Source organism: Sminthopsis crassicaudata, chromosome 4, assembly GCF_048593235.1.
Source record: "Sminthopsis crassicaudata isolate SCR6 chromosome 4, ASM4859323v1, whole genome shotgun sequence".
Lineage (NCBI taxonomy): Eukaryota > Metazoa > Chordata > Mammalia > Dasyuromorphia > Dasyuridae > Sminthopsis > Sminthopsis crassicaudata.
Genome location: NC_133620.1, coordinates 287,444,934 through 287,589,112, shown reverse-complemented (window position 1 = coordinate 287,589,112; position 144,179 = coordinate 287,444,934). Strand labels below are relative to the sequence as shown.

Here is a 144,179-nt window from a genome sequence, read left to right as displayed (position 1 = left end):
TTTGTCAATCTGACCAAGATTTTTGATACTGTCTGTCATGAGAACTTGTGGAAAATTATGACAAAATTTGGTTACTCAGACAAGTTCATCAATATTGTGTATCAATTTGCATAGATTCTGGATAATGAACAGTGGTTCTCACACTTTCTCAGTCACCAGTGAAGTGAAGCAAGACTGTGGCTTGGTCCCATGGTTTTTAGCATGATAGTCAGTAACATTCTATGACGTCTTCCATGAGGATGAAAATGGCATCACTGTCATTTACTGCCCTTAAGAAAAATTACTTAACTTGAAAAGGCTTCATACCAAGACTAAAAGTGGATTGATTTTCTGCTGCTTGTGCCAATTTTGGCCTCACAATTAACATAAAAAATATATATATAGTGTCTCCACCAGCCAGCACCACACCATCTATATGTGGAACCATTGTTTATTGCAAATGAAGAGATTTTGAATGCACAGGGTAAAGTTCATTTAATCTAGCAGTATTCTTTCCAGGGATATACATGTTGATAATGAAGTTGACATGTACATTGCTAAAGTTAGCTCAGTGTATGAGAGGTTCCAAAGGAAAGTATGGGAGAAAAGAGGTACTAGACTGCCTACCAAACTGAAGGTCTATAGACCTCTGCTGACTTCCTCGCAGCAGCATATCAGGAAATCAGATCACTTCCATTGATTTTGTTTCCATTTTGATTCCATTAAATTGTTTTAGGAAGATCCTGAAGATCACTTGTCAAGGTAAGGTACTGCACACTGAAGTCCTTTCTTGAGCTAAATTTGAAGCATTCAAACTCTACTGCAGAGAGCACAATTCTGAGGGACTGGCCATTTTTCAAATGCCAAAATTATGTTTGCCTAATAGACTTATTTTACATAAAACCAACACAAGGCAGACACTCACATGAAAGCCAGAAGAAGCAATACAAGGATACTTTCAAAGTCACTCTCTGAAGAACTTTGGAATCAATTGTCTATTGGAGACATGGGCAAAGGACTTCACAGCATAGCATGACTGCATCAAAGAAGGCACTATACTCTATGAGCAAAGTAGAATTGCAATAGCTCAAAAGAAACATGAAATGTGAAAATTTAGAAATGTTTATACTCCAATTATTCATGTGAACTATTTATTTTCAATCTGTAATAGAGCCTTTCAGACTCATTGGTCTGATCAGTCACAGCCAAGGTACATACTGTACCTTGACCCAAAATGGTGATGTCATTTGGGTCCTCTTTTAAAACAAAGGACAAACAACAACCAATTTGAGTCTTTAGAATGTAATACTTAAGCATCTTTCAAATTTCCTAGATTTACTTCCCCTGAAGAATCTTAATCCATGGGATCCTACCTTAAAAACTTTAATCTTTTTGGAAGCATATTTCAGGACATTGCCTCTAGATTGAGGAGTTCATCTTGTTTTGAGATGACATAATCTGAAGAGGCAATGTATTATAACTGATGAAGAGGCTGGTTTGGAACAGGAAGATATATATACAGGTCCTACTTTTAAGGCATACTGTATATCACACATGTTTGTAAACTTAGATGGGCAGTTTTCCCCACATGAGAGCATGTACTTCTTCTTTGGGAGTTCCCTGTTCCAGTGAAATTGCATGTCAGATTCAGAGGCGGGGAAATGTCTGACCTTGATTACCAAAGGGAGAGTTCTCTCTTTCTAACTTAGAACATTCAATTCAATTCCATAAGGATTTATTAATGTTAGTGTTCACTTGTATCTGACTCTTCATGACCCGATTTGGGATTTTCTTAGCAAAGATATTGCATTGGTTTGCATTTCCTTTTCCAGCTTATTTTACAAATGAGAAAACTGAGGCAAACAGGATGAAGTAACTTGCTCAGGATAAAACAGTTAATGTGTGTATAAGGCTAGATTTGAGCTCATGAAGATGAGTCTTCCTGATTCCAAGCCCAGTTCTCTCTATCCATTATGGTACCTAGCTGCATGTACTATGTGCAAGGCATTTGCTTTAGTCCCTTGATATAAAGAAAAATTAAAATTATTTATTTGAAATGTATTTAAATTACTTAAATGTAAATAATTATTTAAATGTATCTTAAATTATTAAAATTAAATAATCTCTGCCCTCCAAGGGCTTATTTTTACTGGAAAATACAGTATATAAACAGTATAATTGGAGGAGGGAGAGAATACTCTCAGAAAGGAAAAGCATTCTGTAGAAAATGGCCTGCAAACAGAACCTTGAAAAAAGCTAAAAATTCTTTTAAAAAAAATTATTTAATATTTTTCCCCAGTTGCATTTAAAACAACTTTTTAACATTTGTTTTTAAAGCTTTTAAGTTTCAGGCTCTCTCCCTTATCCCCACTCCCAATTAAGAAACCACATGTAAAGTTATGTAAAACATTTCCATAAAAGTCATGTTGTGAAAGAAAAACATAGATTTCCCATGCTAATGAGAAAAAAAAAAAAAACTCAAGAAAAATAAAGTAAGAGAGAGAGAGAGAATGCTTCAGTCTGTATTCAGATACAATTAGTTCCTTGGGATATGGATAGGATTTTTTCATCATAAATCCTTCAGAGTAGATATGTATTGCTGCACACATTGTACTGCTGAGAATAGCAAAAATCATTTATAGCTGGTTATTCCAAAATATTGCTACATTTCATTTTGCTTGAGTTCATAGAAGACTGTCCAGGTTTTTTCTGAGAGCATCTTGTTTATCATTTCCCATAGAACAATAGTATTCCATCACAAATACATACCACAATTTATTCAGCGATTCCCCAGTTGATGGGTATCCTCTCAGTTCCAAATTTTTGCCCTGAGAAGAGAGCTGCTATAAATATTTTTTGTACATATAGGTTATTTTCTTTTTTCTTTTTTCTTTTTTTTTTTTAATCTCGTTTGGTGTTTGTGCCTAGTAGTTGGTTAGTATTGTTAGGTCAAAGGATATGCATGAATTTATACCTCTTTGAGCATTGATCATATCTTTTGATCATTTATCAATTGGGGCATAGCTTTTATTATTTTTTAAATATCAATTTGACTCAGTTCTCTCTGTACTTGAGAAATGAGGCCTTATCAGAGAAACCTGCTTCAAAATTATTTATATAATAACTGTTTCTAATTGTTGTTTCCCCCATTTATTCTATTCTCTTTCTCCTTTCATCTTGTCCCTCCTCAAAAGTGATTGCTACTGACAATTCCCTTCCTGAAATGCCCTCTCTTTTATACTTTTTGAGACAATTCTGATGAGAGTAACGTTCTCTCATCTTCTCTCCCATTTTTCCCCTCCAAATAAAAGTCTTCTTACCTTTTTTATGGCAGATAATTTACACCATTCTATTTCTCCCTTTCTCTTAATACATTCTTCTTTCACCCCTTAATTTCATCATTTTTAAAAGATATTATGCCTTCATATTCAACTCACATTTGTGCTCTCAATCTATACATATATACTCCTTCAAACTGCCATGGTAATAAGAATGTTCTAATGAGTTACAAGTATCATCCTGTTATGTAATAATGTAAATAGATAAACCTTATTAGGTTCCTTATATTATCACTATTCTGATCATTTCCATATGCTTCTCCAGAGTCCTGTGTTTGAAATCACTTTTTCTATTCAGCTCTGGTTTTTTCATCAGGAAAGCTTGAAAATTCTCAATTTCATCGAATGGCCATCTTTTCCTCTGAAGGATTATACTCAGTTTTTCTGAGTAGGTGATTCTTGGTTATAATCTAGCTCCATTGTTCTCTTGAATATCAAATTCCAAGCCCTTGGTGTAGAAACTGGATATTTGCAATATTTTCTCTTTGATCTGGGAGTTCTGGAATTTGGTTATTATATTCCTGGGAGTTTTTGTTTTGGAATCTCTTTCAGGAAGTCATCAATAAATTCTTTCAGTTTCTGGTTCTAGAATAGCGAGACAATTTTCCTTGATAATTTCTTGACAAATGATGGCCAAGCTCATTTTGATTATGACTCTTAGGTAGACCAATACTTTTTCAATTATTTCTCCTGGATCTATTTTCTAGATTAGTTGTTTTTCCAATGAAATATTTCGCTTTTTATTTCTATTTTTTCCTTTTTTTTTTTTTTTTTTTTTTGTATCTTCTCATTAAGTTGTTAACTTCCATTTGCTCAATTATAATTTTTAAGATATTATTTTCCTCAATGAGCTCTGTACCTCCTTTCCTATTTGGCCAATTTCGCTTTTTAAGGCATTCTTCTCCTCGTTAGCTTTTTGTTTTTCCTTTTGTATCCCTCTCAATTCTTTTCCTAATTTTCCCTCTGTCTCTCTTACTTAATTTTCAAAATCCCTTTTGAGTTCTTCCATAGCCTGAGACCAATTCTTATTTTTCTTAGAGGTCTTGGATATAGAAGCTTTGACTTTGTTATCTTTTTTTTTTTTTTTGAATGTGTTTTGAACTTCCTTGTCACCATAAATATCTTTCTATGATTAGAAACTGTTTTTGTTGTCTGCTCATTTTTCTAGCCTATTACTTGTCATTTAACTCTTTATTACATTAGCGCTCTATTTCCAGGGTAAAGAGTACCTTGTCCCAAGCTTTCTTCAGAAATCCTTCTAGGGACCTGATCACAAGCCCTCTTTTCTGCCCTGGAACTATTAGGCATGTCCACTTCACTGTATCTTTAAGATCTAGTGTGCTAAAGTAACAAAGTCCTAGGAGCTCCAGGCTGTGCTGGTGTGGCTTCTACTGGGATTGTGGGAAGCTAAGAATTCTAAGAAAAAAGAGGTGAAGAGGGAGTACAGTCCAGATCTGAAGAGAAGGGAATGGCATGTGAGCTATGCAATAATAGCCTCTGATATCTTTCCTTCTATTGCAAATACAGTAAAAAAGCTTAGAGACTATTTCCAGGATAATATTTATTTCCTATTGCAAACCAGTTCCATATTAAAAATAGTTCTCATGATCCAGTCTTCTGCTGTATAAAGTAATAGACAAATTACTTTACTTTGCTTGAAAAATTCATGTTTATTCCAATCTGCCTATGTATCCTTTTGACTCCATTCTGATGCATAAACCCAGTCACAGTATTGTGAACAGCCAAGTAATTATTTCCATCTTGTGTATCTGTGGCCATGTAAGACTCTTTTCTGAAGCTAGGTTGAATATGATTCTTTAGAACAATAAGGAGTTCTGCAATGTCTCAGGGGTGATATTATAAGTATCATTTCACTATCAGGGCTTCTGAAATGATATTTCAAACTTACTTCTTAGATTTCCATTTTTATTGATTTCCTTTTCACAGATTCTGTTCTTGTTTTTAGAAGAAAATCTGGAGAAAAACTACTTCTCTTACATAATTCAATTATTTTGAAATTGTAACTTTATCTACCACCAGAAACTTCTCAGGAACTTTAGAACAATTAGCAAAACACATCTTGTTCTCACAGGGTCAAAATGAAAAGAATATCCAACAGCCTTCTGAAGTGGATGAGAGGGCAGAGTCGCTCAATAATCACCATTTCAGAATTAGAATGTACTCTGTAGGTTTTTTATTCCAAACTAAAACTGAGTAGGAATCTCTTTTGCAACATTCAGTTACAAAAAGCTGTTCCCCCAACATTCATTTGGAGATTTACAATTATGAAGAAGCTTCAGCTTCTCAGGGTAACCCATTCCACTTTTTTTTTTTTTTTTTTTTTTTTTTTTTTGAGGCTGGGGTTAAGTGACTTGCCCAGGGTCACACAGCTAGGAAGTGTAAGTGTCTGAGATCAGATTTGAACTCAGGTCCTCCTGAATTCAGGGCTGGTGCTCTATCCACTACGCCACCTAGCTGCCCCCCCATTCCACTTTTGCATTCAACTTCCCCCTCCATATTTTCTGTCTTTGTCCAGACAAAAACATTTTGGGATTACACTCTATCTCCTATCTTCCATTAACTACCTGATCCTCATTTTCCTGGATAAAATGTACTCAAACTCTGAACCTGAAACTTAAAAAAAAAAAAAAAAAGCAAATTCTAAATGTAAATACTACCCTATGTTTTCCTATGTTTTCCCTCTCTTATTGGGACTTGTCAGAAATACAATTACACTCTTACACACACACTCATCATACTCATTCTTTCTCTTCTAATAATCTTTTGCTAAAAGTAACATTTTCTGGAATGGATTGAGACAAAGAGAAGCAAGAATTTTAAGAATTCTGGGTTCTGCTTAATTTTTCCACTGCTTACTAGGTAATATTATGACATTAACTCCCCTTTTACAGTATGTTGGAATGAGAATACCAAAGATTTATGAAAATTATGAAAGATAGCAGTTGACCAAGACCAACTTATCACATAATATTTTCCTAATTTAACGTTAAATAGCAGCAGGGAAAATCATATGAGTAAATATGATAACTAATGATTAAATAGTTGGGCTCGGGGGCAGCTAGGTAGCGTAGTGGATAGAGCACCAGCCTTGAATTCAGGAGGACCCAAGTTCAAATCTAAGTTTATTTTTTCATTTTTATTTTATGTTACCACCCTTCATGCACTTTTATGTTCCAACCAAACTAACTTTCTTGCTATTTTCCATACATAAGTTTTCATATGCCCCAAACCTGAAATATTATTCTTCCACATCTCTCCATAAGTCCATTCAAAGCTGATCTTAATGTCACTTGTTGTAGGAATCCATTCCTAATGTATCCATTTGTTAGTACTTTCCTCCTGCCCCAAAATTAAGCTCCTTGAGGGGGCATATATACTTTCATTTTTGTCTTTATATTTTCAGCACCTAGCACAGTCCCAGGCAAATAACAGCTATTTATTTAATAAATGTTTGTTGAACATAATTGAATTACTATGAACTGTTAGCTATTAAGGGCGTGTTTTATCTTCCCCTAGCAGTTATTTCAGTAACTTTTAGTTGGCCTTTCTATTTCACTTTATATTGGCCTGGGAACACATGGGCAAAAAGAATGACACGAAGAAGTCTCAAGAATTCCTGTTTCATAAACAGAGATAGCCCCAGATTTCTTCATTCACACAAGTTAGGGGTTATAATGTAGGGGAGGGAAATGAGCATCAGTACCCTCCCCCATACTGAGAAAAGATAGATTCTTGCTATAACACTATTTTTTAACCCATTAGGCTAGTCATTTTTTATTCATTGAACAACTTCCCTTCATTTCCATTGTTATAGGAGAGAAGCTACTTGAAGGGCAAGTGATTCAGCTCGAGGATGGAACCACAGCCTATATCCATCAAGTGACAGTTGAGAAAGGTGAGGAGACCTTAAAAAAGATAGCCTGGGACAGGCTTCTAAAGTGAGGACTTTTCTGAGGCTCAGAGACAACTGCCTTAGAAATAGATGTGAAAAAAGATCTTAGGCAAGGGAATCATTGGTCACATTTCTTTTGTTTGTTTGCTTTTATAGAATCTCTTTCCTTTGAAGATGGACAGCCTGTGCAATTGGAAGATGGTAGCATGGCCTATATACACCGCACACCCAAAGGTGCATGTCAGCGGGGGACTGGAGGGAAAGGGGGTGATGTAGAGCCAAACACTATCTTCACTCCTAGGAATTTGCAGGGGGCTAGGGTAAGTGTGAGTGTAAAGGGTGGTAAGATGCCACAAGGTCTTTATTGTTGCAAAACAACAGTATCCCTGAATATCTAATAATCTACAGATTATGATTTTATACTCCCTCCTACTTGTTGTTGGATCATTGTTCTCCAGGGAGGTGAGATTTAAAAATCACTGAAAATGTTTACTTACTCAGCAAGGTTCTTTAGAAGACCTTGTTTTGAGAAAGGGGTGATCCAATGTTCTTTTTCTCTAGGGAGAATAAAAACTATCCACAGTGTCAGTCCTCATAGAAGAAAGAAATCCTTCCAAATGAGATGATGTATACTATCTTAAAGCAGTAGTTGCTACTCAACTGTGTGCTAACAGTACCCTTTCTTTTCTTCTTCTCAGAGGGCTATGACCCTAGTGCACTGGAAGCTGTCCAACTGGAAGATGGTTCCACTGCCTACATTCACCACCCAGTGGCCATGTCCTCTGAGAGCACAGTCCTGGCTGTACAGACAGAAGTGGGCCTAGAGGATCTGGCAACGGAGGAAGATGAAGCCTTCAGTGCAGATGCTGTGGTGGCCCTGGAGCAGTATGCCAGCAAGGTGTGGTGCTAACTGGCAACCAAAGAAAGTCTGCCCCTCAACTCCATTCCCCGATCTCCTCTTTGCTTCCTGCAGCACACACCAGTCTCCGGGAGATGGAGGGGTGATGGGCACTAGTCTGGGAACCTCCCCTTCCTCATGGGGCATGGGCTGATTAGTCACCACTGGGCAACAGCTGTTTGCACAGGGCTTTGTCTAACCTGATTGCAAAGGAGGCTGTGCCGCAGTGTTTGAGGCTGAAAGTGACTTATGTCTGAGAAGGACTAGACAGACGATTCATGCTCATATTCTTTGGGATGGTCATTTAAATCAGCAGCCCTTCTGTTTTCTTTCCCCTTTGTGTTCTCTCTCTCTCTCTCTCTCTCTCTCTCTCTCTCTCTCTCTCTCTCTCTCTCTCTCTCTCTCTCGTGGCTCTTTGGGAAAGTCATCTCTCAATAGGTAGGGATTCTAAAGAAGACATGTTACTTTAGAACAAAGGAACAGTCATAACCAGAGCATGTCTATGTAAGAGAAGAGGGCCATTGCTAGTCATCCTGATCTATTTCTGGCCACTAGACCCAGATGGCTCTGGAGGGGAAAGTGAGGCAGGTGATATAGTGAAGTAGCCCTTAAGATTTACTAAGTGCTTTGGCTACATTTTTAAAATGTTTACTAAGCTTTAAAATATGAGCGTGGGAATGCTACTTTTATTTATTGGTCTTAGGTTTCTCAGAATCTTGGGGGGGTCACTTAGTCTTCATGTACATGATAGGGAACACCCACATTCATGCTTCTTCTAACCCCAGGTGTCTGATGTGGAGGACAGTGTCCATTCTCAGTTGAAGTTGGATGAGTCTGGTGTTGCTGCTTCCCAGGTATGTGATGTTCATTTAGAAGTCTGGGATAGGGAGCTCATTCAGGCCGGCTAGGACTGTGCCAATACTTTGCAGCTCACATGACTGCCTGAGGATTTCTATTCTGCCTTAATTACAGTGTTCCTCCAGTTTTCATCCCAGAGTAAATGTAACTACTCTTTTCTTTTGCAGCATGCCCCACAACAGACCTGCCTAGTTCTGTCTCTTACAAGGCGACTAACTCACTCAGGGTTCCCTAGCAGGCCACATCACATTTCTTCAACCTGAACTATGCCAACTGACTCATTTGTTTTGCCCTCTTTGTCCTCCACTCCCCTCAGGCCAGAGAATGGGAGTGAGGATTTCCAGTTCTCCTTTGTAGGTCCTGCACAATAGCCAGCCCCCTCACAATGGCAAAGGGCAGCAAGTTGGAGATAGAGCATTTCGCTGTGGATACAAGGGCTGTGGCCGCCTTTATACCACTGCTCATCACTTGAAAGTAAGTCTGTCAGCACATGGCTTTGTGTGCTATTCCTGGGGCTATAACTCAGTCCTTTCAATCTAGCCAAAATGGAGTAGAACATCCCTGGTATATTCTTCCTTATTATTCAATCCATTACTATGTGAGATGGTAAGGGCTCAATGTAGGAATAGGAGTTGCAGGGACACAGGAGCATATAGAAAGAAAAGTCTCTATTTGAGGTGATAGAAAAGTCTCTCTAGAGGGACTCTAGAGCTGCCAGATGCCTAAAAGTCCCTCTCTAACCCCTGCAGACCTCTAAGAGCCAGAATTACTTTTTTTCTATAAAAGAGAATACACCTCTTATTCTTCTGCTTCACATGACTACTTTTTTATAGTACAAAACTCTTCCTCAAACCCTTAGAAGGAATCTTTTTAATATCTCTGACAATTATCCAGCCAACGTCTGTTTAAATACCTCCAGTGATAGGAAACCTACTACCTCTGGAAGCAACCTATTATATTCTGGAATGTTATCATTGTGTTAGAAAGTTCTTCATATTGAACCCAAATCAGCTTTTTGGCAGCTTTGGTTCTGGTTTTCCTTTGAGTCAGGTAGTCTGCAAAAGACTAAGAGACATAAGCCATGGAGAAGGCCACCAAAGGATCTTTTACATCTTTGAAAACACCTCTTCTGGATTCCATGGAGTAAAGAAGTGATTGTAAATAACAATTGACATTAGTAATGAACATTAACATTAATTATTATGTTCAAGCTAGGAGAAAGAAGAAAAAGTTTTTCCCTCCCATCTCTGCAGAGGTGTACTGAAGGTGTGGAACACTTTTTACGCTGTCAGATTTAGTTGATATATTAGTTTTGCTGAACTGCTTTTTCCTCTCTTTTATTTGTTTTCAGAGATGGCTTTCTGAAGAGGGATATATTTGGAATCTAAGGTTATTTTTAAAAACAAAGTATATCAATAAGATCTTAAAAACTGACATTTCTATAGTATCTTAAAGTTTTCTTAATACCATATATAAATATATAATTTCCTTTGACCTCATAATAAACTTGTAAGGTGAACACTAGAGTTATCATTCTCATTTTATAGATAAGAAAATAGGATCACAATAGTTGTAATTTGTTTAAGGCCACGTAACTAGTAAGTGTCAGAGGTCAGATTTGAACAGTCTTTTTGGCTCTAAGCCCAACACATCATCATTTGCTTTGCCACTGTCTACCTGGCGATTATGACAAACATTTTCTTCCATTCTCTGGCTCCTCACTGATAGGTGGTCCTTTTTAATACCTGTGCAGTGTTCTCCTGTACCACTCTGGACATCTCTAGAAGTCACTTCTGTCTTTGTGGGCTGGAGGGGAGATGAGACAAAAATCAGAGCTCAGACTTCCAAACTGTTCTGCTTACAGAGGACTTGATATACCCATGATAAAGTTACCCTGTGAAGTGGTTGTCCCCATTTTTTCAAGTGAAAAATCAAAGCTAAGAGAGGTTCTTGCTTTCAATCAGTAACAGCTGAAGTTTTAATATAGTCTTCTGGCTCCAATTTTAGGGCTTCTTCCATGGCATCACATGGTAACACACCACCATTCCAAATATCTTCTGTCTGAAATAGGATATTCAATTCAATTCAGTCAGCATTTATTAAGTACCTAGTGTGTGCCAGACACTGTGCTTAGCACTGAGGATACAAATAAGAAAAATAAAAAATTCAGTTCCTGCCTTCAAAGAGCTTACAATCTAATGGGGAGCAAACAAAAGAAACTAGAAAGAGGGGAAGAGTACTCAGTACTGGTAAGTTAGGGCATATCTTGTTTGGTGGAGTTGAATCTTGCAGGATTCCATTTGCAGAATAGAGTGATCTAGAAGATCACTTTCTTTCCTGACCCCACAGGTACATGAACGAGCCCACACAGGTGATCGGCCATACAGGTGTGACTTCCCCAGCTGTGGAAAGGCCTTTGCCACAGGTAAAACAATCAAGATGGGTCTGGGAGTTCTACAGATGGGAAGGAACTGCATCATCAGGTCACTTGGGAAGAACTGAAGGAAATTCAAGATGTTGCTTCTTCTTGTTGTTCATTTCAGTCATTTCTGACTATAACCTCAATTGGGTTTGGTTTTTGAGGGGGCAAAGATATTAAAATAGTATACTGTTTCCATCTCCAGCTCACTTTACAGATGAGAAAACTGAGGTCAACAGAGTTAAGTGACTTGTCTGAGGCTGAATTTGAACTCACTTCTTCCTGATTCCAGCTCTATACTTTGTCCACTGTACCACCTCATGGCCCTAATCCAAAATCAGAACCTATCTAAAAACAATCTTTCACCGGGTGGGGCTTTTTTGGTTTCTAAATAGTGTCTCTGGAGGAATCCTCTTCCCAGGAATAAGAGGTAGCATATTCTATTGGAAAGAACACTGTATTAGGAATCGAGAGAACTCATCTTGCATGGGCCACATTCTGACTCAGTTACTTGAGAAAAATCACTTCCTCTCTCTAAGCCTCAGTTTCCTTGTCTATGAAATTAGGATCAGAGCTGAGATTATCTCTAAGATCTTTTCCAATTCTGTAATTCTATCAGTGACTGAAATTGGCCTGGAAAGAGAGAGGTAGGACTATGTGAACAATCACAGATTGGAGGACATGGGCCTCTTAAGTTGAGGGATTAAAGGTCAAGAACTCAGAGGACCAGGGTTTAAGGTTGGGGAAAGCTGGAACTAAGAGCACATAAGGATCTTGAGCCTTTGGAGTAGATAATTATAATGTCCATATTGAAAAGAGAAGAATAGTTAAGGAAAGCTCTAGGAGAAGTTAGGGCTCCAGGAATTCTCAGTTGATACACATTTTTCCCCTCCCATAGGGTATGGTCTGAAGAGCCATGTGCGCACCCACACTGGTGAGAAGCCATACAAGTGCCCAGAGGAATTGTGCAACAAGGCCTTCAAGACATCAGGAGACCTGCAGAAGCACGTCCGCACCCATACCGGTGGGCTTCTGCCTGTCATTCCAGTCCTCCTTGCTCACTGGCACTATAGCCTATAATGTCCCCTTTATGCTGCCCCATTCCTTCCAAGCATGATTCCATTCTCAAAAAAAGCTATCTCCATCTCAACTTTTACCATCTTCTCAAACATAGAGTGCTCTCATGCTGCAAACCCTGGGGACAAAATGTTTCCCCCTCTGCCTACCAAATTTGTCCTGCTCTCCTACAGGTGAACGCCCATTTCGATGCCCTGTTGAGGGCTGTGGCCGATCCTTTACTACATCTAACATCCGAAAGGTACATGTCCGCACTCACACAGGGGAGAGGCCCTACACCTGCCCGGAGCCCCACTGTGGCCGTGGCTTTACCAGTGCCACCAACTACAAGAACCACGTGCGCATTCACACAGGTGGGACAGCTGGCACCCAAGAGCCCTCCCTAGCTCCAGCCTAGGACCCTTTCTCACCTTAACCCCATTTCCAGGGATTCCAGCTTCTCTTGACCTAGGCAATTTTCTCATTTCATAATCTGACAATCTTTCCCTATTGCGTATTCCATGATGGGTAGGAAGGTTAGTGTTCTAGCTGAATCATTGCCTTGAGCTTGGTGGGGTTATTTTTGTTAATGAGCGCCCCCATTTTGACTAGGTCCACAAAGGTAGCTCTCAGTTACCTGCTCCTCTACTACCTATACCAAGTTCTTCCCTTTCCAGCAATAGCCCCAGAAGAGAAACTAAGATGGGAACTGGTGGGGGAAAGGTAGATAGTAATATTCCCCTTGTCCTCCTCTGTCCACCTGCCATGGCACTCTTGTATGTACCAGTCCCTCACGTTATTTTCCCCATCTCCTGGTTTCAGGGCCCACACCCTTAGCCTTGCATGTCACTTCCCCAAAACTTTGTATACCTTCCCCTTCATTGGCTTCATGTTGTCCTCTCAGTGCACATCCTCTCTCTCACCCCCATGTCAAGTCCACAAATAAGCATTTATCCCATTTTCCACTTGATGGCTACATCTCTCCCTCCATCCTACCTACTCATCCCTTATCAACTCTAGCACCCTGGACCAGGCCCTGTGTCTCCATTCACAGCCCCATGCCTCTACCTTTTGTCCCCCTAGTTTTCCTCTCACAGTCCCATCTCCTTGCTTGGTCCCCCTAGTTCTCTCACCACCTCTGCCCCTCAGTTCCTCACTCACCAGCCCCATCCTCCCCTCTCTGTCCCCCTAGTTCCCCCCTTGCCAGCCCTAGTCCCCACCCCCCTCACAGCCCAGTGTCCCCAGGGGAGAAGCCGTACGTCTGCACCGTGCCGGGCTGCGGCAAGCGCTTCACTGAGTACTCAAGCCTATATAAGCACCACGTGGTGCACACACACTGCAAGCCGTACACCTGCAGCAGCTGTGGCAAGACCTACCGGCAGACCTCCACCCTGGCCATGCACAAGCGCAGCGCCCATGGTGAGCTGGAAGCTACCGAGGAAAGTGAACAGGCCCTTTATGAGCAGCAGCAGCTGGAAGGTGAGGGGCAAGGGCTCACCACACACCCTGGCACCAGCGCCCCCAGGAAGCAGGGCCAGGATGTTCAGGGGAGAGGGGAAAATCAGGCTTTGGTATTCTGACCAGAAACTAACAGGTACCTCCCCTCCCTCCCCTAGCTGCTTCTGCAGCTGAGGAGAGCCCCCCACCCAAAAGGTCTCACATCACTTTCCTATCAGAGGTGAAAGAGGAGAGTGACATCCCAGCACAGGTGACCATGGTGACAGAGGAGGATGGGGCACCTCAGGTGGCCCTGATCACCCAGGATGGCACCCAACAGGTACAGGCTCAGGGGGGAAGGGGGAGATCCTCTGTTGCTGACAAAAATCATATTATTTAAGAAGAAGAGGTTGACATCCCCAGGATGTGTGTGTGTAATGGCCCCCAAGCTTCCAAACCTTTTACCTTCATAGACTTGTAGGAGGTAGCAGAAACTACAGTCCCCAAAGAGAAGCCTGGCTAGGTCTAAGACATAGATGGACACTCCAGTCCTTGTGAGTTCTGAGCAGAAAGCCCCAATGGCACTGGTTCCCACCTCTCCTAAAATGGGGAGCTCCTAACTATCTGAACAAGATAGAGGGACATAGGGACAGTTAAATGGTATAGTGGATAGAGCACTGGCTCTGAAGTCAGGACCTGAGTTCAAATCTGGGTTGAAACACCCAACACTTCCTGTGTTATGTGACCCTGGGCAAGTCACTTAATCCCAATTGCTTCAGCAAAAAAAAAAAAAAAAAAAAAAAAAAAAATGGTAAAAGGACATAAGAAACTCAGGGGAAGCTCTAGCCCTTTGCCACAACTCAGTTCTGATTCTTAGTTGCCTAGATTCTCTGCCTCAGTTTCCTCATCTGTCAAAAGGAATTGATATCTCTTCCCTATTTATTTCATGCAGTTATATTCATTCAGTTTTATACTGTGCATGTGGCATTGTACACTGTGCTGTGCACATGGCAAGTTGTTAATATTGGTGATATTTATAGAATTATTAGAGGTAAATCTCAAAATCATTGACATTGAAGAGACAATGACTCAAAATTATAGAGAGTAAGTGGCAGAGGTTAAATTCCAATCCCATGTCTTCTGATGCCCAAATTCAGTATTTTTCTGCCATAATCCCTAACTCGGCCAAAGTCCTCCATCCCAAATCAGCTGGATCATTTAGTCCTTAGTGACTAGTATATAGTCTCCTTCTTAATCATTTATGTATCTCCCTTAGTATCTAGCATGATGTGTTGTATGTTATCTAGAAGTTTTATTGAATTATGAACAGAGCAGGCACAGATTATGTCTTTATAATCCCTACAGAAAAAGTTTGATCTACAACTAACAAAGAGCAACCAGTACCTTAACCTACAGCCAAGATGATCTTTTTATTTCAAACCTTTTATCACAGGTCAGTCTGTCCCCTGAAGACTTGCAGGCCCTAGGAAGTGCCATCAGTATGGTGACCCAACATGGTGGCACGACCCTGGCCATCCCCAGCCCTGAAGATCTTGCCACCTCCAGCACACATACAGTCACCATGGTCAGCGCTGATGGCACCGAGACCCAGCCAGTACGTAGAGGCATTCAACCATGGGTGGAATTATACAGCCCTTCCTGCTGCTCTAAAAGGGATTCCTTAAGTCATTGTCAGTATCATCTTAAAGATTACTGCATAATCTCAGTCACCTGCTGTGGGACCTTACTTCTTTGGGCTTTGTTTTTGTACTCTGTAAAATGTGGCTGTGAGAAACAGAATTAGATGAGCTCCCAAAGTGCTTTGATGTTCTACAATTCTGTGATTTCAAACCCCTGGGCCAGGTTAGACTCTGCAAAAAGATTAATCCTGAACCTCAGGTCAATTAGCTTCTGAATCTGAATAGTTTTCTCGTTTCTTTTCTCAATCTTTCTATAATATCCCTTTCCCAGGATGTCTGAAAATATGCTAGAAAAGGAGAAAAACTAAACAAAACACTTTTCTGTGTTTCAGGTTACCATTATAACCTCAGGAGCCATGGTGACTGAAGATTCAGCGGTAGCATCCCTTCATCACCAGCAGGTGGCACTGTTGGCTACAGCCAATGGGACTCACATTGCAGTGCAGGTGTGTGAACTGTAGGGAACCGGGAAGAGAGCAAGATGTTACTGGAATCCAGAGAAAGAAGAAATTTAAAAAGGAATTTTAGGAAGAACTTATTTCAAGGAAACTGATTCTATTCCTTCTCTCAGACAAAAATAGGATTATAAAAATATGATTTGCCCATTCCTATTTCCATACTATCAGATCCTTCCCAGCAGCTTCATTACTCTTTTCCATAGTGTTATTCATCATTCTTTGTATCTTTTCCATGCCCCGTTCTGATAAGCTTGCTCTCCCAGAAAATAGTTGTGTGTCTTATATCATAGTACCAATTTTAAGGTTTACCAAGAACTTTACATATCTTATTTTATTTGTCCATCCAGAAAACTCTGTGAGGTGATTAATGCAAACTATTTTTCCCATTTTACAAATGGCAGTAACTGAGAAGAGAGATATTTTTTTAACCTTAAGGCCAGGTATCAGAAGTGCCAGGACCCTAGCCCAGGTTTTCTGACTTCAAGCTCAGTGTGCTATCTGCTGTGCCATGGCTACTTCCTATCCCCTGAAACTGCTTCTCATCAATTTGGAGTGGTAATGTGCTAGTGGCATTGGGAGGAAAGACTGGGCAAAATCAGGAGACCTTAGTCTGCCAGTAATTCACTGAATTGCAGATCATGACATCTTGGAGTTGGAAGAGATTCCAAAGTCTAACTTCTGCTGGGCAGAATAGCTGTGTCACCTTAGAAAACTCTCTTGAGTTTTCAGTTTGTAATCGTTTCTGTAAAAGGAAGACAAAGAATGAGAGATTAGCTTATCTCTAAGATCCTGTCTAGTTCAAAAGTTTTATGCTGCTAGGATTTTGATTCCTTTTCCCCTACAAAATGACCCAGGTCCATTACCCCTCCAAGACTCTTGATCATGTTTATTCTTCGTGTATCAACCAAACAACAAGCATTTGAGTATTTAAGGTACAACTAACACCATATTAGGCTTTGGAGGACATAAAAAGCCTATTTTTTGTCTACGAAGAGTCTCATTCCTTTTCTCTCCCTCTCACTCACCTGTAGTTGGAGGAGCAGCAGACTTTGGAGGAGGCCATTAGTATGGCTACTGCAGCCATGCAGCAGGGGGCCGTGACCCTGGAGACATCTATATCAGAGAGTGGCTGTTGAGACCCTAGAGCAAGCTGGGTCCCACACAGTGGCAAAGAAGATGCCATGTGCTACAGGCATCACTGTCTCCAAGCGTCCAGGCAGTGGATGAACCACGGAAGGTGGCCACATAGCGGTCGCTGAGCCAGAGAAAGCAGTGTTGAGAGCAGCATAGTTGGGGGAAAGGGAATGGTTTTGCCATCAATAAGGGTGGCAGCCAAAATTAGGGAGTTCTAGACGTCCTCAGAAGGTGAGAAGGACCCATTGGGTCATCAGACTGCCCTGGGGCTCCCACTGAAGCCTGCCTGGGTGCTCCTCTTCCTCTTGAGAACACCCTATTGTCCCTTACCCCTTTCCTTAGGACAGTGAGTAGAGGTCAAAGATGCCTTGGGGCTGGCCTTCTGCCCTCAGATAGTTGCTACCCACTATGTGGGAGGCCCCAGCAGAGGCAGGGAGGGGGGAGCACCTGGCTCCACCAGAGAATATTCTGGAGCCCCTCTAGCCACATACAGCAATAACTATGTCGAGAGGGGCCAATATGTCCAGGTAAATGGCAAGAATTTCCTGAGGGGCCTATGGCAGACAAGTAGAAAGAAGCAGTCTCCCTCAGCCTACCACCCAGCCACTCATACTATGGCTGGAGCAAAGAGTGGTCCCTGCACTTAGATTGCTGGGTTTGAGATTTGTGTGTGTGTGTGGTTTTTGTTTGTTTTTTAATTCCATTTTTATAATTTTTTTTTCTGCTAAGGGTGATGATGGTGAGTGGGTGGATGCTTATTTAATAAAAGTCCCAAATTTCCATATGATTCAGTCATTCACCCTTCATGATAGGAACCAGCAGCAAGACACTGATCTCAGTAATTTTGAATCTTCTCTTGGAGCCCATGAAGTCCTGTGTTTCTTCTATGATTGGGATAAGGTACCAGGGCTGGGGTGAGGGTAGAAGACAAATTGATACATAAGAATTAGCTTTTTGTGACGCGGCCATCATAGGTCAGTTCTTATTGGCCAGACAGAGGCCTCCCATCTTCCCAGTCCCTCTGCCCTTCTCAAGGACGCACCTCTACACCTACAGCTTCCAGACTCCAGGGGAATTTCAGCCCCATATTCATCTCTTTGCTCAGAGCTTGACCTGTGACACTTCCTCATTATTCAATACCTCCTAGATGGCAAGGTCCTATGTTGAGGGACAAGCCAGTGACATAGTGTCATGGAGGTAGTACTGGACTGGCTGTTCAAGATTCCCTACGTTTTAAGACTCCACCAGCCGCATGACACTGGACAAATTACTTAATCCTTCCTGAAGCTGAGCTGCTTCATTCATTTATAAAATGGTGACAATCATACTTAAAAGTACATACCTTCCCGAGGTTTTGTATGTGTGCTAGAAATGCCCAAAGAGAAGGCTGTTGGATGGGGACAGCTCTCTTCCTCCATAGTAAATAATAACTTGAACTTTGCTGCACTTAGGTAGCACTATTCTCCAACTTCTTGGAAGTGTCTGAAGATCAGTGCCTCTGATTTTCCTTTGGAGCCTGATCCCCATGAAGTTGAACTAGTTGACCTCCCATAGAGGTCAAAGAAGGACCTTCTGTGTTAAGCTCTCCTGAGGTTTGGATAGCATCATGCTTTTAATTCCCTGGAGGAGCACCCTTGGAGGGGTGTGAGTGGGGGGAGAGGTTGGGAAAAGGGAAAGGTTTCAATAATTTCATAGGAAGAAAAGATGAAGAAAGTGCCTACTTGACACCATTTCCCCACTCCCCTTTACTCTGCCCCTATTGGAGAGGAGGTGAGTGCTCAGAGGCTTAACCATGTAACTTCTAGGGATAAGTATCTTTTATCTCTTTCTTCCTCTGGATCACCGAGAAGTCTCCAGGAACCAAAGAATTCAGTCACTAGAGTGATCTTGGGAACTCTTGAGGCCAAGGGAGTTCCTGGTAAGATCTGTGATTTTGGGGGCTGGGCAAGCAAATAAGGCCGGCTCTTATTCATCTCAGATACCCACCCCCTTTCCCCTTTGAGGAGGAACCTAGAATACTTCGGAGCAGGCAGGTGGAGCTAGTGCTCTGTAGTATGGCCCTTCTGCGGTCTCCAAAGCCGTTTGCATTTCCTGAAACCGGATCTCCTGGGTGTCAGAGCAGCCTCCGGGTCCCAGGCTTCTCGGCCATGGCCCTGCGTAAGGAACTGCTCAAATCCATCTGGTATGCCTTCACAGCCCTGGATGTGGAGAAGAGCGGCAAAGTCTCTAAGTCCCAGCTCAAGGTGAGACACAGGCGGCCAACAGGTCTGGGGCGGGAGGAAGGAAGGGGGCAGGGATGAGATGCCTTTCGCTGCCCCTGCCTCCAGCCGGGCTTGCTCCTGCACTGCCCCAGGAGAACGCCAGCCTGGCAGCACAGGTGCCCAGAGCCCTGCCAGAGGAGCTTGGGAGCCATGACTGGAGGGGCCTATCTCTCATGCTGGTGGGAGGCTCCCTGCTAAGTATGGGACAACTCCAACAACCCCCCTGGCGACGGGCCAGGGACTGATAGTGGCACGAGGGGAGATCGTGGAGCTTCTGAAGAGATGAGCCAGGCCATCGAGTTCTTTACTCCGACTGAGCACACATGGCCTCCCACCCTACACCCTCCTCTTGTTCTTGCTGGGACGTGTAGCCGGTATCTTCCTGCCCCATTTCCTCTGGCGGCTTTGAAGGGAGACAGTTAGAAAGCTCTTCAGTCACTTCCTCTCAGGGCCAAGGGGCTGCATCTCCCGTGCCCCCAATCCATGTACGGATGGTCCATTCCCACCCAGGACACAAGAAGGAAGCCTCCCTTCCCCCCCTTTCCTCCTCCATTGGAGCACTGCCTGATCCTCCATCAGACATTTAGGTTGAAGAACTACTGCTTGAGACCCTTGGGGAGTAGTTAGCAAGGGGTCCCAGAATCATTTTGAAATATAACTGCCCAGCTGGAAGTGATTACCTAAGTGACTAGGCTCCAGGATCTCCTTGTTTCTGTCCATGCCTGGAATAGATTGGGCTGAGAGGCAAGCAGGGACTCGGCTACCTTACTCATAGGGCTGGGATGGCCCTAAACTTGATTCTTGAAAGGCTTTGCCAGCTTGAAGCATCTGAGAGGGAAACTTTTCAAACACTAGGTACTGTGCTAGGCACTGGGATTGCAAAGTCAAAAATGAAATAATCCCCAGCTGCAAGGAACTTATGTTTCCTCTAATTAATCAATATGCAAGTGTATAAAGTCCATTTCAGGGGTAGGAGAAATGAGATAAAGCCTCATGGAAGAGACTGCCCTCAAACTGAAGGAAGGGCCAGGGATTTGGGAGACGAGACAAGGAGGGAGTGCTTTCCTTGAGCATAAGGATGGTGATGGGAAATGGAATGTCATTTGCTAGAACCTGCAAGAAAGCCCATTTAGTTGAATCATATAGTGCTTTTTAACATGCAGTAAGCCTGGAAAAAAATAGATGGGAGCCAAATTGTGAAGGATTTTAAATGCCAAAAAGAGGAATTTGTATTTGAACTTGAGGAAAGTAGTACTCTAAAGTTGTGGGTAAAGGGATAAAAGGTTAAAAAAAAAAAATCCATCATAGGATAATGGACCTAGAACTGGACGGAACCTTAGAGACCCTCTAGTCTAACTCCCTCATTTTACAGCTGAGAAAAATGAAGCCCCAGAGATGAATGAAACTGTAGAATGACTGGATGAAAGGAGTATTTATGTGTCAACTACCTTCTTCCTCCCTGAATCCTGAGGCCAATTTACAAGAAAGAGTTGGAGTTCCTGAAACTTTCACTACTCCACTCCACTGATCAATTGCTCACAGGAGTACCCAGGGATTCATTCCTGGCAATCTGACCAGTCACTTCAAGTCAGAACAAGTCATCCTCTTCCCCAGACTGATTTCTCTTTTCTCCCCATTTACCCAATAGCGCAAGAGTTTTAAGCTTTCCTGGAGAGAGCAGGAGATAAGAACCTCTCCTATCCCACCCAGGGAGGCTGGGAGAGCCACAGCATAACATCTTTTTTTCTGACTGTTCCACAGTCTCACAACTTCAGTTAACTTTATCCTGAAAATCTGCTGTTAGAGTTGTCAGGTACCTCTGGCACCCATTAGAGACCTATTATAGATCACCCTTAGTTAGTCAATAAACATTTATTAAACACCTGCTGTTTGCTAGAGACTGTGCTAAGATTCAAAGACTAGACAATCATTGCCTTCAAGGAGCTTACAGGAAGACAAGACATAAGAAACTGTCCAGCATGGGGCAGCAAGGGGGCACAATGGAGACAGGAAGACCTGAGTTAAAATCCAGCTTAAGAGACTTAATAACTGTGTGACCCTGGGAAAGTCATTTAATCCTGATAACCTTAGTTTCCTCATCTGTAAAATGAGCTGGAGAAGAAAATGGCAGACCACTCCAGTACCTTAGCCAAGAAAACCCTAAATGGGATCATGAAAAATTGGAAACGACTCAAAATGACTAAACAAACAAAAAACCCAACTACCCAGCATGGAGAAATGTCCTAGTACTCCACTTTTAGTGGAGGATCTGGGAGGAAGTCTCTGTGTCCACTCTCTACCCTGTTACCATTGCCCCATAACTAGGACACTTTCTCCTCTTATCCAGAACCACTGAAGTTTAAGGGTAACGGACATCCAAGGAAGGAGATTCCTTGGGCTTCCTGAGTAATGTGTTAAAAATAACGGGTTTTAGACAGATTTTTCCCTTTTATTCTTGAATCTCTTTTGCTGCAGAAATATGTAATTTTGATTTCATCACCTGAACTAACCTCCTCCAGAAATTTGAATTTGTTATTCAGTGTCCACCATTCTTTAGTTTTCCCCATTTTAGATAGCATTCATTTATCCTTCATCACCAGGGGCCCTGGAATTTTTCTCCATGTTTCCTGTTTTCCCTTTCCTTCCAATTTATGGCCCTCCCATTTTAACTACATGGTCAACCAGAGAGGCCTTCCAAGTCCAGACCTATATCTAGGGCTACACTTTAGTTCCCTGAAGCATTTAGGGACAGTATATTTCCCAGGAAAGGATACACTAGAAGCTTAGGTTATTTGATTTAATGTTCCTTTATGACCCTTGGAAAGATCTAATAGCTGCTTCTGACTCTACAGCTACATCTTAACTTGGATGAGAATCAAGCTGAGCATCAATTGACCTTAGAGCAGGCAAATCACTTCATTTTTCCATTTTCCTGGATCTCAGTTTACATATCTATAAAATGAGGGGTTGGATTAAATCCCTCTCTTAAGTCTCTTCCAATTCTATGATAATATAAATCTTTGGTCATGCATAGGACATTATAAGAGTTTTCTACAAAATGATGGGGTTAGACTATATGACCTCTAGCCTACTCTCTTGTAGGTATTCTCTGACTAAATTCAATGCTCTGGGATTCACTATGTCAATAATGAAGAGTTCCCAGGGAAAGTGGAGCAATTGATGACATCACAATTCATAGAAGGGAGCGAGAGGATCAAGAAAAACTCAAAAAAGTCCCTTCCGTAGTGACAAGGGAACAGGAATGGGAGGAAGTAATGGTCAGAGTAGGGGGGGCCGGAAGAGGCAAAAGAGCAATAGAGAAGTGGTCAGAAGACAGAGGAAGAAGTTAAGAAGAGAGAGAAATAAATAGTACCAACACCAAATGGCCAAAATAGAGAATGAATTCCTCCCTTCTTTTCACCTCCACCTTTCCATCTCCTTACTCTCGAACATTGGTACTTCTAGGGAATTATGGATCTTGGATTGTCCTTAGCCTGGGACTGACCTTGCCTCAAATGCTTTTGATCAATCCTAAGGAAACCCAGGGAGAGATCATGAAGAAAAAAGAAAAATGTGGTTTTTTAGAAAAGGCTGAATGAGCAGGAATTATTCAACCTAAATAAAGCTGAGAAGGCACCAAATCTTTTGCTCTTTGGAGGTTACTAATAGAGGGTGGAAAATGTATTTTTGTCCATTTATAGTGAAAACAGAACTGTGCAAGATGGTTTAAAGCTCAATATTGAACACTCCCCAACAGCTGAGAGCTACAAAGATTTTTGTTTGTTTGTTTTTAAGAGTAGATGACTTTATTGTTATAAATGTAGTTTAGGTGATTCTAATTTTGTTGGAAACATGCAAAGCATCATTGCCTTGGGCAAATTAGACATAGGCCTTCTTAATTCCATCAAGCCAGATCAGTGCATTGACACTGATAGGACATTGACGTCATATCTTTATTTTTTTTAATTTTGTTTTTTATTAATTTTTATAATTATAACTTTTTTTTGACATTACATATGCATAGGTAATTTTTTTTTTTACAACATTATCTCTTGTACTCCCTTCTGTTCCGAGTTTTTCCTCTCCTTCCCTCCACCCGCTCCCCTAGATGGCAGGCATTCCCATACATATTATATATCTTATAGTATATCCTAGGTACAATATATATGTGCAGAACCGAATTTTGTTGTTGTTGTTGCAAAGGAAGGATTGTATTCGCAAGGTAAAAATAATCTGGGAAGAGAAACAAAACAAAACAAAACAAACAAACAAACAAAAAAAACAATGCTCACAGTTTATACTCATTTCCCAGTGGACGTCATATCTTTAAAGCATGCTTCATCTGATATTTGTTAGCCTTGGCATCCACAGTGAATACCAGGGTTCTGTTTTCCTTGATATTGTTTAGAATAGATTATCTGGTCAAGGAAAACTTAATAATGTCATAATCAATCAATAAAAACATTTATCTAAAGGCTGGATTATTTCTACTAGGGGCACTTTTTCATGGGCTACCTGCAAACCAAAGTGTTTTGGGTCACCAGATGATTAAGGAGAGTTTCATTTTTTCATATGTACATCCTTCAACACTGCCTTCTTGGCCTTCAAGACTTTTTGTTTGGGGGAAAACATTTTCTTCTCCTCATTCATTGCCATTGTGGGGAAAGAAATGATAAGAGCTTTAAAGGTTTTTTTAATTTTAATTTTATTTTTTTAGTGGACAAAATTTTGTTTTCTCTCCCTCCTACCTAGTTGCAGAAAAAAAAAAAAAGGAAAATAAAACATTTGTGACAAATATGCTGAACAAGTGCTGAACAGAGAGAAGTTGGCTCCTCTCATACAAAGTACTTTCCTCACATGACTGAGAATCTGACAATGAGGTTTCCTTGCTTCCTAGCTGGTGCCCTTTCCCTAAGTATGAGTCTGATGATATCCAGTCATGGTCATCAGTTAAATTCTAGCAGCCCCCAATTATCTTTACAAATTAAATATCTTCTATTTGGCATTTAAACCTGATCCAGGTTAGAACTTCTCCAGCTTTATTTTGTATCCCTTATCCTTATTCTCTCTGCATTCTACAATCCAATCAAACCCTGTTCTCCATTAGATGCTACATCTTCCATCTCCATGACTTCACACTAGTTGTTTCCCATGCACATAATTCACTTCCTCCTCACCTACATTTCCAAGAATCCCTGGTACTTTCAAGGTTCAACTCAAGCTGCATCTCCTATATGATGTCTATCCTGATTCTACGTCTTCACCCCAAATCCTGGTGCCTTCCATTCACTAAAGTACCTTCTGTTTTGTTTATTTTCATCATAAGTCCATATTGTCTCCCCGATTTCTAAGCTCCTTGAGAGAAGTAACTGGTTCATTTTTTGTTTCCTTAGTCAGTGATAAGCACAGTGCCTCGTATGTAATTGTTGTTTAGTCATGTCTTGCTCTTTGTGACTCCATTTAGAGTTTTCAGTGGTTTGCCATTTTCTTCTCTAGCTCACTTTACAGATGAAGAAACAGAGATAAATAGGATTAAGTGACTTTCCCAGGTCACATAGCTAGTAAGTCTGAGCCCAGATTGGAACTCTGACAAGACTTTCAGATTCCTATCCCAGTGCTCTAACCACTGGACCACCCAGCACATACTGCATAATAAATATTCTTTCTCCTTACAAAATTTTTTACAGTGTCAAAGTCAAAACAGAAAGGAAAATATATTTTTGACTTTTGACATATTTGACATTTTGACTTAGGAACTACACAGTAACATTAACTATGTTCTATTGAATTTTTATTTATTTTGTGAAATGTTTTCCAATTACATTTTGATATTGTTCAGCCCCCCTGGTGTTTGACACCCTTGCATTAGCTCATTGCCTCAAATCCAGATCTGTGCCCAGAAGTGTCCTTGATGCCAGTGCTAATTTAATACCCAACATCACCTCCACTGCACTCGAGGGTGGGATAACACAGTGGCCCACCTCTGAGTCAGTGGAGAGGTTCCAAGAAGGGACTGGAGTGGATCCAAAATGTTTTGTCCAAAGTAGGAGAAATACAAGGAGAAATCCTACACAGATCGGAAAGAAGGAGAATAGGAAAAATCATGTGAGTGGTGAAAAAGGAGTCAATGAGCAACTCTCAACCAGAACATTCTTATTTAGGACAAGTATTTGTTCTGCTCCCTTCCTTGTGGGGGTAAGAGGTGGGAGGAGATTAAATCTGCTACCCTTCCCCACAGCCTGGACTTCCTTCTATCATTATACATCCCAGACTTGAGGAACATGAAGAGAAGAGAAGTTAGCAGATAGACCTGAATTCAAATGCAACTTCATGTGCTTACTTATGTATTCAAATTTTAGCTGTGTGACTTTGGGCAAAGTGCTTAACTATGTAAAATGGGATGTGGAGTAATAGGGAAAACTCTGATCTGTCATCAAAAGTCCTAAAATGTGGTCCTGACTCTATCCCTCATGAGCTATGTGGCTTTGTGTGCTTCAGCTTTTTCCTCCATAAAATGACTGCAATAAATGACCTCTAGAGGAAAAATACATCCCAAACTGAGGGACCTTAGATTGGTTCTGCATTGCTCACCATCCTTGAGATCCCTAGGTCCCAGCCATAACACTCCAAGTGACCACACCCCTTTCCTGACCCCAACTGCGCTAGCCAGAGCACACCCTATTCAGGAAGCCATAGCTCTCTGAGGTTTGCCAACCTCTCTGTCTGGGGACAGGCTCTGAGGCCCTAGCTTCCTGGAGCCCTCCCTTTCTCATCATCCTAATACCCCACAAGGGTATTTGGGCCCACAATAGTTACAGCCCTGGAATCTAATTTTTAGCCCTTCCCCCAGCTTGGACTTGTGTGGGCCTTGCCTAGGGAAGGGCAGTAGCAAGAAAGAGAAATGAAGAAACTAGTTGTTAAATTGGTCTCAGAAGAGATGGCTGGTGTGATTAAAAGTAAGGTGGGGACTGAGGAACTGCCCATACATGAAGAGGAACAAGGGACTTTAGAGATCTTCTAGTTCTTGGGTTCAGACAAAAAAAATTACAAACATATTAAAATATATTTATACTTCTTCTTCCACATAATTGGTTTCTATTGTTGTCCTACATATTTTATTTTGTGCATTTAAAAAGCATACTAAGAAGCATTTTATTAGATTTCCAAATGGGCCTTAAAATTGCTAATCCTTCATTTAGACCTATTTTCTCAATTTAATCACTGGGGAAACCATTTCTGAGAGAAGGGAATGTGACTTAACCACAATCACACAGCTAGCTCTCTTTCTTTCTACCCAGAATGGAAGAAGAGGGAGGCTTAAGTTAAAGCAGGGAGGTTTTAGGTGAGACATGGGGAAAACTGGTTAGGGTATTTGTGATGTGCTCTGAGCATCATACTTGGAGAAACCAGAAAGCAGAAGCCTTTTCCTGAAGGAATGTAGCATACATGTACAAACTTGAGGCAGCTCAGGAAGAATCATACAGACCAAGGAGAGTTAATACAAGGACCTTTGTGTGAAGAAGGGAGGCACAATCCTTTGTTTGAGGTTTTTTGGAGAAAGAGGGAAGCATTGTTTTGTCGATTATTTACCCAGGTTTTGATAGAAAGTAAGTATATGTAAGTTGTTCATTTGTTTCTGACTCTTTGTGACTTCATTTAGAGTTTTCTTGGCAAAGAAAGTGCAGTAATTTGCCATTTTCTTCTCCAGCTTATTTTACAGATGAGGAAACTGAGGTAAATAGGGTTAAGTGACTTGCCCAGAATCCCACTTTTAGTAAGTGTCTGAGGTCATATTTGGATTTTCCTGATTCTAGGCCTGATACTCTATCCACTGTACAATTTAGCTGTTTATAGACAAGAAAAAAAACACTAGAATTAAGGGAGATTGGGTCATCAAAACTTTCAGTCTCCCCAGGTAACTCTCTCAGACTTTAACTTTGAGGAGAACTGCCAGTCAGCATCAGTTGTGGGATTTCCCTACATTCATAGGTCTGGACCACAATATAAATAAATAATAATTTTTTAAATTCATATTTATGTGTGTGTTTACATATGGGTGTGTGTATGTCACTCTGATGTATGGCTTCTTCCTGCTTTGTCCTTACTTGCTTTGTTTTGGCTTTGGTCCTGTGATTTAGAATGGGGCAGCCATTCTTCCTGCATGCTACTCAGCACTACCCATAAGTCCGTGGATTTGTCCACCCTTGGCAAGCTCTATTCCTCCCAGCCTGGGCTTCTGTTACTACAGTCAAGAGCATCACCCTCACAGACTATAGATAGTCCCCAAACTTCTTGTGATCTGTTCGGTATATGTTATTCTTGGATTTCCTGGAATCTTTCTTGACCTAATTCATTCTAACACTTCAGAGATCAAGCATTGGAGGCATATTAGAGATGCTGATGCTATAGTTAGTGTCAAAGCTACAAAGCTAGACCTGGCTGAGCATAAGAAGAGGGAGGACTTCATCCCTCAGTACTGCCTCTTATGTCTTGTCTGCAGTATAATATATACAGAGCACCAAATTTTAACCAGTTCTTAATTTGGGACCCCTAAAGAATCTGTGGATAGAATTAGGGGAAGGGGTAGTTCATGAATTTGAAAAGAAAAAAAAATTCTTATCTGAATTTTTATTAACGTCTAACTGAAATTTGGGGCAGATAGGGGATATAATGGATAGAAGACCAAGCCTAGAGTCAGGAAGACTCCTCCTCCTATGTTTAAATCTGGTTTCAGACACATATTAGCTGTGTGATCATGGACAGGTCACTTACCTCTCTCGGCCTCAGTTTCTTCATCTGTAAAATAAGCTGGAAAAAAAAACACTCAAGTATCTTTGCTAAGACAGTTCTATATGGGGACAGCTAGATAGCACAATGATTAGGGTACCAGCCCTGAAGTGAGAAGATCCAAGTTCAAATCCAGCCTTGAGTATCTAATACTCATTAACTATGTGATCCTGGGCAAGTCATTTAACTCTCATTGCCTTGAAAAAAGAAAAGAAAACCGCAAATGAGGTCATGAAGAATCAGACATGACTGATTAATGACAAACTGAAATTTAGCATTTCCTTCAATTATGAATCTTTAAGAAAGATAAATTGTTCTGAGAAAAGATCTATAGACATTACAAGATTGCCAAAACATAGCAGAAAAAAAAAGTTAAGAAAACCTGATTTAGAGACTCAAAAATCTGGGTTTAAAGCTACCTCTAACATTTACTACCTCTGACACTTATAGCCATGTGGCGTTGGTCAAATTATTTTAACTCTCTGCTTTAATCAGTAAAATGGTAGTTTTAACCCCTTCCTTAACAGAGTGGTTGTGGGAATCAAATAAAGTAAGAAAAAAATCTTTTTCAAATGTTTAGGGGCTACATAAGAATCAGTTGTTATACTTGGGGAGGCCAGAGTTTGAGGGTACAATCCTCTGGAAAGCACCTCCTCAGGCCTCCCCATACCCATTGCATGGCTGTGAATAAATTAAACCTTGGCTGTTGACTCTGAAAGTCTGCCAACGCCTGACTTAGAGTACAAAAAGCAGTACTTACTCTTATTTACCAGAAATTTTCTCCTCTTGAGCTTCAAGGGGCCCCCTTGTTCTAGTACAGCCAGGATTTCTCAAACAAGCCAGTGTTTCTCCTCCCATTCCCGTCATGATTTTATAAACTTTGATCTGATCCCTTCTCAGTATTTTAAAAACATACATTATAGAATGCCATAGAATCATCTCTTTAGAGCTGGTTGGAACCTTTGAAGGCATGTTATAAATCTTCAATTTACAGGGGAGGAAACTGAGGCCAAAAGGATCAATTGACTTGCCCAGGATCAGCCAGATATCTAAAGGGGACTTTTAAGAATATCTACTCCAGACCCCTTCCTTTCACAAATGACGAAATAAATGCCAGAGCAGTTAAGTGACTTAGAGTACATGTACAAACATGAGCTATCTGGAGAATAATTTAACAGAACAATATGCTAAGAAGGGCAAGTTATTACACTACTGCCTTTGTACTGCTGAGAAACAGTGTGGATAAGTGGAAATAGAGCTGGCCTCTAAAAGCTAGGAAGACTTGGATTCTTCTGACACAAACAGGCTGGGTGACCCTGGCCAAAAAAAAGTCACTTAATCTCTCACTGTGAGACCATGAGTTGTAGAGAAAGGCTTCCTTCCTTTGTAGATTGAGTTGACTCTCTGAGAAGTTCCCTAAATCTATGAAAACACAAATCGAGTTCTGATCCCTTTCCCTACCTTTGTGATAAGTGGGAAGGCAAAACACACAAAATGGGCTTTAATCAAAATGGGCTTTCTGCAGATGGGAGGTCACAGAAATCATTCAGTTCAATGCCTTTATTCTTCACGTGGGAAAACTGAAGAGGAAATGACTAGCCTAAAGTCACACAATGGCTAGATGAGAGAGAGGAGGTGATTTATGGCAAAGGAGAAATGACTTGCCTAAAGTCACACAATGACAGGACTGGAGAGGGGATGTCATTGCTCAAGGTCACATAATGTTGGTGCTCAGACTATCTAACTAGTGCCTCCAGGTTCCTTGGCCATTCATTACTTTTCCCTCTGTATCAAAATACCTCATCATTTGGCATCTGACCCTTCTGAGGTCTTTCTGGAGGTACACCAACCTGACAGTCCTGCAAGCAGAATTCCAGTTCCAGACACATCTGGGTGTGGAAAAACTGATGGAGAAACAATGAGTGTTTGATGGATTTGAGGATTAAGGCCCCACTTTTGTCCCTTCAATCTGTCATTCTGGAACCCATGATCTTTCTAAACATAAAAAGGACTCTCATCCAAGTATTCCTTGGACCTTGTGGTCCTTGTCTGGAGTCAGGGGAAGAAGGACCTTCTCCACTTAGCAAAGTCCTGCGCTATCCTGTGCTCAATGGGCTGGAACAGGAACCTTTGTCAAAGTTTTGTTTGGGAACTAGAGGATTAAAATAAAGATCCCTTTCCCAGGTCTTGTCCCACAACTTGTACACGGTGCTGCACATTCCCCATGACCCTGTGGCCCTGGAGGAGCACTTTCGGGATGATGATGATGGCCCAGTCTCCAGCCAGGGTTACATGCCCTATCTCAACAAGTACATCCTGGACAAGGTGAGAGTCAAGCCCTGGCCCCCCTGGCCCCCACCTTTATACCTATCTCTTTTAACCACTTCCGAACCTCTCCCCACCTAGTTGCCATTTCCATATATTTCTGTCCCTCATTGACCCACCCCATTGTCCTGGGTTCTCAAACTGCAACTTTTTAAATCTACTTTCTATCATCCAATTCCCTTGGCATTTCTATTCTTCCTCATCATCCTCCAACCCACTCCAAGTTACTTTGGCTGCCAAATCACTACTCCTAATTTTTCTCACTACTCAGTTTCACTCACTACTCACTACTTCTCCGAGCCTACTACTCCAAATCCTGCTCCTCTACTTTGACAACTATGTACGCAATTTCACCAAACTGACCCCAGATAGTTCTTCTCCCTCACTAGTTTTATCCACATCTTTTTACTAGTCTCCTTCCTCTGCTTCCCCTCTACTCCCAAACTCCCCAAACTCCTTCTCTCTCTCCCCTTGGGTGGGATGGGGCTTCTTAGTTAGCAGGGTGACATCACATCAACTCATGTGTCTCCAAACCTAGAGCTCTGATACCCTAAGGGCTTGGCAGGGCAAAGCAAGCTGAGACTAAATTTGGATCACACTGGGAATCTAGTAAGCCACCCCACTCCTGAGACTGGGCTGATGTCTTGGCTCTGATCCCAGGTGGAAGAGGGGGCTTTTGTCAAGGAGCATTTTGATGAGTTGTGCTGGACTCTGACGGCTAAGAAGAACTATCAGCCCAACCGAAACGGGAATAGCACTTTGTCCAATCAGGATGCCTTCCGACTCTGGTGTCTCTTCAACTTCCTGTCTGAGGACAAGTATCCTCTCGTCATGGTGCCTGATGAGGTAAGGGGATGGAAGGGGACAGGAAGAGGGGCTCAGGAATAGTCAGGGGAGTTCTAAGGAGGACTGACCCCCTAAGAGAGCATTGAACTTTCCACATCCTAATGTAGCCATCCCTTCCCTGCTCCCAGATGCCCAGTGCTGTCCCTATAATCCCAGAGAAACTGAAGCAAGACAGAGATTGGGTTATAATCTTTTAATGTGGAGAGTTCAGACTAGCGGCCAAATCAAACTCATGTTCAAAAACTATCCGGTCCTGAGAAACTGAAGGAGGGAACTTTTATAGCTAAGTAGGGTTTACAAACAGAATATATAACCTGAGTATACAGTCTTATAGGGGAAACAAAGGCAGATAAGGGGGGCGAGAACACTGGGTGAGTGGACAAGCCATAATTCCAGGAAAGGATCATAACTTAATCCTGACAGGATAAGTCTGGAGACATTTAGGAGAGGGGCAATACTCAAAAGGGGGGTAACTATCCTAGCAAGGATTGAGATAAGGAACCTGGATTTTATGATACAATGAAATGTAAAGTGGCCAGAACTTCAAGGTTTTTCCTGACTCAATTCTCCCAGTCCTAATGGCAAGGAAGAGGGGGAGGGAAGGTGCTATAATAATTCTATTCAGGGCATAACGTCCCCAGTCTCTAGCCACTTAAAACTACCCCTGAAATCATGAATTCTTCAAAGAATCAATCACTGAGCATTAAGTGCTTCCTGAGTGTGTGCTCAATTCTGAAGCTTCAAAGACAAAAATGAAAGGTTCTGCCTTCAGAGAACTTAAATTCTATAGGAGACTCCATATACATACAGGACAAAGTCTGGACCAGTTATTTTGGTGGTATAGGAATCCCAGTGAGGATCCTGGTCTATCAATGCCAGTTGGCGCCTTCTCCATTTAGTCTCGGAGGAGACCAACAAAGGAGTTGTTTAGGAAATGAGGTGTCAAATAACTCCTACTGGTTTTGAGGTCAGCTGTCTAGATTCCACCACATATATAAAAGATATTCAAAGCAAATCCAAGGCAACTTTTCTTCTCTGAAGGAGAGAAAAAGGACTCTGCTAGTGGTCTGGTGAGGTGGTGTTTGTGCAAAAGCTAGAGATGAAGGCTGTCCAGGGCTTCAAAACCATCCTTTTCTAGATCCTCAGTCCTCAGCTATCTTCAGTCAGAGCTGATGTAACTGTTTACATGAACTGTGAAGGTGGTATAATAGATGAAGCAGTGGGCCTAGAATTAGGAGTTAGGAAGATCTGAGTTCAAATGTCACCTCAGATATTTACTATCTATGTGACCCTGGACTTTAACGACTGTCTGCCTCAGTTTCCTCAACTGTAAAATGGGAATAATGATAGCCCTCTCTCCCGGGATTATTGTGAGGATTAAATGAGAATATTTCTAAAGCACTCAGCACAGTTCCCAGGACATAGTAAGTGCTTAATAAATGCTTGTTTCATTCCTTCCTTGCTTCTAAAGACCAAATTATTTGGTGGGATAACTAAGAGTGCTAGATTTGAATGAAATTAGGAAGGTCTTGCACTAAATCTCACCTCTGTCACATATTAGCAGTATGATCCAGGAAAGTCACTTAACTAGTTTCCATATCTATAAAATGAGGATAATAATACCTTCCTGGGTTGTTTTGAGGTTCAAAGTAGATAACATGTCAAATGTTTTTACAAGCCTAAATGTCAATTATTTCTGTTATTAAAGGGTTAACCTAGGCCCCAGTATTTGCATTTAAAAGAGATTACCTGGAAAGGCCCCTCCCCTATAGGAATGAATGGTAGTGATTGGAATTTCAGAAGGTGGTGTTCAGGCAGGCTGGGAGGGGAAGTGTTTGTTTGGAGGCCTTTGCTGGACCAGTCAAATCCTGCCATTTAAGCAACATGACTGTCTTTGGCCTGGGGCATTTCTTTAAATTATTTTCCTTATAAATTTAATACAAATAACCACAATTTAATTCACTTTTAGAGAGCACCATACAGTTTCAAATAAAATAAGCAATATAGTTTCCAATAAAACCACATACACATACACACACACATATGAACATTATCAAAACAAGAGTTCACTTGGGATCAAGACTGGATCATAGTTTTAGAACTGAAAGAATCCTCAGAGGCCGTTTAATCCCTTCTTTCTCCAGAGGAAAAAAATAAGACACAGAGAAGTCAAATAATTTGCCGAGTGTCACACAGCTAGTAAGTGTCCAAGGCTTGTACTTTTCTCATCTGTTAAATGAGGGCACTGGCCTTGGTGTCCATTCCAGCTGTAAATCTAGGCTCCTGTGGTTCTTTCTGAGCCTTTTTTTTTTTCCAGCTTTGTACTTTTAAAAGTCAGTTTGTGTTAATGTTTTCTAATTCCTCTTTCTTTAATCCTCATCCCTTGGTATGTCTTTATTCTATGTGTCTTAGTGTTTTTTCATATTTATTTATCTTTATAAAGCAATAATATTCCATTATGTTACTATGCTGGTCTTTAGCCAACCTTTCTTCAGTGGTTAGAAATATGAATTGTTTGCAAATGAGCTCTAGTCCATCTTCCAGTTACACAAGTGATTTTTCTTATCTTTTTAGAATATTATTTTATTTTTCCAAATACATGCAAAAATAGTTTTCAACATTCACTTTTGTTTTGACCTTGTGTTCTAAATTTTTCTCCCTCTTCTTTCACCTCCCCAAGACAGCGAGCAATCCAATATGAATTAAACATTCAGTTCTTCTAAATATATTTCTGTATTCATCATGCTATTCAAGAAAAAACAAATCAAAAAGGAAAAAAACATGAGAAGGAAAAAAAAACCACCAAGCAAACAAACAACAACAAAGGTGAAAATATTATGTTTTAATCCACATTCAGTCTTCATAGTTCTCTCTTTCCTCTCTCCATCCCTAGTGTATTGAAATTGCCTTGAATCACCTCATTGTTGAAAAGAGCCAAGTCCATGTGATTTTTCTAAAGCACAGGACTAACCATATCATTTCTCTACCCAAATCAACTCTTGTGAGTTGTTATTCAATTGTTTCAATTAAGTCTGACTTTTTGTGATTCCATTTGGAATTTTCTTGGTACATATGAGAGTGATGATCTGTCATTTCCTTCTCCAGGCCATTTTAGAGATAAGGAAATTGAGGTAAATAGGGTTAAGTGACTTGCCCAAGGTCACACAGCTAGTAAGTGTCTGAAGTCAAATTTGAACTCACAGAGGAATCTTCCTGACTCCAGGTCCGGTGCTCTATCTACTGAGCCACCTGGTTGCCTATTATTAGTAGAATGTAATATAAAATGCCCAGTAAAGCAATTGTGAATGTTTTTGTTCAGTTATATTCTTGGAGTGGAACATCATGAATTTAGAAGGGACCTAAGAGATCATTATTTTACAGATGAGGAAACTGAGACTCAGAGAAGTTAAGTGTCTTTCCCCAAGGTCATAGAGGGAGGGGAGTAGCCAATCCCAGGTGTGAACCTACATTCTCTGCCTCTTTTTGGCGTCAGTATCCTCTATAGAACCTTTATCTCCCATCTCACCAAACATCTTGGTTTGTTTATGCAGAAAAGTTTGGAAATAGAAAAAGAGATGATGAATGATTAGAAATGATAGAAACTATATACAAAAGAAGCTTGTTTGGAATTACAGAAAAGGATAAGTTAGATGAGAGTAAATATATGGGGGTTAGATGTATCTGTGGCGGAGCTGATGTTGAAGGTTCTTCTAACGCCTGTTTTCTCAGAGTTCAGAGTTGATTCTGGGACAAAATGAAGTACTCAAAAGTCCTGGAACAGTTAACAAAAAGATGTTTGGTTTGCCCTAACCCAGCAAGGATATGCAATAAGGAAACAGTGGTACTTAATTTCTCTATAAGAGATCCCCTTCATCTCTGTATGGGAAAAAAATACAGTCATGAGAGCAGGATATGACAAAGGCACACTGACTCAAGTGGTCTTCATAAATCTACAAACTCAAAAGAGGCCCCCAGCTTTATTTGGCATAGACTTTTTGTGCCGTAGGTAACCAGGAAGTTTCACCAGGCAATCTGGGGCTAATCAGGTCTTGGGATGGATTTGTTTCCTTTTATTGTTATTGTTCATTTGTATCCAATTCTTTGGGGTTTTCTTGGCAAAGATACTGGAATGGTTTATTTCCTTCTCCAGCTCATTTTACAGATGAGGAAACTGAGACAAAGAGGGTTAAATGACTTGCCCAGGGTCACACAGTTAGTATGAGGTCAGATTTGAATTCAGGAAAATGAGTTTTTCTGACTCCAGACTTGGTACTTTATCTCCTTCACCACCTAGCTGTCATTTCCTTTTAAGAAAAATTCCTCTCCCAGGAGGAAAGGGGGAGGAGAAAGCTCAAACCATAATGTAGAGAAATACTGGTAGATATTAATCCTATCATAGACAAAGTAGGGAAAGGTAAAGCCATCAAAATTATTTTGACTAAAGAGGCCAAGAAACCAGGTAATGAAAGAAAGGAAAAGGATTCTGAAGATAAGGAAAGGAATTTCCTTTTCATTATAGTTGGCATAGACATTTCTTTTACTATCTTTAGAAAACAGAATAAGGTAGTTAACATTAGTGACATTTACATAGCAATCTAAGATTTACAAAATTACATATATATACATATGTACACATATATAATCCAATTCATATATGAATACATATATTTACACATATGTAATTCAATTTTTTTGTTGTTGCTGTTATTTTTTGAAGCAATCAGGGTTAAGTGACTTTTTCAGCATCACACAACTAGTAAGTATATGAGGCCACATTTGAACTGAGATCCTCCTCATTCTAAGGCTGATGCTCTATCTACTGTGCCACCTAATCCTATATACCACTTAATTTAACCTTCAGAACAATCCTTCAAGAAAAGTAAGGAATCTAAGGCTCACAAGGGTGATTTACTCATGATCACACAACTAATAAGTGTCAGAAGTGGGATTTAAACTCATGTTTCTCCTGGCTATCCATGTAGCACTTTTGCTACAATACCATGAATTCTAGCCTTCCTCTTAAATATTAATGAGGAAGCTTTTTTTTTTTTTAAATTTTAGAAGTTCTTAGAAAAGACTCAAGTAGAGTTCTTTTCCAAATGATATATTTTGTTAATGTTCTATAATGTTTGTAGAGACTCAATTAATGAGCATTTATTAGACATATCACTGGAATTATTGTACAAAAAAAAAAAAAGCAAATTCCTTAAGCTTACACTTCAAATAATTCATTCTAAAGGAGGAGACATGTAAACAAGTTTGTGCAAACTAATTAGACAGGATATAATGGAAATAAGCCACAGAGAGGAAGACACCAGTTTATTAAAGGTATTGGAAAACAGGAGTTTAGCTGAGATTTGAAAGAAGCCAGGGGAGCTAGGAGATGAGATGTAGAGAGAAAGGACTAGTGAAAATTCCCAGAGTTAGGTCCAAAGAAGTTAGGGTCTCTGAGTCACCTAGGGGTGGGGTGTAAGAAGACTGGAAAGGTAGGAGGAGATCATATCATATAATGATGATGATGATGATGATGATGATGATGATGATGATGATGATGATGATGATATTCTTGTTTAGTTATATTCAACTCTTTGAGACCCCAAGTACACATGAGGTCTTCTTAGGAAAGATACTGGAGTGCTATTTTCTTCTCCAATGTATCCCCATTTTACAGATGCCAAACTGAAGCAAATAGGGGTTAGGTGATTTATCCAGGTGCATCTAGTTGGTACAGTGAATAGAGAGCCAGGGCTGGAATCAAGAAGATTCATCTTTCTGAATTCAATTTTCTGAGCATAGCAACATATTGCATCCAATTGCCCAACAAACTGGACCCAGACCCCTTCTTCAGCTTAAGATTCAATAGGAAATTGACTTTTTATACATTAAAAATAATGGATCAAACAAGGCCAATTAGTTAAAAAGAACCAATAGAATATTAGTTAATTGGATTTCTAATTGGATGAAAGATTAGGGACTTTCCAAGTTGAAAGGGAGAGAGTGAACAGATAAAATTTTCTAAATCCAGAAAAAGAGATATCCCACTCTCCCCAAGTGTCTGTAAACAACCATAGGAATACAGAAACAATACTGATTGAGCAATATGGGATCAGTTTTCAGATAAGACATAGGGACTTGAGGAATTAATTATGAGAAAACTCTTTGTGTTAATCTTAGAATCTGACTGAATTTCTGGTCAGTATAACCTAGGTCCTTAGTTAAGGGTCTCTAAGCAGCAGAGAAAAGTAGTCCAGTTTCCTAGCCATGTAGGACTAAGTTCAAACAATAAAATAAGTTTTCTTCCAATTTCCTCAATTGGATAGTTTTCTCACAGGCTAGAAATTGGATTAGATTGATAATCAAATAGAAAGGGAATTAAGCTAGCTCTAGAAATGAGTGGCAAGATGGAGTCAGGGTGGTTCACTCATTCTCACAATTAATTAACCACTTGCTGAGATTGCTCCCTCTATCTTAGTGCCTTCCCTCTGAATCTACCTCTAAATATATTAAAGTATGTGTGTGTGTGTGTGTATGTACACACATATACATATAGGCATGTGTATATATGTATGCATACATTTACATAACAAGAGAGGGAGCATATCTGCCTGGAAATGAGGCTGGAGAGATGGGCTGGGGTCAGATTGTACAGGGCTCTAAAAGCTAAATAGAACTTGATTTTTGATCCTAGAGGCAATACAAGCCAATGGAGGTAATTGAGTAAGAGAGTCACTTAGTCAGATCTGTGCTTAAAGAAAATCACAACAGGAGCATAGGATGGACTGGAGTTGTATCACAGTTTCCTTTTATTGTCTTGCCTCAATTTCCCTAAATTGTTCTGCCCCCTCATTGCAGCCCCCCCTTCCTGATCATTAGGATTGAGATAATTAGGACTGTGGAGATCTGGCCACTCTGGCATTCTAAAAGAGTCATAAACTATAAATGTATAATCCCAGAGAAGGGGGAGTTCAAACTTCTTGGCTCATAAACCCTCCTAAGTTATAAAGAATTTATGGTCCTCACCCCCCAACCCTGTCAGAACCGGATTGATGGTCACTTCTTGGAAATTTCCGCCATTTACCAATGTTCGCCCTCCACCCCCTTGTCTACCTTGTTCTATGGAAACGTATATAATTCATTGGAATCTCACATTCTTTGCTGATGCTGATGCTGAATGTTTAAGATATCAGCCCTGGGACCAAAATGGATCTTTTGGTCTTAGAAAATCTATCCCTCTCAGAAATCCAAAAAAAATATTAAAAACTCTCTAATCTCTATCTTGCCTCAGTTTCTCTAGCATTACGAGCAAGAAGAATCTAGCCAAGGAGACCCATGTGGAAATTATTGCATAAACTAGACAAGATATGATGTTCTGGCTGTGTGAGTGGAGAGGAATTAGATGTGAGATGTTGTGAAGGAAAAACTGCAAGATTTGGGAAGGGAAAGGTAGATGGCACAGTGGATAGAGCACTAGCTTTGGAGTCAGGAGGACCTAAGTTCAAGTCTGGCCTCAGATACTATGTGACCCTGGGCAAACCACCTTACCCCACTTGTCTCACAAAAACAAACAAACAAACAAACAAACAAAAACACACACACACACAAAATCCAATAAAATTTGGAATCTAATTTGATATGGGAGGGGAGAATGATGGGTCAAAGTTTATAGACTTCACTGATTATAAGGATGGGGACAAGAAAAATAAGAAAGTTTGGAAGAGGGAAGGTTTTAGGGGAAAAGATGATGAATTCTAATTTGGACCTATTGAATTTAAGATTTCCAGGTAGAAGGGTTCAATAGACAATTGATGATGAAGGAGGGACTGAAGTCTATGGGAGAAACTGAGGCTGTATGTATAGATCTTGGTCATCTGCACAAAAATAATAGCGTAACCTCCCTACCTCCCAAATAGGTTGAAATCTGACGACCAGCTTTTTGAAGCTTTGTAGGCACATCTGCCCCACTACAGTCACATCCAGGTGTGACCTGGATGAAGATGCTGCAGCCTAGTTCACTGTTGAGCTTCTTCCTACAGATTACTTTTAGGATTAAATGTGTCAGTAGATTCAGTTGCCATTGAACTCTGAGAAAGATTCCAGTTCCTAAAATTCTAATAGCTTTTAAACTTTTGAAATGCTCAAGGATAGTTTAGCCCTTTACTTCCCCAACATTCATTCACCCAGGAGAAGAAAGAACAAATATGAGACAAGGAAAAAGGCCCTCTGTATTTACAGCATCCCATGTGGGGTGAGAAGGGCCTAAGGCTTCTCTCCCCACCTGAAGCCTTGTAACAAGTCTTTCCTCAATCACAACCCAGAAGGAAAGAAACAATTTGTTAGTTGTACCAAGTTATAGTTTGGTTTTTGTTTGTTTGTTTTCTTAACCACACAGTGAGCAGACCAAAAATAATCACAGAAAATCCAAAATAGGGCAAGGCCCTCCAACAACACATCATCACACACTTCCAGAACCAGATTTTACCAATCACCATTTCCCCAAATGAATTGGCAATAGGCAGAGTTTACTAAATATACTCAAAGAGATGGACCCACCCATTCCCTCACCTGGAATTGGCAGAAGGAAACCCATGACAGAACCTTGGGGAATACCCACAGTTAGAGGGCATGATATGAAAGATAAAGCCAGATGAGGAGACCAAAAAAGATGGGTAAAATAGGAAGTATGGTATGTGGAAAACCTAGAGGAAAATCCAGGAGTGAGCAATAGTGTCAAATGAAGATAGATGAAGAAGGATGAGGCGTGAGGGGAAATAATACATATTATTTGACAGTAAAGAATAGATTGGTAATTTTGAAAAGAGCAGGTTTAGATGGGTAATAAGGTTAGAAATCAACTTTAAATGAAAACTTAGAAAAAAACTTTAAATGTCAAACAAAAGAGTTTGCATTACTGATAACTATTGCAATTTATTAAGGAGAATGGTGACTAGTCAGCATGCTCTTTAGAAAAAAATCATTTTTGCAACCCTTCATTCTGTTTTTCAGTTTTCCTAGCAGTTTTTGTCAAATGAGCTCCTAAGGATTTTTTCTTAAGCAGTTCATTGAAAGTGTGATCAATTATTTTTCTTATATTGGGCTATTTAAATATTTTACTTCTTCTATTAATCTGGGTAATGTATATTTTTATAGATATTCATCCATTTCATTTAGATTGTCAAATATATTGGCATAAAATTAGGCAAAATAGCTCCTAACAATTGTCTTAATTTCCTCTTCATTGGTAATAAATTCATCCCTTTCATTTTTGATACTAGTAATTTGATTTATTTCTTTCCTTTTTGAAATCAAGTTAACCAGTGGTTTACCTATTGAGGTTCCTCCTTATAAAACCAGCTTCTAGTTTTATTTGTTAATTCAATGGCTTTCTTACTTTCAATTTTATTAATCTCTCCTTTGATTTTCATATTTTCTAAATTGATATTTAAAGAGGATTTTTAATTTCTTCTTTTTTTAATTTATTTTGGTTCATTTATTGATCTGTTTTTTCTGTTTTACTAATGTAATCAATTAGAAATATAAATTTTCCCCTAAGTAATGCTTTGGCTGTACCCCATGAATTTTGGTATATTGTCTCATTGTTGTCATTTTCTTTAATAAAATTGTTTCTGTGATTAGTTCTTTGACTCATTTTTTTAGGATTAGATTTTTAAATTTCCAATTAATTTTTAATCTCTCTTCTCCTTGTCTATTACAGAATATAATTTTTATTGTGTTATGATCTGAAAAGGGTGCATTTATTCTTTTTGCTTTTCTACATTTAATTATAAGGTTTTTATGTCCTAATACATGGTCAATTTTTATGTAGGTGTCATGTGCCACTGAGAAAAAGATATATTCTGCTCTATTCCCATTCAATTTTCTCCAGACATTTATCATATCTAATTCTTGCAGAATTTTATTCACCTCCTTAATGTCTTCCTTGGTTTTTTTTGTTGTTGTTGTTGTTAGATTTATCTAATTCTGAGAGAGGAAAGTTGAGGGTCCCCCCACTGGTAGTTTTATTATCTATTTCCTCTTATAATTCCTTCAAAAATTTAAATGCTATACCATTTAATGTTTATATATATATATGATATTGATATAACTTCATTGTATTTTTCAGCAAGATACAATTTCCTTCATTATTGCTTTAAATTAGATTTTTGCTTTGTTTGAGATCATGATTGCTAATTCTGCTTTCTTTGCTTCAGCTGAAGCAAAATAGATTCTTACCTTTACCTTGTGTATATTTCTGTGCTTCAGATTTGTTTCTTGTAAATAACACATTGTAAGATTCTGGTTTTTCATCCATTCTGCTTCTGTTTTATGGGTGAGTTCATTCCATTCACATTTATGGTTATGATAATTAACTGTATTTCTATTCATGCTATTTTTGTTTACCCCACTCTCTCTCTTGCTCCTCCACCTTTTCCCTTATCACAAGTGTTTTACTTCTGATCACCACCTTTCTCTACATACCCTCCTTTATATTAATCCCTCCTCCCCTTTTTAGTATTCCTGTCCCTTTTTAGGGTTTATATCCAAGTGTGTGTGTGTGTGTGTGTGTGTGTGTGTGTGTGTGTGTGTGTGTGTGTGTATTATTCCCTTTTGGAACCAATTTTGATAAGAATAAAATTTAAGCTTTGCCTGCCATCCCTATCCCTTGTCTTCCCATCTTTTATAATAGCTTCCTCATGCCTTTTTTATGGGGGATAATTTATCACATTTAATCTCCCTCCTTCACCTTGCAGTACAATTTTCTTTCTCATGCCTTTATTTTGTCTATAAGGTTGTCATCCCACAAAGTTGCCTTATATCCACACCTTCTGTCTACATATATTCTTTCTAATTGCTCTTATAGTAATGAAGTTGTTAAAAATTGCAAATGATTATCTTGCCATATAGAAATATAAACAATTTAATCTTATTGAATTTCCCTTTCTTATTTCTTTTTTTTTTTTTTAACCTTTTTATGTTTTCCTTTAGTCTTTTATTTGGAGGTCAATTTTGTTTTTTATTCAGCTCTGGTCTTTTCATTAGAAATGCTTGAAACTCCTCTATTTCATTAAATATTAATTTTCCCCCAAAAGATTATATTCAATTTTGTTGAATAGGTGATCCTTGGTTGTAGTCCTAACCCCTTTGCCTTCTAATATATTATATTCTAAGCCTTCTGGTTTTTTAATTTCCTTTGCCTTCTAATACATTATATTCTAAGCCTTCTGTTTTTTTAATGTGAAAGTCAAATCCTATGTAATCCTGACTGTAGTTTCTTATCTTTGAATTGTTTCTTTGTCATTGTTTGCAATATTTATCCTTGACCTGGGAGTTTTTAATGTCTTTCAGGCCAGGATTGCGGGATTCTTTCAATTTCTACTTTACCTTCTGATTCTAATATATTGGACCATTTTCCTTGATAATATCTTGAAAGATGTTGTGCAGGCTTTTTGTTTAATTATTATGATGGCTTTCCTGGATCTATTTTTTTAGAACAGTTGTTTTTCCAATGAGAAATTTCGCATATTCTTCTGGTTTTTTTCAACTTTTAAAATTTTGTTTTATTGTATCTTGATGTCCCATAGAGTCATTAGTTTGCACATGTTCAATTAATTTTTAAGGAATTATTTTCTTCAATGAGCTTTTGTATTTCCTTTTCCCACTGGACCAATTCTATTTTGTAATGAGTTATTTTTCTTGGTTGATTTTTGTGTAGTTTTTCCTGTGCCATTGACCATTTTTCATGATTCTCTTGCATCACTCTCATTTTCCACCAATTTTTTCTTTCATTTGCTTTTTTCAAATCCTTTTTTAAGCTCTTCCAGGAATTATTTTTGAGTCTGAGACCAAATTACATTCTTCTTTAAGGCTTCACAGTTTGTCCTCTTCTAAATTTATGCCTTGATCCTCCCTATTATCATAGTAACTTTCTATAGTAAAATTTATTATCATTTTTTGATCATTTTTTCCCTGCCTTTTTTTTTTTTTTTTTTGTGACCTAGTCTTTTAATGTGAGTTTTGGGTTCTGGTCCTTCACTATTTCAAGCTTTCTAGTTGTTTAGAGGGGAATTTGGGAGGATTTCCTTTGCATGGGAAGTCTTCCCAGATTTCTTCAAGAGTCAGCTCAAATTTCACTTTCTGTAAGAGGACTTTTTCCCATCTCTTGTAGCTATTAGTAATATCTTTTAGTAATATCTTTCCCTCTGAGATGGTTGTCCATCCACCCTGTACATAGCATATATATCTTCATTTATTTTCTTATCTATATCCTCCAGGTAGAATGTGAGCTCCTTGAAAACAGGGCTAGTTTTGCACTCCCCCCCTTTTTTAATTTCCACTGCTTGACACAGTGTCTGCAACATTATCAGTGCTTAATCTACTGACTTGAACTGACTTGCTCTGGATCTCTCTGCCTCAAGTCTCTCCCCACTCCAATCTAGCTTCCACTTCACCATCAAAATAATCCTCCCAAATCACAGATCTGACCATGTCATCCCCTATTCAATGAAGTCCAGCGACTCCTTTTTACCTCTCAAGTCAATTAAAAAACTCTTAATTTTGCATTCAAAATCCTTCACACCCTGTCCCCCTCTTCCTTTTCCAGGCTTCCTATCACCCCCACATACTTTAACCTCCATTAACAATGACATCCTTGCTGTTCCTCCCACAAGACACTCCCATTTCCAGACTCCAGGCATTTTCTTCATCTGTGCTTGGAATGCTCTCCCCCCTCCTCCTGTCTATCTTTTTTTAAGTTCTAGCTAAAATTCTGCCTATCCTGATTACTTTTAATATTAGTGCATTTCCTCTATAGATTATCTCCAATTTATCCTATCTGCAAGATATCTCATTTTTACATAAATTGTTTTCATATTGTCCCCCTAATTAAACTGTGAGCAGGGACCTTGAGAACAGGGACTATCTTCAACAACCTTCTTTGTATCTCTAGCACCTAGCACACACTAAGCACTTAATAAATGCTTATTGACTGACTAACATAGTAATTAGTGGTAGAGTGGTTACTCAAATAACCCTAATCCGTTATTTTTTCTACTATATCATTATTGCACTTTTTCTATCAAAACTACTCAATAGGTCATAGGTAAGGATAGAGAGAAGAGATAGGCCTATGTGTTACAGTGAGATGAGACTAAGTTTGAGAGGAATGAGATGGGTTTTCACTCAAACATTGCTGATGAGAGCTGCTGAAGATATTAAGTATTTCTCTATGACCTGCCCCAAAATCGTCAGCAACTTTGTGCGCAGCAGCAGGATACATGTAACCCAACCACTTCCTGTTCCTCTTCAAGAGGCTTTCTTGGCCCTGCCCTGTGCCCCATCCTCCCTATCCTCCCACCCCCAGTCCCCTCATCTTCCCTCCAAATGGTAGATTGATGTAATGGAAAAAGAAACTTAAATTGGGGTCCTAGCTGTCCCAAACTCTACATAATCTCCCCCTTAAGGATCCCTGTAACATGACAGGGTTAAACTATAGGATCTCTAAGGTCCTTTCCAGTTCTAACTTTTAACAATTTAACATATATTTATGAAAAAATTACCTACTTCCTAGTTTGAATGTTTTCACATGTTTAATTAATATCTTTTTGCTTGGTGGAGGGATTATAGGAGGGGAGAGAATTTGAAACTTAAAATTTAAAAATAAACTAATAATAAATGTTTAGAAAGAAAAAATATAATAAAACCCTACTTCTTCCTGCCTTTCCAAACTTTTTTTGCAACTTTACTCCTCTTAATGCATTCTATGACAATCCAGCAACACTGGCTTATTTGCTTTCCTCACACATTATGTTTCCATGCTTTTGTCCTGGCTGGACTCCACTCCTGGTAAGATCTCCCTCCTCACCTTTCTCTGCCTTTTAGTTTTTGCTTTCCTTAAGACTCAGCTCAAATCCTTCCTCCTATAGAAGGTTTTAGCTATTAATAGTACCTCTTCATCTTAGATGGCCTTCCATCACTCTGTATATATCTGATATGTCTTTATTTATTTTCATGTCTGTCTCCAGACAAAATATAAACTATTGAAGGCAGGGCTGTTTTTTAACCTTTCTTTGGTATCCTGAGTGCTTAACACAGTGTCTGGTACATTGTTGGTGCTTAATAGATGCTTAACTAACTATACTGTCTAACTGGCTGGCTGACTAACTATAGCTGACTTCATAATCAGCCATGAGGGTAAAATTAGTTAGTCCCTGCCCATCATGGAAACACCATGGCGTTGTTGTGGTAGTTCAGTTCTTTCAGTCATGACCCCGCTTGGGGTTTTCTTGGCAAAGATACTGGAGTGGTTTACCATTTCCTTTTTCAGCTCATTTTACAGATGAGGAAACTGAGGCAAACAGGGCAAAGTGACTTACTCAGGGTCATGCAGCTAATAAGTGTCTGAGATCAGGTTTTGTTAAACAATTGGGGTTAAGTATTAAGAAGTAGAAGCTCGATTTGGGTCTCTTGACTCAAAGGCTGGTGTTCTACCCACTGTTCCATCTTCCTGCCGCTTAGGACCAGACTCAGGAAAATGATTCTTTCTGACTCTAGGCCCAGCACTTTACCCATTATGTCACCTAACTTGACCTAGAAAGGGAAGAGAAGAGAGAAGCAAGACAATTAGCTAGGAGATGGTTGTGAAAGTCCAGTAAACAGGTCACAAAGGTTCATTGTAGAGGAAATAGGATGGAGAAAACAGTTAATGAGATGTTGTGACTTATCAACCAACTGATTTATGAGAGACAGAAGAATCTCTAAAGTGCAAGCCTTAGAGACTGGGAAAACAGAAGAATGAATAGAAATAGGAAAAGAAGGAGAAGGCAGGGGGAAAGATGATGGGGCTACTTTCGGACAATTGAGTTTGAAGCAGGGAATTCAGGCAAAAAAATCTCCCTGGTAATTTTCAATGCTAGACTAGAGTTTCAGGATTCAGAATCTAGATTCAGAATCTGTAGATTCTGCATTGTTGTTCAGGTCTGTGTTTTGTTTTGTTGTTTTTATTTATTTTTATTTATTTTTGTTTTTGTTTTTATAAAGATCCTGGAGTGGTTTGTCATTTCCTTCTCCAGTTTATTTTACAAATGAGGAAACTGAGGCAAATGGGTGACTTGCCTTGAGTCATACATATTTGAATTCAGGAGGATGTGACTCCCAGGGCCAGCACTCAGTGCATTATGGCTCCACCTAGTGGCTCACTCATCGTAGAGCTTATAATTGAAGCTTGGATGTAGTTAGTGAAGATGTCCACTGATAGAACTTTGGGGTTAACTCACACTGAGGAATTAAAGGAGAATGGAAACAGGGAAAGATTAGTCAGAGTTAAGGGCGGGGTGGCAGCGCTGATGTATTAAAACATGCCTTATAAGTTTTTCTTCCTCGTTATAACTGATATTAGTTTTAAAGTTTACAAAGCTCTATATATTTATGTGATTCTACCAACTAACCTGTGATATTGGTGCTATTATTATCCCCATTTTATAGTTGAGAAAACTGAGGCTGAGAAAGGTTAAATTACTTCACAAGGATCTGACATAGGATTTGAACTCCAGGCTTCTGGACTCCAACTTCCTGTCTTACACATTACATAGGAGCATTTTTTTTTTAACCAAAAATATTTCATTTATTTATATGAAGCAATCAGAGTTAAGTGACTTACCCAGGGTCAAACACTAGTAAATGTCAAGTGTCTGAGGTTATATAAATCTTCATATTTAAATTCTGATCTTCCTTCCACGGTGCTACCTAGCTTCCGATCTTTCATTTATTCTTAGAGAATTCAATAAGAACTATTTTCTGGCATCCCTCAAAGCCTTCTGCATTTTTAGGCTAGATGGAAATGAAGGTGCTAGCCACTCTAGCAGAAGATAGCTTTAAGAAAAAAACTTTAATTTTTGAAATAATACAAGGATTTCTATAACAGTATAATTTTAAAAGATTGCACATAAAATTACAAATCTATTATATACAACTTGCTGTTCTTTTTAAATATATAACATTGTGTAACTTTCTTTTTTCCTCCCCCCCCCCAATGTATGGCTTACCATTAGACATAAATATTTATATATACATAAAATTATACTATACATATTTCCATTCATTAGTTCATTCTCTGGATGCAGAGAGAGTCTTCCTTCAGAGGTCTATTGCAGTTATTTGGGCATTTATAATAGTCAAAGTAGTTGAACAAGTTGTGCTGTATGTTCCTACACAACAGTTTTGGCTCACTTCTTCTCATCCAACATTTCATCTCCCATCTCCATGCATTTGTGTTACCTGTGCTCCAAGGCAAAAATGCTTTCCTTCCCTACCTCCACTCCTCAGGACCCCTGATTTCCTTCAAGATTTAGCTTATGTCCTACCTTCCACATTAAGGCTTTTCTTGATCCACTCCAATTATTTATCATCATTATTTCTTTAAACAGAAAGGAAAGAAATCCAAGTTAAAGTGCATGGAATCTGGCTAGAGCTCTGAAAAGGACTGGGTTTCCTGCAGGTTCTCATTAGTCAAGAGAATCAGAGATTGTCAGAGGAACCTTAGAACTGAGTGTGCTTTGGTATTGTAGAAAGAACACTAGATCTGATGTCACTGGGCCTGCTTCAAATTCTGCTTATGACCCTTACTATCTGTGTGGCTTTAGGTAAATCTTTTAACTTTCTCGGGTCTTAGTTTGCTTTCTTATTAAATTTAGTGCTTGGCTCTGATTATTATAAACCAGTGTGATAAACCTATGATTTTAGGGCAGTGAGGGAGCACCATAGTGTCCTCTTCCTGAGATCAAATCTGGCCTCAGGCACTTCCTAGCTGCGTGACTCTGAGCAAGTCACTTTATCCATTTGCCTTAGTTTCCTCATATATGGAATGAACTGAAGAAGGAAATAGTAAACCACTCTAGTACCTACACAAAACCCCAAATTGTGTTTGGACAAGATTGAAAAATGACTATGATCAGTCATTTTGATACTCTTAGAGAAAAGACAACAACCAATCAGTCCAACCCTTTGATCATAATTAATAATAATAATAATGATTATAGTATTTATATAGTGCTTTAAGGTTTGCAAAGCCTTTTCTAAATGTCACATTTTAGGTTCACAATTATCACAGGAAGTAGATTCTATTATCCCCATTTTCCAGATGAGGAAACTGACATGAACTTGCCCAGGATCACATAGCCAATAAGTATTAGTGGCAAATTTTGAATTAAGGTCTTCTTGATTCCAGGACCGGTGTTCTATCTTGATGAGCCACGTATACAGGAATAGTCCTTGGCTCTTAGGAATCCCAGAATCTTTTTTTTTTGAGCTCTTACTATTCTGAGTCCCTGGTATCCCTATATCCTGTAATCCTGTATCTTCTGGCCTGATAGCCCTCTCTCATTGGCTTTCCTCCCTCCCAGGTAGAATATCTACTGAAGAAGGTCCACAGTAGCATGAGCCTAGAGCTGGGATTTGGGGAGCTAGAAGAGCTGCTGACTCAGGAGGTCCAGTCTCCAGGTGGGCTGAGTGTCTGGCAGTTTCTGGAACTCATCAACTCAGGCCGTTGCTTGCGGGGTGTGGCCCAAGACACACTCAGCATGGCTATTCATGAGGTCTACCAGGAGCTCATCCAAGATGTGCTTAAGCAGGTGAGAAAAGGAAGAGAATGGCACTGCCAGGTGGGGGAGGAGGTGTGAGACAACAAATGCTCAATAGCACCCCTATTCCTTGTGCAGGGCTACCTATGGAAGAGGGGGCATCTGAGGCGCAACTGGGCAGAGCGGTGGTTCCAGCTATTGCCAGGCAGCCTGTGTTACTACGGGAGTGAGGAGTGCAAGGAAAAAAGGGGTACTATTCTCCTAGACCCCCAATGCTGTGTGGAGGTGAGGAACCAGAAGAAAAAAAAAGGGATCTGAATCTCAGTTTTTACTATACAATGAAAGGATTGGAAACGATGTCCTCTAAGGTCTGATTCCATCTTATGCATGAATTTCTAAAAATTGTCTGAGCTTCAAGACAAACATGGAGACCAGGGGATTACGGGGAAATGGACATAGATGATGGTTGGACTGACGCAAAGTTGGACAAAGAGGCATGAAGAGGATGTGGAGATATTTTATTACTGTGATAGTTTAATTATGTCTGACTCTTCATGGCTCCATTTGAAGTTTTCTTGCCAAAGATACTGCAGTGATTTGTCATTTCCTTCTCCAGCTCACTTCACAGATGAGCAGCTAAGGCAAAAAGGGTAAAGTGACATGCCCAGGATCACATAGCTAGTAAGTATGTGAGACTAGATTTGAGATTGAATCTTCCTGACTCTAGGTGGGGCACTCTGTCTACTATGTCACCTAGCTGCCCTTACTGCTGTAAAGCAGAGGGCTTAAATTCTGAGGCCAAGGGGGGGAAAAAACCTAAATCAGATTTTTTTTACCCCCTGAGGCTGGGGTTAAGTGACTTGCCCAGGGTCACACAGCTAGGAAGTGTTAAGTGTCTGAGACCAGATTTGAACTCGGGTCCTCCTGAATTCAAGGCTGGTGCTCCACCTAGCTGCCCCCCTAAATCAGATTTTCTTAAACTTTTTCCACTAACAACTCCTTTTGACCCAAGAAATTTTTACACAACCTCAGTTATAGAGGTGTATCAAATAGGTATATAAATCAAATATTTACTGATAATAAATCATAATTTCATGACTCCCGTATTCAGTTATTATAGTCATGACCCACAGTTTAAGAAGCTTTGGCTGAAACCAGGCAAGGCTACCAATTCCCTGGTGCCCTAGATCAATGTAAATGGAATAAATTAACTGTAAATAAACTGTAACTTCAAAGTACTTGCAATGTACCCAGCACTGTATTAAGTCTCTATGGGGCTAGCAGTAAAGTAAGGTAAGATAACTATCCCTGCTCTCAGGGAGATCTATTTGGAGAATACCTGAAATGATACTTTCCCTCATTTAATTATTTCCCTTTTTTCTTCAAAATAGTGTATACATACTTATTTATTTATTTTCTCCCCCATAAGATTGCAAGTTTCTTAAGGGTAAGGATTGTCTTTTGCCTTTTTTTATATCTTCAGTACTTAGCACAAGTACTTTTACTAGGTACTTAATAAATGTTTGTCTATTGATTTATTAGTGGTGGAAAGAAGCCCTGATCTTTTAGTGGAAGATCTGAGTCCAAATTCTGATTGACATTTACTGGTTATATGACCCTGAGAAAAATTATTTATATTTCTATGCCCATTTCTTCATATGAAAATGAGGATGATAAAAAATAGAGATGATTCTATTACTATCTTTATATTACTGTTAGTTAGGGAAGGAGAGGAAGGAAGAAGTTTATACTTTTTCATAAAGTGCAATCAGAGTGTAAGCTGTTGTTATAAACATATCAGGGAAAGGAAAGAAGTCAGAGGTCCTGGGTTCAAATTTAATCCTTTGACACTCACTAGCCAGGTAATCTTGACAAATCACTTTTCCACACTGAGCCTCAGTTTCCTTATCTGTAAAATGAAGGTCAGCCTCCAAGCAAGGTTCCTTTAAGCTTTGGATGAGGGATTCTTAACCTGGGTTTATGAACTTTAAAAAAAAAAAATTATTATTTTGGTAACTATTTCAACATAATTGATTTCTTTTGTAATGCTACATATTCAATTTTATACATTTCAAAATGTTATTCTAAGAAGGGATTCATAGGTTTCATCAGACTGACAAAGGGATCCAAGACATCCCCCCAAAAATCTTTAAACCTCTGCTTGCTTCAGATGTCTATGAACATGTGAAGACAACTTTCACTATAAGTCAGTATATAAGTGCCAAGTGTGGTTCTAGAGGAACCCAGGAAAGGAGAAGATCACTGTGGACTGTGCTAGTCGAGATAGTCCCCATCCAAGAGGGAGCATTTGATCAAGGATCAGCTGAGGGTGATATGAGGTGGGATGATCTGTCTCCCCCAACCAGGTGCTACCTGACCGGGATGGGAAGCGCTGCATGTTCTGTGTGAAGACAGCATCACGCACATATGAGATGAGTGCTTCAGACACCCGTCAGCGCCAGGAGTGGACAGCAGGTCAGTTCTGTGATGTAATACTGAAAGAAGTAATCACTATAAAAATCAGGAGGCTCAAGTCTGTCACGTACTAGAAAAGCAAAATCATGTAGCCCCTCTAGGTCTTAGTTTCTTCTTCTGTGAAATGGGCATTTGAACTGGTCTTCCTAACTCCATGTCCAGCATTCTATTTACTGAACTATCTATTTGGCACTACTACCACCACCACCATCATTACTACTATTACTACTCTTCCTAAGCATTTATATAGTTCTCTAAGGCTTACAAGGCATTTTACAAATTTCTAATTTTATTCTAGCAATGACCCTGGCAAGTATCACCCCCATTTGGCAGATAAGGAAACTGAGTCAGAGAATTGACTTGCCCAGATTCACATGGCTTGTAAGTGTCAGAAATCTCACAATCAAATGCAGAAAGATAGAAATAGTAAAAAACTTCCTTTTCAGACCATTTTGAAATAAAAATTATATTCAATATAAGGCCAGAGAAAGATAAGATTAAAAATCAATTAGAAATTAAATAATCCAATTCTAAAGAATTAGTGGGTCAAAGAACAAATCATAGAAACAATAATTTATCCAAGAGAATGAAAATAATGAGATACAAAACCTATGGAATATAGACAAAGCAGTTCTTAGGGGAAATTTTTTTTATGTCTCTAAATAGTTATATGAATAAAATAGAGAAAAAGGATATCAATGATTTGTGCATGCAACTAAAAAAGATGAAAAAAGAACAAATTAAACCCCCCCAATTACTGACATCCATTTTTTTTTCCTGAGGCTGGGGTTAAGTGACTTGCCCAGGGTCACACAGCTAGGAAGTGTTCCATTTCTGAGGCCAGATTTGAACTAGGGTCCTCCTGACTCTCTACCCACTGCACCACCTAGGTGCCCCTAAAACCCCCCAATTAAATACCAAATTAGCAATTCTGAAACTCAGAGAGATTAATAAAATTGAAACTAAGAAAATTATTGAACTTTTGTAAAACTAAGAGCTTGTAAGTGTATGAGGCCACGTTTGAACTCAAGTCTTTGACTCCAAGTCTAACCCTCTCTCCACTGCACCACTTGCCTATATGTATAAGAAGATGTCTTAAGGTCCCTTTTGGCTCTGAAATCTGTTATTCTTAGTTCGTTTCTGAGCATCCCTGTATCTGAGACCTCTCAGTTACTTCCCTTCCTCCTTATCCTTGGCTCCCTGGCCACTGACCTTAATTAGTCTCTAGCCTGAACCCCATACCCTTCCTGCACTTAGACACCAGTTCCTCTGTTCCTAACTGACCCTTGTGCCTCTTGCTGCCTCCTCAGCAATTCAGACAGCCATCCGGCTGCAAGCTGAGGGAAAGACCTCTCTTCACAAGGACCTGAAACAGAAACGCAGGGAACAGCGGGAACAGAGGGAGCGGCGCCGGCTGGCCAAGGAGGAGGAGATGCTCCGGCTTCAGCAGCTACAAGAGGAGAAGGAGAGGAAGTTGCAGGAGCTAGAGCTGCTACAGGAGGCACAGAGGCAGGCAGAACGACTGCTGCAGGAGGAGGAGGAGCGGAGGCGCTGCCAGCACCAGGAGCTTCAAGAGGCTCTGGAGGAGCAGCTGCGAGAGGCTGAGCAGGTGAGCTCCAGGATAAACTGCGGGTCTGAGTGGGCACCAGTATGCCAGAATAGGAAGTAGGAGGCAGTGTGGTCAGAGCTGTCAAATACTCTGCCAGAAGGCCAAGGCTACACAACTTCAGTGTGCAGGCTAGACCAGGCTAAAATACTGTTATTGTTCAGTCATGTCTCACTTCATGGTCCTATTTGGGGTTTTCATGGCAAAGATTCTGGAGTGGTTTGCCATCTCCTTCTCCAGCTCATTTTACAGCTGAGAAAATAGAGATAAATTGGGTTAAGTGACTTTCCCAGGGTTATACAAGCTAGTAAGTATCTGGGGCTAGATTTGAACTCAGGCCTGAGTTTGTCATTCTATCCAAAAATTGCACTATTCTGCAATAGTTTAAACGTATTAAACACACACTAGATAAAAATGTAACTGAGAAATATTTAACAAAATAAATTAAAATACAATAAAACATAATGATGTTAATTTGTGATTTCCTGAGTCAATATGTGGTCTAGCACTTATGTGTGGTCTAGTGATATCTATTTCTAAGCTGACTTCTCTAGTCAAACAGCTTCATTTGACAAATGAAAAAAACTGAGACCCTGAGAGTTCAAGTCACCAGAACTACACAGGTAGTGAATAAGATGTAAACCTAGGTCCTCTGCCTATAAATGAAGTGCTCTTTCCAGGAATGTTCTTCCCCTTCAGTGCCAAGCTGCCTCTTATAGTTCAACTCTTTGTGACTGCATTTGGGATTTTTTCATCAAAGATACTGGAGCGGTTTGCCATTTCCTTCTCTAACTCACTTTACAGATGAGGAAACTGAGACAAACAGGGTTAAGTAACTTGCCCAAGGTCACTTCAAGGAATCTAACTGGAGAAGACAACATTTCTATATATAAAAATCTGAGGCTACAAAGGCAAAATGATTTTGGGGAAAATATTTTAGTAGCGGAGAGGGTGATGTAGAAAGTAGTATCTGAGCTGAGTCTTAAAGAAAAGGAGGAATTTTGAGAGCCAGAGATGAGGAGAGATTGCATTTTAGGCATGGAGGACAACAGTCTGTGCTATAATAATGTTCTGAAAAAGTCCTCCTGAAATGCTTTATGGAAATGTAGGAAATTTCTAAGGTCCCAGATGGGTTCGTGTTTTTTGTTTGTTTGTTTGTTTGTTTGTTTTTAATGTTTTTATTTTGTTAAATATTTCTCAGTACATGTGGAAAATAAGTTTTGAATTCTAAATTCTCTACTTCTCTGCTGCCCTTATTCCCTCCTTGAGAAGGCAAATGATTTTATATCAGTTATATATGTGAAGTAATGAAAAACATATTTCCATCTTAGCTATGTTGCAGAAGAAAATGCAGATTAAAAAAAAAAAAAAAAACAAGAAAAAAGAATTTTGGGGCAGCTAGGTGGCGCAGTGGTTAGAGCACCAGCCCTGAATTCAGGAGGACCGGAGTTCAAATCTGGTCTCAGACACTTAACATTTCCTCGCTGTGTGACTCTGGGCAAGTCACTTAACCCCAGCCTTAGGAAAAAAAAAAAAAAAAAGAAAGAAAGAAAAAGAAAAAAGAATTTTGGGGCGGCTAAGTGGTTCAGTGGATAGAGCACCAGCCCTGAATTCAGGAGGACCCAAGTACAAATCTGGTCTCAGACACTTAACACTTCCTAGCTGTGTGACCCTGGGCAAGTCACTTACCCCCAGCCTTAGGAAAAAAGAAAAAAAGAAAGAAAGAAAAAGAAAAAAGAATTTTTTTTAAAAAAAGCTTCAATCTGCATTCAGGACTTGTCATCTGGTGTCCTTTTTCATCATGGATCCTTTAGAATCGTCTTAAGATCATTCTCTTGATCAGTCACTTCTACAAGTCAGTCATCCTTAAAAGTCTTGTTCTTACTGTATACAATGTTCTCTAGGTTCTGATCATTTTACTTTGGATTAGTTCACAAAAATTCCTTCCAGGTTTTCCTGAAACCATCCTGCTCTAATTATATCTATAGCACAAAAATATTCCATCACAATCATATATCACAACCTGTTCAGCCATTTTCCCTCAATTTCTAGTTCTTTGCCACCATGTAAAGAATGGCTATTAATTTTTATGTAAAATGAGGTTCTTTTCCCTATTCATTTCCTATTAAAAAATCGGTCATTCCCTATTCCCAGATTCATGAAAGCTATGTTAGTAGAGGACAAGCCCTGCTAGATTTGTATCCCCTTGTGTTTTATCCCCAGGTGTCTGTATACATACATGTGGTGACCTCTCTACCGCTAGACTGTAAGTTCTTTGAGAATAGGAACTATTTTCATTTTTGTTTTTACATCCTCAGTATTTACCACAGTTAATTAATTTATTAAATGTCTACTATTTGCCTGGCACTGTGGTATAATTTAATTATTAATTCGTTCTGGAAAGGCTTTGAAGGCAGAGCTTTATCCATAAGGGTCTAGTCCCTAGCAACTAATTAAATTACCTCCCCAAGCACAAAAAGGGCTGCAATCTGCATTAATAGAGGGGGAAAGTCTAAGCAATAAAATCCGTGAAATATCAAAGTACCAGTAATATGATCATAAACTAAGTTCACTGAATTGAGTTGAAAAACACTTAGTAAGTGCTTACTAAGAAGAGGGGCAGCTAGGTGATACAGTGGATAGAGTGCTGGACCTGGAGTCAGGGAGACGCCTTTTTTTGAGTTCAAATCTAGCCTCAGATCAGATTTACAAGCTGTGTAACCTTGGGCAAGTTACTTAACCCTGTTGCTGCCTAGCACAGTCCTTGGCACTTAATAGATGCTTGATAGATGCCTGTTGATAAACAAGTTTGGGCTTCCGACCCAATGCCCTCAGAAATTCTGTCCCATTATGTCCTGGTTCTTAATGACCCTGTGCTTCCTCCTCTGGATCAGGCACGAGCTTCCATGCAGGCAGAAATGGAGATGAAGGAAGAAGAGGCTATTAGGCAGCGACAGCGAATCTCTGAGCTGGAGGAGATGCAGCAGAGGCTACAGGAGGCTCTGCAACTAGAGGTGAAGGCTCGTCAGGATGAGGAGTCCATGCGCTATGCCCAGACCAGGTAGGTCATGCCTGCAACTATCCAGAACACCCTGATCTTCCCCTTTATTGAACCCATTCTCAACCCTTTCTCTGGATCAACTGAGATTTACCTCATCCCACTGTTCTATAAACCTCATCCCATTCCACTCATATTCCTGTCTATCCTCACCCCACTAGGACTTTGTAGTTCAGTTACATCAGACTCTTTTTCTTGGCAGAGACACTGGAGTGGTTTGCCATTTCCTTCTCCAGCCTATTTACAGATGAGAAAACTGAGGTGAACAGTGACTTAGGTCACACAACTATTAAGTGTCTGAGGCTAGAATTGACCCCTGGTCTTTCTGACTTCAGTTTACCACTCTATCCATTGCACCACTTAGTTGCTTCAATAGACCTTACCTCTAATATATAACAATAATAGCAACAACAACAATAATAGTGACTCATGTGTAAGAAACTTTCCTATTTACAAAGTTCTTTACCTGGATTTCTCATAACAGCCCAATGTAAAAGAAAAAAAAAAAAAAAGAATACTGTAAAATACCAAACTGATATTATAAAATACTAAAAAAAAAAAAAAATCAATATTATAATTGATGTTGTACCATGACAGGAATAATTTTTTAAAATTAATTTTAGGTTAATTTAAATCTTATCGGTGTTATGCTTAACTCACTTAATCTTTTGGAAACTTTTGGCCATTTTCCTAAAACCACTCAATCCTTCTCTGATCCATCTCATCTTCATCTCATCAAAGGTGAACAGAGACTTCTCTGTGATCCTCACCATCATACCTTCAGGGCAGAGAGAAAAACAAGAATCTTTATCTTTGAACACATCTTAACTAAACATGAGGAATGCATAGTCAGGGGTGTTCTGATAAATGTTTAAGATAGAAAACACAAGCTTTTAAGTTGAATCTGTGTTTTTAATATTTTCTTCATTACTTTCTTAAGTAAAAATAATCAATAAAACAATAAATCAAGCCCTGGTTTGTAGCATCTGTTCTTTGCCAGTTTCCAAGATGTTCACTTTCTAGGTGAACAAGTTAACATTTGACTCTTTCAGGCCCAGTATGAGCTGGTTCTAAGGCAACCTGGTAGCACAGTGGATAGAGTGCTAGACCTGGAGTCAGGAAGTCTCATCTCCCTGAGAAACTGACTTCAGACACTTACCATGTGTATGTGACCCTGAGTAAGTCACTTTTTCTCAGTTTCCTTATTTGTAAAATGAACTGGAAAAATCACTCCAGTGTCTTTGCCAACAATATCCCAAATGGCTCAAAAACAACAAACACCACCTTTAATCCATTAGGTTTTTTTAGTAACATGACTTTTAAAATGCTTTTCTAAAAGACAGAGGTTAGTCCTAAGAGAAAGGAGGGAAAAGGGATTTAGTGAAAGACATTGTTTCCAAAAAAAATTTAATTAAGTGCTAATAAGGCTTCCTTCTTTCAGGCAAGTCTGAAAAGGACTTCAGACCAGATAAAATCTATAGTTCATATATTTCTAGTTGAACTAACAAGGAGACTTTAATATGCTTCCACATCCATGAGTTAAATCATGCCAGAAATAATGCAGGAATTTTTACTTTTTATTCCATTATACAGAAAAGGAAACTAAAGCCCAAAGTGGGAAAGTAATTTGCTCAAGATCACACATGTAGGAAGGGCCAGAGCCTAAATCCAAAAATCAGATTCTTTTATTCTATATTAGCTCTTTGGTCTTTTATACAACCTTCTCAGGTGTCAAGTACTATGATGTTAGTCTGTATTGTTTAGTCATATTCTGTTCTCCACAATCCCAACTGGTTTCTTGTGGGTGAATTTTGCATTAGTTTACAAAACTCTTTCCAGATTTCCCTGAAACCATTCTTTATACTGTAAAATACCAAACTGATACTATAAAATACTAAAAAAAAAAAAATTAATATCTTTTAGCATCTGCTATTTCCTTTTCCATTTCATTCTATCTATAGATGAGGAACCTGAGGAAAACAAGGTTAAAACATATATTTACCATGTATTGCTCTACCTGCCATCTGGGAGAGGAGGTGAGAAGGAGGGGAAAAATTGGAACAAAAGGTTTTGCAATTGTCAATGCTGAAAAATTACCCAGGCATATATATCTGGTAAATAAAAAGCTATAATTTAAAAAAAAAAAAAAAAAAAGATTAATAGATTTGCCTAGCGTCACATAGCTATTGTCTGCAGCCAAATTTGAACTCGGGAAGATGAGGTCAAGAACTCTATCCTCTGAGCCTCCTAGCTACACAAAGTGATAACTAACATTAATATAGTGCTCACTATATGGTAGACAATATACTAAGTGCTATACAATTATCATCTCATTTTATTTGGACAGCAACTCTGGAACTAAGTACTATTATCTGAAGCAAACAAGTGTTTTGTCCAGGGTTACCCAGTAAGTGTCTGAGGCAGGATTTGAACTCAGGAATCTCAGCTTTCCTGCCTGGAGGCCGTGCACCTTGTGCGTTCGAGTGCCACCTAGCTACTTAATGTTAGACTCTAGTCCTTCCTATTAACCTTCCAATCCCCTGATCAGGCTTTTGGAGGAGGAGGAAGAGAAGCTGAGGCAGCTGATGCAGCTGAAGGAGGAGCAGGAGCGTTATATTGAGCAGGCGCAGCAGGAGAAGCAAGAGTTGCAGCAGGAAATGGAGATCCAGAGTCGCTCTCTGCAGCAGGCCCAGCAGCAGCTGGAGCAGGTGCGGCAGAACCGCCAGCGGGCTGATGAGGATGTGGAGGTAAGCCCAAGGTCCCAGATGTACTTTTTCAGGCACCATCACCCCAGGGATCAGCAGTCCAGTCACCCAGTGCAGGCTACCATCCCTCCAAATGCAATGACCTTTGTGTGCCCATGGTTAGGAGAAGAATATAACATTGTTCTTCCCTTCAACATGTTGACAATCTAAGGCTAGGGGGGAAAAAACCAAACCACACACTTTTCTATTTTTCTTGGAGGTTTTTATAAATATCATAATGGGATTTACCAAAGATCAAAAGGGCACTAGTTGAGATCAGGAAAAAAAGACATATATTGTTGTTTTTTTCCTCCTCTTTTAGCATCCACTTCTCTGGTAAGGAAATCAGTACAACCACTCTATCCTTTTATTCACTGTATCAATCTTCAGTGGGAATGGAGTCTGGGTTTTTTTTTTAAAGGGGGACCTGTGATGCCCATTTTAAAGGTTTTGCAATCTAACAACAATGGTAGTGGTCGGGAATATTTGGACCCATTTCTCTCAGGTCTCCTGATTGAACCCATATACTTGAAAAGGTAACTGACCACCCAAGGCAGTGTTAAGTAAATGCCAGATGAGTAATTGATATTATAAGGTTGTGTGTGAATATTTTTTACTCTGCCATCCTGTCTGTCAAATTCTGTACCAGTCCAAAGTGGATTCTCATTTCATACTCCTTTCTCTTTGGTACTTGGCCATTATTGTAGATTCCCAATATCATACAAGCATAGATTTAGAGTTGTAAGGGACCTTGAAAGACATCTCTCCCTGTTTTTAAAGATGAGGAACCGGAAGCCCAAAGAGGCTACTTGCCCTAGGTTACATAGGCAGTAAGAATTGGATATAGGATTTGAACTCAGATCCTCCTACTCCAGTGATTTTTTTCCCCCACTATGCCATAATGCTGTTTCTTTAATTCCATTCTATTCAATGTACATTTATTAAGTATCTACTGTTTACAGATAACAGATTTGTTGCTGGGTAGTTATATGTATGAAAATAATTGGCAATACTGAACAAATAAGTGCTTAGGTAAGGTATAAACCAGATGTTTGTGGGGGATTCCAGGAAGTTAGTTAGTACCCTGTGCTTAACCCTACCCCCTTATATCTACCACCAGCAAGCACAACTCATTAGGAAAGGTGATCCTATGCTGAAAGCCACAATCTTGCCATGTTTCTCCCTCCTGTGGGCCCTTCTCTGCCCAGAATTTCTAACAGCTCTGCTCCCTTTACTTTCTGGCAGGCGGCCCAACGGAAGCTTCATCAGGCCAGCACCAATGTCAAGCACTGGAATGTTCAGATGAGCAGACTCATGCACCCGATCCGGCCTGGAGGTGAGAGGGATAATGCCCGAGACTACTACACCAGAGGCTCCCACAGGCTTCTGGTTAGGCAGCTAGGGTAGGTAGAGCAAGATAAAATAGAGTATAGAAAAACAGCATTCTAGGCATAGAGTAACAGCAAATAAGACAGTTGGTTTGAATGATAGAGTACATGAGGGGAAGTCATATGAAACCAGGTGAAGTAAAGAGTTATTACTACAGTATTTTGGATAGAGCTGCTATAGTCCATACCTTCTGCTCTGAATGGTCTAAGAGGGCTGGAAACACAGAAGAAATAATGACAAGGGGTGGGGTGGGGGGAAATGATACTATCTCTCTCTTTATGGAACTTCCTTTTATTCTTCCTTCTTTCCCAACAGATAAGCGTCCTCCAACCAGCAGTTCCTTCCCTGGCTTCCAGCCTTCACTGCTAGCCCGGCGAGACTCCTCTCTGAAACGTCTGTCCCACCGGGCATCCCGGGACAGTGAGATAACCAACAGTTGTGAGGCACAGGAGTCCCTGAATAAAGAGGATAAATCCTCCACCCTTGACCCCACCTCTCAAGAAGAGAAGCTCAATTTGGAACCAACCAACTAACCTCCCCAAAGACCTTCTGGCATGATTTTCACAGCTGGACTGTGGGTGAAACCAGCCATCTGCTAGAAGAAATAATTTAGGCCAGGATATCCAGGGGTTCCATACCCTCAAATTCTGTACCAGTCCACACAATTGAGAGTCCTCAGGATACTGATCTTTGACTTAACCCTAAGGGTCTGCCAATGAAATCTGAAACAGAGGGACTAGAGGAAGGAGAGGGGAAACCAGGGAGCCAGGAGCTCTCTGTGCCCTCCTCTACACCTTCTTCAGTCCTCCAAACTGCCAATACAATGAATTTGTTAATGTGTACAATTCTAAATAAAACTCTTAGAATTCATCGATAATGTGGGATCTATCCTTTCTTGGTACCCCAATCTTTCATTAATTTGACATGTATTACTAATCCCTCCTATGTGCCTGATGCTATCTTAAACTTTGTGTAGGATACAGAAATAGGACAAAGGATGGTCCTTTACTACAAGTAATTTAGAATATAATTGGATAGATAGAAAACAGGAATGGGTGATATACGGCAGTATAGAATTTTGTGATTCAAGTAGTAAGTGCTATGTTTGTAAAGAATAAAGAAGAGCTGAGATGATGGAATAGCAGTAAGTAGAACTTGGCTTTCTACCCCAACTCCCCCAATCCAGAATATGCAACAGATTAGGAAAACCAAAGAAAACATCATCAGTCATTTTTCCAGGCCAGGTCAGCATAGGTTTACAGACACTAAGTCTAGGCAGACTCTCCCTGAGCAGAGCATTCCAATGTGGCAAATGAAAGAGTACCAAAGGGCCCAACCCTTGTGTGAAGTACCAAGGGGCAGTTCTTTTGCTTACTATTCAGATCCAAGTCATGCATCCAGAGCAGCCTGGGAAGGGGATGCAGGGATGGTTTTCAAAGTAAGTATTGAGGTGGTAAACTCTAAGCTGAATACTGAGAAAGCAGAAGGTTCAGAAGTAAGGTCTGTGGTGGTGGTTGTTTATCTTTTGTTCTCAAAGGGGACTAATGACATCAGAATGGTGATGTCTTGACTTATAAGACTAACTAGATTTAAGTGAGGCAGAGCTGTGCAAATTCATCAACCTCAATCTCTGCTCCAAAGTCATAAGAGTCTAATGGCAAGACACAGGTCAAGATGACTGTCAATGGTCTCCGATGCAGTGGCCTTTTTAAGCTAAGGTCTTTCTCAGGTCTCATTTGTCCGATGCAACACCCATTTATCTGTTAAAAACTAGGTAAGAATCAAGGTAAAAGATGTTTGTCTTCACAAAAGAATCCATCCAACTCTCAGAGTTTTTATGAGAAGAAGGAGAGGCAGCTTGGTGCGTTGGACAGAGACTGAGTTCTAGTTCTGTCTCTGATAACAGAGACTGAGACAGACTCTGAGACTGGCAGTATGAATCTTGACAAGTAATTTAACCTTTCAATGCTCCAGTAAACTCTCTAAGTCTATAACTACAAAGAATGTACTGACCTGCATGGTAGAAGAAATTTTATATGCCAGTGAAATTACAGTTCTAATCTTTATCTGCATCCCTAGTGTAAAAATATTTTAGAATGATGTAAACAGAATTTATCCTAAACAAAGAGAAATTGCAGGCATAAGTTACTTAAGTTCTCAAGAGTTTGGTTAAAAAATTTAATGGAGCTAGAAATTTTTTTGGGAAGAATTTCTAAACTAATCAAAGTGATGGAATCTTTACCTATAAGAAAAAAACAAAAATACTAGAGCCTTTCATTATGGCTCTATGACTAACCAAGGATGTTGATTAAGTTCAAATATTTTTATCATCAAATCCCTAAAAACTTGAATTAAGGTAGATATCCTCTCAAAATTAGTCATGGAATTGTGCAGCAGGATAGTAAGTTGGCAACTGACTCGTTTTACTTATGAAGACATTAAAACCTAAGAAGTTGAAGTATGAAAATTAAGTGGGCTGTTTCATTAAATAGATTGTGAATTCCTGTCAATGGAAGTGCTCAAGCTAAAATTGGAAACTCAGTGGTCTGGAATGCTTAATGTCCTCTTAACGATCCAATAGAAAGAAAATATTGTTAATATAATTTAGGCTATTTACAGGTAATTTTTAAAAAGTAATTTATTATTGGGAAGCAGTGTATTTTAAGAATGGAATAGTTTGCAATTGCCTTCTCCAATTTATCTTACAAATAAAGAAACTGAGGTAAACAGAGTTAAGTGACTTGCCAAGGCTCACACAGCTAGGCCAGATCTGAACTCAAGAAGATAAGTCCCCTGGCACTTTATCTACTCCACCACCTAGCTACCTACAAGAATGAGTTTATTTTATATGCTTCTAAGTATAAAGTATCAAAAAGCATACATCCCTAACATGGATTTCACATTAACCTATTAATACCACAAAGTTAAAGGACCCAGTAAAAACTGATACAACTAAAAATATGCTTCAGAAAGGATCAGCACTTTAAATCCAAAATTTCTAAATTCTCAATTGATTTAGTGAATATCTGAGGGCTTGAAAGGTTGAACATCTTGATTTTTTTATGGAACAACTATTTTGGAAAGTTCACTTTGCTAAGATTTCTAAATTGAAATCATCCAGTAAGAATCAGAAAACAGGTTGTATGTAGTGAACACAAACAGTGGACCTGCCAGAAAATGAGGCTCCCCATGCAGTGCCATCCTGCTCTCAATACATACTATTCACTCTCTATTTACTTTCATCACATCCCATTCTTGCAGGTCAGCCCAGATCTCCCTGTCTCTTGAGAACAGATAAAAAATTTTAAGTTCACAAATTTGAGTTGTAGAACAATGATGAATGAGTAGAATAAAAGCAAATTAAATGAAGAAGAATTTATGTCTGTACAAAAGATAGCCATCACAAAGCTGTTTTATCTCAAGAGAATATAAATGAGAAGTTTGATGGCTTGAGAAGCAGAGGGGTGAGGGGAAGAAATCCAGCTTCAGAAGAGCAAAAAATAGAAATAGAATTGACTATTTGGTGTGAATTTGAAATCAAAAAGTAGCTTCACTGTAAACAACTTGATTTAGAAAGATATTGGAAATGGATAGCAGCAATGCTAAGGAAATATGTTGAGTACAACATTTGGAGTAAGAAAACAGGGGTTCATATCTTACTCCTATTCTTAATATTTTGGATTAAGTCATTTTATCTCTTCAGATCTTGGTTGTTTGTCTGTAAAATGAAAGGTTTAGTTCTTATGTCTGTGAGTCCATGAAGAAGGTTATTATTTCAAAAATCTCAAACTCTAGGAGCTATGTGGAATCTCAGTTCCAGCTTTCAGCTCAGTGAGAGTTCTAGCACCCCTTCTTCAATAAACAGCAGTGGCTTCTTATCACCTCCAGGTACAAATATATGATGCTCTGTTTGGCAAAGTCTTTCAAAATTTAACACTCTCCTACCTTTCCAGTTTTTTTACACTTTACTTACAAGTACATTCTCTTTGATCCAGTTAACAGTGGTCTCCTGACCATTCTATAAAGATGAAACTCCCATCCCTTGTTTCAGACATTCTCTTGGACTGTCCTCCAAGTCCAGAATGCTCCCCCTCCTCAGACTACTGATCTTCCTGGCTAAGTCCCAACTAAAATTCCCCCTCCTACATAAAGGCTTCCCCAACCCCTCTAAATTTCATTGCTTTTCTTCTGTAAAGTATTTCCTATATATCCTATATAGCTTATATCTGTTTGCATGTTATCTTCCCCATTAGATTGTAAGTTCTTTGAAGGCAAGGAAATACCTTTGCCTCTTTTTGTCTCCCTGATACTTAGCATAGTCTGTCACATAGTAGATGCTTAAACATTTATAGAACCAATAAATTAACTAGCAGAGCTTTCCAGCTGACTATTGATAGTGACTGAATCTATCAACAATCTACTGAAATTCCAAATAGATCAAATCCTGCTGGTCAGACCAAATGAGGTCAGGAACTTTCAGAGTTCAGATCAGAAGAAGAATCAGAATTTGCTCTTTTGCCTCAAGAAAACATTTTGGGCATATATTTAATTAGAATTCCTGGAAATGAGGGGTTTTGTTTTTTTTAAGACTTTAAGGTGTTTTTATAGTCACAATAAGAATACTAGAGGAAAAAATGGAAAAGAGAAGAAATATGGATAAAACAATTAGAAAAAGAATTAACAGCTTGGCAAAGTACAAAAACTTGCTCAAGAAACAAACTCCCTGAATATGACATCATAAAACAACAAGAAAGATTAAAACAAAATCAAAGGACTTAAAAAAAGAGAGGAGAAATATGATACCTTGGTTCTTTTTGCATCGAACAGAGAACACTAATGCAAAGCATACTCTTTTCTTTAAAAAGAAGGGACAGGACATCAATTGTGGTGTAGCTGAACAAGTTGGGGTATATGACTGTAATGGAATATTATTGTGCTATAAGAAATAATGAGCAGGATTTTTTCAGAAAAACCTGGAAAGATTTAAATGAACTGCTACAAAGTGAAGTGAGCAGAACCAGGAAAATATTGTACATAGTAATAACAATATTGTATGATGCATCTGAGTTAGCTATTCTCAACAAAACGATTTAAGACAAATTCTATTTGCATCCAGAAAAAGAACTGATGTGTGAATACAGACAAGCATATTATTTTTTATTTTCTTTTTTTGTTTGTAATTTCTTGCACAAAAAATAACTAATGTAGAAACTACCCATGCATAACCTATATTAGATTGCTTACTCTTTCAGGAAGTGAGGAAAAAAAGGAAGAAGAAACAGAATTTGGAACTCAAAACAAACAAAAAAATAATTTTAAAAATTGTTTTTACATTTATTTGGGGGAAAATAAAATATTTTTAAAAGGAGGAAGGAAGCAAATAGAATAAAAATATGAGAAGAAGATTGAGTAAACCACAAAATTATCAATGATTACTGAATGTCAATGGGATGAACTCATCCACAAAATGGAAGAGAATAGCAGAATGAATAAGTGGAATTCAATATATTCTTTACAATAAATATACTTGAAACAGAAAGATTCACACAGATGTAAAAGAAAGCTTAGGGGGGAAATTATTATCCTTCAGCTGAAGTAAAAAAGGTAGGGAGAGCAACCATAATCTCAGACAAAACAATAGCAAGTAAAGATTTATTTAAAAGAAATAAACAGGGAAATTACATGTTACTAAAAGATACCCTAGACAATGGATTAATAGCAATATTAGACATGTGTGCATCAATTGACATAGTATCTAAAAACTTAAAGGAGAAGTTAAATAAGGCTGGAAAGGCAGGAAGGGGGCAGATTGTAAAAAGTTTTAAGTGCAAAACACAGAACTTTATATGTGATGCTGTAGATAATAGGGAGCCACTACAATGTATTGAGTTGGGGAAGGGCAGCTGAAGCTACACTTTAGGAAAATCACTTTGACAGATGAATGGAAGATGTGTTGGAATGGAGAACAACATGAAAACGGGAGACCAACTAGAAGGTTATTACATCCCAAGAGATAGGAAATGCATAGTAGAATTGTGATAGTAGAAATCACAAGATTTAGCAATAGATTGGAAAAGAGAGAAAGAGAAATTTCATTCAAAATACCTATAGAATGTGTAAAAAAAAAAAAAATGTATTTAGGAGTTTGACTACCAGAATACTGCAGAAAATATATCAGTGTAAAAGATTTTAATGAAAAGGAATTGCCATCTATTTGCTGCTGCATCTTAAGAGCCATAGGATATCTATCCATCTACTTTGCAGCTGAAACTTTTCATAAGTGTTTTTCCCCCATTAAAATTCCTTAAAAGCAGGGACTATCTTTTTTTATTTCTATTCTTAATCCCTATCCTTAATCCCTATTAAACTTCACATATGGGATAAATTGAGTGAATACTCTCTCTCATAAGGATGTGGCTTCGACCTATGCCAATTATGACTTGAGACTTTGCAATAACAAGTAAAGCTATTGCTAAAAGCTGCAGGTGTTAAATTGTCTTAAATGAACATTCCCCTCCTGTTTCCCACTCTCTCTTAATTAGCATTTAAGTACTTCTTTTAAAGACAATTTATTCTTTTGTTTCTGGAATAGACTTCTGTGTTTAAAATATAAGCCTGGACTCCCCCAGACAATGGGAAAAAAGGTCAAGGGAGACTTCTGTTCTATTTAATCTTGTTTTGCAGTTTGTGCTTTGCACTTCTTTTCTGACAACACCTTGTCACATGGGAGTTGTTCTTTCTCCCTAGATGATAATAAACCTCTTTTTTGCTTTTCTTACTCTGAGAGTTTCTGATTGTTCTTGTGGTCGCTATTGTCCCACACACTTCATATGATTTTAAAGTCTATATTAAGTTTAACAAAGCAATAATAAAATTGCCTTTTATTTTTCTGAACATTTTCAATGTTTTACCAAGATCTTTTTATTTTTTTCAAACCTCCTTCACTACTCCAATCTGCTACCTCTCATTTCAATTTGTTTTGCAGAATGGTTTTGCCATAAACTGGGATCTTTTGGGGGAGGGTGGAAACTGTACCCCCTTTGGGAGTTCCCAGACCTTGGGAAAAGCCTGCCGGCTCCCAAGTTAAGTGGTTTTATTCCATTGGAGAACTTGGTCAATCACCCTCCATTGAATTGGCACAGAATCTCAGCAGTTTCAGACTCCCAGTTAAATGATTTTATTTAATTGGAGATCTCTGTCTGACGGTCCTCTATTGAGTACCCCATAGAGCCCCCAGCCCCAGGGCAAGACATCCCATACAATCAAGATTTTGTTAATCCATCTCTGCCAAATTCCTAATCAGGAGTTTTGCCTGCTAAGAACAATGAAACAATCCCTTTTTGCCACACAGATTTCGGATCCCCCCATTCCTGCACCCACCCGTTTTATTCATTTTCAGAGTCACTAACAGCCACTTAGTGTGTCTTTTTCCGCAGTGAGGAAGCATTTATTGTCTACTATGTTTCAGGCTGTGCTAAGTGCAACGGATACAAAAAGAGGCAAAAGGCAATCCGTACCCTCACGGAGCTCATAGTCTAATAACAGACAAGCAAATACGTATGCACAAGATCCATAGAGGAAAGCTTGGAAATAATGAAAAGAAGGAGGGCACTAGAATTAACAGGGGTTAGGAAAGGCTTTCTGTATAAGACTGCATTTTAGTTGGGACCTCGAGGAAATCAGTGGGGTCAGAAGACAGAGATGAAGGTGGAGATCATGGTAGGCATGAGAACAGCCAGAGAAAATGCCTGGAGCGGAACGATGGAGGAGCTGGTGTCCCTGGATCAGTCATGGTGGAGAGAAAGCTGTGAGCCGCTGGGAAGTCTCTCTTTGGAGAAAGGAGAGGAGGTGATGGTTGTTAAGCTGTTGTCTGACTCTTCGTAACCTCATTGTTTGTTTTAGCTCAGATCATGCAATGACCATGACAGAATGAGGAGGTCTCATGGCAGGTTTGGGGTTCAGGGAGTCAGACAGAGCTCCCCGCAACCCCTTTGGATTCAGCTCAAGGATACAGAGTTAAATGCGTTCTAGTGGAGGGGCAGTCCCCTGTAAAGGAATTTACAGACCCGAAAACCTAGATTGATAAAAAGGTTTATTTTGGGGTTTGGAAGTAAGGGTAAAGTCTGGGTAAGGAAATAGGTGAAGGTAGATGAGAGGGCGCCCGTGGGCAGAGATCCTTGGTGCCAGGCAGGTGCTGGCACCTTTAGACCCTCTGCAAAGAGAGATCCAGGCTGGCTCTTTTATAACGGGGGGCTTTGGCTACAAGCTGGAACTCGTGGGTGGAGTCCCAGGTGGGCTCCGGCCGATTTCAGCCAGGGCTAGAATTTGAATTGAGTTCTTGGGGACTGAGGCAGAGAAGGGCGAGACTGTTTGTGGGGGGAGGGGGCCTTCCCCGAGGCAGAGTCCAAGGAGGTTTTCTCTCTGAGGAGTTCTCCGAGTTTGGGGTTCCCTCTTCAGGAAGAGCCGAGTTCAAGGACTTTGCCATTAAGTGTTATTCGATCTTGAGTGACTTCATTTACATCTTCTGCTACATTCCTCTCCGTCTCCCCAGTGTAGCGAAGCCTTCTCAACCAAGGCAACTTGCTTAGCGGGCGTCTGGCACATGATAAATGGCTAATAATCGTTTGTTGACTGACTAATTCTTTCCTCTTAAGGGTCAGACGACACTTCCCTCCCCCGGGGAGTCTAGACTTGCACAAGTCCAGGCCTCTGGATGCAAAAGGCCTGCTCCCATCTTGGGCCCCCCAAACCGGCCGGATTCCTACCAATCTGAAAAGAGTTAACTAAATAAAGATTCCAGCCCGCGCTGCAGCAGGTCACCTGTGCCCAAAACACCTTACCAGTCAGCCTCGCTCCCATTACCAGTCATGCCCGCCATTAGACACCAGGAGGCGCTGTAGCTAAGTCCAGAAGCCTCCGGCGCGCCTCGAAGCGGGCTGCCGGCCTCCAGAAGCAACAATTAACCAATGTCTATAGCGGGGGGTGGGACCAAGTGGGAAGGAGAGACTGGATTGGAGGAAGGCTGCGAGATGAAGGCGCCGCAGGGAGAACCCCGGCGGGAGGAGCATGGGCGGGGGCAGGAGGGTGCGTGATGACGTCACCATATGGGCGGGGCCTTTCGGGGCGGCGCAGCGTGTGACGCCTCCGCAGCTGTGCCGGGGTTAATGGGAAAAGTTTTGGCCGGACCGAGGATCCCGAGGAGTCCGGGAAGCGGCTGCGGAGGCGGAGATCTAGCTGGTGCCGGAGTTGGGGCGGGCGGCAGTCCGGGCAGGTAGGCCGAGGACGCTCAGGTCCCGAAGCGAGTTCGCCTGGAGGGGAAACGAGCACTGCCCGGGTGGGGGGGGCGCCGAGCGGGCGGGGGGCGGGTGCAGGCCGAGGAGTGCGAGGGGGAACGGTCCGAGCGCAAGGCGCCGGCCAGGCCCGTCTCTCCACTGTCCCCTTCCCTGCACTCCTCGGCCTGGTCCCCCTGCGTGACGTCTCCGTAGCCGCCGCCTCCTCCCCGTCAAGTTCCTCCCGTCTGTCCTGTCCCTCCTCCCCATCTCTCACCTCTCCTCCCGTACCCTCCCTCCTTCCCCTCCTCAGCCCTCCTCCTTCCTTCTTTTCGTCTCCTCTTTTCTCCGTCTCCATCTGTCCCACAGTTGTCACCTCCCGGTTCCTCCTTCCTTCCTCCTCATCTCTGCTGTCCCTGCGCTCTCCTCCCTCCCGTGCGCCTTCCGCCTCTTCTCCCTCCCTCCTCTAGCCCCTCTCTTCCACTCCCCTCCTTTTTTGCTCTCCATCTCTCCAATTCTCCCTCTTGCCCGTCTCTTCCCCTCCCCCTCTCTCCTTCCTTCCGTCTCCTCTCCCCTTCCCTTTTCTCCATCTTCACTTCTTCCCCTCCCCATCTCTTACTTTACCCTCCCGGCTCTTCTTCCTTCTTCCCCGTTCCTCTCATTACAGACCCCTCTCTTAGCCCCATCTCTCCATCCTACCCCCGTCTTTTTCTCCTTCTCCCTGCCCCATGCCCTTCTAGATCTCTTCCCCGTCCCCATCCTCTCCCCGTGTTTCTCCATCCCCTTCTTCCGAGCTCGGGTCAGGGCCGCTTGTCCGCCCTCTCCTCCGACCTGTTGTGCAGTCTCTCAGGGCCCCACAAATCCTGCACTGAACCCCCTCAAACTGAGGGGGCTGCGGAGACTGACTCCATTTTCTCCCCGCAGGTGCATCTCCTCCTCACCTTGTCTACTCCGTCAGTGTCACTGCTCCCTCCGAGTTACTCCCCTCCTGCCCTGTCCTTGTCAGTCTTCTTGTCCTTCTCCCTCTTCCATCACCTTGTCCCATGAAGAGCCCGTTTCGATCACTTTAGAGGCTTCATCTCTTGCTCCGGTTTCCCTTTGTTGTATTCTGTTTCTCCAATGGCTTTTTCCAGACTTTTCGTTTCCTATTCTCCATCGTTGGTTCTCTTTGTTCCTATGCTCTGTGTTCTTTTTTCAGTGAAGGTCCCCACCCTGATGTCTGTTACTTTCCCAGTCACCCCATTTCCCTTTGTGCTTCTCCTTAAAACTGTCAGCTTTTCCTACCCGCTGACCTGATCTGCTTCCCAGCTGTCTTCTGCAAGTCCTTGGCCTTGCCTTCTTTCCCAAGTCCTTGTTGTGCCACCTTGTTTTTTGGGCCCAGTTTGTCCTATCTTCTTCCTTACCCCCAGTTTTTCATTCAGTACAAACCCTTCCCATCCCCTTGCCCCCCTGGTGGAACTTTAGCACCACACTTTGTTTCCCCTTTTTCCTTAGGCGTTTTAAAGGCCTGTCTTGAGTGCCTGAAGAGCCAAACATGAGGAAGATAGGCTAGGAATGTGAATTTGAGGAGTGAAAGGGGGGAGGTAAACAGAGGCAGTGAATGCGGTATTCCAATTAGTAGGAAATTGTTTGTACTCTCAACTATAAAATTTCCCTCTTTATGGCCAATGACTTCCAGGAACCTTCAGGGAATGAAGAGCAGCTGAACTGGATGTGGGCCAAGGGTTGCCAGAGGCCTCCTCCAATTTTTTCCCTTCCAGGAAGAGAGACAGACAGATCAACTGAGAGAGGGAGGGAGAAGGGAGAGAGAGCGGAAGTATCTCTGTCTATCTGTCTGTCTCTGTGTGTATGTGTGGTGGCTGAGTAGGATCAAGATCCTTATTTTCCTTAATATTTTTCCATAATATCAACTGGCTCCAAGCTTGTCCTTGTTATCACTTAGCCTAAAAATTATTCTCCAATTCTGGTTTTAGAGCCAGATTTCTATTATATTTCTATAAGCTCTGGAATTTCCAGATATCTATCCTTTTAAGATAAGAGATAGTGGAGTAAAGTAGAGCTGTTATGGAGTCAGGAAGACCTGGATTCAAGTTCAGCCTTTGACACATATTAGTACTATGACCCTGAACAAACTACTAAACCTCTTACTGCTCCCCCAATCAGTTTACCCCTGAGATAGGCTTTCTCTACTTTCCTTTCCTGCCTCCAACCTCCTTTCTGGATTGCAAGTTCTAGATGATTTATTATATCTACATGGAGAGAGTTTCCACTCCTGAAATTCCCTGCAATATTGAAATCACAAGAGTTTTTAAAAATCAAAATCTTCCTCAATCTTTTGTGACTTAGCATTATTATCCTTTTTTTTCCAAAGTTATGACCCCATCTGTCTGTAAGATGAGTCCCATTTTCCCCACTTTCTGAGATGTAGACAGAAAACAAGGAGCCTAGAACTCTAGTTTCTTTCTTCATATTGTAGGGTGGCCCACAGGCACAGTTTTGTGGTCAACCTACCTCTCAGCAGTAGACCAAAAGCTTAAAGAGAACCATAGAACTCTACAACAGGAATGACCGCTTTTTTTTTTTTTTTTTTAATTAATTTTATAATTATAATTTTTTTGACAGTACATCTGCATGGGTAATTTTTTTACAGCATTATCCCTTGCACTCACTTCTTTTCCAAATTTTCCCCTTCCTCCCTCTACCTCCTCCCCTAGATGATAGGCAGTCCCATACATGTTAATGTGTTACAGTAATGTCCTGCATACTATATGTGTGTAAAACCAAATTTCTTGTTGCACAGTAAGAATTGATTCAGAAGGTAAAAGTAACCTGGGTAGAAAGACAAAAGTGCAAACAGTTTACACTCAATTCCCAGTGTTCTCTGGGTGTAGCTGATTCCGTCCATCATTGATCAATTGGAACTGGATTAGCTCTTCTCTATGTTGAAGATATCCACTTCCATCAGAATACATCTTCATACAGTATCGTTGTTGAAGTATGACCCCATTTTTAAAAGATCCCTAAGAGAAAAAAGATCTACCATTTTGGTAACTTGTCATTTAATTTTTCTGAAGGCATTTAGAGATTATTTATTGTGATCTTCTGGAGAAATTTTGATTTAGATAATATAAAACATCTTTTATTTAGGTCATGTATTTCTTGGCTTATGTTGGGAGATCCTAAAAGTTGACTATCTTTCTTTAATTTCAGAGCAAAACTGCTGTTCTTTTAGATTTCAGTTTTATGATCCTTTGGTTTTATAGAATTGTTTGATTTTTAATTTGTAGGCCGATTTGGATGTAGTTGGAAAATATAAGGGGAGTAAAATTCTCAAAGATTTGGAATCAGTTCCTAAGATTCAACTTCAGGAGCCTCACAAAGGGAAGGTAATTATAAGGAAAACTTATAACAGGTACCATGGTTCACAAGTGAACTTTAATGTCAAGAGATCAAAGAAGTCCTATTGGCAGAGATTGGATGGCTACTTATCTTTGATATTATCTGAGGCCCTTCCCACTTTGTGAGCTTGTAGAAATAGGATAGGAGGATCTTAAGGATCTTCCATTTCTCTGCCATACATATAAACCATAAAAGATGGAAAGGTCATCTTGTTTTTCTTTTAAAATATTTTCTTGATGCACCTTTTTTTCACATTATTGTCTTATCCCTGTGATCACTGGCCTTCTTATAATAAAGTCCAGCTGAAATGTATATTATGTTATTTTGCATTGATAAACCAACAACATAAATGCGAAGAGGCAGGAAATGGGCCTCATCAGTCCTCTGAAGTCTTTGCCCTTTTGGCTTTATAAAAAATATCCCTATGCCAGACCTAAAACTACATTATAAAGTAGCAATCAACAAAACCATTTGGTACTAGCTAGAAAATAGTGTGGTTGATCAGTGGAATAAATTAGGTACACAAAGACCCAATATTCAGTGACTATAGTAATCTATTATTTGATAAGCCTAAAGACTCCTGCTTCTAGAATAAGAACTCACTATTTGACACTATTGTTGGGAAAACTGGAAAATAGTATGACAAAAACTAAGCATAGATCAACATCTCACATCCTATACCAAAATAAAGTTGAAATGGGTTCATGATTTAGACATTAAAGGATGATACTATAATAAGCAATTTAGAAGAGTAAAGAATAGTTTATCAGATCTTTGGAGAAAGGAGGAATTTGTGCCAAAGAAAAAATAGAGAACGTTATAAAATGCAAAATGGATAATTTTGATTACATGAAAATTTTTGTACAAACAAATGCAACTGAGATTAGAGGGGAAGCATAAAGCTGGAAACAACTTTTACAGCCAGGGTTTCTGCTGAAAGGCCTCATTTACAAAATAGAAAACCGAGTCAAATGTATAGGAATACAAGTCATTTCCCAATTGATAAGTGGTCAAAGGATATGAACAGTTTTCAGATCAAGAAATTAAAGCCATCTCAAATCATATGCAAAGATACTCTAAATTATTATTGATTAGAAAAAAGCAAATTAAAACAACTCTGAGGTACCACTTCACTCCTATCAAATTAGCTAAGATGGCAAGAAAAGATGATAAATGTTGGAGGGAATCTAGGAAAATTGGGACACTAATGCAATTGTTAATGCAATTGGGAATTGATCCAGCCATTCTGGACAGCATTTTGAAACTATTCCAAAAGGACTATCAAACACTGCGTATTCTTTGATACAGCAGTGTCATTACTGGGTCTATGTTCTAAAGCAGTTCTCAAACTTTTTAAATAGGGGGCCAGTTCACTGTCCTTCAGACTGTTGGAGGGCTGGATACTCTGTCTCTGCCACCTCAGCCCAGTGCCAGAAGTGAGCATTGCTAACCCGAGCTTAAGTCAAACGTCACTTCCGTTCTGATTTTGCCATAACTGGGCAGGCCACATAAACATCCTCAGCGGGCTGCATATGGCCCGTGGGCCGTAGTTTGAAGACCCCTGTTCTAAAGAGATCATAAAAAAGGGAAAAGGACCCACATATGTAAAAATGTTTGCAGCAGCTCTCTTTGTGGTGAGAAGGAATTAGAAATTGAGTGGGTGCCCATCACTTGAGGAATGGTTGAATAAGTTGTGGTATATGAATAAAACGGAACATTATTGTTCTATAGGAAATAATGAGTAGGTTGATTTCAGAAGAGCCTGGAAAAACTTGCATGAACTGATGCTGAATGAAGTGAGCAGAACCAGGAGAACATTATACATAGTAACAGCAAGATTCTGGTGATTAACTTATTATAGACTTGGTTCTTCTCAGCAGTGCAATGATCCAAAATAATTCCAATGCAGTGATTCCAAAATTATAATGGGAAATGCCATCTGCATCCAGAGAAAAACTATATGGAGACTGGATATGGATTGAAGCATCTGATAATTCACTTTTTTGTGTGTGTTGTTTTTTTTCCTTTCTTGTGGTTTTACCCTTTTGGTCTGAATTTTCTTTCACAACATGACTAATATAAAAATGTGTTTAAAATGATTGTATAGCTATAGTCTTTATCAAATTGCTTGCTGTCTTGGGAAGGAGAGAGAGATAGGGAAGGATGGGAGAAACATTCAGAATTTGAAATCTTACAAAAATGATTGTTGGCGATTCTTTACATGTAATTTGGAGAACTTGTTGGGTTATTTTAGTCAGATTGTAGAAGCACTTTTAGTGGTCATCTCTGGTCCCTGATCTTGAAACAAGTTTTGATTTATATAGTGCAAGGCAGTTATTCTGACTTTGTTCATTAATCTCCCCGTTGTTTGCCAATTCTTTCATCTAATCAGACTATGGGAAATTTTGGAAGATTTAAAGCTTGTCTGATAATAATTCCAATTGAAAATTGACAGGCCAGTGATGATCCTGAGGCTGGCTTAGGCTCTGGCTGCTCCAGCCAAATGAATCTCTTTGCTCAAGTGAATAGTGATATACTATAATTCTAAGTCTAAGAACTAGTTTGTATTTGATAGTGTACTTCAAGGCTGTATTTTCTCAAAGGCCTTGGTTTGACAGGTACCTCACACTCTCCTAGATTAGGCCTATTGCTGATTTACTCATATTTATATCTTATATCTAGCCAAATGAACTTGACCTGGTTTATTGAGCTTTGTGTATGCCTTCTTAGCCTCTTCACTTTGGAAGATGTGGCATCTTCTCTTCCTGAATCCACTATTTGAGATCTCTTAGTAAGGTTTCCTGTCCAGTATTCTAGACATTCAAGGTTCTTCCCTGAGATCATCTAAATAATGTGCAAGTAGCACAGTTTTAATTGGGGGGGGGGGGGAACCTGTCAGGTGCTTTCATTTGGCATGATTTAGGCAAGAAGGCAGCTGTCCTTTTCTTTATGCAAGCAGTCCTTAGGGCTTGTTACAGATCCCAGCATGTTTTCAAGCACTGTAGGCCCCTGGGTCCCTTCCTCTTTTCTTCCCCATCTCCCCAAGCCAGAAGGAGTTGGGACCTGTCCCTTTCCCAGATTCCACATACTTGTGGAGGAGGAAGAAGATTATCTTGCTTACCTTCTTTTGACTCATGAGCTATTCTTTTATACCATCTGCTCTCCAGGGACTCTTCCTGCCAAGTCATAATACCCTGCTCCTCTGCCCAGAGCATGGAATCTCTTTATTGCCAACCTTGACATCTCCCAGTTGTCTGTTCCTTACATGTCATATAAAAATACTATAGATGAGGGACAATTTGGAAAAGAAAGTTTTGCAAGGATCAATGTTGAAAAATTACCCATGCGTATGTTTTGTCAATAAAAAGCTTTAATAAAAAAGAAAAGAAAAAAATACTATAGGTGATTGATGGCCATGGGATGTCATATAATGTCATTTAATCAGTCAGCAATCATTCATTAAGTACTTGCTAAAACTAAGGGAAAAAAGACAATCCTCCTAAGGATTTCTAGGAGCTTGCCTCAGGGTAGACCATAGTATGTCAGAGTCTGGGATGAATATCTAGTCTGAGAATAACATGAAATGAATTATTTCTCTAATTTCAGACATGTGAATCTTGCTTCATTGGCAGATGGCTCCCAGCTTTCATTTTGACAAGGATTTAGGATGTGACTTAGGATTTGTCTACAAGCAGTTTTGGAGTTATAGAATCAGATCTGACTTGGGATGTTAACATTTTGTAGGATTGTTATGTATTTGATGTCTCGTCTTTTATTTATTTATTTATTATTTTATTTTCCCCCCTAATTACATGTAGAAACAATTTTAACCTTTTTTTCCAATTTGAATTCTAAAATCTCTCTTCTCCCTCCCCGAGGAGACAAGGAATTTGACATAGGTTTTACATGTAGTCATATAAAACACATTTTCATGTAAGTCATATTGTAGAAGAAACCACCAAATCCTCACCCCCCACACACCCAAAAAAAGGCAAAAAACAAGAAAAATAAAGAAACTGTATCTTTTTTTTCCCCCCCCTGAGGCTGGGGTTAAGTGACTTGCCCAGGATCACACAGCTAGGAAGTGTTAAGTGTCTGAGACCAGATTTGAACTCCGTCCTCCTGAATTCAAGGCTGGTGCTCTATCCACTGTGCCACTTACCTAAACTATATCGCCAATCTGCATTCAGACTTCACCAGTTCTTTCTCTAGAGATGAATAGCATCTTTCCTCAGTCTTTCAGACTTGTCTTGGATTATTATGATACTGAAAATAATTGTTATTCACAGAAGATCATTATACAATATTTCTGTTACTGTGTACAGTGTTTTTCTGCTTCTGCTTATTTCACTTAGTACCAATTCATGTAAGTCTTTCCATGTTTTTCTGAGAGCATCTTGTTGGTCACTTCTTATAGCACAATAATATTCCATCGCAATCATATACAACATCTTGTTCAGCCAATTCCCTATTTGGTGAACATCTCAATTTCCAGTTCATTGCCACCATTATAAAAAAGCTGCTATAAATATTTTTATACATAAACGTCTTTTTCCTTTTTGTTTGTATTCCTCTTTGGAATACAGGCCTCGTAAAGGTATTGCTTGGTTAAAAAATACAAATAATTTTATAATCCTTTGTGCATGGTTCAAAATTGTTCTCCAGAATTTTTTTATTAAAGCTTTTTATTTTCAAAACATATGCATAGATAATTTTCAACATTCACCCTTGCAAAATCTTGCATTCCAAATTTTTTTCTCCCTCTTTTTCCTCCCACCACCTCCTTTAGATGGCAAGTAATCTAGTATATGTTAAACATGTGTATTTTTCCTATACATATTTCACAATTATCGTGCTGCACAAGAAAAATCAGATCAAAAAGGAAAAAAATGAAAAAGAAAACAAAATGCAAGCAAATTTTAACAAAAAAAGTTAAAATACTATAGTTGTGATCCATACTCAATCTGTATAAAACTTAACCTACAGTACATTATTATTTTAATTTTCCCAAGTCTTCATCATTTATCACTTTCCTTTTCTGTCATATTAGCCAATCTGCTAGGTATATAGTGGTACTTCAAAGCTGTTTAATTTGCATTTCTCTAATCAGTAGTGATTTAGACCATTTTTTCATAGTTCTATAAATAGTTTTGATTATTTTGTCTTGAAACTGTTCATATCTGATCATTTATCAATTGAGGAATGGCTCTTATTTCTATAAATTTGACTTTGTATTTGAGAAATGAGGTTTTTATCATAAAAAACTTGTACAAAATTTTTTTCACAGTAATGATTAGTATATATTTTCCCTCTAACCTGTTTTCTTGTTCATCATACTCTCTCCCCTTTCACCCTGTTCTTTCTCAAAAGTAGTTTACTTCTGACTTTTGCTCCCCATCTTTCCCTTCTTTGATCCTCTTCCCCTCCTACTTTCCTGAATGCTAAGGTAGATTACTACAATTAACCGAATGTGTATATTATTACCTCTTTGTGCCAGCTCTGATGGTAGTATAGTTCATGCTCTCTTCACATTCCCCACCCTCACTTCCCCCATTTTCTCCTCCACTGTAAAATCTCTTTTGGGTCTCTTTTATAGCAGTTGGTTTACTCCATTCTATCTCTCCCTTTCCCCCAGTGCATTCTTCCTTCTCACCCCTTAGTTTTGTTTTTTCAGATAATAGATACCTACTCTCGGTTCTTTACCTTGTCTCGCTTACTCCCAGGCCCTCTCCCTTACCCTCACTTCAACCTGGGCTTTTTCACTTCTTGTGAAGTATGTCACTTAAGAGTGAGAGAGATTTGCTGATTCCAACTAAAAGAGTGATGACATTTCAGGTCAAAGAAAGGGAGGAGCTAGCTTATGTTGTTATGCTCTGTGTATTTTGTTCTCCAGTTTTCTGTGGTGTGTTTCCCTTGCATGTGGCACTTTCAAGACTGTTGCTGCTCACTGACACATGAGGATGCATTCTTCAAAGAGGTAATCTAATTTTTGTAAACTTGGAATTTCCTATTCCTTCAGAGAACAATGTTAAAGGGTTTAGATAATATTCATATGGGGGAGCAGATCCCCAAATGACAAAACTCCTGGGTTGCTACTGTCTGCCATTGTTTCTGCACAAGTCCCTACACAGAATAGATGTTGTAAATACATAGCATGTATTTACATGTAAATACAAATAAGTACAAGTAAATACTTGTAGGATAAATAAATGACTGTCAGTGTCATTGCATTTTTGTGGGGAAAACCAAGGCTTCCTTTTTTTTTTTTTTCCCCCCAATATTTCTGCTTCCATGAGGATCTAAATGTCTGAGATTACCACATTTCCAGCTGCAAAATTGTTTCTTTCATCTTTGGGGGCTATTTCACTGTAAAGCAAATGGTTCTTTTAGCTTTCACTATTTCTTCTCATGTTTTGTGGCATAGTAAATGAGCTTTGGGTAGGTAATATTTGTTGCCCTTTTCTTTGTCTATGCACATACAGAGGATATGGCTGCTGCAACTAGTTCTAGCTGGGACAGCAAAACACAAGGCTGCTGTTTATGTTGTTTTGCTGTCAGAGTTATTGGTTGTTTCCCTAATGTGCTTCCTGTCTTCAAAGACTTCACTTTCCTTTCTGCTTTTCAGATTATTTCGATTTTCCTGTAGCCAAATAAGGTAGTGAGCCTAGTATGTCTGTTGGTTAGGATTAGGTCAGGAGAGAAGGAGAGGGAGATAAAAATTGTTTACAGAGCTTACAAAAAGACACAGCCAGGGGTTCATCTTGTTCTCTTATTTACACTAAGTCTTCATGAAAGGAAATTGGAGTTGTTGGGCTGGGATATGATTATGAGGAAGGGAAGAGGTCTTTGGGTTATTGAGACTCACTGAGAAGAATTGACTAATATATGTATATGGGATGAAGTTTCTCAAGATCTTTCTTTTGATCTTTCTTAAAGGACTGTTCAAGAATTGTTGCTATTTTAAATTTTTTTTCCATTGGAATTATCAGCTGGATAGTAATTTTTTATATTCTAAAAACGGCCCACTTAGCTCATCTTTCTGCTTCATGACCTTATTTCCATCTGAATGGATGAAAAACTCTAATCCTGGATTTTTTTGTAAAGAGAAGTAGTCCATTACATCTCTCAATCAGTTTTTCCAGTTGGTCTCAGAGAGGTGATCATCTTCCTCCCCATCTTCAAAATAACAAATAACTATTAAGCCTGAAACTGAGTTTGTCAGCCTTGCCCTGAGAGTTGTGCAATCTAGCTGGGAGATAGGATGTGCAAGTTAAAAGATAAAAACCAGCTGTGGCAGTCAAGGTAATAGAGTCCTGAGTTTAGTCACAAGGTCTGGGTTTGAATCATAGCTTGTGACATACTGCATGCATGACCTTGGACAAGTCACTTCCTCTCCCTGTCTCTTCTATAGATTGAAAGAATTAGATTGTTCTACAAACTCCAAGATCCTTTTTTTCCTCTGACTCCAATGAGTGGAATAACATATATTAAGTGTGACATAATCAGTACAGACAAAAAGTACTCAGAGGCGAGAGTAATCACTTGAGTTTCAAGTGATTGGGGGTAAGATGATACTTGAAGGAACAAAGGATACAACTTATAAAAATGAAAGTTTTTTTAAGGGAAAAAAGGTAAGATTCTGAATGTGTACAGTATGTATACGAAATGATGACTTCAAATTTATATTACTAATCTCTTTACACCACTACTACTACTGTGTAAACAGTGATTTGTTTTCATTAATATTGGAAGATGAAGTTAGAGAAATAGAATAAAAGAGACTTAATATATTTGGAGGAACTTCTTATTCTTTCTTTGGAATCTTAGACAGTCATGCATCTTTTTTATTTTTTTATTGAAGCTTTTTATTTTCAAAATATATGCAAGGATAATTTTTCACCATTGACCCTGGGCAAAGCCTTGTGTTCCAATTTCCCTTCCTTTTCCCCACCCCCTCTCCTAGATGGCAAGATTCCAATATATGTTAAACATGATAAAAAAAAAAAAAAAATATATATATATATATATATATATATATATGTAAATCCAATATAGGCATACATATTTATACAGTTATCTTGCTGCACAAGAAAAATCAGATCAAAAAGGGAAAGAATGAAAAAGAAAATAAAATTCAAACAAACAACAAAAAAAGAAGTGAAAATGCTACGTTGTGTTCCACACTAAGTTCCCACAGCCCTCTCTCTGGGTGTAGATGGCTTTCTTCATCACAAGATCATTGGAACTGGCCTCAATCATCTGTGTTGAGAAGTCACGTCTATCAGAATTGATCATAGTGTACAATGTACAGTGCTGTGTATTGTGCTCTCACTGATTCTGCTCATTTCACTTAGCATCAGTTCATATAAGTCTCTCCAGGCCTCTCTGAAATCATCCTGCTGATCTTTTCTTACAAGAACAATAGTATTTCATTCATAGTGTTCATATACCCTAACTTATTCAGCTACTCTTCAACTAATAGGCATCTACTCAGTTTCCATTTCCTAGCTGCTACAAATATTTTTGGACACATGGATCCTTTTCCCTTTGGGCATAGTTCCATATTGCTCTCCAGAATGATTGATCAGTTTAGAACTCCACAAAGGCGTGTTAGTGTCCCAGTTTTCCCATATTCCCTCCAACATTTATCATCATACTTTTCTATCATTTTAGCCAATCTGAGAGGTGTGTAATGGTGTCTCAGAGTTGTCTTAATTTGCATTTCTCTGATCAATAGTGACTTAGAGTACCTTTTCATACTAGAAATGGTTTTAATTTCTTCATCTTAAAATTATCTGTTCATATCCTTTGACCATTTATCAGTTGGAGAATGGCTTGATTTCTTATAAATTTAAGTCAATTCTCTGTATATTTTAGAAATGAGGCCTTTATATACCCTTAAATGTAAAAATGTTTTCCCAATTTATTGCTTTCCTTCTTATCTTGTCTGCCTTAGTTTTGTTTATACAAAGACTTTTTAACTTAATCAAAATTATCTATTTGGTGTTCAGTAATGAACTCCAGTTCTTTTTTGGTCACAAATTCCTTCCTTCTTCACAGATCTGAGAGATAAACTATCCTATGTTCTTCTAATTTGCTTATAATACCACTTTTTATGTCTAAATTGTGAACCCATTTTGACCTCATTTTATTTTTGATTGCTATAAATGACAAGGAGCTCAATCACCATCTCATGAAGTAGCCTTTTTCATTGAATGATTCTTAAGATCTTAAAAACTTCTTAGTAGAGTCTAGTGGAAAGACTTAGCATTAGAATGCCAGGATTCCAATCCCAGTTTTGCCATTGATTATCATTTGGGCATGCCACTTCACCTCTATTTCTTCATCTATGAAATGAGGATAATTCTTTTTTTTTCTTTCTTTTTTTTTTATTATAGCTTTTTATATACAAAACATATGCATGGGTAATTGTTCAACATTAACACTTGCAGAAACTCCTGTTTCAACTTCTCCCCTAGATAGCAGGTAGTCCCATACATGTTAAATACGTTAAAGCAGTGGTCCTCAAACTTTTTAAATAAGGGGCCAGTTCACTGTCCCTCAGATTATTGGAGGGCTGAACTATAGTAAAAACAAAAGCTCATACTCTGTCTCCGCCCCTCAGCCCATTTGCTATAACCGGGCAGACCGCATAAATGTCCTCTGCAGGCCATAGTTGAGAACCCCTGCGTTAAATGTTATATATGTTAAATACTATATATATATATATATATATATACACACACACACACACACACACACACACACACACACACACAGTTATCTTGCTGTACAAGAAAGAAGATTAGATTTAGAAATAAGGTAAAAATCACTTGAGAAGAAAAAACAAAAATGCAAGTAAACAATAACAGAAACAGTGGAAATGCTATGTTGTGGTTCTTACTCATTTCCCAGTGTTCTTTCTCTGGGTGTAGCTGGTTCTGTTCATTACTGATCAATTGGAACTGACTTGGATCCTCTCATTGTTGAAGAGAGCCATGTCCATCAGAATTGATCATCATATAATATTGTTGTTGAAGTGTATAATGATCTCCTGGTTCTTCTCACTTCATCAGTTCATGTATGTCTCTCCAACTATAAAGCCCTGTAGAAATGTAAACTCCTTTGGTTTTTGATATTAGTGATGCTGGCCAGCATGGGATTGTGAAGGCTGAAGAGTTCCAATGGGTAGAAATGGAAGGAGAGACTTTTTTTTTTTTTTTTTTAAACATGATCTAGCAATATTGGTGTGATGAAAGCTGAGTTGTCAGACAGTTACAGTAGTTTATGCAAAAAAAAAGATTTTAGGTGGAAATTTTTGAGGAAGGGAGACTAGTTAGGAAATTGAAGCATTTTAGTAAATCAGGTATGAGTAAGTTATTCCAGGTAGTTAATCTAAATGAATGAAGAAAAAAGTTTCCTATAGGCCCAGCACTTTTCTGAGAGCTAGAGATACAAACCAAAAAGCCAAGATATTTCATGTCCTCTGGTAGCTTACTTCTTAGGAAGGAAATACCATTCATAGATGGCCAGAAAAGGCTACCCTACTGGCATAAATCAGGCTTTTGTTTCATGGAGTCATTTGGGTAGGAGACTTCAGATTTTTATCCAATTGAACCAGCATATGAGCCAGAGTCATCTAAACTTCCAGCATGTTGTCATCAGACAGCTGCTTGAAGTCTTACTATAAGAACTCTGATCAGTTTAGTGATCAGATGTATCTTTAGGACTGACCTAAAGCACTCTTCTACCTCATTCCATATTTATCTGCCTCTCCCAGCAGATAGGCGTGGAATGAGGGATAAATTTGTATAGATAGCCATAGAAGTCATTTGAAAGTGACTTGATGTTTAAAAAGAAAACATCAATAAAACATTTGAAAAGAAAAGGCTTTCCTTCTCTGCCCGGTTTTATTTTTGACATTTTAAAGAATGTTTTCCTTATAGCAAGCCTTCTGCAACTTCCCTAGTTCTGCCCTTGAGGGTCAAGCTGAATTAATCTAATCTTTCATGTGATAGTTCTTCAGATCCTTGAAAACCACTATCTAGTCCTATTCCTCCCCCAGCCTCTCATTCCTAGGCTAAGCAGCCCCAGCTAAAGTATAGTAAATAGAAACACTAGAAAGTTGGATTGTTGGAAGGAACATGAGAATATAAGTTCAAGTTCTCTAGTGTGAGGATTTAACATAGAAAGATTGTCAGCCAGGCACTGAATTCATCGACATATGAAGGAAAGAGTCCTTGGGGCATAGAGAATAGTACTAGATTGGGTAATAAATTTGGATTGAATGAACCTCAAAAAAAGAGAGATCATTTATTGATGATGATAGACAGAGAGTCTGAACATAGCACTGAGGAGCAAAGAGTATACCAACTCCTAGCTGCATGATTATTGACTTGTGGGAGGGGGTATATGATACAAATGAAAGTACAATCAGTGCCAGAAAGGGGTGACAAGAGATGCTGACTCATCAGGAGGAAGCCTAGACTCTGTGAGTGTTAGAAGGTGGAAGAATAGAGAAAAGAAAATATTTAAGGTGGAATAAATTTGAATGGGCATAGGGTTCAGAAGGGTGGGCATAGTTTACCAGAGTGGCATTATGCTAACCATTGAAGATAAATTTCAAGCAGATTATCAGAGATTAGAGGGATGTTGTCATTGAGAAAGGCTTGTAATTAGACTGCTCGGGGGTCTTCTCTCAAAACCTAATCTGGTAGGTAATGATATTGAGTCCTGTGAAACCCAACATCCAGTAGTGTTGGTGAAAGTTCACTTTCACTTTCTTTCCTTTCTTTCTTATTGACCAGGCTCAACTCTTAACTCAGTGGGTTGACCTGGTTTCCTTCTGGGGCTCCTCAGGTAGCTGCTCCTGAAAGAAAAGGATTTGGGGAAAAAGACAAAAAGGTAAAAAGAAAAACTGGAAGAGAACGAGCCTTTGGTAGGAGTGATGAAAAAAATTGAGACCTAAGCTAGTTAGGTTTTCTTACCTACTGTTTGTTTTCTTGGACCAGGAGTACCTGGAGTTTCTAATTTTTGATCTTGGGAATTAAAATTAACTGGTTAACTACTATTCTTTGCTGTTCAATTTTCTTTCTTCTTAAACTGTGAATAATTATTTTCTGAAGGGGCAGCTTTCCTTAAAAGGATAAAGTATTCTCTGGAATAGTTGAAGATATCTTAGGATCATACATCTAGTGTGTGAAGAAACCTGAGAGGCCATTTAATTCAGTCTTTATGCAGATGAAAAAATTAATGCCGAGCTTTCATAACTTGAGTAACTTATGGTACCTTGCCCTAGCAATGTGAGAGGTGGGATTTCACAGTAGTTTCTCTGATCCTGGAATAGTTGGTCATCATTTGGGATTCGTGATCCTGTGTTAGCATAGCCTTCATTTAGATTTTGAATCCACATTTATATTCTAACACTATTTTACCTGGTTTCTTTGGAATTATTTATAAATCTCTACATCTTGTAAATTACCAAGGCCAGGAAATAGTATAAAGGTACACTATGAGTTATAGAGTATTGCTGAGTTGTTTTTCATCCAGACCAAATCTTCATGACCCCATTTGGAATTTTCTTGGCAAAAATACTGGAGTGATTTGCCATTTTCTTCTCCAGCTATTTTACAGATGAGGAAACTGAGACAAATAGAGTTGATTGGCATATGAACATACAGCTATTAAGTCTCTAGGGCCAGATTGAAACTCAGAAAGTTGAGTCTTCCTGACTCCAGACCTGACATGCTTGTCACTGTGCCATCTAGCTTCCCCTTTAGACTGTTCTAGCCACTTTTATTGTGTGTGTGTGTGTGTGTGTGTGTGTGTGTGGTTTTGTTTTAATGGATTTGCATTGCTACCTCACATTGTTTTGGTTCACTTATGATACTTTTTACATTATTACATTATACAAGCATTGCCATTCTGATATTTGTAGTTTATTTTTCCTTCCTCTATTGCATTCTCCCCAGTACCTATTAAATTCTAATTTGTTCTGACCCCTTTACTAATTTGAGTTTTGTGGAATTTAGCTTTTATACCTGTGAGCAGGAGGTTCTCAGGAATTGGCTTATTAGCTTTTAAAGAAATATTTTTACAGTCTTTTATTAACTAAAAGTACCTGTTTGACTGGCCAGACTAGTACTTCCTTCAAAGAAAGCTGTGTAAGCTATCAGGGCCTCTTGCTGGTCTCCTTACAGAAGACAAGAGTTGGATGGGCTAGAAGATTCTTCTTTCCTCAAGAGATTTAATTCCAGATCATAAAAGGAAAAAAAAAGCTCTGTCATAAAAAGCAACAGAGAAGAGGAAAGAACACAAACCTTAGAGCCAGGATACCTGAATTTGAATGCCAATAGTTGTGAGACTAGAAGAAAATCATTTACATTCAAAGTTTGTTTCTTTGATAATGTGGTTATGATACTTGTGTTACATATCTTACAGAAGTGTGAAAAGACCTGTCAGTTAATGAGCAAGCATGTATTCAGGCTTTATTTATTAAGGATTGGGGATACAAAGAAAAAGCAAAAACAGTCCCACTTTTTGATGACCTTACATACTAATGGGAAAAACAATATGTAGGTGTAAATATAGAAAGGGGGGGGGAGAGAAAGAGTGTGAATGAGTGTGTGTGTATGGGCGCGCGCGTGCGCGCGTGCATGCATGCGCACGCACACACAAAAAAGATACCAGATAACCTTCAGCATCCTGCTGAAGAGGCTTCCTGAGCTTACTGAGTCTTAGAAAGAAAGAAACCTCTCTGTTAGGAACTCTGTTAGGGAAAGGGGAGGAGGGACAACTTTCCAGGTATGAAGGACAATAAAGCATAGTGATAAACAGTGAAGCGTCATAGATGAGAAAAGCAAGCAAGCCAGTGTCTGTAATGTGGGGAGAAGAGAGTAAATGTATAAGATAGAAATGGCTTGTGAAGAGCTTTAAATAGTTTCTGTTTTATCCTAAAGACACTAGAAGGCCACTAGAGGTAACTGAGATGAAGGATAACATGGTCAAACCTAAAATTTAAGAAAATCACTTTGCAAGTTGAATGGAAGGTGAGTTGGTTTGGGGAGACACTTGACACAAGGAGACCAAAGACTGACTGTTGCTCTAATTCAGGTGAAAAGTGATGGTGTCCTGAGCTTGGATGACTGGAGAGAAGTGGACCTATGCTTTATAAATTTTTTAAATGCTATGTAGTTAAACTTAATATAATTATTTTAATGTTATTATTTGTTGATATCAATTATGAATAATAATAATATTTTCACTATTGGTAGAAAATAGCTATTTGAAATAGGCAATAGTCAACCAACAGCTATTTATTTCGCATCTATTATGTAATTGTAGAGAAGAGAGAGATGTTGTGCACAGATCTTGAATACCCTGATCTTAAGAGTCAGGAAGGTCTTGATTGAAATCCCATTTCTGGTGCTTACAAGTTTCTTGATCTGGGTAAGTTACTTAAAGGACTATAAATTGCATTGCAGAGTATAATTACCAGTCTTTATTGGAAGAGAAAGGTTCATATAGGACCTAATTACGTTACATTACATGATAAAAATTACATCTATAGACCAAAAATTGTAGTCAGAAGGGATAAGATGTATAGGTGCTTATATATACACAAACATAAAAAATTAGAAGTAATTACTTTAAAATTCCAATATTTTGTCATTGTATCCACTGACAATGTTCCCAGTATGCAGATGGAAAACCCTGAATACCTTTTCTTGAGTTTTTACAGCCAAAAACCTCATTACTCTTCAACCAACCTAGTATTCCACAGCATGTAGTCTATCATATTTGAAACTTTCTCATATTGAATGCAGGAATGAACTTGATCTTCACTATAATATCTTTTAAGAGCTCAGAGTCACCTGACATTAGCATTTTTATATATTAACAACAAAGTCCATCAGGAAGAGGTAGAGATTTAAAATAACTGCAGGCAATATAAAATACTTGGTAGTCTTAACATGACAAGGCAAACCCAGGAACTATATGAACACAATTACAAAACATTTTTCACACAAATAGTTAACTCTAAACAGTTGGAGAAATTTTAAATGCTCATGGTAGGCTGAGACAGTATGGTAAAAATGACAATTCCATCTACATTAATTTACATATTCAATGCTAGTAGTTGTTATAATCATTTTTTCTGTTCCACTTTTTGTTGCAATTTTTTGTGATCCCATTGGGGTTTTCTTTTTCTTTTTCTTTTTTTTAAATTTTATTTATAAATTTTTTTGACAGTATATATGCATGAGTAATTTTTTTTTTTATAACATTATCCCTTGTATTCATTTTTCCACATTATCCCCTCCCTCCCTCTACTCCCCCCCTTGATGACAGGCAATCCCATACATTTTACATATGTTACAATATAACCTAGATACAATCTATGTGTGTAAATACCATTTTCTTGTTGCACAACCTGGGTAGATAGACAGTAGTGCTAACAATTTACATTCACTTCCCAGTGTTCCTTCTCTGGATGTAGTTGTTTCTATCCATCATTGATCAACTGGAAGTGAGTTGGATCTTCTTTATGTTGAAGATATCCATTTCCATCAGAATATATCTTCATACAGTATTGTTGTTGAAATGTACAGCGATCTTCTGGTTCTGCTCATTTTACTCAGCATCAGTTCATGCAAGTCTCTCCAAGCCTTTCTGTATTCCTCCTGCTGGTCATTTCTTACAGAGCAATAATATTCCATAACCTTCATATACCATAATTTACCCAACAATTCTCCAATTGATGGACATCCATTCATCTTCCAGTTTCTAGCCACTACGAAAAGAGCTGCCACAAACATTTTGGCACATACAGGTCCCTTTCCCCTCCTCAGTATTTCTTTGGGATATAAGCCCAATAGCAGCAATGCTGGATCAAAGGGTATGCACAGTTTGATAACTTTTGGGGCATAGTTCCAGATTGCTCTCCAGAATGGCCGGATTCTTTCACAACTCCACCAACAATGTATCAGTGTCCCAGTTTTCCCACATCCCCTCCAACATTCATCATTATTTGTTCCTGTCATCTTAGCCAATCTGACAGGTGTGTAGTGATATCTCAGAGTTGTCTTAATTTGCATTTCTCTGATCAGTAGTGATTTGGAACACTCATATGAGTGGATATAGTTTCAATTTCATCATCTGAGAATTGTCTGTTCATATCCTTTGATCATTTATCAATTGGAGAATGGTTTGATTTCTTATAAATTAGGGTTAGTTCTCTATATATTTTGGAAATGAGACCTTTATCAGAACCTTTAACTTTAAAAATATTTTCCCAATTTGTTACTTCCCTTCTAATCTTGTTTGCATTAGTATTGTTTGTACAGAAACTTTTTAATTTGATGTAATCAAAATCTTCTATTTTGTGATCAATAATGATCTCTAGTTCTCCTCTGGTCATAAATTCCTTCCTCCTCCACAGGTTTGAGAGGTAGACTATTCTCTGTTCCTCTAATCTATTTATGATCTCATTCTTTAAGCCTAAATCATGGACCCATTTTGATCTTATCTTGATATATGGTGTTAAGTGTGGATCCATATCTAATTTCTGCCATACTAATTTCCAGTTTTCCCATTTGGGGTTTTCTTGTCAAAGATACTGGTGTGGTTTGGCATTTCTTTCTCTAGCTCATTTTATAGAATGACAAAGACCTCATTTTTCAAATACATAGAGAACTGCTTTAAATTTAAAAGAATACTAATAATTCCACAACTGATAAATATTCAAAGGATATGAACAAGCAATTTTCAGAAGAAATCAAAGATATCTGTAGACATATTTTTAAAATGTACCAAATCATTATTGATTAGAGAAATGCACATTAAAACAACTCTGTATGATCTCATACTTATCAAATTGGTTAATGTGGCCAAAAAAAAAGGAAAATGACAAATAATAAATATTGGAAAGGATTTGGAAAAATAGGGACATTAATTACTATCAGTAGCATTGTAAAATGACTCAACCATTTTGGAGAGTGATTTAGGGCTACAAAACTATATATCCTTCAACTAATCAATACCTTTACTAGATCTGAATCCCAAAGAGATCAAAGAAAAGGATAAATTATTTATAGCACCTCTTTTTGTGATGGTATAGATTTGAAAATTGAGGAGTTGTCCATCAATTGAGGAATAGCTGAACAAGTTGTGGTATATGATTAAATTCCAAGGTGCTATAAGAAATGACAAACAAGATGCTTTCAGAAAACCTGGGAATATTTACACGTACTGTTATTAAGTGAAATAAGGAAAACAGCGTGCATAATGTCGATATTGTTCAATGAAGAATTGTGAATGAATTACCTATTCTCAGCAATACAATGATCGAAAATAAATCTGAAGAACTTATGATATTAAAAAAAATACTATCCACCTCTATTAAAAGAAATGATGTTCTGAACACAGATTGAAGCATACATTTTGAACTTTGTGATTGAAGCATACATTTTGAACTTTGTTTTTTTGGGGGAAGATTCTGCATTTTCTTGTGCAAAATGGTTAATATGAAAATATTTTACATGACTGTGCATATATAATCTACCCCAAATTTCTTGTTTCACTCAAAATTTTTTTAAAATCTAAAAAAAATTTTTAATGTAATTGAGGGGGGAAATATTTTTTAAAACCTAGACTTCTATCCCCTATATTTTAAAAAATATTTTCCCTAGCAGTTCTGTCTTTTACTTTTTAATCTGGGCTAGGGATGGCAAAGTAAGGGTTGTCCTGTTGATCTTTGTTAAGATTATTCTCATTGGTAAGTAGAAACTGAAAAAGGATTATAACTCTTGAGTTCTAATGCCATGTGACCTTGAATTGGCATCTGGAACATCACTGGCACTATATTTACTCTAAGCTATGCTATTAGTATTGTATTATTTATTCTTTTAAATCAAACCCACAATTCTATTATGTTTTCTTTCTTTGAACATTGTAATCTCTGGTTTATTTTTAGTGTGTTTTCTATTTCTGTTACCATTTCCTGACTAGAGTGCAGCTTGGATGATACAAGGAAGTAAAAGAGGAGCTAGTGTGTGATAACTCATGGGAGCTTCAGCTGGGGACATGCATTCCTTTTGGTAGGAACCAAGGCAGCCTACTAGCTCTTACCTACTAGTTTTTCCACAGGCTAAATTCAGGGGCTTCAGTTTCCAAAACCAGGAATGTAGCTTTGTTTTTATTTTCTAGAATGAAATGAGTTTTTCCCCCACAGTTAAAGAAAAGGTATTTGGAATCTTACTATACCTCTTCTAGGAACTTTTGTGCCTGAAAACTTAAAAATCCCTATGTGAAGAAGTAGTTTTTCTGTGAAAATGTGAGAACAGACATGAGAAGCCTGAATAGAGAACTTAGAAGATCTGTTTGGGGACAAAAGAATGACTAAAGTGTGTGGTGAATTAAACATTGTGATCCCTCAGCTCAATTGCATATTGTGACTATTTTTAGAGCTTGAGAGGTTGAAACTCAAAAAGTGGCACCTCAAATAATTATTTTCAGACTATGGGAAGATTAAAAAAGGATTGTTGGTTTCATGAATAACTAAAAGTTGGATAGTGTGAATTTTACCTCATAAGGGAAATATGTGTCATTAACCACTAGGAAGTTCTTATTTTAGCCAATAAGAGCGGCAAAGAATCTAGTGACAGAATATTAGAAGAAGCAGTCAAATGATGAATGCTTCAGAAACTCGATGATTGAAAGAGAAACATTATTTTGTGTACTGGCTGAAAAAAAAGGTTGGGAGCTTTCTGATTGGACAAAAATGAAACTGATGCAGATTTAATTGTTCTTCCGGTGTTCTGTCTAAATTGAAAAGAGATATGGCCTCTAAGAAGCTGTTCCTAATTGTTTTCTCCTTACCACTTCTTGTCTCCACTCTCTATTGAGAGGGAAAAGTGGAGGAGGAAAAGCCAGGCATTGCAGTTGCTTTGTTATAAATATAGTTAGAAAACTGGTTGATTTGATGCAGCATCCTGTTGAGTGAAGAATTGGCTGAACTTCTCTGCCTTTCTCAGAAAGCCAATTTGAGGAGCTTGGTGGTAAACTTTGATTAAAGGAATTAATTTGTCACTAGAATAGCATTAACACTTTCTCAGTACCCTTTCAGAGTAATTGTGAGCAAAAAGAATTTGTCACTGTTTCATTGATTTGAAAGTAGAAGAGGAACAGATTTGCTTAGCATTAGAACAGTTAGGACCAAAAAGGAAACAGTTGAGAGATCTATTTTTCGAGAATTGGATTGTCATGAATGGACCAAGAATGTAAAGACCACACTCAAGAGTTGTGAGTTGCAAGTTGCCCCAAACAATTGTTTTCCTAACTGGTGTCCCTTCCTGATAGGTTTTTATAAATCTGTGTTCACTCTTCCCCAAGGATATTGTCAGTGTGTTTGTAGGTCTGTGACCTAGATATGTTTGAGCTCCAGTAGTTTGATTATTTGATTATCTTTAGTAACTAGTGTTTGACTATTGATTTCATCTTCTTGTCGATGTTTTATGTTTGAGGTAATGGTGTTATCATGGTAGTTGACTTTGTATACATGAAGAATATGTTGCTAGAGACTTATGGGCTTCAGTGATGAGAAGTAAAAGTATATTGCTCCTATAATAGAATGACCCTGAGAGAATCCTGAGAGAGTTGGAGTTGTGGCTTTGTTGTAGTAGTCTGTCTTTAGGAAATTCAGATCTGCTGGTGTGAGAATGGATTGGGCACATGAACTGACCCAGAGGAAGAGAAGGACACTACATTTTTCATGTCAGTGGTTATGTATGGGAGAAGACATGTATTGAATGCTGACCCTTATCCATGCTATATCATCAGCGCGTCAACCAAGTTTGATACTTCTGCAAAGAAAAAAGGAAGGTCCATTCCTCTAAATCTTCTTGTAGGCCAAGCTTATTCACTCAGTTTTCAGTTTTGATTTTTTTTAATCATGCTTTCCATTTATATTGTTGTAATTCTTGTCTGTCTTGTTTTGCTGGTTCTGCTTACTTCTCTTTAAATAGCTTATTTAAGTCTTCCAATTTTCTCTATATCCTTCATATTTATTGTTCCTAATAATACACTGATATTCTTTTATATCTATTTGTGTACCAAAGTTCATTTAGTCATTTGCTGTTTAATGGATCCTTACTATATGTCCATTTCTTTGCTATTACAAAGAGTATTGCTACAAAGTCTTTTCCTTTCTACCCATATTTTAAAACCTAACTCCAGATTCCAGAACTTGCATGAAGCCTTCCTAGATTCCTTTGTCTGACCTCACAAAGTGCTCTTATGTATTAAAATCACCTATGTCCTACTTTCTTATAAGTTCTAAACTGTAAGAAGGGTAGGAAACAAGTCTCATTGAAATGTCATGTCTCCATGAGTTGATGTTTAATTCATTTTCTCATTCAAATGTGTTTCAAACTTTAATTATCTGCTTTCTAGCTTTACTTGAGTCTATGACAGAGCTTTACATCTTTAGCACCAGCAAAGTTCATTCTGATACTGCACTGTGTGTAATATGTGAAACTGATGATTCTTGTTTATAAAGCATAGTTTGACAAGTGAAAGGAATAGGATTATGAAGTGCATTGTCACTTGATTTCCTGAAGACCTGGTTTATAAAGCAGTACTGAGTAAGTTGCTGTTTGTATACAGAGGCATCAGTAAGCTCACACCTTCCAGTCCCAAATTTGAATCAAACTTCTGGCCCACATTGATGCTATGAAGCAAGACAGCTTGCTGCTTTCCTTGTTGAAGTGTGTCCTGTTCTGTTCTTTTATGGCACTCCCAAGCTATAATTAAGTTTCTGTATGAAACCGTATCCCTCAGCTGGCACATACTGTGACTACGATCCCTAGAATTACATTTGAGATGATTGTTTCTTAGGAGTCTAACTGGCTTCCACCTGATCTCTTGGGGACATAAAATAGGGGCCAGAAAAAAGCCAGGAAATGGCTCCAGGAATTATGTCTTTTTTTTTTTTTTTTTTTAATTATACCTTTTTATATACAAAACATATGCATAGTAATTTTTCAGCATTAACCTTTGCAAAAACTTCTGTTTCAACTTTTCCCCTCCTTCCCTTCACCCCCTTCCCTAGATGGCAGGTAGTCCCATACATGTTACATATGTTAAATACAATATATCTATACATATTTACACAGTTGTTTTGCTGCACAAGAAAGATTGGATTTAGAAAGAAGGTAAAAATAACCTGAGAAGAAAAAACAAGAATGCAAGCAAACAATAACAGAAATGCTATGTTGTGGTTCTTACTCATTTCCCAGTGTTCTCTCTCTCTGGGTGTAGTTGGGTCTGTTCATTACTGATCAATTGGAACTGATTTGGATCCTCTCATTGTTTAAGAGAGCCATGTCCATCCGAATTGATCATCATATAGTATTGTTGTTGAAGTATATAATGATCTCCTGGTTCTGCTCATTTCACTCAGCATCAGTTCATATATGTCTCTCCCAGCCTCTCTGTATTCATTCTGCTGGTCATTTCTTATAGAACAATAATATTCCAACATTCATATACCACAATTTATTCATCCATTCTCCAATTGGTGGGCATCCCTTCAATTTCCAGTTTCTAACCACTACAAAAAAGGCTGCCACAAACATTTTTGCACATACAGGTCCCTTTCCCTTCTTCAGTATCTCTTTGGGATATAAGCCCAGTAGAGACACTGCTGGATCAAAGGGTATGTACATTTTGATAGCCCTTTGGGCATAGTTCCAAATTGCTCTCCAGAATGGTTGGATCCGTTCACAACTCCATCAACAATGCATCAGTGTACCAGTTTTCCCACATCCCCTCCAACATTCATCTTTACCTTTTCCTGTCATCTTATCACACATGAGAGGTGTGTAGTGGTACAGGAATTATGTCTTAAGGGTAAAGGCTCAGACCTTCATTATAAACTGGTAAGACGATAGAATGCTGCTGGATAAAGGTGACTTGATTTCACTTCGTGCTCCTTACTCACTCGTATAATTTTGTTCACTTCCTGAGCCAATAACATGTTGATGAAACATTCTGGCATTGACTCTTACCTGTGATGGAGAAAGGGTTGATAATGTTTGTCCTTTAAATTAAAGATCAAGAGCATCGTTGCTATTGAACCCTTATTCAAGAGGGGAGAAGATTACTGAGACCCCAAAGGCATTTTAAGCTTGTTGGAGACAAGGATGTAGTCTTCTAAATGCAAGTCAGTGCTATTTTGAGGGGTAGATCCCTTAGAGGTCCCAGGGCCAACTCCCTCATTTGATTGTAGGTATTTAGATTTAAGTAGGAAACAGCTTTAGAGGTCCATTTCAACTCCTTTTGTGAATGTGGCATAAGTAGCAGCAGTCTTAGCAAATTTATGAGCAAGCTCATAATTTATTCTGACTCTCATGAAGCCATAACTCTTTTTAGGGACCATAAGTCCAAGCTACAATTTTAAATGATGCTCAAGGTCACTCCCATACATTTAGATCTTACTTTTTTGGGAATTTTCCCCATAGTTCTCCCAAAGATGAAGCTGTATTTAAGGCATCTTTTCACATTACTTTCTCAAGATGTCTGAATTGGACTGGTCAGGATTCATTAGGATGTTGCTAAATGGTTTTGTGCTAGCTGGCCTCTTTCACTGTCAGTTACCACTAAAAAAAAAAAAAAAAAAAAAAAAAAAAAAAGTCTATATGGAGTTCCCCTCTCAAGCAATCCCCTGTCCTTTGTGGTTCCTAGTGTCCCCAAACTGAGAGGTACTTTGAGCAGTTATCTTCTTAATTCAAAGAAACACTATATTCAGACCACTCCATATAGGTGCTTATTGACCAATCCCTAATGAGTGATTCCTTCTGCCGCTAAATGGTTTCAGATAGTTTCCAGGAAGCATCTAACTCAGTCTGACTCCACTGAGTCACACAAATCTTCAACACTCATTACTTGTGTGATTATGACAAGTTACTTAATTTCTCTGAATCTCAGTACTCAAATATATATCAGGTCTAATCAAATTGCATAAACTCCACAGGACTGTTGTAAGGAAAACAAGTAAAAACTCTAATATATTCTAGAAATGGGATCTATTGTTAACTTTTATTGCTTTATTTTATTTTTTGATTGCTTAGATTTGATAGTTAATCCATTTTTCTGGAAGAGTAATTTGGAGTAAATGAAAGCTCTTTCACATTTTCTAGAAATTCTTCCTAAGAAGTTCTTAATTTTCCTTTTCATAGACAATCTGAAGTCCCTTGTGCCTTTTATGTTTGATATAAAATCCCAGAGGATTTCTACGTAGCCAAATCAGTTGTACTTCCTCACTTCCATGCCTTTAAAAAGACCTCCCATTGTCCTTTATCCTTTAGTGTGTGCTCTTTTCTTCGATGGTTATCTCTGTCTGGCACTGCTGATCCACACATTATTTTCAGGCCTTCTTTCTTATTTGGTAACTTAAGTCAAGGTGAGCCAGTATACATGGGAGCCTTGACCCATGGCCTGCTTCCTGTACCTTTGGCAATCTCATTGTTTCCTCTGTTTCCATTGTCAGAGGTGTGTGTGTGTGTGTGTGTGTGTGTGTGTGTGTGTGTGTGTGTGTGTGTGTGTGTGTGTGTGTGTGTAGTAGGAGGCAGCATAGGGGGGTTTAAGATATTTCATGCTTAAAAAATATTTCTTACTAGTAAAATATTTAAAAAATGATTTCCTTCTTAGGGTGGAACTATTTTTCATTCCTTTAGGATTCCTTATTCTGAAGGTTGTTTATTTTTAAGAATTAGAAATAAAGAATTGCCTACAGGAACCTCTGGGAAGTGAAATGCAGGATTTGACTTCATCCTTTCCAGCTCTAAAAGTCAAGTCTGTATTACAGCTACATTTTTGTAAACTCTTCCAAGGGGGGAATTTGTTACCTTCATTGTGACTGCTTTTCAAGCCTTCCTATCTGGGCAGAGGTGCCAGGAACCCATAGAAGAGAATTGCTGTCCAATAAAAAGTCAAAGATCTGGAGTGAACTATTACCCTAGGAGGGGAACATAGGTCTTTTCAGGGCAGAGACTCTCAGTCTTTTGGGAGTTGAAACACCTGCTGTTGAATTTCACAATGTAGCTCCCCCTCCTTTCAAAAAGGGCTGTGTGGTACTTATTTTTAAAATTAATTTTCTGAGTACTCAATGAGATTTGGGTGGTTTGGAGAAACTTTTAGGTTTTTTTGTTGTTGTTTTAACTTAGATGTGCCTTGTAGTTTGAGGTTGGTAAGATTTTGTACATCTGTTTCTGTGTATCTATGTATTGGGGAGGTTGGGGGGCAGGAAGAGTTCTCTTATGTGTCTGTGTATATATATACGCACACATTCTTTCATTTCCATTTGCTGTTTCCATTCTTTCCACCTAAGGATTTCTATCTGCTTAACCAAGTGGACACTCATGGGAAAAAATATCTTTGGTTTAATGTATCTTGCGCTTTAGGTAGAGTTCACAACATAAGCCTTAGGTACACTGCAAGTTTTTAAGACTTGCCATTACCATGTCTCAGGAATCTCTCACACCACAGCAGAATTATTAGAGCAGAGATGTAACATGCTGTCTCATGGTTTATCACATCCTCTCACTATGACAGGTTCCTTAAGAATGTTACTGAGTGTGTAAGATTTTTTTTTTCTCTTTGAGAAAGAAGTTATGTAAGTCCATGAATATTGTTAATTCTCCAAGCATCATCTTCTTTAGAAGAGTTCAGAGGCTTTAGTGAATTTTCATCACAAGGCAGTGTTTGGCTGGGGAGTTGAAATTCTCTTGAATTGGTGGAGAGAATCTAATGTCTTCATGAGTTGCTTTTGGAGAAAAAGCATTGGAGAAAAATAGGATGATGTGGTAGACAAGAAGCCAGTCTCTGAGTTTTTATTGTGGTTCTACATCCTGCCTATGTAATCCTGAGAAAGTCACAGAGCTTCTCATCCTCTGAGAAAGAGGAATCCCTCCCACCTACCTCCCTTGCTTCTGCCAAGAATGCCAGAAGTCTACAGATACCCAACCTCCCTGATGAGTACTAGAAGAAGTGCCACATTCAAGTGGCTTCTAGCCTCAAGAATCACATGTTCCTTCTTTATATTCAGAAATTTGGCCTTCAGTGCCAGAAAGCCCAGTACAAGCTTATTTTAGCCCCTAGTAGGCAGACGAAAACCTTTAATTTTATAAGGCCAAAATTTCTAAAAGGCAAAACTACTTTGGTAATTAATAATAGCGAGAGGCTAAGTGGGAGCCTTAGCCAAGAAAAGGTCTACCTTCAAAGGAACTGTGCACAGAACTATGGCTCCCAATGGTTTCCGTTTGGGTATTGTGTATGAGTACCCATCACTTCCAAATGGTTGAAGAGTAGGAGTAAACAGTACTCAACATTAGCCAAAAAAAGAGGAATGGACAGCCTTTATTTAGGTCAAGAGAAAATGGGGCATTTCTCCCCTTTTTTCCAGAATTTCATGGGTTGTATATCTTGTTTTCAGTTTGAGATTCTCTTAAAACTATTTGTTCTTTGCTAGAAAGACAATGGGAATCTAATTATTTTTTGCAATTTATCATGTGTGATTAGCTCTCTACTACATATTGTAGATAACTAAGAGGGCTTGAGGAAAATTACCTGTGACATCTTGGACCAATCACTTAATTCCTCAGTGCTCCAGTCAACTTTTCTAAGTTTGTACGTTACCTAACAGTTGCTAAATTTTGTGGCCATACACAATCTAAAGGAGGGGGAGATCGTTGTGGCTGGAGTAATAAAATATTCAGAGGTGGTTTTGTTTTGTTTTGTTTTTTTCCTCTTGCTGAGGCAATTGGGGTAAGTGGCTTGCCCAGGGTCACATAGCTAGGAAGTGTTAAGTGTCTGAGATCAGATTTGAACTCAGGTCCTCCTAAGGACACAAGTTCTATACACTATGCCACCTAGCTGCCCCCAGAGTTATTTCTTCACTGTAATGTAAACCTCTGAGAGACACAGTACAGTTATAACTATTATCCTTGTGAGGCTCAAAAGAAGTGCTGATGTTTGATCCAGTCACACAACTACTACTTCTAATCCCATAGAACAGGGACTTAAATCTGGGACTTCTAACTCCAAGTTCAATGTTTTTATATTTTTAAAAACCAGTTCTTTTTGTCCTGAACTGAAAAACACTAATAAATGATAATTTTTATGTATAAAGAAGAACAGAAAAAGCTTTACATAGGAATTTCACATGTCTGCCTTGACTCCAGGTCTAGAACTCTTTATCTACTTACTACACCACTGTGCTGACCTAACTGTACCACCTACTTGGTCCTAAATAATATACATATTATGGCTATTAATTATGATAATGAAATTTCATGTTTATATAGAAATCTAAAGTTGCAAAGTCCTTTACAAACATTATTTCATTGAATCCTTTCACAGCCCTATGAAGTAGATAGTACAAATATTTTTTATAGGTAAATTGACTATGAATTAGAATTTTAATGTGTTATGGTGTCACCCCAGAAAAATTGAGAAGCTTACTCAAGAGCCTACTATCACTTTTCCCGTGTAGCTCTTAGGTAAGATGCCTTCTCTCTCTGGGCTCTAGGCTCATAGACTAGATCATAGCTAAGGTCTTTTTAGCTCTAAATCTCAAGACTAACAAAAACCACCAGTAAGTGATGAATCAGAGTTTAAAATCCAGATCTTTTAATACTAAAACTAATTCTCCTTCCACTGCACTAATTTTGTCATCAGTTTATTCTTTTATATACATCTTGGTTGTATTAACCCAACTGGACTGTAAGCATTAGGGCAAGGACTTTGTCTTAAAATTATCTGCACATCAGTGCTTGTCTTCAGTAAAACATGGTTGAATTAAGTGTCTCTTAATCTATTTCCTCCTCTCAGCCAAAAGCATTAGTTAAGAGTTTGTCTAAACTTGTGCTACTCCCTGCAGAGTGGGAGGAGGGAGGCTGTTCCCACTTGTTTGTCTCCCAAGAAATACTAAAATTATCAGAGGAGCTATATGAAATGGTGCCACCCAAAACTCAAAATGGCAGGTCAGGAATTCTGCTCTTCCATTTATCCTTAGCAGTCCTGTGCACCGATCTTATTGTGGGAGAAAGGGACAATGGTTGGATTGAACCTGAGTCACTCTGACAGTTGGGCTTCACCTGATTCCCAGGGCTCATATTAACTTTGAAAAGAAGCATCATGAGTTCACAATGGGCAGCTAACAGCAACTGAGGTACTTGCATGTGCTTCTTTCTTCCATTTTATTAATTTTCTTTCCTTTTAATTTCTTGTCTTCCACAAGCTCTATATAGTATGAAATCTTGGGGGGAAAAATAGTAGTTTTTAATGTCATTTTTGTTCAGGGTACCTTTCTGGGGAGTCTCTAGCTTTGGGGAGGCATAGCATGATCAGTGTTTTGTCTTTTCTGTATTTATGTTCCATTCTAGTCCTTACATCTGAATGGCCTAGTTTCTGGCCACACTGTTTACAATCAGGAAACAGAGTGTATTCTAGGAGCCTTGTTGTGTGTTCTTGGACTCCCAGATTAATCCCTCCTGGTATTTGGTTCATTAAACTAGCAGATAGAGTTGCATCAGTTGCGGCTGTTAGTTGCTGCTCCTCACCAAGTCCCATTGCGGTATGCTGTGGTGAGCTAATAGACTGTTTTCATATCCAGTGTCTTATGTTGAAAATCTACCTTGGTATCTTTTGCAATGTATCTGGCTTTTAGGGGACTGCACCTGGGCCTCTGTCTACGCCATGGAAAGCCTCTTGCACGTGCCACAACTTTGTTTAAAATTGATTTAATATCAGTAAAAACTGAAGCCAACCTAGGATTCAAGTTGAAACACTACTTTCTGCCTGATCTACAGGTTCTCGCTGGTTTCTGTTCCTCTCTCAGATTGACATACCTTATGCCATTCCTTGTACAGACTGGGTAAGCATTCACTGAGGGTATTAGCCATTTCCAATTTGTCCTGGGTGATTGTTGGGAATCTGGTCCTGTTTTTTAGTCTCATAGTACCATTTGCTTTTGAACTACATAAAGAAATACAAGGATTTCAGCCAAGTGAAGCCCTGTAGGAAGGTAGCAGGCGCAGTTGGGGTTCTCATCTCACTTTCTTCATTGATACAGTGAAAAAATCCCTACACCAGGAGTGAGAAGATTTAGACATTGTCTTAAGTCAGCTAACCTCTTAGGGTCTTTATTTACTCATTCTTAAAATAAGAATGATAGAATTATAGATTCTTAGAACTGGAAGAAGCCTTAAAAATTATTTAGTGTAACTCTTGTTTAAGGAGGGGAAAAAAAGAAACTAACCTAGACTAACATAATGCAGGGAAAATCAGTGACATGAAAAGAAACTTTATTTCTCACTGAATATTCATTATTTTAAAAAATTGTGATGAAGCAAAAAAAATCTAATGACTATTAGATTGCATAAAATCAGGGCAGCTAGGTGGTGCAGTGGATGGAGCACCAGCCTTAAGTTCAGGAGGACCCGAGTTCAAATCTGGTCTCAGACACTTAACACTTCCTAGCTGTATGACCCTGGGCAAGTCACTTAACCCCAGCGGGGGTGGGGTGGGGGTGTGAAGATTGACATTCCAAATTCTCTTAGGATTTTATGCAATCATATATACATCTTTTAAAGTTATGATCATTTTGTGTATGTATTATTCACTTAATCATCACATACTTCATATATAGTATTTTGTTTATACTACTGTTTGATTGTCCATTCCCCTAATAGTCCTAATTCTTTTAGCAATTATAGATAGTGCTGATATGAACATTTTGACAAATTTATATTTACTTCTTTTGGGTTATTTGCCTAAAATTTAATTTACCTGGTTAAAGGGAAAGAAAATTTTTAGAAGAAGGTTATTAATAACATTAAAGGTTCCAGAGAGATTATACATTTTTGTAGTGGCAAAAAACTACAAGCTGAGTGGATGTCCCATCAGTAGAAGAATGGCTGAAAAAGTTATGGTATAAGAATGTTATGTAATATTATTGTTCTATAATCAACGACCAGCAGAATGATTTCAGAGAAACGTGGACTTATATAAACTCTGATGCTAAGTGAAGTAAGTAGAACCAGATCACTGTACATGACAACAGCAAGATTAAGTGATGATCAATACTGACAGACGTAACTCTTTTCAAGGTGATTCAGGCCAGTTCCAATGGTTTTGTGATGGAGAAGACCCAGAAACAGGACTGTGAGGACTGAATGTGGATCACAATATAGCATTTTCATCTTTTTTATTGTTGCTTGCTTGCATTTTGTTTTTTCTCTTTTTTTTTTTCCTTTTTGATCTGATTTTTCTTGTACAGTATGATAATTATGGAAATATGGATAGAAGAATTGCATATTTTTAATATATTGGATTACTTGTCTTCTAGAGGGATGGAGGACACAAGGATTTTGCAAAAATGAATATTGAAAATATCTATGCATGTGTTTTGAAACTAAAAAGAATTAATTTTTAAAATTTTAAAAAAGAAAAAGGCTATATAGATTTGGCAGTGGAAGGTAATCATAACAATAAGAGATAGGAAGGATTGTGGAAGGAAAAATGCATAATTTTTGTTACATTATTTAAAAATTTTTGAACAAATAAAACCAATGCAGTCAAAATTAGAAGCAAAGCAGGAAAAGAAAATTTACAGCAAATTTCTCTGATAAAGGTCTTGTCTTGTATAGGGAGCTGAGCTAAATTTTAATTTTATAAAAATAATTCATTCCTCAATTGATTGAAGCATATGAACTATAGTTATATGAAAAAATGCTCTAAATCACTATTGATTTAAAAAAACAGATTTGAGGTACCACCTCACACCTAGCAGATTGGCTAACATTTGGGACACTAATATTATTGGTATTTGGAAGTGGCCCAACTATGCTGGAGAACAGTTTGGAACTTTGTCCAAAGGGCTGTAAAACTTTGATCCAGTAATACTACTAAGCCCCAAAAGAGAACAAAAGAAAAAGATGTGTATATACAAAAATATTTATAACAGATCTTCTTGTGATGACAAAGAATTGGAAACTTTAAAAATGCCTGTCAATTAGAGAATGGCTGAGCAAGTTGTATGAAATTGTAATGCAATATTATTTTGCTGTAAGAAATGATAAAGGAGATAGGATAGTTTCAGGAAAACTTGAGAAGATCTGTATGAACTGATGCAAAGTGATATGAGTAGAACCTAGAACATTGTACACAATAACAGCAATATTATAATAATAATCAGCTTAGCTGCTCAGATCAATGATCCATTTCGGTTCCAAAGGACTTGGAATGAAAAATGGTATCTGTAAAGGGTTGAAACTGAGCAGATGCACTTGTATAACCAAGCATTTGAGGCTAATTACCAATTGGACAATACTCTATTCGCATATGCTTGGAGAATGGCCTGGCCCACTATCCAGTGCTGGCTCGATCTGTGGGTGGAGACAGAGAATTGTAAGAGGCATTGGAGGGTGAAGTAAGTCTAGCCAGAATCGGTGGGGAGAGAGAAAGAAGGTGTGGAGATTCCTATATTTATTCCCCTGACTTCCACCCCAAAAGACCAAAAATAAAGATCAAGGACTTTTGCTTATCCTGACTCCCGCTGATTCTAAGATATCTAGGGTGCTAACTTGGTCTTCAACAGCTATCCCCCTCCAGAGAGAGAACTGATGAATTCCAAATGCAGACTAAGTATGGTTTTTCTTGCTTTCCCCCCACACACACAGTGCTAATATAAAAGTGTTTTACATATGCATAATGGCTATCATATTTCTTGCCTTCTCCCTGGGTGGAGGAGGGATCAAGAAAGGGAGGCTTGGAATCTTTAAAAATAAATAAGGAAAGAAAGATAAGAAAGACAGAAAAACAGAAAGAAAGACAGACAGACTTAGGACAGTAACAATAGTTGCATAACCTACCTCAGATAATTGCTGTGAGGAAAATGCTTTGCAAACCATTATATAAATGTGAGCTATGATTATTATTTTATTCACTCATACATATTGTTTCTGATGATATCCTTCATTTCTATAGTAGTCATATCTTCTAATGCAGCTGAAATAATGCTACTCTTATTTTCTTTTTCAAATTGAACTGACCTATCTGGAATGTACTTCTGTATATGTTATGAAGTATATTTTATTCTTTATGCTGATCTCCAATTGTTCCAACAACATTTATTAGATAATTTCTTCTCACTTAGTAATACCATCCTTTTTCAGTGGAAGAAAGTGTGACTCCTAGAGTAAATGACTTATCCAAGATCACTAAGCCATCCTGTATCTAGTCATCTGTTTGAAACAGTACATGCGAAAATGGTATTTACACACATATATTGTATCTAGGTTATATTGTAACACATGTAAAATGTATGGGATTGACTGTCATCAAGGGGAGGGAGGGGACAATTTGGAAAAATGAATACAAGGGATGATGTTATTTAAAAAATTACTCATGCATATATATGTCAAAAAATTATAAATAAAATTTAAAAAAAAAAGGGAAACCTGGAAAGACTTGTATGAATTGATACAAAATAAAGTGATAAGAACCAGGAGAACATAGTAACATTGACTTAGCTCTTCTCAGCAAGATAGTGATTCAAGACAATTCCAAAAAACTCATGATGGAAAATGCTATCCATATCTAGAGAAAGAACTGATGGAATATTAATGCAGATCAAAGTATATCATTTTCACTTTTTTGTAGGTTTTGTTTCTTTTATTCTGTTTCCTCTTTCACAACATAACTAATTTGGAAATATATTTTATATGAGTGTACATGTATAACCGAAATCAACTTGCTTACCATCTTAGGGAGAGGGAGGATAGGGAAAGAGAAAATTTGGAACTCAAAATTTTATTTTAAAATTAATGTTAAAATTATCTTTACATATAATTGAAAAAAATAAAATACTTCAAAAAAAAAAAGAAACAGTACATGCAAATATTTTTGAAAAATATAAAACTTGTTTTGAAATGGTTTGTTCTAAAACAAATATAAGCCTAAGCTTTTATGGACTTTATTCTGTAGGTAATACTTCCCTCTGTCTTTTTCTTGCCTCCTCATAAAAACAGTTTGAAGGCACTTAAAAAAATTTTTTTTTCTCTCTCTCCTCCCCACTCCATCCCCATCTCATTGAAAAAGAAGGAAAAACAAAGCCTTAGAAAAAACCTACATATATATATATCCATATATCCAGTCAAGCAAAACAGTTCCCATATTGGTCGTCATTTATTCACACAAAAACATACTCATATACACGTGTGTGTGTGTGTGTGTGTGTGTGTGTGTGTGTGTCCTGACTCCAGGGCCAGTGCTGTATTCACTGTTCCATCTAGCTGCCCCAATATGTATGTTTATACTTTGAGCCTGTTACTTTTTTCTCCAGAGTTGTGAATAGCATATTTTAGCATGAGGCCTCTGGAATGAGAAAACTCTGGAAAAGAGTTGTTAAGTCTTTAAAAGTTATTTGTTTTTACAATATGGTTACTATATAAATTAAGCTCCTGGATCTACTCACTAAACTCTAAATCATAAATGTCTTTTTAGGTCTCTTTGAAACCATATCCTTCCTCATCTCTTAACTATATTTCATTTATATAATATATGCGTGTATATTGCATATACTATCCATTTATATACATATATACACACACACAAATTTAAAACATATGTGCACATATATTACAGTTTGTTCAGCCATTTCCCAGAGGATGAGAAATCCAATTCTTTGTCAACACAAAATGAGCTACTAGGGACATCTGGTAGCAGAGGTTAGAATGTTATGCCTCGAGTTGAGAAGAGCTGAGTTCAAATCTAGCCTCAGGTACTAAACAAATATGTAACTTCTTTTTACCTCAGTTTTTTCATAAGTTAACATGGAGATAATAATACCATCTACCTTCTAGGGTTGTTGTGAAGATGAAATGAGATAATAATTGTGAAGTACTTAGCACAGTGTCTGGACACAGTAAGTAAACTAGCACTGTAAAAATGTTGGCTATTATAAATACTTATGTGCATATGGGTATTAGAAAAACCTTTTCACTGACATTTAGGGGGGCATGTTTAGAAAGTAATTATTTCTTCATTTGAGTTTATTTGTCTATCTTAGTCTGAAAACTGGAATCCAGGTCAAAGTCCCAACTACATATAGCATATTTTGCCTAAAGTAACACTGAAGAGCAGTTAAAGGAATGGCTTATGGGATGGGAAAAAAGAGGAAGAGGGCATTCAAGAGTGCTTAATCTCTGAGAAGCAGCTTGATATGCCTACTATTAAATCTTACCATAGTTTTTCCAGAAGGAGGGGGAAATATTAAACCCTTTATTGGAGGCACAGAGCTCTAAAAGTACCTGATAGTAGATTCATGGCCTTACATTGGCTATCTCCTACATTTAGTTGTATATTTCCAATAGTTAGAAACCAAGAATAGCACCAACTGTGAGGAATTCAGCTGATATAATGGGGAAGGAAAAAAGCTATCTTCTGTTTCTCACTATCATTGGCCCCCTAACCTTTTCAAGCAGATTGTGCTTTCTCTAGCCACCTTTGGAATAAATTACTTAGTTGTCTGTGTTACAAAGGTGAGTTGTCAATATGCCAGTGCCTGGCCCTGCCCAAACAGGGAAGTGTTAGAAAGCACCTCCTCGAATTATAGCCAAACCCTTTAGTGCTTGGGACACAATCCAGGGAATCTCAGACTCTACTCTGTTGACCCAGGAGGCAGCCCGAATGGAGAAAGGTACTACTCAACCTGCACCCCAAGGAGAAATAGGAGGAAGAAAACCCCAGAATTGAGCTAGGCAGCCAAGTTATTGTGGGTGGGAAGTATTTTCTGATGACTGTTGAAAATATTCCTTAGCAGTAATTCTCCAAATGGTAGCTCTTGAAATAATTGTTCCAAAGTCATTCATGTGGCAGACAGGGTTCTAAGAGGATGCAGATCTAGTTTAGCTCAACTCCAGCAGCCTCCTTCAGGCTAGGTGGTTTGTGCCTTAGAAATTGGGTACTTGTTAACTCTTTGTTATAGCAGGGACCTTAGGTCTAGGTGATTGACCAGCATAGAACCTGGTTTCATTCTTCAGGTGTGGAGGAAGATAGTGTGTAGAGGGAGTGAGAGGAATAGCTAGTTTTAGGGTTTTTTAGTTTTTTACACAAGCCGTTTTAAAGGTAATTGGGCTACCACTAGAGTTTGCTTTCTCAAGCTTTAATTGGCTGGTCAGTCATTCCTCATAGATATCCAAATTCCTGATTTTTCCAAAAGGCCAAAAGCCAAGAGTCCCATTTGGGGAGCAAATTGCCTTGGGACAAGGAAGCGTCTGTGCTGAGTATACTATGCTCTATTACAGTCCAGCTCTTGAGAAGTGAAATGAAACGATGTGTTCCCATTCATCTCTTCCAGAGTGAACTGTTGCCCTCCTGTTCTGATTATTTTTTTTCTGTTCCATTTGTGTCCTTGGTTATTGGGCAGGTGGGTGTGGCTGAGCTACATTTTCTACTCTGGATAGCAAAGTGGGTAGTGATTTTGAAGACAGTGTGGGACTTAAAGATTGAAATGTCACTGGGAAATGACTGAGCCCTAAGGAGAAAATGTGATATTTAAGCACAAACTCTAAATGATTAGTCTAAACACCAGTAGTGGTTTAGGAAGTCTTAAGGTTTTTTTTTTGTTTTGTTTTGTTTTGGTTTTGTTTTTTTCCTTTAACTGGTGATTAAGTGATTGGGAGAGGGTGTGTGTAAAGTGTTCTCCAAAATGGGCAAAATTTTTAGGCTTGAAATCATTAAGTCACTTCATTATTTCGGGTTTCTCCAATTCATCTATATTAGCAATAAGTCTTCCTTCTCCATTCTGTTCTGTGATTCTGGGAACCTCAGGATGAGATCACCATTTTAATTACCAACACTGTCACTAAGTAGGTATGCTGGCCACTCCTCTGTCACTGTTGTCAGACTTGTGTAAATACCAGCAGCTCCTGAATTCAGTGTCTCTTAAATGACTTGCATTAGGAGACCAATGTGATGTTGGACTCTTGGAAATTTCCATGATTAAATTCTTACCATTTTTTATTGATTCTCTTTTCTTTAATATCATTTATTTCCAAATATGTCCTCTCATTCTTCCTCTTCTCAGTGATGTGAAGCCTTTCTAGATTTAAGATTTAACAAAAATTGAAAGGGGAAAAAAAAAAAAAAAAAAAAAAAAGCAAAACCAAAACACATCAGCCACTTCTGAGAAGATATGCAATTTTCTACTCTCAAAAACCATTACAACCCATATGATAAAGAAGGTTCCTTAATATTCAGATTGCCTTTTCTTTAACTCTATTTAATCCTGTTTTCTTTGTCTTTTTACTCTTTTGCACTACCCTAGTTTTCCCTTTCCTTCCATTCAAGTTTTGTGTCTTTCAAATATTTGTTGACCAAGATCTCTATCTAGGATCTTAAAAATCAACCCAGGTGAGCCCAGCATGAAAACAAAAGAACAGAAAGCCAGCATCAAAATTTTTTTGAAAATCTATCAACTCTTGAAATAGGGCTAAACTTTCCTTCTTATTGTAACTATTTGTCCTTAATTCATGACCTGCCTTCTCCCATATGAGCCTCAGGAATTCTGTTTTGAATTTGGTTCAAGACCTTTCTTGAACCTCTAATGTAAAAGGTGCTGTGCTATGCACTCTGAGGATCATACAAAGATGAACAACATCAGTCTAATAATAGATTTAAAAATTCTTTTAATTTCAAACTCTAAAAATGAGAGACTTAGACTAGATGAGATCCTCTAATGTCCTTTTTTGGTTCAAAATTTGTAATGGTAATGATCCTATTTTAAATAGCATTTGAAGATTTATAGCTCCTTATATCAACTCTGTAAGGTAAATAGTATAAATATTGTTATTCCCAGTTTACAGATGAGGAGAATGAGTCTTAGATTAAATGACTCACCTGTATTCTCACAGCTTTAATGTGTCAAAGCCGGAATTTGTTAAATTATCTGTTGATTCCAAACCTGGTGATAGGAGGTATAAATGCTTAAGAAAAAAATACATAGTTGTGAGTAGGGGAAAACTGAGGCTCCAGGAAGTTAAAGGACTCGACCTGGAGTAAGTATATTAATGCCAGTTATTCCTAGAAACTAAATTTCATGACTTAATTGTGTTTTTTTTCTACCATGCCACAGAAGAAATGCTATAGATGGAGAATAATAATAGTAATTTACATTCTTATAATACATTAAGTTTTGAAAAGTGCTTCTGTCATCAACACTGAAATAAGAAGGGAAAGTTTTATAGGTAAGATGGTGAAATGTAGACAGTAAGCTAGTATGTTTAGGTGGATTCAGAATAGATTTGACTAGTTCTGCCTAAAGGATATAGCCAGAAAAGGATGTTGCCATGGTCTTTTGCAAGGTTCTGTCCTTGGATTTCTTTTTTTTTTTTTTTAAACATTTTTACCAGTGGTTTTGTCAAAAACAAAAGGACATGGCTTGGGGATAGCAAAAAGCTGGGCAGGATAGCAGAAACATTGAGGTGACAGAATTGAGGAAGTATTATCAATGAAAGGACAGATTTAGGAACAATGGATAGAAGTTAGGAAGACTTTTCCTATGATCAGACCTATCTCACTATGGACAATAGGTAACCTTCTATCATTGCACTTTTTCAGGCAGAGGCTTAATAAATACCTAGCACTTATTAAGATGATCATCAGATAATACAGAAAATGTTCTTGTGTTGCAAGGGAGCCTAAACTGACTAAGTTCCAATTTATTTCTTAGGTTCTATGATGGGACCCTATCCATAAGATTAATATTTATAAATGAATGCTAATAAAGTGTTCTGGGGGCCCGAAAGGAAATAGTTTATCCTTTGCATGGATAGTGAACATGATTTTACTAGAAACTAGAACTTTAGAGCCAGTATGTAAAAATGCTTAATTTTGGAGACTTTTGTTTCTATTGGTTTTTATGATAGCACATGATAATGGCTCTTCTTTAAGTGTTCTTTCATTTTCTTTTGCTCACTCCTCTCCTTCCCACTCCTTAAATGTAGATATTCTTTAAAATTTGGTCCATGGAGCTCTATTTTTTGTTGCTACACTCATAATTTTGACATTTGTTTCTGTGTTTTCACCTATCAACACTTTAAGATGACTTCCAAATCTTTAGCCACACTTTACCTCTATCAGGTACCATTCTATCTGGAAAATATTTCTATTCATCATTAGTATTATTGTTGTTATTAATAAGGATGAGACTTCATGATCAGAATTTTCCTGCCTCTTACCCTGGGAGATGAGTTTGTAAATACCACAAAAATGGAAACAACATATTCTCTAACCTTCAGTGCTCAAGTAGATGTTCAAAAGCACCAGATAGGCATGAAGGGGTCATTGTGGAAGAAGTTCAGAAATACTTTTGAGTCATCGCTGGCTTGGTGATGGGTAGTTTCTGGCTATATTTACCATGCTAATTGATTCTCCCATAGAGTTTCCAAATTATGATCTCTGCTTCCCAGATATCTATGGTGATTTTGTATTGGCTTATAGAAGGGAAGCAAATGTATTTTACTCACTGATTGGTTTAGGGTAGCCAGGGACAGTAGACTTTTTGGAAATCTTAAGGGTTTTAATATAATTTGAGAGGAGAGAGGGCTATAACTTGAAAGAATGAGGCAAATGGATGGTTCTGAGGTAACTGGTTGATTTTAGGGAGAACTGAACTTCCAATAAGTTAATATATTCATGCAGCTTAATTTGCTATTTCAGTATTCAGCCAGTGTTTGTTGAGCACCTACTGGACAGATCAGATCTTAGAGAAAATCCAAAGTTTAGATTAAGAGCTGATCTCAACTTCCTAGTAGAAGAGTAAGACACTATTGAGACAGCAATATAATGTACAGTGTTATGTAAGTATATCAGATAGGGAAGAAAAAAATTGCCGTTTATGAAGTCCAGGGAAAAGCAAGTAAAGAGAGACTTAACTAACCCATCTAAGAAATATCCTTTTCTCTAGAAGAGGAGTGTCATAAGTTGGAGCATAGTTAGTATAAAAGAACCTGCCAATTCTGAATCTACTTTACTGTACTAATATCTAAACCACATTTCTTCAGCCTCTAAGAACTTAAAGTCCAAATAAAACTGAACCTCTATCCAGTGTATCAGAAGTCATATAGGAATATGGGAGGGAGAGGTGAGCTCTTTGACTCCCCGTAGCCTTTAAGCCATTATTTAAAAAAAAAAAAAAAAAATCTTTTTAATTCTGGAAGATTAGAATTGTCAGTGGTGGAACTTGAGGGACTGAGTCACAGAAATTCTGTTAGAAGGACCCTAAATGGCCATATTGGCCAGCTCCTTTCTGAAAACAAATTCCTCCCATGATACACAGGTGGTCTTCCAGTGAAGGGAAACCCACTTTTTAAAAATAGCTTTTTATTTACAAGATATATGCATGGGTAATTTTTCAGCATTGACAATTGCAAAACCTTTTATTCCAATTTTTTCCCTCCTTCTCCCACCCCCTACCCCAAATGGCAGGTTGACCAATACATGTTACATATGGTAAAGTATAAGTTAAATACAACATGTATACATGTCCATACAGTTTATTTTGCTGTACAAAAAGAATTGGACTTTGAAATAGTATACAATTAACTTGTGAAGGAAATCAAAAATACAGGCGGATAAAAATAGAGGGATTGGGAATTCTATGAAGTGGTTCATCTTCATTTCCCAGAGTTCTTTCACTGGGTGAAGCTGGTTCAATTCATCAATGCTCTATTGGAACTGATTTGGTTCACCTCATTGTTGAAGATGGCCACATCCATCAGAATTGATCATCATATAGTATTGTTATTGAAGTATATAATGATCTTCTGGTCTTGCTCATTTCACTCAGCATTGGTTCATGTAAGTTTGTCCAGACCTCTCTGAAATCATCAATAATGATAATGGCTGGTCATTTCTTACAGAACAATAATATTCCATAACATTCATATATCACAATTTATTCAGCCATTGTCCAATTGATGGGCATCCACTCAGTTTCCAGTTTCTGGCCACTACAAAGAGGGCTGCCACAAACATTCTTGCACATACAGGTCCCTTTCCCTTCTTTAAGATCTCTTTGAAATATAAGCCCAGTAATAACCCTGCTGGATCAAAGGGTATGCACAGTCTGATAACTGTTTGAGCATAGTTCCAAATTGCTCTCCAGAATGGCTGAATGTATTCACAATTCCACCAACAATGTATCAATGTCCCAGTTTTCCCCCATCCCTCCAACATTCTGCATTATCTTTCCCTCTCATTCTAGCCAATCTGACAGGTGTGTAGTGGTATCTCAGAGTTGTCTTAATTTGCATTTCTCTCATTAATAATGATTTGGAGCATCTTTTCATATGGCTAGAAATAGTTTCAATTTCTTCATCTGAGAATTGTCTGTTCATAAGCTTTGACCATTTATCAATTGGAGAATGGCTTGATTTCTTATACATTAGAGTCAATTCTCTATATATTTTGGAAATTAGGCCTTTATCAGAACCTTTGACTGTAAAAATGTTTACCCAGTTTATTGTTTCCCTTCTAATCTTGTCTGCATTAGTTTTGTTTGTACAAAAACTTTTCAATTTGATATAATCAAAATTTTCTATTTTGTGATCAATAAGGATCTTTAGTTCTTCTTTGATCACAAATTCCTTCCTCTTCTACAGGTCTGAGAAGTAAACTATCCTTATCCTATCTTCTAGTTTATTTATAATCTCATTCTTTATGCCTAAATCATGAACCCATTTTGACTTTATCTTGGTGTATGGTGTTAAGTGTGGGTCAATGCCGAGTTTCTTTCATACTAATTTCCAATTTTCCCATCAGTTTTTGTCAAACAGTGAGTTCTTATCCCAAAAGCTGGGTTTGTCAAACACTAGATTATTAAAGTTATTGTTCTTTGAACCTCACCTATTCCACTGATCAACTAGTTTATTTCTTAGCCAGTACCAAGTGGAAATCCACTACTTTTTGATGCATTCAGTTCCACTTTTGATTAGCTCTCATCATTTGGAAGCTTTCCTGACATTAAACCTAAGCTTGCCTCTTTCTATAGATCTGGTTCTGTCCTCTGAGGTTAAAGAGAATTTTTTTATGTCTGAATGACAGCCCCAGGTTTCAGGATGTTAAGTTTGTGATACTATCTATCCCACGTGTAATGAATTTTTTTTTTTCTCTTCTTCCTTTCATTATGATGGCAGATTTATCTAGGGCTCCTGCTTTCATCTTTCTGTTTCAAGTCAGTGAGTAAAGATGGCAGGTAGTAACTTAGCCTCTCATTTGGCCTTGCCTTTTGGAAACTGAAGGCCAAGGATAACAAAAAATCTCAATGGCTCCTTAGTGTGCAGGAAAAGGACTCAAAGGGATCTCTCTTCAGATTTTGTTCCCATTGCCACTCAGTCTAGTTTTTCTTGGGAATGGAGAGACAGCAGTTACTTCCAAAGTCTGTAACTGTTCCAGTCCTCTAGGTTGTTGTTGTACTGAGTCTGTTTCCTGCCTCAAATCTGCAAGGCAGCTCTCTTTTTTCTGTTTCCGAGCTTCTCACTACCTTCTCTTAATGCTTTTAACAATTCCATACTGTTCTTAGAACATTACCATTTAGCTTTGTATTTGGTGTTTTTGTGGTAGTTTCCCAAATATGGGCCAGGTTGTTTCTTCTTCTAAATGCTCTGTACTCTGCTTTCTAATGAGGATAGCCAATGAGCCTCCTTAGCCAGGAGCAATATCTCTTCTTCCACAACCAAATAGTGACTCCAAATGTAAGGATCTTGCCACAGTGGCACCCAGGCTTTCCCAGCTCAATATATCCTAGGCCACTCTCACCAGCTGCATGATAAAATCTTCCAAGCAATATTGCTCTCATCTTGTCTCATCTCTTCTGCCTTTCACAGCCTGCTGTGCTGTCTTTGGTTTGCCCAAGCCTCAAAAATAACATCACTTAAAAATTTTTTTTGAAATTCTATTTTATTTTCAGTTCCAAATTAATGATGTCACTTCTGACTAGAACCTACTGATCCCTTCCCCAGAACTGATTTTTGAGAGCCTGCTCAGTGTCTATCCCCCATCCTACCAATTGCTCAGGGCAAACAAAGGAGGTAAATGGTTCATAGATAACCAGAATGTTCCTTGGATTCAAAATTAAATAAATGAGTGGACTCAGATAATGATTCCATGTCATGTTAAAAGGAAACTTCCAGTGGAAATCTGTTCAGCTTTTTACTGTTTATTATTTTTAATCAATGTTTTTATAAAGGCATGGATTTCATCCTAGGCAAATTGGTCATTGACACAAAGCTTGGAAAGATAGTATACTAGATGACAAGATTGAGATCCCAAAAGATCTTGACAGATCAGAACATTAGACTGAAGTTAATAAAATAGAATTTATTTATAGGAATAAGAAAGGGTTTTTAGCTCTTTATTCTCTTAATTTCTTTATCCTTTCCTCACATTTTTGATTCCTCAAACCTTTACTGTAGGTCAAAAAAACCTTCACAAGTACAAAGGCATATATGAATAATAGTTTGGAGGAAAAAAAAAAAAGATCTGGGGTTTAGTGAACTACAAATTTAAGATAAGCATTATGATAGGAAAACCAAAATTGCCAATGGGATCCCTGCTTGAGGGAACCAGAGCTATTGACCTACTGTAGTGTACCCTACACACACTACACACAAGTGGAGGATCATATTCAGTTCCGGGCAGCATAGTTTAGGAAGGATGTTGGTAAGCTGGAAAGTGAGGAAACTAGGATAGTGAAGTGCTAAGAGTCCATGCTAAGTAAGGATCAGATGAAAAAACTGCAGACATTTAGCTTGAAAAAGAGAAGAGTTGAAAGAAGGAAGAGACTGATAGCTGTCTCCAAGTCTCTAAAGAATGGTCACATGGAAGAAAAATGAGAAAAGGTGGGGGGGGGGGGAATTTCCTAGAGATAGGAGCTATCCTAATATGAAATAGGCTATTTCTAAAGGTTGTGGCTTCCTTCTCATTGAAGGTTTTCAAGAGATTAGGTGATCAGTGTCACCTAAGAGTCACATAAGTTGTAGTGGAGATTTTTTTCCAGGACTTAGTTTGACTTAAAAGTTTCTGAATTCTCTTCTAACTGAAATTTTGATTCTGTGATTTTCCAATTTTGACTTCTTTCTGTCCTGAACACAACTGGCATTAGGTGAAGCGCTGTGGTAAAAAACATGAGATTATCATCAGTATTCTATCCTTTAAGTATTGGGGCACTATGCTTTGAATCCTGAAGCACTAGGTAGGGAAGGGCCCTCAAGAAGTCATGTAGTCCATCCTTTTTGCCTGTAGGCAGAATTATTCTTAATAAATCACCCTCAAAGGTAATGCTTTATTCTATTTTCAAATCTTCTAGAAAAGGAAATTCCAACTCTACCTTGATTACCCACCCACCCAGTGTCTTATATTATTCTTAAAACAAACTTGAACCTCTGTTTTTCCCTGTGGGAGAAAAAAAAATCTTCCTCAACTTTCTTTTTTTTAAACTGAAATTCCTCAAACATTCTTTGCTCAGACTTCTGATTCCCCAGCTCTTTGATACATCTCTGTAATTAGCCCTACTATTGCTCTAATATCCATAAGTTGATTCCTTTATCCTTCTTTAGTAATTAGATACAGGAATCTAGTCTGGATGTGATCAGTGCCAAATACAGTGGGAGAATCTCTCATAACAACTACCATCCTAGAAATAAAACTGAGACAACTTCTATGGAAAAAGATTTGTTTGTTTTTTGTTTTTTGTTTTTCCCCTCTTACACTCTTTCTTTCCTTAGGAGATTGGGGGGGAAAGAACAATTCATGAAGTCAATAATGAATTTATTTTTTTAAATGCTTCCTAGTAGAGAGCAAGAAGAAATCTAAAGGGGGAAAATAGTCTCCAAAGATAGGTAGAGGTATTTGAAAAGGGAAAGGCCACATTATGTTATAATCTTCCCTTCTCAAGCAGAAACCCTTTAGTTCTATGTAGAAGAAACCTGGTGATATTCTTCCTTCCATCCCTGAGAACAAATACCTATCTCTTCTCACCCCATCATTTCCATCTGTTTTCAGATCCCAGAATTCACACTGCATGGCTGCCTGAGCCTCTTAGAAGTGACTTTATTCCCAGTCGTCCCTTTAAGATGTAAGCAACTGCTGTGTCCATTCATCTCTCTCCAGAAGACATATTGTTTATGTCATCATGTAGCCCAAGGGCCAAATCTGGCTGCTTACTCACCCAAACTTTGTCTTGGATCATAAATACCATCATGAGTTGGATATTGATGTGTTTTATCTTCTACTTCCACCCTCCAAAAAATGGTAATTCCAGTATTGTGGTAGCTTATACTTCTCTGTCAGGAGTCAAAGAATATAGAATTAGCCATGCATGACAAGATATTAAGCATGAATGTTGTATCGTTTTGCATGTGAGGGTTCAGTGCTATAAGATGGAGACAGGATGTGTTTCAGGACAGGGGGAAGCAGCCTCTTTTGGGGTATAGATGATCATCAAAGTCATTTTTATTTTTTAAACACTGATCTTCACTCATCTCTACAAAGAATTCTTTATCCAGAGTTATCTTTTCTTTCTACACCTTCTTCTATTTCATCTTTAGGAGTGACGTTTTTTCCCTGAATGGGGAGAGAAAAAGGCAGCTTGACCTGGTGTCAGACCTGGGTTCTGCTAATTCCCCACCTTTGTGACCATGAGCAAGTCCCTTCTTTGAGCCTCAGTTTATGTATTTATAATACCTAATGTGAAGTTCACATGAGGTAATTGATGCAAAGCCTTTTTTTAGATTATAAAACAATGTATGTGGCTTATTATCATTTCAAGAATTTTTCATCTGTAAAATGGGTTACATGATTATTCCAGTTCTAAATCTGATATATACTCTCTGGATTTGCTGTATTACAGTATTAGCTTTCAGGATATTATAAATAGTTATGTAACCACATTGGTATGGATTCATCCTGAATGTTGAAAGGTCACAAAGCACCTTGTGCCTCTGATAAGGCAGCAGGATATTGACCTGATTTGGCACATAGAGAGAGCACTCAAGAGTCATTGGCCTGGAAAAACTAGGACACATTTCTTAGATGGAGGCTGTTGGATCTGGCATCTTGGATTAATGATTGAAAGAAAGAGGGGGAAGGGAACAGAGAGACTATGGGAATATCAGATTGGTACCATTTCCTAGGAGAGTACTAGCCACCCTTTCCTTTATCTTTTCACCAAAGCTGGAGGACACCCATTGATCTTGGATGGATTAAGGAAGAAAGTGACAATGACCAAGTCACCTTTAAGGGAAAGTAGTAGAGAATAATTTTTTCAGGGAAGGAGAATTGTGATCCTACTCCAAAAGAATTCTGCTCTGGGTGACAGATTCCTGACTGATTACCTCAACTGACAGATAAGGAATCTATCATCTCCCTGGTCACCTGAGTTAAATTATTGATTTGAACATCTATTGAGAGAGGTAGCAGCCAAAAGAGACCCAAGTTCAAGTCACAATCTGATTCCATGTAACTATGATCAATTACTTCATTTCCCTGAGCCTATTTCCCCTTTACTATGTAATTCATATTTCACAAGAATATGAGAATCAAATTAAATACTGTGTGTGAAAATACTATCATCAAGTTGTACACATACATATCAGCTAAACTGTGTACACATACAACTAAGAAGCAGGTGCTAAATAGCAGGTGAGGTGAAATCCCCATCATTAGTGAAGTGAAAATTCCCCCTTCCATCTAATGATCCCTGAAGCATATTCAGCCAGGCCAGATTGCTGAGTGTTGTCATTTCTGCCTCCCTCCTTGGATTGACAGTGGATTGGCAGTTTAGCAGTGCCTCCCATCATAATATTGCTATATTATATTATATTGAACAGAAACCTTTGACTTCCCATTGACTACTGAATATTATATAAATGACTGATCCTGGCCTTCAAGGCCTTCTACAAGTCTGGTTCCAACCTGCAATTCCAATTTTGGCTCATCCTCCTTTCTCTTCATATTGTGTTACTACCACCTGAACCATCCCCAGTTCTTTTTCTGTCATCTGTTGACCCAAACTTTTTGCTCATATTGCCCCCTATGCCTGAAATTGACATCTTACCATCTGTTAAAGGTCTTGTTTTTCCTCAGACCTAACTCTTCAGTGTTCCGCTAGTTTTGTGAAGACTTTTCTTTATCCTATCTATTCCACTAACTCTTAGTTAACAGCTAAGCACCTGAACACTTGGCTTCAGTTTAATGGTAAAAAGAGATATTTAGTCTTTGTCTTTGAATTTACAGACTTTTCTTTATCCCCAATCCCTAGCTGTAAGTGATATCTTCCTTTTTACTTTTCTTTTACTACTGTATGGACCTTTTTCCTTTGGTCTTTGCATTGTGCCTTGTCTTAATTTTGGTGCATATCTTATCTTTCATCCACTTTTAATTATAAGTTCCTGTGTTTTATTTCATCTTTGTACTCCCAAATGCCTAGCCTAGACTCCTTCAAGTAGTTGGCACTTAATAAATATGGATTTAATTAATTCTAGATTTTAAAGTATCCTTGCTTCTGACCCTATGATACAAAACTGGAGCCAGGACCATATTCTTCTGCCTGATCCAGTCTCCCTCCCACTACCCTGCTAACCTGAGTCTCCATCTAGCCAAACAAATCTTTTGACAGGTATTAAAACTTGACTTGACTTAAGTTTGTCGACCTCGGTGCCATTCCAGCTGTCGCCCTTCCTACCTTGAAAGCCCTTCATATTTCTCCCAGGATAGATATTCTGCATATCCTGAAAGGTCTAGTTCATCTCTCTCCTACTTTCTTCATGTTGCCTTTCTCTGTGTGTTCCTCCCCAACTCTATCCTATAGGGTCTTACATCTGATAGGTGCTCAGTTCTTGTTACTAAACCATCCTCTTGAGAACCTGAAGCTTATTCCATTCTCCCATGAATTCCAAATCCTCTTCATACTTTTAATAGTGGCAGGGGTGGGGCCTACCACTCCCCTAACCAGCCTCTACAGAGTACTTGAGGGTAGAGTCTCCTCCTTAAAAACCCAGAGGCATAGACCTGTAATGCTGACACATTGTGTTGCTATCTCCTTGCATTCATTCATCCCTGCCCTCCCTCCCCTTAGCAGGCTCAGGCTGTGCTCCCCTTATGTCTGCAGTCTGCTCCTGGGGAGCTTACTGCTTCCACAGTTCTGGGTGTGCCACATGTGAGGAGGTAGTGAGCTATTCAAGATGAGGCTGACTGGCCGTGAATGGGGATGGCCAGCTCAGCTCTGGGCTGTGTTTTCCTCCTAGTCTGGAAGAACCGCGTCTTTCTGTGTGCTTGCTCACTCACTCTAGTATAGAGGCCCTTCAGCTTAGACCTTAATAGGATCCTATCTGTAGAAGAGCTGGAAGGGGCCTGGTCAGCTAGCCCAGCTCCCTTATATATACCATATACCTCATATATACCTTATAAACCAGAAAATTCATGACTCAAGATTTTGCAAGGATGAATGTTGAAAACTGTCTTTGCACATATTTTGAAAATAAAAAGTCATTTAGAAGTAAGCCTCCTAGGCAGGATTTAGCGATGTATATCAGGATGGAATACTATACTTCTTGCCCTCTGTTGGGAGATAGGGTAAGGGGTGGGAAGGAGAGGATAATGACATATACAGATATATGATCTAAGTGGTAATGGAGGCAAGAAAGAAGATCTTTTCTACTTTTCATTGTAGCATAAATGAGCATTTAAGGGAGCTGTGTCTATGACTTTTATCTGCCTTTGCAGCATTCAGAGGATTAGAAGGTCAGTTTCATTTGACATATTTATTAAGTGCATCCTGTATATGGAATACTGTGCTAGGTTTTAAGAAGATATAAAGCTTAGATAAGACCAAGTTTCTTCCCTCAGGAAGCATAGAATTATTACAGGGATATGATATGTTAGGTATAATTATAATAGAAAATAATACAGAATATTATATAAACAGTGCTATGTGAGGTCCAGGAGGAAAAAAGTTATTGCCAACTAAATGAGTCAAGGAAGGTTTCATAGGAGAGGTTGTGATTTTGTGGGTATTAAAGATGTTGGAAAGATGTAGTTTCTGGGTAATTTAATATTTTTATTAATAAGGTCAATACATAAAAGGATTAATAAAATGGCATTTGGCCATTTCTCTTAGACCAAAGATCTCTAATACTTATAGTTTATGTGCCTTTCAAAGAGAAATTATTCCCCATTGCCTATTCAATTCTGGTTAGTTAACACAATGGCAGGTAGGCAGTCTTGGGTATGTGACTTAGGTCACTCAAATTCTGGCCAAAGAGACATCAATCTCCATATCACTTATCTTAATAAGGATAATCAACATTTTCTCAGATCTGTTCCAAAGAAACAATGGGCAGGAATATATCCATTAGCTCAAACTTAGAAATTTTTTTACAGCCTAATTAGATCTTGGCATGAGTAATTTTCTTAGAGAGATTTCCCACACTTGTTAATTTCTGGATGAGAAAGAAAAGTATGCTGATTCAATAATAAGTTACCAAATATAAGAGAAATAATTGATTTCTCACAATTTTAAAGAATGGGACTTTTAAAAGTTCCACTAGGGGAAAGAAGAAAAAAGGGGTTAGGAAACAGGGAAAAATTCTGGGCATAAAGAATAACATAAACAAAGATGAGGCAGAAACTTGGGCCAGAGCAGTGGTTCTTCTCATTCCTCATTGTATTTAGGGAACGAGGCAGCCTGGGAGTTTGTTTTGCAGGAAATTCCTTCCTTGGAGAATTCACTCTCTGTTCCGACAGGCTGCCTGGTAGCCCTCACTCAGCCTGTCCTCCTAGGCCTGTACTGACTCTGAGGGAGGGAGGGAGCGAGCCACTGCTGGGGGGGTGTGGCTTGCATGATCAGGAGATACTAGACTACCAAGTGGTGCTATGGGGCAGGGAGAGGGCGTAGAAACTTGAACCAGAATGAGATGGAGGTGCTGAGCCCTCTTAGGAGGCTACAGCGACCAAGGCTCTTTCTGTCATGCTACCCTGAAGCTTGTGCAAGGGCGTGTTGTTTTTGGTGAGTGTGCTGAGGAGAGGAAGAGGAGGGAGGAGTTCAGTTATGGGAAGGAGGATGGGATACTTAAGAAAACAGGTTTGGATCTGGTTCGTGTGTAGTTTGAGGGACTTTGTATAGGTTGTCATTTCTCTCCCAGGTTCAGCAAGCTGGAGACACTGGTGAGATTGTACACTTCATTTTGCCTCAGTTCTCCATTACCATTGTGTGTAAATTGGTGGTTGGTGGAGCAATAACAAAGAGAATATAAAAATGAATAGCTTTTGGTAAAACCCAGACATAGGTTGCAACACAACAGTTAAATATAAGTATTAAGAAACCCAAGATCTGTGGGGTTTTGTCCCCCAGTCTGAAGCCACTTCCCCAGCTGTGTTGGAGGCTTCAAGGAAGCATAGCTGGCACAAACATCTGGAGAGGAAAACAGGCTTCTTGGCACTGGGCCAGAACTCTTAGCTAGGAGTTCTAGAATCACTCTGGGAGCCTTTACCCAAAAGATGTTCTGATATGCTCAGTCCTCTAGCAAGGTCATCTAGACCAGGGGCATCAAACTCATGGGCTGGGCAAAACTCCAGAATAAAGCTCAAACCAGCTAAAAATGTAATTGGGAAATGTTTTAAAAAGAAAGTAAAAATGTAATACAACATAGATATAATGTTAATTTATAGTTTTCTAAATCCATAATTCTGTTTGGCAGTGGATAGAGCACTGGCCTTGGAATCAGAACGACCTCAATTCAAATTTGGCTACAGATATTTGACATTTATTTGCTGTGTGACCTGGGCAAGTCACTTAACCCTGATTGCCTCAACAACAACAACAAAATCAATCTGTGGCCAACTGGAATTTGTTTCATTTGATTTGGCAGCACTGGTCTAGATCTGCTAAATTGTTGCCTTTATAATAAAGATAGGTAATAGCTTTTTTAGAATGGACATTGTTGGGAATAACCTCAGGATTATCACTACCCTAAGGCTGATCCTCAACTTTGCAAGGTCAGAAAATAGAGTTTATTTAAATAAACTCACTTGGATTGATGCTCATTACCTTAGAGCTAAGTGATACCAGCCAAACTGACAAGAAACTTTATTATAAATTACAAAGCCAGTTAATTACTGAAGTGGTTGAAAGTGGGGAGTATTAAAAAATGCAAATTAAAAAAAACACTACATTAAAGGGGTTATAATTTTGCAGGACCCAATATATCTGAGCCTACTTTTCAAGTTGTCACCTTCTCCAGTATCAAGACAGTGGGGAAACTAAATTAGTAATTAGAAAGTTATATAATCATCAGGAAATCAGAACAAAAAGATGTGAATGATCTTAAGGGAAATATCATTTAGACTATGATAAAATCTGGTGAACTGCTCTTCTAATGATGTTATATTTATATAATTATATATATATATATACATTTGTAATTATTTATATAATTATATACATATTATATAATATAAATTTATATAATTTCCTTTTCATGACAAGGGCATTTGCTTTAGACTCAGAAAGATTTGAATTCAAATCTTAGTTCTGCTTAGTTCTGATACTTAGTTACATTATCTTAGGCAAGTTATCTTTCTTCCCTAAGTTCTGGGGGGGGGGGGGGAATCATAGTGCTTATACTTTTCTCCTCATAGGTTTAGAAAAAATAAGTATTAGGCTATATAGTATAAACTGACAAATTCTTGTTCTATAACAAGTTGATGGGAGGATAGTGGGGTTCAAATCTTGATTCTTTGCATTTATTTTTCTTTGAGCTTATTTTTTCTCATCTGCCAATTAGGTTATAAATACTGCTTATTTTACCTTCTTCATAGGCTGGTTGTGAAGGCAATGCTGTTTGTTTCCAAATCTCCTTCTGAACTTAAAAAAAAAAAAATTAAGTAGGTTGAAATAATTATCATAACCTTGAATCCCACAAATTCTCAGGATATGGGATCATGAGATTCTCAAGTTCTATATTCATATTTTGAAATACCTGCCATCAGTCCATGGTAAGCAAATGACTTCATGAATCTTTCACTGGGATTAAACTGAGCTCTGAAGAGATCTGATTTTCCCAGTTTGATGGATGGGAAAGGTGCTTCTGAAAAGGCAGAAGGAGAGGATGGCTAGCTTCCTAAGCTAACAGATAGACTTTTCTGGCCAGTAAAGCTATTCTAAATTCCAAAGTCACCAATTTACCATCAACAGGCGGAAATGACAAAGAATGTGAAGGAAGAACTAATAACTATGAGAATAAGTTCAAGAACTCTCTCTAGTCCTGCCTTAATAAGAGCAAGGGTCCTGTCACTGTTTCTCTTCAGTTATCTACTTGTTTCTGAGACATTTCAGAATTGGGATACAGTCTCCTGAGAATAGAGCCTTGCCGATCTGCCATTCTCCCTGCCCAGCTTTTATTTCTTTTTCCTCTCCTCAGGCTAACAGGAAGCCCCCTGTAGAGGTCTACCTGTGAACAGATACAGATGATGCCAGAACTATGACAGGGCCGGCAGGCGTGGCACTGAGGGGTGATCAACCATGGAGCAGCTACAAAAGGAAGTACCTCAGATCAGGGAAAAAGAGGAGAAAGAGGAAGTGGCAGTGACAGTGGCAGAAGGAGCTCCAGACCAAAATGGGGAACCGGAGAGTTCACTTCCTTCCAGCAGCTATTCAGGTAAGGGGGAGGAGGCTTAATGTGGGCAGCACATGGAGCAAAGGAAGGGAAGGGATTGTAATGTGCTGCACAAAGAACAAGCGATTTTGTCTACTGTGTCCCAACACCAAATTTTTTACGTTGGAACAAGGGGATATTTCCAGAAATCCATTATTGCTCAATTCCAGGAGCCTGATAACCTGATCATGTCCTTTTTTCTTGGGAAATCCCAAGAGAGAAGATTTCTAATTATTGGACTTTGCCAAACACTTTCTGTGTATACTACCTATGGATGTTCTTTTTAAAAGTTGTGAAGGGACAGCTGGACTGCTTCAGTAAGGACAGATGAAGACCCTGTGTACAAGAAGAGTTTATTGTTATAATCAGTGAAAATAAAATTTGTAGCAATTAATCTGACACAATTGTGCATAGATGTTCAAAGATTCAGAGTAGTGATTATAATTTAGGATCATTTTCCCTAGTCAAACCAAATGCTTTTCTTTAAACTTTATTTCTTTATGCCTTGTAATCAATAGCAATCTTGTCCTCCCTGATGTAGTGTATCACTTAATTATTACAACATCATCAATTAGATTAAAATGTTTCTTAATAGAAGTTCACTTGCTTTTCACACAACATCATCAATTAGATTAAAATGTTTCTTAATGGAAGTTCACTTGCTTTTCACACAGCCTTTCCCCCTAATACTCTTGGCCAAAGTTTCCTTGTTCTTTCATTCACTCCTCTCTTATTCCTTTCTGTTATCTTAAAGTTCTGAGATTGGGGTGGGGGGGGAGAAGAAGAGTGGCACAAGAGAGGAGAATAGTTTAGGATGAGTTCTTAGAGCACAGAGATAGGAAAAGAACATGTTATTTAATAGAACTCCTCAGTGAGGAGGACTGTCCCAAAATAGAGCGTACTCCCTAAGAGTGAGTAGGAATGGCATTAGGTTTGGAGGTGGTCCAGTTATAAATCCTCTCAATCTAGTAGCTCTCATCCTAGGTATCCCAAAATGACTAAAGTGAGCTTAAGTCTTAGGCCACTTGGATTTTAAGAGTAAAGAAAAGCCTGCTACTCCAACCTGTTGGCTGATTCCTTAAATTCCTTATTTGAGGAGCAGTAAGTCTTCCATTTTACAAATGTATGGAAGGACCTGAGAATAATGAAGGGGTTTAAATTAGCAGATTTGTTATTGACTGTAATCAAGTCCTTTCTCATTTAATAAAAAAAGGAATGGGCTAGAAAGCAAGAAGACATTGTGTCCCTGGAGTAGAGGCAACACACCCCTTCAGGGGAAGGAGGAGTAAAAAATAAAAAATTCAGCTACTTTTGCAATTTTGCCTAGAGCTTGCCATGTTTATCTTCATTTTTGCTCTAGCAAACAGTAGCTGGTCTTCAGAAGTATGTTATTTCCTGTTCACATTAGCACTCAAATGGGAATGTTGTCCACCATCCCCATAGGCCTTAAAAGACAAACTTGCCACTTGTGAGCCAAAGTGGCATGTTTGTGCTGGAGCTGTCATTAGTTGAGAAAAGACCAAAAAGTTAGACCGAATCAAGACTGGAGGGTAAGAACCCTGACAATGAGCATAACCTAGGAAGGACTCTGGATCATCGGGATTTTTTTTCCCCAAGAGGCCACTGGAGTATTGTATGCCACCCAGGGCTGTCATTTCATTCTTGCTTATTCCTGCGGTACTGTGCATTTAATAAATTTTTGTTTATTAATGAATTAATAGTGAAATGGGGGAGGGGGACAGCTAGTTGGTGTAGTGCAGTGATCCTCAAACTTTTTAAATAGGGGGCCGGTTCAATGTCCCTCAGACTGTTGGACGGCTGGACTACAGTAAAAACAAAACCTCACACTGTCTCCACCCCTCAGCCCATTTGCCATAACCCAGAGGGCAGCATAAACATCCTCAGTAGGCTGCATCTGGCCCGTGGGCTGTAGTTTGAGAACCCCTGGTGTAGTGGATGGAGCACCAGCCCTGAAGTCAGGAGGATATGAGTTCAAATCTGGCCACAGACACTTAACATTTCCTGGCTGTGTGACTCTGGGCAAGTCACTTAACCCCAATTGCCTTAGTGCCCCCCCTAAAAAAAAAAAAAAGTTGGTGAAATGGGAATGGCACCAATAGAAAATTTTCTTTGATCTAGAATAGAGACAGGAAGTGTTTATTGTACATTAAAAGAAAAATTCAGAAGAGGATACTAAAATACTCTTAGTTATAGGCTTTGGCCAAGTTTGTGCCTGAGTACAGTTCTTTATGACTTAATCATTCTTCCCTCTTTTTAATAATGCCCCTGGACCTTTCAAGCATCAGGGAGGGTTCAAAGAATGTTAAGAATGTAACTGTTATTTATATTGTCCTGTAATCATCTTTGCCTATATCTCTGTGCCCCAGGCAGCAATAGAATAGTTTCATGCACAAGACTTTCCTCAAGAGCACACATGGGGAAAGGACTATATACTTCATTGTCACTAGAAGGTCTCATCTGATTCTCCTGCCTTCCCCTTCTAGCCCCATCAGTGCTATAGCTTTGGTATAAAGGTCAGCCTAGAACATCATTCCAGAGTTGAGGGCTTTCTCTGCTTTTTATGTTACTTACAGACAGTCAGAGTATCTTACCTCTTGATAAGCTGTTGCCTTCATTTGGGCTATTGGCAGGAACTATTGACTTTCTCCTCTAAAGGCTCAATTGTCTTGGCCTCTTGATTGAGAAAATATCTGTATCCTAACTCTTCCTAAGCCATTATTTGGGATTCAGAGCCCATTCTTTCAAGCCTCTCCCTGAATCACTATCTTTAGTATAAATCTCATCCATCAGTCCTATGTATGATGTCACATACAAAGCTTCCCTCCCTTGCTAAAAAGGCTCAAAATGGCTTTCCTGGTTACGAGATAGTTGAAACAAAATCTGCTGACTGTAAGGGGCTTTCCAGAGCAGCTCCGGTATTTCTGCTAGCAGAGGAAAACTGGGTCTTAACTCCACATATCTAACTCTAAAAATCTTTAGAACTAATTGGTAAGGATTTATATTTGTATAAACCTTATATGAACCTCTGCTTCCTCCCAAAATAAGGAAGTTCATTCCAGCTCTAAAGTTTAAGCAACTTGAGTTTGCTTCTCTATAATTTGTCTTCCCCACCCTTTAAAGCCTGTCTGTCTGGTGTAAAGGGCCCAGGTAATGAAAAAATACTTTTCTGTAATCCAGCTATATATACTGATAGAATTGTATCCTGACCTGAGCTTAGTCTCAGAAGCCTTTATTCAGTGCCTTTGGATGTGAGGTTGTACCAAACAAGGTAAACATAGAAATTCCCTGTCTACTCTCTCAGACTAGGGCAACAAACAACCCTCCCGTCTCTGATGGGGAGAGAGATAATAGGATTATGTTAAACAAATACATCAATTAAAAGCACTTGGTAAATAGCCATGTGCTGCCCTTTTCCATCTAAGGTGGATGGTCCCTATCTTGATGATTCACTTAAATATTTACAATTAACTCAAAAGAGTCCATGTATTTTAGTAATACGCCTTAAATAAATATGAGGAGCTGAAGATATTTCAGGCCAAAATAAATACTCTTTCAATTAAAGAAAATTTTCTTCTAGACATAAGATTTTTAAAAGTAGTTAAGCATTCATGACAATCTCAAGGATGGTATTCATACATGGGATATGGTGGCTGGGTGGTTCATTGGGCCTAGAGTCAGGAGGACCTGAGTTCAAATCGGACCTCAAACATTCACTAGCTATGTGGCTGTGGACAAGTCACTTTACTTCTGTTTTCACTTTTTCCTCATCTGTAAAAATGGAAATCTCCCAGAATCATTGTGAGGAATAAATGAGATAATATTTGTAAAGCTCTTAGCTTGGCACAATAGGAACTATATCACTTATATTACTGTTGCCAATATTATTATTAAAACTTAGGTGTGGAATGTTAGAATTATGAGAAGCCTTAAAGATCACTTGTTCTAAATCCCTTATCTCATAGAGCAGGAATTTAGCTGACAGTTATATAGTGCTTTACATATCTCATCTAAGTCTTTAAAGGAAGGATGTCTTGCTAAAAGGGAGGTCATAGAGCTAGTTCACTCTAGAAAACCCAGGTCTTCCCCAGCCTGTCCACAACATCAGCAGTTTCAGAGGTAGTACTGAATAGTCAGAGGGAGAAGAAGTTATATTGCTTTCTTTGATTAATCATGAAATAAATGAACAGAAGAATGTTATTTAGTTGTTTTTCAGTTATGTTCAACTTTTCGTGACCTCATGTGGGGTTTTCTTGACAGAGATACTGGAGTGGTTTTCCATTTCCCTCTCCAGCTCATTTAACAGATGAAGAGACTAAGGCAGTTAAACGATTTCCCCTGTGTCACTTAGCTAGTTCTGAGACTGGATTTGAACTTATGTCTTCCTGGCTTTAGGCATAATGCTCTAACCCCTGGGCCAAATGCAGACGAGAGTAGAAAGAGGCAAAGTGGTGAAGGATCATAGATAAATCAGCCAGCATCTGCTTTGTATGTACCAGACACTGAGACTGCTAAGCAGTAAAGATTGTAGACTTAGAGATGGCAGGGACCTTAGAGGTTATCTGGTCTGATTTACTTATTTTGCACTTAAAAAACTTATCAAAGGCCAGAAATGCTAAGATATATAATGTTATACAGGTCAAATGAGTAGCAGAACCAGGAATCCTGATACTCTGATTCCATGACTCCCCTTGTATTTAACAGACCAAATCTAGAATAGAAGAGTATCCTGAGGTAGGCCTCATTGTAATAAAATTGAAGACTATTTTTCCAGGATTTTTTGGTGATGAAGAATCTTCACAACTGACAATCATTCCAGCAGGAGTTAATCTGAACCAAGGTTAGCCATATCAGTAATGTCACAGTCCAAGAAGGACCTTCAGAGCTTGATCCCTTCCTCCTATAACACATATACAAAAGAAGAAATAAAGATTCTATCATTATTTTTATTTTTACTTAGCATTTTCATTTTCAACCCAAGTTCTCTACTGGTAGCCATGTTATGTCAGTGTGATGTCAGAAGAATGAGAAGATTTATGTTTGGATATGGATAAGAATCTCACAGAATAAGTAGGCACAGTTGGGCTGGGATTTGTATTGTTGGAGGAAGTGTCCACATGAATGAGATCATAGATCTCTTAGAGTATTAGAGTGGGATTCCATTATTAATGCAACATAAACATGAAAGCTAAGTCAGTTACTGAAGAGAATGGAAAGACTTTTCTTCAGAAAATGTACTAGATTCCTTTCTCCCTCTTTCCCTCCCTCTCGAAACTTCTCAGATAAGCCCCCAAAATAGCTCAAGTAAAAACTTTACAGAATGAAATAGAAGCATGGCACTCTCCTTCAGAAATCACTAGAGATTTGATTCTCACAGCATCTATGTTTTGGCAAGATTTATCACCAGGTGATCAAACTAGACAAATTTAAATTGCTGCTAGCCTTTTTATCTTAGCTATTCTTTCTGCTAACAGTTGAGCAGCCAGCTGGGAATTGAGATACTGCACACCCCTCAGTCTCCCTGTCTTCCTCACTCAGTCTCAGCCTCTTTTCTACTTTATTGTTCTCATATTTCCAGTATTTCTAAAGCAAGGTAAGCAGGACTAAAGGGGCAGGAAGCAGAGTGGATCCAAAAAGAATCTAATCCTGGAGAAATTTAAGGGAGATCCCCTTATCTTCAAATGCAGAATTCTTAGAATAGGCTTTGTGGGGTGATTCAGGGGAAGGAGGGTTCATGGCACCTACCTTTGCAAAGCTCAAGTTCTGTTGAGGAAGATGAAATAGCTGTGGCACATTGACAAAAGCAACAAAAACAATTTGTGTGCAGCTGGTTACTTTCTAGGCAGGTGCTTATAAGCATTCTAGAGCCAGGATGAAGGGTCATAGTCACAGCTGGACAAGAGAAGTCTGAGGAGGTTTTACAGGTAGGGCTGAAGTTATGGAAGAAGGAACATAGGTGGATGTGTATCGTGCTGCTAGGCTGTGGGTAATACAAAAGAACTGGAAGATTGCTACAATCTGAGCTAAATCTCTGGTCTCAGGAGACCAAAGTCTCAGCTTGCCAATTGCTTCTTCTTTCTGGGCTTCAGTGACCCACTCTATAAGAAAAGATAATTGACATTGCTCCAAAGTCGTTCAGTCTTGTCCAACTCCTGAAATCCATCCAAGTTCATGTTCGTTATTTCCACAACACTGTCCCTGTCACCTTTTGCTGTCCCCTTTTCAAGACTTCAAATTATCTCAACATCAGGACCTTTTCTTAATCTTAATGAAGACTTAATGAGTGTCATCTTCTATTTTGTGACCCAAGTATTTAAGCTTCAGCTTCCAGCAAACAACCTGAATTAATTTTTTTATGTATTTTTATTCCTTCCTTGCTGTCCAAGAGACTCTCAAAGGTCTTTTCCAGCCCCGATTCTATGGCCCTCTGCTTTCCTTATAGTGTAACTCTCATAGCCATACATTGCTATAGGAAAAATCACAGCTTTAGTTATAAAGATCTTTGTTGGCAAGGCAATGTCTCTGCTTTTTAGCATGCTGTTCAAATTTGCTAGAACTTTCCTCTTTCTTCATGGCAGCAGTTGCTAAACATAGTGATCTTTGAGCCCAAAATTTATAAAAGGGTGAGAAAAGCAGTATTTAGACATATAATCTCAAAAACAATATCTGTTCAAATCCAAGAAAAATCATTAAACATCACAGTAATCAAATCTCTGCTCCAACCACTGATACTAAAGAGGTGAAAGAAAGTTTATCAGTTCTATGGAGACCAACCTCTAGAAATAATACCAAAAAAAGATGTCACATTCAACAGAAGGGATTGAGAATGCAAACATAGGGAATCAAAAGATAATTGGAATAACAGGCAAGTTTGGCCTTGGAGTACAAAATGAAGCAGGACAGGTACTAATAGAGTTTTTTACTTTGCAGCTAGAGATAGAAAAGCTCTATACAGTCCATTAACAAGACATGGAGTTGACTGTGCTAGCAACAAAAAAACATTCCAAAGAAAAATAGTTAATAATTTTATTCAAATTCTGGGTCATGTAAGGAGGAGACGTTGCCTCACACACACACACACACACACTCTCTCTCTCTCTCTCTCTCTCTCCCTCTCCCTCCCCCCCTCTCCTCTTCTCTCTCTCTTCTCCCTCTCTACACACACTAAGCCATGTGGGATATGGCTATTACTCACTGATAGAGTGTGTCACACTCAAGTGGATAAATTGCTATGGACCTATGTGTAAAGAATAAAATAAGAAATGGGGCGGCTAGGTGGCGCAGTGGATAGAGCACCAGCCTTGAATTCAGGAGGACCTGAGTTCAAATATGGTCTCAGACACTTAACACTTCCTAGCTGTGTGACCCTGGGCAAGTCACTTAACCCCAGTTGCCTCAGCAACAGCCACAATAAAGAATAAAATAAAATATGAGCTAGATGATCTCTAAGGCTCTGCCCAGCACTGATTTGCTGTGGTCCTGTGAGATAAGCAGGGTCCTCTTGACCAGAAAGGCTTAGCCAAGAATGGTAGAAAATGAGGAGGGACACTCAGAAGAGTATTAGTGGGCGGACTCCTTGTGTTTTGGGGTTTCATTTCATGTAGAAGGCAGACAGAAGTCATGTGCCCCCGACAATCCATGGGTAAGCAGGGAAAAAGCCTCCTGTCAGCTCTCTCCCCAAATCCCATAGCCCCTGTGACTGAGCTTCCTCATCAGACTTTGGCTTTCACAATGCAAGCAGCACATCCCCAAGCAAGAGGAGCCCCTTGTAAGGATCAGCTGCAGCTGTACTGCTGAAACTGAGCCTTTATCTGAACTGCCCTCCCCAAACAAAACCCGCAGCTTCCAGCGGAACCCCCCCCCCCCCGCCACTGAATGGGGGGCCCCCTCCCCCGCACAGCTCCCCAGCTTGCGTGGCCCTGGCGTGGTCCCTTTGGGGCCTGTGCCCGCGGTGTGAAACTGTTTTGTGTCCTTTCCCTAGACCTTTCTCAGAGCTCCTCGCCATCCCTGTCTGATCAACTCCAGATGGGCTGTGATAGCGCTTCCTCCGGGAGTCTTAACATGGAGTGCCGGGTCTGCGGGGACAAGGCGTCTGGCTTCCACTACGGCGTTCATGCGTGTGAAGGCTGCAAGGTACGGCGCAGGGTGGGGACCCGGAGGCTGCTGCTGCTGCCTTGTGCCTGCACTTCCTGCAGCCCCAGTCCTTGCTCACCTTGTCAGTGAGAGTTCTGGGCGTTCCTAAAGGTGGCTGCTGAGCTGACTAGGAATGAAGGCGGGAGTCAGGTCTCTTCTCCTGGGTCTTTTCCGCCCTCTCTCGCCCCCTGCTGGCCATTTGTGGCACTAGGCCAGCCCCCCCCCCCCTTATTGCCTTTCCCTTTGACCTCCTTCTGGGCTTCCAGCGCCCCCTGGTGTCCTTACTTGAAACCACAGCATCTGCTGTAGTCAGTGGCCCAGTGAGAGGTTCCAGAATTTTTCTGCCTAAAAATCTGAAAGCCTGGAAAGAATTGAAACGCATTAGGAATGTTATTTTCTTAGGCCTGCTCAGAAAACCATCCTCTGCGGTTATCCTTTTCCCTTCCTTCAAAGTGGGGGGGAGATAATGTTAGCGTTTCTGTTTTTCTAACATTTTTACTAACATGTGCACTTATGTGCAACTCAAGTTATGTGCAACATAATACATCTTTGTGTTCCTAAATTTGAGCTTTAAGCATTTTATATATTACCCTTAATTTTTTTTCTTCCATTCCATTTACATTCACTATCCCACTTTAAAACTTGTAGAAATTTTACATATATGTTCCTACTGCTGCTTTTAACTTGGCTTAATTAACATGCTTAGCACTCTCAGTGAACCCATTCATTTAGTTCAATTCTTTACAATTATAATGCATTAAGTGTCTACTATCGTGCATTAGACATCATGGTAGGTCCTGAGAGTGCAAAGATAAAAAGGATTTGAGACATATGACACATATGATACTGTATAGAATATGATAAGGGCAAGGGAGAAAGCCACAGCCACGCTCTCAGAGCTTCTGCATAGGGACCAAGTGCTTTTAATAAAAGAGATGGCAGAAGGAGTTGGCTTTGTGGAAGACAGGTTGCCTGAGCTAGATCTTGGAAGAAAGGAACAAACTTAATGAATGAAAACCCAGAGCACAGCAGCCCAGCCCAGCATAGTACAAGGCTGGGCCTCAGGACTGGTCAGCCAACAATCCAGGAGTCATTTGCAGTACAGCAGATGTTAGGATTACCAGGTGAGTTCTCACCTTGTCACTGTCCAGACAACCTGAGTTCTCACCTGGTAAACCTAACAGCAGAGATGTGTAATTTGGATCTTGTGGTGAAAGGGAGCTGTCTGTGATTCCTCCACAAGCCTTTCTTCAGCACTCCTCTTCTTCCCCTCCTCTTTTTTTGTTCCTACTCCTCTGTGTGAGCAGAAAGAGGACATTAGGCCCTTAATGCTTCTCTCTTTCTCTGTGTTCTTGCTCTCCAGGGCTTTTTCCGCAGAACCATCCGTATGAAGCTCGAGTATGAGAAATGTGACCGGAGTTGCAAGGTCCAAAAGAAGAATCGCAACAAGTGTCAGCATTGCCGCTTTCAGAAATGTTTGGCACTGGGCATGTCTCACAATGGTGAGGACTCGGAGACTGTCAGGAATAGTTCTGTCGTGGAGACAAGTGGAATGAGGGTGGGGAGGAATACACAGAAGCTGTGGGGTTGCTCATGCTGTTCAGTCCTGGTAAGGGTCATCATTGGGGTGAGTACTATTTTTCAGCCCATTTGTGCTGGACTGAGCTAATGGTTTAGGTTGCTCTAAGCGCAAAAAGCATGTACATGGCTTGAAGAAGTGATGATAAACCAAAGAATCTCAGTGATGGTTATAACCTCATCTTCTAGAACCCAGCTTCTTAAACTGTGGTTCACTATACCATATAGGTTCTCATAACTGAACGTGAAGGAGAATGTCACAAAATTATGATTTATCTTCAGGAAATGTCTGATCTTTATACCTATTATATATATCCAGGGGTTATGTAAAAATTTATTGGGCAAAAAATGTTCTCAAGTGGAAGTATAAGAACCTTATAGAATAACAATAATAGAAACAGTATCCTCTTCCATGCTTTTATCCCTTATAAGTGGCCACCAGCCACAGAATGTCCTTGATAGTGAGCTCTTAAGGAAAGGACATGCTAAGGAAGGATGTTAGGCCATAGGAACACTATTTATAGCTTCTAATCCAGCGGTCCTCAAACTTTTTAAATAGGGGGCCAGTTCACTGTCCCTCAGACTGTGGGAGGGCCGGACTATAGTAAAAACAAAAGCTCACACTCTGTCTCTGCCGCTCAGCCCATTTGCCATAACCTAGAGGGCCACATAAACGTCCTCAGTGGGCTGCCTCTGGTCCAAGGGCCGTAGTTTGAGAACCCCTGGTCTAAGCTATAAATGCCTTCACTCAGTCAGAAGAAGCATTTTGGGTGTATGACAAACCTTATGTTCTTGTTACTTATGGGAGAATTGACAATACATGTAAGTCATACTGGTAGCCAAGCAGGAATTTGACAGATGGCTTGATCCTAAAAGTTATCTTTTCTTTGGGGACAGTATCCCACACATAGTAGGAGCTTCATAATCAGTGTAAATTGAACTGACATTTGCCTCCTCCTTGCTCCTAAATAAGGGCCCTCTATTCAGGGGCAGTGCAGCTTGTTCTTTCGATTCAGTTCACAGCAGCAAATATTTAATTCCTATTATGTGCAAGCATTGTGCCAAGTTGCCATGAAATGTTCTTTGCCCTGAACAAGCATATATTCTACTTTTTCAGTACGGACACCCAGATCAGGGAGAACTAAAGTCCTGTGGACACTTCATGTTTATCTGTTAAGACTAGGCTGCTCCTCATTACCTTCCATTTATTTACCCACTTCTCTTACTAAACAGAATTTAGTTCCAGAATCCTTTCATCTGCTTTAAGTCTTGGATTTCTCCTGTGTATTTTGCAAATAACTGTCTCCTATTCTGATTTTATTATATGGGTGATAAAGATCACTCATTTTTCCCCCTAATATTTTCTTTCAATATCTTTCTTCTGTTTCACTCTTCAGGCCATAAGAGTTTTCCTGAGCAACTTTAAAAATAAATTGACTTCCCCTTTCTAGCTTTCCCAATTATTAAATCTCCCCTAACCCCCATCAAAGGAAACCAGCTCCTAAAGCTCTTCTGTGATCTTAAAAGGATCACAGACATAAACAGATGGTGGTTATAAACTCTCCCCTAACAATCCTAATATAGTCCTTTACAATTTACAGAGTACTTTCATATGCATTTTATCACTTTTAAAGGAATTATTGTCCCCACTTTACAGATGGGAAAGGAAAAGCTAAAAAGCAATGACCTGGCCAAAGCCACGTAGATATGGTTAAGTAGCAGAAATTCTTCAAACCCTTAGTCTGGGGCTCTCCTTTAACAACAGGCTGTATCATCATAATTTGTCCTGGGCTTCCCAGTCAAGAGTAGGGCAGATCCAGGGCTAGCCAGCTGTTAGCCATAAAAATTACCTGTTCCAACCCTGGAGTGGGGTTCCAAAGGTCTCCAAAGCTGTCAACATATGGCCCAGAGCTATGCAAATAGTAGGTGCTTAAGTAATAAATAAATGGTGCTTGGATGACTGACTGACTAGGCTGTGAGAGATTCACAGTACTTTGTGGGCATCTGCCCAGGAGAAAGTTTATAGATAGAATCTGTCTTCTCCCTACACCACATCCAGTTTTCCTGTCTTATTCCCATGTACCAGCAATTCGCTTTGGCCGGATGCCAGAAGCAGAAAAGAGGAGGCTGGTAGAAGGATTGACTGCAAGTGAAGTCAGTGGTCAAAATCCACAAGGAGCTGACCTGAAGGCTTTCTCCAAGCACATCTACAATGCCTACCTGAAAAACTTCAACATGACCAAAAAGAAAGCTCGGGGGATCTTGACTGGCAAGGCCAGCAGCACACCTGTGAGTATAGCAGGAAGGCATGTGACCTCGGAGCTTGCCATGTCTGGGAAAGCCTCACCCTCTTGGGAGGAGGGATGGGGGGGTTACTGTGCTTCCTGTCTGTCTCTTTTGTAAGGGGGCTTTCTTTTTCCTGGGTGTTGATAAGGACAAGTATGGAAGGCAAGGATTCTAGTGGTGAAGTATAGAGTTCCCATGGGCAACCTCTCCTCGCATACACTGTTTCCACTTCTAACTAGGACTGGGGGGGGTGGGTTGTGCTGGGGTTTTGTAGCCCTTTGTGATCCACGACATGGACACGCTATGGCAGGCAGAGAAGGGACTAGTCTGGAAGCAGCTGGTGAATGGGCTCCCCCAGTACAAGGAGATGAGCGTACACGTATTCTACCGCTGCCAGTGCACCACAGTGGAAACAGTTCGTGAGCTCACGGAGTTTGCCAAAAGCATCCCTAGCTTTGTCAGCCTCTTCCTGAACGACCAGGTGACCCTGCTCAAGTACGGCGTCCATGAGGCCATTTTTGCCATGCTGGCCTCCATTATGAACAAGGATGGACTCTTGGTGGCTAATGGTAATGGCTTTGTGACCCGTGAATTTCTCCGAAGTCTTCGAAAACCCTTCAGTGAGATCATCGAGCCCAAGTTTGAATTTGCTGTCAAGTTCAACGCCTTGGAGCTAGATGACAGTGACTTGGCTCTTTTCATTGCTGCCATCATCCTTTGTGGAGGTGAGCAAACAGGGAGCCTGGATTTACTATTGGAGGCCATAAGATTGTGGGTCTAGAACTAGAAAGGACAAGTTATACTCCAGTCCTCTTATTTTATAGTTAAGGAAATTTAAGTCCACAACAATTAGTAAAGTGCCCAAAGTCACCCCAGTGGGAAGCTGAGATCTCAAGTCAGGTCCTCTGAAGTCCTATTAGTCACTTTTTAGCTGTTCTGCCCTGCCTTGCCCTCTCCATGCCAGAGTTCTTCCCTCCCTTCCATGTTGATTTTGTCCATTCTGAGGATTGAGCTGTTCCCAAAAGGACTCATGATGCAATAACTTAGATCACGTTTATGGGGTACTTTCTGATCCAGAGTTTATACCACACTACTCATGCTTGCAGGATGAAAGTCCATTTATAGAAGTGGGCACAAATATAAGCAATAGCTATAATTTTACGTATTATCATATTTGGTCTTCACAACTGACCTGTAAGTTTAGAGATGCTTGGATCACCTCTATTTTCCAAGGGAGAAAATCAAGTTGGTATATGAAGTAACTTGCCTAAGGTCCCATAGTAAGTGACAGATCAAAGGTTCCAAAGCTAGATTTTCCAACTTCAAGTCCATTTTCCTTTTACTCTGTCACATTGCATTCCACCCTACAGGATAGGTTTAGTGACAAGTGAATGAAGCTACCTGCAAAACACATTGTAGGTGATACCTTTAGATCCATTTCAGAAGGAGCACAGGTACCTCCCCTTCTTCTGACCCAAAATCACCTACTAAGAAGGCAGCCAAGAAGCTGTCAAGTTTCAGCTGTCAGATGGAGACAGGGAGAGAATAAGGATATTGCCACAGCTCGAGAAAGGCTAGTAGATCAACCTGGAGTGTTACCATATAAAATGGCCATACCCCAGGAGATCAGTGCAGGAGTTGGTTGGAGACTGCCTCCAAATTTTCCTCCCCAAAACTCCCTTCTCCCCATAGATCGCCCTGGCCTCATGAATGTCAAGCAAGTGGAGGAGATCCAAGACAACATCCTAAGGGCCCTGGAGTTCCACCTACAAGCCAACCATCCTGATGCACAGTACCTCTTCCCCAAACTGCTGCAGAAAATGGCTGACCTAAGGCAGCTGGTGACAGAGCATGCTCAGATAATGCAGAAAATCAAAAAAACTGAAACAGAGACCTCACTGCATCCTCTACTTCAGGAGATCTATAAGGACATGTATTGAAGCCCTGAGATAAAAGAGATGCCCAGGGTGGTCTAGGGTGGTCTAGGCCACATGTGAGCTATCCAGGTACTAAATATCCTGGTGCTGAAGGACACATGGTGGCTTGAAGAAGCACTGTCCACATCCCAGTTCCGTTGACTTTGCCCAGAGGCACTTGGTGTTACTCTGGAGTAGTCCAAACTTACACTTGTGCTTGTGTGCATGCATGTGCATGCATACACACACACACACACATTCTCTTTGTCTCGCTCTCTCTTTTCCCTTCTCCCTTTCCCATTCCTTTCTGTCTGTTTCTCAGAACCAGGTTTGTATTATCTCACCAGCAGAACTAGAATAGGCCTCTACTTTTTCCCATTTGCTGGATAAGGCCTCTCTATTCCCTCCATTCTACTGAGACAGAAAGGTGGAGGAGGTGCCAAGCTTCTCAGGCTCTCATTTTCATAATGTAAGATGTTTGTGAGACATCCCAAAGAAACACTAAGCTGGGTCTAGGATCTAGGCCACCTGTCCCTCTCCCAACCTTTAGCAGTTGACAAGATTTCATTCTCCTTTGAAACATCCTCCAGCTGTCTCCAACCTTCTTTCCAATTCTCTTGGGAAATTGGTGAATGAGGTTGGAAATAGTAACCTCAAGGAAATGGGAGGAATATGCAAACCAGAAGAGGGGCACCCAGCAGAACCCCCAGTGGACTTCCTTAGACTTTGTGAATAGCTCTCCTAGGGTCAGTTATGGACTTTGGCAGCAGACTACATTGATGTCTAGCATCATTTCTGTTCTTTTAGCTGGTCTTCTGTGTTGGTGTTTACTACAGCCTCTGGTGCTGACTGACATGGAGGGTCCCTCTTTGATGTCCAAGAGGAGGGTGGATGAGTATCTCTGAAAGCAGCAAGCCCTGTGGTGTTTGGGAGGTTAAAAGGAGAGCCACATCCTAAGGCCTTTTTCAGGCCTTAGGGCTAATTTCATTTTGAAGGCCTTCTCCCTCTGGACAGTTGGTGGGATTCAGCCATGTCAACTTCCTCTCCCACATTTCATTACTAAGTCTTAGTACACACTACCCTGCCCAGAAGCCATAACCAGTATCTAGATATTTTGAACTGAGTTTGAGCTTAACCTTCCCCCTTCCTGATAAGATGTGGAGAAGCTGGTGCTGTTATCCAAGTCCTAACACCCCCTACTGCACTCCCAAGAGCCACCATGCTGGCACCAACCACAAGCACTGAATTCACTTTAATCACAGGTTCCATCCCCTTTCCCTAAACAGGACAGAGCTTCAGGGGCCACATAGGGCTCTAGGCTCCCGGGCTGTTAGATTGGGTGAGCTGCATTCCCTTTTCTTGAAAAGTTTTAAACAAGAAATTCCAAGTGAACAGGGCATCTCTGTTGACTCAGCAGCTGCCCAACCTCTCAAACACCTGATTACAGGAGTTTAACTGAAAGAGGTGGTGACTGGGGATGGGAGCAAAATATTTCATTCTGTGTAATCTTCTGTAGCCTAGAATGACCTATCCCTTTTCTTCAAAGCTTACCACTTCCATCTATCACCCACTAGCCCATTGCACTGCTGGGCCCGGAGGAGGTCAGACAAGCTGATCTGGCCCAGCTCAGCATATAGGTGCTTCTGTGAACCACCTCCCTCATGCCTGACACGTCCCTCACACTCCCTACCACCAGGAGAGCAGGCTAGGCCATTTTTAAAATTTGTAGCTTCTCACCTTGGAGATAGGCACTAAGGTCTGGAGCACAACCTAGGAATAGCCCTAGGAAGTCATTCCTAAGAGAAACAGCAGACCATCCACTCCAGCTCCTTGAGGGGGAAAATTATTTGCCTAGGGTCAGACTGGCAGAACTGCGACTAGAACCTAGTTCAGAGGAACCAAAGCTGGGCTCCTACAGCCTAGCAGATGGGTGGGAGCAGTGGTGCGGGGAGCCTTTCAGGCTGCTGGCAGCCTTGGGTTAATGGGATGGAGCTGGGAAGAAATGAAAAGAAGAAAAGAAATCCCAGCTACCCAGCTATTTTACCCCCTCTGCATTCTTTATGATTTTTTGGAGGGGGAGAGGGGAAGAGGAACCAGACCATGTTATCCCTTCTTTATTCTGTCTTCTCCAAGTCCACTCTTGGCTTGGTATTGAGGTCAGAAGTTCCTGAAGCAGGACCTCCAGGCCCCTCCCTCCCCTGGGGCAGGCGCCCTGGAACAGCTTTGCACACTCCCTGGGGGTTCCTGCCCTTGCCTGATGCTGTGAAGGAAGACACTGTGCCTGACCATCCAACCTTTCCCTCTCCCAGCCCCCATTGTGCAGATGCTTAAAGCTGCCACTCCCCCTTGTGTCATAACAATCTCCAAAAGTGAAATGTATATTTTTGCTAGGAGCCCTAGCTTCCTTTGTTTTTAATATAAATAGTGTATACAGATTGATGAAACTCTAAATAAATAAGAATTAAATATCTAAAAACTGACTTCCTAAAATGTTTGTCCTTTATAAATTCTCTCCTTCCCCCTCCCCCATTCCTACCCTTAGGATTCTTGGAGCTTTTCTTCCTTTGCAGGTCTCTGGAGAAAAGGAGGCTACAAGTTCTTAACCCAGTCTTCCCTCTAGGGCTTTCCCTGAGGATAAACATTCATTCTGAGAGGTCATGTAACTTGCTCAAGATGTCTCTGGATCATGTGCTGTTTTCAGCATTACAACATAATGCACCACTAGACATCTTTTAGGGACATTAGACAATGGGAAATGCAGAATGGTAGGTGGGAAAACAAAGTGAACACCTATAAAACAACTAGAGAATACAAGATTATAAATCTTACCTCCTCATTTTTTGAATATTCTTAGATCTGGGAGTTTGTGCCCAATGGTTCTATAATAAATGTGTTCCTTTTGTTGTCCAGATTTCTTCTGGTTTGAGGGAGCTAGTCCTTCCATTCTTGTGGATGCCTCTAATGATCCTTGGCCAAGTTGTTCTTCTCTTAGGGGGAAGCCCAGGGGAAAAATAGAAGCATTATCATATAGAAAGAGTTCTTCATTTGGTACCAGAGGTCTTGGGTTCAAATGTTAATTCTGCTTCTTATGTGACAGTTCCTTGGACAACTCACTCCTTTATAGGCTTAAATGAAGTGGGAGTTAAGAGGAAATCAAGAAAGGCTTCTCACAGGGAGATGAGTTTTGAAGGAAGTTTGGGATCATAAGAGGTAGACAAATAGGATAGTTTAAATAGGATGAATGTTCTAATCAAACATGGGGTTCATGGCAGCAGTGTGGAAGGTAGCCTGAAATCAGAGACATCACATGGGGGGAGGGGAGGATTTCAAAAGTCTTAGAATAGATGAATGAGGGTGGTGTCAGTGTGAAGAAGAGCCATGATGCTGGAGATCTTTTAGGTAATCATTAACAAGACTTGGCAGCGGTTATATGTGGTGAAGGAAGAATAACTGAGATTGTAGACCTTGGTTATCGAAAAAATGGTGCTCTCAACAAAAAACAGGATAGTTTAGCAGAGAAGATAAATTTCATTTTGGCCGTATTGCATTCAAGATCAGCATACCTACTGTACCTCCCTGGTGGGAGATGTGGAACTAGAGTTCAAGAGAAAGGTTAGGACTAATTAGTGATAACAGTTGAACCTTTAGAAGCCAATGAGATCACTGAGAGGGAAGAGAGCCCAAGAGATTTAAAAGATGTTTGCTTTTTGTGGTTAAGGAATGGATAAAAAGAGGCAAGTTGATAGTTGGCTGAACCTAGAATCAGAAAGACCTGGGTTCAAATGCAGCCTCAGACTCTTGATAGCTATGTAACCCAGTACAAGTCATTTGACCTCTGCCTCAGTTTTTTTATATGTCTGATAAAGATAATAGCACCTCGTAGGGTGGTTATAAGAATTATATCAATTATCCAGCAAGGGAACAGTCAGAAAGACGAGAGAAGCAGAAGAGAGCAATCATGAAGCTAAGGAAAATACAGGTCTATAGTATCAAATGCTTCTGAGGAAATCAAGGAGGAGAAGGATGGGAAAAAGGCGAGAGCCTTTTTCAGAGTTAGCAGTTAAGAAATCACTATTAACTATGGAAAGAATAGGCTCAGTCTGTTAATGGCATGTTGCTGAATTGCAAAGGCTTCAGAAGGGAAGAAATGGACACAGTGAGGATAACCAGCTCTAACTAGGAAGCTGTCCATTAAAAGAAAGAAGAAATAGAACACTAGTTGAAGGGAATTGCCGGGTGAGTGCCTAGTATTGTGCTAAGCTCTGGGAATATAAAAACAAAAACAGACTACCCTCCAGAAGTTTGCAATGTTAGAGGAAGGCAGTACACAAAAGGAAACAAAAAGGCAATTATCTGCCATTTTACAAATGAGAGAGAATGTGGGACTTGTCCAAGATCACACAACCAGTGTTAAGGACAGGATTCAAACCTAGATCTTCTTGGACTTCTGAGTCCAGCACTATACCATGCTGCTTCCCAGAAAATGCCCCTTTCAACTATTTGATGTGGGAAAGAAGGGAGAGGAAAAGAAAAGAAAAAAGTTTGACCTCAAAGAACTTACAATCTAACACAAAAAAAGAAACCTGAAAATGGGAAAGAGCAAAGGGTAGTGATGAAGTACAAGTGATGAAGACTGATTGAATCTTGCAGTTTTCTGGGGACATGATAGAGAAGGCAAAGAAATCCAAAATGAGTGAAAAGTAAGACTTCAGATGCAGTGGCTCATCCCTTGTTAAAAAGAGTGGCTGAGGCTGGTGAATCACTAAGCTTCAGTGTGCTGATCAGGGTATCCAATGCCAGCACTAAAAACATCCCTAATGTGAAGAAATCTCTGGGAGTTGAGGACCAAGTCAGAAAAATGGAACAGGACAAAGTTTCTGTTCCAATCAATACTTAAATCAGACCCATGAGTGACCAAAAAAGTTTTACTCTGGGCAAGATAGGAACCTAGTCTTCCTACTTCCCCCCACCCAAAGTCTTCTATTTTATACTTCTGTACATCTAATACCAAGCACACTAAGATGTTGGAGGATTGATAACAGCATCTTACATTTCTTTTTATTTATTTTTCCTGAGGCTGGGGTTAAGTGATTTATCCAGGGTCATTCAGCTAGGAAGTGTTAAGTGTCCGAGACCAGATTTGAACTCGGGTCCTCCTGAATTCAGAGTTGGTGCTCTATCTGCTCCTCCACCTAGCTGCCCCTCTATTTCTTTTTTTTTTTTTATTCCCCCTAATAGTAAGTACATAGTAAGGACTCAAAAACTTCTTGTTAAATGAAGAAAAGAAGTTAGATGATGGAGGCCTAGGAATTAAGGACATGAAGGAAACAGGATACCTATGTTAGAAGACCTAGACTGATCATTTATAGGAGTTGTATCATATCTTATAGAGATGTTAAAATGTTTTTTGGTATTCAAAGCCTTTTATGGCCTAGCTCCCTCCTGCCTTTCTAGTTTTCCTGTACTTTATTCCTGACATGTCCTCTCAAATCCAGTGATACTGATCTTACTGCTCTAGGAACAAGACATTCAGCTTCAGGAATTTTCTCTTGACCCTTCCCCATACCTGGAATGGTCTCCCACCTCATCTCTTGACTACTAACTTTTCTGGCTTCCTTTAATGTTATGGGCCAGAACTCTGAACTTGAAACAAAGGATTCTTACAAGGTGGATTTGGAAGGTCAGTGGAATTGATAGAGACAATAGTTATCTAATTTAGCATGGTTCAAGATGATTGATTTAATCCTACAAGGAGTTGAAACAAGGTACTAAGTGGAATTGAGGAGACAATGGTTAAATCTAGTTCAGCATTGATTTAATCCTGCAACAAATAATGGTTTCCTATTGATATAGTGATTGGTATATACTCAGTGTGGGGCATAAAAGATGAAGCTCTCAGGGCCAGGAAGGAGAAGCACACTAGAAGCTCTCAGAAGCTGAAACACTCATTCTGTCTTCCACTTTTGTTGTGGCTGGAGGCTGAAGCACAAACCCTTGGAATTTGGAGAGATTCAATAGGCCAGAGAAGGAGGCAGGAGCTCAAGCTCTAGGAACCAAGACTACAAAAGGTTTCCAAGAAAGCTAGTGGAAGCCCCAAGAAAAGAGACAAGACTTTGAAAGAGATAATAAAGGATTTGGACTTTAACCCCTGACTACTCCTGTGGTGATTACTGAACTGAAAGGAAGGCTGCCTCCAGGGACCCAAGAAAACCCCAACAAGAGATCATTACATTTATATATATATATATATATGTATATATATTTATAATATTATCCCTTGTATTCATTTTTCCAAATTATCCCCCCCTCCCTCTATTCCCTCCCCCCATGACAGGCAATCCCATACATTTTACATGTGTTACAATATAACCTAGATACAATACAAGAACATTACATTTTAAAGAGAATATTATGCTTTAAGACCCAATTTTTACAGGAAACCTTCCCTAAACCCTCTCAATTCTAGACCTTTCCCTCTTAATTATTTCATATTTATCCTGCACATAGTTTGCTTTGCATAAATTTGTTTGCACGTTGTCTCCCCTTTAGGTTATA

The 144,179-nt window shown here is 39.1% G+C and overlaps 3 protein-coding genes across 9 annotated transcripts in view; all 3 read left to right on the top strand.

The window, feature by feature from the left end:
- Positions 1-17,974, top strand: part of ZNF76 (zinc finger protein 76) — a 29,258-nt gene extending 11,284 nt beyond the window's left edge. Inside the window, exons 3-15 of one of the 2 annotated variants that reach the window (XM_074311191.1) lie at positions 7,153-7,233; positions 7,387-7,464; positions 7,929-8,128; positions 8,914-8,982; positions 9,344-9,460; positions 11,336-11,411; positions 12,304-12,429; positions 12,656-12,835; positions 13,707-13,940; positions 14,138-14,238; positions 15,352-15,513; positions 15,931-16,044; positions 17,088-17,974. In XM_074311191.1, coding sequence (XP_074167292.1) covers positions 7,153-7,233; positions 7,387-7,464; positions 7,929-8,128; positions 8,914-8,982; positions 9,344-9,460; positions 11,336-11,411; positions 12,304-12,429; positions 12,656-12,835; positions 13,707-13,940; positions 14,138-14,238; positions 15,352-15,513; positions 15,931-16,044; positions 17,088-17,192 — 1,643 coding nt within the window. In that variant the 3' untranslated portion in view covers positions 17,193-17,974. Of the gene's footprint in view, positions 1-7,152; positions 7,234-7,386; positions 7,465-7,928; positions 8,129-8,913; positions 8,983-9,343; positions 9,461-11,335; positions 11,412-12,303; positions 12,430-12,655; positions 12,836-13,706; positions 13,941-14,077; positions 14,239-15,351; positions 15,514-15,930; positions 16,045-17,087 lie in introns of both variants that reach the window. The other variant, XM_074311190.1, reaches the window with a different exon arrangement.
- Positions 17,975-19,168: 1,194 nt separating this feature from the next.
- On the top strand, positions 19,169-61,128 carry DEF6 (DEF6 guanine nucleotide exchange factor). Of its 2 annotated transcripts, none has more exons than XM_074311189.1 (11): positions 19,169-19,433; positions 30,423-30,563; positions 31,224-31,409; positions 48,803-49,030; positions 49,118-49,264; positions 51,346-51,454; positions 52,765-53,063; positions 55,955-56,121; positions 58,667-58,865; positions 60,108-60,265; positions 60,567-60,698. In XM_074311189.1, exons 1-11 carry the CDS (start codon positions 19,245-19,247, stop codon positions 60,568-60,570), a joined length of 1,827 nt encoding a protein of 608 aa, XP_074167290.1. In that variant the 5' UTR covers positions 19,169-19,244; the 3' UTR covers positions 60,571-60,698. The 2 variants fall into 2 exon arrangements, with proteins under 2 accessions (XP_074167290.1, XP_074167289.1); XM_074311188.1 differs by having other exon boundaries at positions 19,176-19,433; positions 60,108-60,198; positions 60,567-61,128.
- Positions 61,129-69,367: 8,239 nt separating this feature from the next.
- On the top strand, positions 69,368-140,100 carry PPARD (peroxisome proliferator activated receptor delta). 5 transcript variants are annotated; one of them, XM_074311182.1, is made up of 8 exons: positions 69,368-69,522; positions 78,813-78,896; positions 123,460-123,696; positions 131,693-131,844; positions 133,208-133,346; positions 135,509-135,711; positions 136,019-136,433; positions 137,401-140,100. In XM_074311182.1, exons 3-8 carry the CDS (start codon positions 123,561-123,563, stop codon positions 137,646-137,648), a joined length of 1,293 nt encoding a protein of 430 aa, XP_074167283.1. In that variant the 5' UTR covers positions 69,368-69,522; positions 78,813-78,896; positions 123,460-123,560; the 3' UTR covers positions 137,649-140,100. The 5 variants fall into 5 exon arrangements, with proteins under 5 accessions (XP_074167283.1, XP_074167280.1, XP_074167279.1 ...); XM_074311179.1 differs by having other exon boundaries at positions 135,983-136,433; XM_074311178.1 differs by lacking the exon at positions 78,813-78,896 and having other exon boundaries at positions 69,370-69,522; positions 135,983-136,433.
- The last annotated feature ends 4,079 nt before the right edge of the window (positions 140,101-144,179 follow it).

Coding starts and splice junctions, on each gene's coding strand:
- DEF6 (XM_074311188.1), top strand. CDS start 19,245: ATGGCCCTTCTGCGGTCTCCAAAGCCGTTTGCATTTCCTGAAACCGGA. Junction 30,564..31,223: donor ACAAGTACATCCTGGACAAG/GTGAGAGTCAAG, acceptor CTCTGATCCCAG/GTGGAAGAGGGGGCTTTTGT. Junction 31,410..48,802: donor TCGTCATGGTGCCTGATGAG/GTAAGGGGATGG, acceptor CCTCCCTCCCAG/GTAGAATATCTACTGAAGAA.
- PPARD (XM_074311179.1), top strand. CDS start 123,561: ATGGAGCAGCTACAAAAGGAAGTACCTCAGATCAGGGAAAAAGAGGAG. Junction 131,845..133,207: donor ATGCGTGTGAAGGCTGCAAG/GTACGGCGCAGG, acceptor CTTGCTCTCCAG/GGCTTTTTCCGCAGAACCAT. Junction 133,347..135,508: donor ACTGGGCATGTCTCACAATG/GTGAGGACTCGG, acceptor CCCATGTACCAG/CAATTCGCTTTGGCCGGATG.